Raw genomic sequence first — 120,000 nt, forward strand, 5'->3', positions numbered from 1 at the left:
AGAACAAATGTTAGTACAGGACGACTAGAATGCAGGAAACAGGAACAAATGTTAGTACAGGACGACTACAATGCAGAGAACAGGAACAAATGTTAATACAGGACGACTAGAATGCAGAGAACAGGAACAAATGTTAGTACAGGACGACTAGAATGCAGAGAACAGGAACAAATGTTAGTACAGGACGACTAGAATGCAGAGAACAGGAACAAATGTTAGTACAGGACGACTAGAATGCAGAACAGGAACAAATGTTAGTACAGGACGACTGGAATGCAGCACAAGAACAAATGTTAGTACAGGAAGACTAGAATGCAGAGAACAGGAACAAATGTTAGTACAGGAAGACTAGAATGCAGGACAGGAACAAATGTTAGTACAGGACGACTATAATGCAGGACAAGAACAAATGTTAGTACAGGACGACTAGAATGCAGAGAACAGGAACAAATGTTAGTACAGGACGACTAGAATGCACAGTACAGGAACAAATGTTAGTACAGGACAACTAGAATGCACAGAACAGGAACAAATGTTAGTACAGGACGATAAGAATGCAGAACAGGAACAAATGTTAGTACAGGACGACTAGAATGCAGGACAAGAACAAATGTTAGTACAGGACGACTGGAATGCAGAGAACAGGAACAAATGTTAGTACAGGAAGACTAGAATGCAGAGAACAGGAACAAATGTTAGTACAGGACGACTAGAATGCAGGACAAGAACAAATGTTAGTACAGGACGACTAGAATGCAGGACAAGAACAAATGTTAGTACAGGATGACTAGAATGCAGGAAACAGGAACAAATGTTAGTACAGGAAGACTAGAATGCAGAACAAGAACAAATGTTAGTACAGGAAGACTAGAATGCAGGACAGGAACAAATGTTAGTACAGGACGACTAGAATGCAGAGAACAGGAACAAATGTTAGTACAGGAAGACTAGAATGCAGAACAAGTACAAATGTTAGTACAGGACGACTAGAATGCAGAGGACAGGAACAAATGTTAGTACAGGACGACTAGAATGCAGAACAAGCACAAATGTTAGTACAGGACGACTAGAATGCAGAGAACAGGAACAAATGTTAGTACAGGACGACTGGAATGCAGAGAACAGGAACAAATGTTAGTACAGGACGACTAGAATGCAGAACAAGCACAAATGTTAGTACAGGACGACTAGAATGCAGGAAACAGGAACAAATGTTAGTACAGGAAGACTAGAATGCAGAACAAGAACAAATGTTAGTACAGGAAGACTAGAATGCAGGACAGGAACAAATGTTAGTACAGGACGACTAGAATGCAGAGAACAGGAACAAATGTTAGTACAGGAAGACTAGAATGCAGAACAAGTACAAATGTTAGTACAGGACGACTAGAATGCAGAGAACAGGAACAAATGTTAGTACAGGACGACTAGAATGCAGGACAAGAACAAATGTTAGTACAGGACGACTAGAATGCAGGAAACAGGAACAAATGTTAGTACAGGAAGACTAGAATGCAGGACAGGAACAAATGTTAGTACAGGACGACTAGAATGCAGGAAACAGGAACAAATGTTAGTACAGGACGACTAGAATGCAGGACAAGAACAAATGTTAGTACAGGACGACTAGAATGCAGAGAACAGGAACAAATGTTAGTACAGGAAGACTAGAATGCAGAACAGGAACAAATGTTAGTACAGGAAGACTAGAATGCAGTACAGGAACAAATGTTAGTACAGGACGACTAGAATGCAGAACAGGAACAAATGTTAGTACAGGACGACTAGAATGCAGAACAGGAACAAATGTTAGTACAGGACGACTAGAATGCAGGACAAGAACAAATGTTAGTACAGGACGACTAGAATGCAGGAAACAGGAACAAATGTTAGTACAGGAAGACTAGAATGCAGAACAAGAACAAATGTTAGTACAGGAAGACTAGAATGCAGAACAGGAACAAATGTTAGTACAGGACGACTAGAATGCAGAACAGGAACAAATGTTAGTACAGGACGACTATAATGCAGGACAAGCACAAATGTTAGTACAGGACGACTAGAATGTAGAGAACAGGAACAAATGTTAGTACAGGAAGACTAGAATGCAGAACAAGAACAAATGTTAGTACAGGAAGACTAGAATGCAGAACAAGTACAAATGTTAGTACAGGACGACTAAGAATGCAGAGGACAGGAACAAATGTTAGTACAGGACGACTAGAATGCAGAACAAGCACAAATGTTAGTACAGGACGACTAGAATGCAGAGAACAGGAACAAATGTTAGTACAGGACGACTGGAATGCAGAGAACAGGAACAAATGTTAGTACAGGACGACTAGAATGCAGAACAGGAACAAATGTTAGTACAGGACGACTGGAATGCAGCACAAGAACAAATGTTAGTACAGGACAACTAGAATGCAGAGAACAGGAACAAATGACCTTCATTTTGTATTATTTGATTTAGCTAATCTGATTCAGCTTCCAAGTTATCTGAATGAAGACGACTAAATATCAAGTATGGGACTGCAAAGATAAATGGATTAAATTAATGAATTCAATTAGAATTAGAATGTGTTGTTGCTTCAATTATTAAAACTAATAAAAATTTATAAATGCAATGGCCGAAACTTTAAATATGCAAATTAAGTTTAGGCAGCGCGTGCTAAAAGAGCAGACATGAGAGCGGTGGTGTTTTGCTAAAAGAGCAGACATGAGAGCGGTGGTGTTTTGCTAAAAGAGCAGACATGAGAGCGGTGGTGTTTTGCTAAAAGAGCAGACATGAGAGCGGTGGTGTTTTGGTACCGTGATCCCTTTAAGAGTTTTTTAGTTTTTGTATTTCATACTTATTATTTATTATTATTATTATTATTAATATTATTATATGACGGTTATGAGAAGCAGAAACATCTTTTGTTTATTTAAATAAATTAAATGTATTAATTTATAATGTATTTCCTTTAAAACACGCAGGCTTTTGAAGAGTGTATTATCTGATTATTTACTCAATTAATTGAATAAACTTGTCGATAAATTACTAAAATAATAAATAGCTGCAGCTCTAATTCTTATAATAACAAAAAGCTTATACAATATTCATATTAGCACATGTTGCTTTAAATAATTGTAAAATAAACATCTGGACAGCTTGGAGTGCCTGGGACTAGTTTGTGTACGCTCACTGAGTGGTAGAGTAGAGTAGAGTCCAGCGCTGGGTGCTAGAGTAGAGTAGAGTAGAGTAGAGTCGGGTCGTGTCGAGTAGAGTAGAGTAGAGTAGAATAAAGTAAGGTAGAGTAGAGTAGAGTAGAGTAGAGTCGTGTCGTGTTGAGTAGAGTAGAGTAGAATAAAGTAAAGTCGAGTAGAGTAGAGTAAAGTAGAGTAGGGTAGAGTAGAGTACAGTAGAGTACAGTAGAGTAGAGTACATGTAGAGTAGGGTAAGGTAGAGTACAGTAGAGTATAGTACAGTAGAGTAGAGTATGGTAGAGTACAGTAGAGTAGGATAGAGTAGAGCCGAGTACAGAAGAGTAGAGTCTAGTAGAGTACAGTAGAGTAGGGTCCATGTAGAGTAGGGTAGAGTAGAGTACATGTAGAGTAGGGTAGAGTACAGTAGAGTACAGTAGAGTAGGATAGAGTAGAGTCGAGTAGAGTAGAGTAGAGTAGAGTAGAGTAGAGTAGAGTACAGTAGAGTAGAGTGCATGTAGAGTAGGGTAGAGTAGAGTAGAGTAGAGTAAAGTAGAGTATGGTAGGGTAGAGTATAGTAGAGTAAAGTAGAGTAGAGTAAAGTAGAGTAGAATAAAGTAGAGTAGATTAGGGTATAGTACAGTAGAGTAGAGTATGGTAGAGTACAGTAGAGTAGGATAGAGTATAGCCGAGTACAGAAGAGTAGAGTCAAGTAGAGTACAGTAGAGTAGGGTCCATGTAGAGTAGGGTAGAGTAGAGTACAGTAGAGTAAAGTACATGTAGAGTAGGGTAGAGTACAGTAGAGTAGAGTACGGTAGAGTACAGTAGAGTAGGATAGAGTAGAGTCGAGTACAGTAGAGTAGAGTAGAGTACAGTAGAGTAGAGTGCATGTAGAGTAGAGTAGAGTAGAGTAGAGTAGAGTAAAGTAGAGTAGGGTAGGGTAGAGTAAAGTAGAGTAGAATAAAGTAGAGTAGAGTAGAGTAGGGTACAGTAGAGTAGAGTAGAGTCGTGTGCTGAGTGGCAGTGAATGAAAGCATGTAAAAAGTGCAATGATGATTATTTATTAGAAAAAAGACTAAAACTTATGGCAAGCAAAAACAATTTCTATTTCTACTATTTTCTTTCAATTGTGCATTGAAGCTATAAAGTGTTTTTATTCCATCACTCAATCAGATTAATGACTGACTACTCAATCATTGATAAATTAATTGATAAATGACTGACTAGTCAATCATTGATAAATTAATTGATAAATAAGTGACTAGTCAATCATTGATAAATTAATTGATAAATAAGTGACTACTCAATCATTGATAAATTAATTGATAAATAAGTGACTACTCAATCATTGATAAATTAATTGATAAATAAGTGACTACTCAATCATTGATAAATTAATTGATTTTAGTTCGACTTCATTGTTGCAAAACATTTTTCCTTCCAGAAGCAACATCTGCTACCTTTTGAAGACAGGTGTGACCAGCAGGTGAGGATGATGTAATCTATTGAAGACAGGTGTGACCAGCAGGTGAGGGTGATGTAATCTATTGAAGACAGGTGTGACCAGCAGGTGAGGATGATGTCATCTATTGAAGACAGGTGTCACCAGCAGGTGAGGATGATGTAATCCCAACCACACGTGGTCACTTCCTCTAATGTCTCACTTACCAGGGACCAATTCTATTCTAAACCAGTTTCACACCACTTTGTGGCTGGGACTGATTTAAAACAGCCAACAATGCAGCTATTAGCTCTGAGAGCTAAGTGAAGAGTGAAGTGTGGTTTATTTAAGACCGAGCTCACTCCAGGCCTAAAACCTCAAACCTGGACTACCACATGTGGACCAGTCTCCTTCTCAAAACCTAAAACCTGGACTACCACATGTGGACCAGTCTCCTTCTCAAAACCTAAAACCTGGACTACCACATGTGGACCAGTCTCCAGAGAAGGTTTGGTAAGAGGGGCTTACAGAGTACAGAGAATACAGAGTATAATATACACAATACAGAGTATAATATACACAATACAGACTAAATATATACAATACAGAGTAAATATACACAATACAGAGTACAATATACAGAATACAGAGTATAATATACACAATACAGAGTATAATATACACAATACGGAGTATAATATACACAATACAGAGTACAATATACAGAATACAGAGTATAATATACACAATACAGAGTATAATATACACAATACAGAGTATAATATACACAATACAGAGTACAATATACAGAATACAGAGTATAATATACACAATACAGAGTATAATATACACAATACAGAGTATAAAATACACAATACAGAGTAAATATACAGAATACAGAGTGTAATATACAGAATACAGGGTATAATATATACAATACAGAGTATGATATACAGAATACAGAGTATAATATACACAATACAGAGTATAATATACAGAATACAGAGTACAATATACAAAATACAGAGTATAATATACACAATACAGAGTAAAATATACACAATACAGAGTATAATATACACAATACAGAGTATAATATACACAATACAGAGTATAATATATACAATACAGAGTATAATATACAGAATGCAGAGTATAATATACAGAATACAGAGTATAATATACACAATACAGAGTATAATATACAGAATGCAGAGTATAATATACAGAATACAGAGTATAATATACACAATACAGAGTATAATATACAGAATACGGAGTATAATATACAGAATACAGAGTATAATGTACACAATACAGAGTATAATATACACAATACAGAGTATAATATATACAATACAGAGTATAATATACAGAATACAGAGTGTAATATACACAATACGGAGTATAATATACAGAATGCAGAGTATATTATACACAATACAGAGTATAATATACACAATACAGAGTATAATATACAGAATACAGAGTATAATATACACAATACAGAGTATAATATACACAATACAGAGTATAAAATACAGAATACAGAGTAAATATACAGAATACAGAGTGTAATATTCAGAATACAGGGTATAATATATACAATACAGAGTATGATATACAGAATACAGAGTATAATATACACAATACAGAGTATAATATACAGAACACAGAGTACAATATACAGAATACAGAGTATAATATACACAATACAGAGTATAATATACACAATACAGAGTATTATATATACAATACAGAGTATAATATACACAATACAGAGTATAATATACACAATACAGAGTATAATATATACAATACAGAGTATAATATACAGAATGCAGAGTATAATATACAGAATACAGAGTATAATATACAGAATACAGAGTATAATGTACACAATGCAGAGTATAATATACAGAATACAGAGTATAATATACACAATACAGAGTATAATATACAGAATACGGAGTATAATATACAGATTGCAGAGTATAATATACAGAATACAGAGTATAATGTACACAATACAGAGTATAATATACAGAATGCAGAGTATATTATACACAATACAGAGTATAATATACACAATACAGAGTATAATATACAGAATGCAGAGTATAATATACAGAATACAGAGTATAATATACAGAATACAGAGTATAATATATACAATACAGAGTATAATATACAGAATACAGAGTATAATATACAGAATACAGTGTAATATACACAATACAGAGTATAATATACAGAATACAGAGTATAATATACACAATACAGAGTATAAAATACACAATGAGGTGTTTCAAAGACTACAGAACATGTCAAATGAGTTTTCGTGTCCTAATGATTGGATTTAAGAAACCTTGACCAACAAGGTCTCCAAGTTCAGGTTGTTTTATTTGACCAAAGTCCAGTCTGGTCTTTGTGTCGCATCAATGGAAAACTCATTTAGGACTAATTATATGCTTCAGGCTCCGGCGTCCCTCGTTCTTTCTTTCACCCTTTCCTTTTCTCTCGGCCCCTGAACTTCTCCTCTCATAACGCTCCTGTTACCGGATCATGGTAGTCCTGCACTGACACACCAACACGAGACATCCAACACTCGGGCATGGCCAAGAGGCCGCGAGCACTCGGGTACAAAAGGCCTTCAGCTGCGGCATTGTTGTTTCTCGGGGGTCAGCCGCAGGTTAGAAGGCAGTCTTAATTAGCCCACATGACTTATACATGATTACCTCCACTCGGGTCAGTCTCCAAATATTAGAAATGCTTCAGACTTAGGAAGAGGGTTTCTCCGTCTATCACAAAACAACACAGCAGAATTACCAGGAATTGATTAAAGTGGACCCCCGACGTAAACAAGTTGAAGAACTTATTGGGGTGTTACCATTTAGTGGTCAATTGTACGGAATATGTACTTCACTGTGCAATCTACTAATACAAGTTTCAATCAATCAGATATAAAGTCATATCAGTGAGGTCACATGTCAATATTTGTCAATATTATTGATCATCGTTTTTTTACTCTCACATGAACAAATCAAATAAATGAGTGCGTCTAACATCTCAAAGCCATAATTGACTGTATGACATACTTACCAACCCTCCCGGATTTTCCGGGAGACTCCCGAAATTCAGCGCCTCTCCCGAAAACCTCCCGGGACAAAATTGTCTCCCGAAAATCTCCCGAAATTCAGGCGGACTCAGGTTCGCTTTCCCACAAAATAAACAGCGTACCTGCCCAATCACGTTATAACTGTAGAATGATGGAGGGCGAGTTCTTGGTTTCTTATGTGGGTTTATTGTTAGGCAGTTTCATTAACGTCCTCCCAGCGCGGCAACAACACACAACAACAGCAGTCACGTCTACCGTAAAGCAGTTTGTCTGCCGTAAACAGCAATGTTGTGACACTCTTAAACAGGACAATACTGCCATCTAGTGCATTTTGATGAAAGCACTTTTGTGCGTGCCACACAGCAATGCATCATCAGCATGGTTAGAAAAATAGTGACAGAGAATAGAACAAGGATGGACAATTCAACCCTTAACTCAACAATGAGTAGATGAGTGTTATCTGTGTGTATATGTGTAAATAAATGAACACTGAAATTCAAGTATTTATTATATATATATATATATATACCGTATTTTCCGCACCATAAGGCGCCCTGGGTTATAAGCCGCGCCTTCAATGAACGGCATATTTCAAAACTTTGTCCACCTATAAGCCGCCCCGTGTTGTAAGCCGCATCTAACTGCGCTAAAGGAATGTCAAAAAAACAGTCAGATAGGTCAGTCAAACTTTAATAATATATTAAAAACCAGCGTGATGTGGGCGCGCATGGAGTCGTATATCAACATGGACGGAGCTGCGTGAAAAAAGCCACCCGGCCTCTTCGCGTAAACTTAAACTTACCTTAACCACTCGCTCATCTTTTCTTCATCCATCCCTTCGAGTTAGCTTTTATGATGACGCCGGCTGGAAAGGTCTCTTTTGGCAAGGTCTTCCTTTTGAATATCACCATGGGTGGAAGTTTCTGGCCATTAGCATGGCAAGCTAGAACCACAGTGAAGGATGACTTCTCATTCCCTGTGGTGCGAATATTCACCGTACGTGCTCCCGTTGTATCCACAGTGCGGTTCACAGGAATATCAAAAGTCAGTGGAACCTCGTCCATGTTGATAATGTTCTCTGGCCGGATCTTTTTTTCAGCTATCTTGTTTTTACAATATGCACGGAAAGTAGCCAGCTTTTCTTGAAAGTCTTTAGGCAGTTGCTGTGAAATAGTAGTCCGTGTGCGGATGGAGAGATTGCGTCTTTTCATGAACCGGAAACCTGTCGCTTAGTAGGAGCCATTTTGTGGTCTTTACAGATGTAAACACACAAAGGAAATGAAACGTACGGTATCCGCGCGCTTTTTCTTCTTCTACGCGGGCGGGTGGTTGCTTACAGTAGAAGAAGAAGCGCTTCCTGTTCTATGGGGGCGGGTGCTTACCTTGGCGGTTGCTTGCGTAGAAGAAGAAGCACTTCCTCTTCTACGGGGAAAAAAGATGGCGGCTGTTTACCGTAGTTGCGAGACCGAAACTTTATGAAAATGAATCTTACCGGTAATATTAATCCATATATAAAGCGCACCGGGTTAAAAGCCGCACTGTCAGCTTTTGAGTAAATTTGTGGTTTTTAGGTGCGGCTAATAGTGCGGAAAATACGGTATATATATATATGTATGTATGTGTATATATATATATATATATATATATATATATATATATATATATATATATATATATATATATATATATATATAATAAAATAAATATATATTTATAGTTAGAATTCACTGAAAGTCAAGTATTTCTTGTATATATATATATATATATATATATGTATGTGTATATATATATATATATATATATATATATATATATATATATATATATATATATATATATATAATATGAAATACTCAACTTAGTGAATTCTAGCTGTAAATATACTCCTCCCCTCTTAACCACGCCCCCAACCACCCCCCCCCCCCACCTCCCGAAATTGGAGGTCTCAAGGTTGGCAAGTATGCTGTATGACTCGACAATGACAAGCAGGGATCACAAGTAAGCTCTTCAACCGGCAGCCCGGGGGCCAATTCCTGTTCAAAACTTTGGAGACAAACATTTTTGCAGCAAATTCCTAAAAATAAAGAAACAAGGAAAAAAAAACGTCTTGCTTCGACATTTGAACCTGGTTCTTGCCCGGAAAAGGGTGGAGTGCCACCTCCGGGTTGGGGAGGAGATCTTGCCCCAAGTGGAGGAGTTCAAGTGCCTCGGAGTCTTGTTCACGAGTGAGGGAAGAGTGGATGGTGAGATCGACAGAAGAAGATGGATGGATGGATGGCTGCTGAAATTACCCCCCTTCTTTCAGAAGCAGCCTCAGTGATGTAACCAGGGACCTCCCAAATAAATAGAGGAGCATGTGGGCTGTGCCTTAGAGCGTAGGTTGGAACTGTAACTAAATGTACAGCCCAAAACATCTTTCCTCATTGAGCCAAATTGAACTCTGTCTCTGCATGATTCCTTGCTTCTTGTCTGTTTAATAAATGACATCAGTGTTTGAACCTGACACTTCCTGAAGTAGATATTAACAATAGCATTTTTAAAAAGCCAATAATAATATTTTTTTGTTTTGTGTAGAAAACTGCTCATCCCAAACCACAACGCCCAACATAAGAAACAAGCCTTCTGCAAATACTTTTGACTGTAATTTAGCATTAGCTAAATCACACATAATTATTGGAAAAGCATTTAGCATTAGCACTGCGATACGGTTACGGCACACCCGATCAATATCCATTCCAATAAAGCAGACACCACAGTCGACAAACATTCAACCAAAATATGACCACCGGAGAAAGGGAGGACTACACCACTGCTCCCATTTCCCAGTCGCTATTGCACTTCCAGAAAGTTCCAGTGCTGTTATTCATTTGTTTGGGAAGTGTTTACAAGGCTCTGTACTCCACTGTGAGAGGACGCTGGGGACGCAGGAGGAGATCCAAGGCCAGATGACGAGCACAAGCTCCACTAATGGAGGGCAGGCAGACAAAATGTACTCACTCGCTTAAAATACACTTTGCTGCTGATCTGACATACATACATATACATAACAACATACATATACATATTGTATGCAGGACATAATAACATACATATACATAACAACATACATATACATATTGTATGCAGGACATAATAACATACATATACATAACAACATACATATACATATTGTATGCAGGACATAATAACATACATATACCGTATTTTCCGCACCATAAGGCGCCCTGGGTTATAAGCCGCGCCTTCAATGAACGGCATATTTCAAAACTTTGTCCACCTATAAGCCGCCCCGTGTTGTAAGCCGCATCTAACTGCGCTAAAGGAATGTCAAAAAAACAGTCAGATAGGTCAGTCAAACTTTAATAATATATTAAAAACCAGCGTGATGTGGGCGCGCATGGAGTCGTATATCAACATGGACAGAGCTGCGTGAAAAAAGCCACCCGGCCTCTTCGCGTAAACTTAAACTTACCTTAACCACTCGCTCATCTTTTCTTCATCCATCCCTTCGAGTTAGCTTTTATGATGACGCCGGCTGGAAAGGTCTCTTTTGGCAAGGTCTTCCTTTTGAATATCACCATGGGTGGAAGTTTCTGGCCATTAGCATGGCAAGCTAGAACCACAGTGAAGGATGACTTCTCATTCCCTGTGGTGCGAATATTCACCGTACGTGCTCCCGTTGTATCCACAGTGCGGTTCACAGGAATATCAAAAGTCAGTGGAACCTCGTCCATGTTGATAATGTTCTCTGGCCGGATCTTTTTTTCAGCTATCTTGTTTTTACAATATGCACGGAAAGTAGCCAGCTTTTCTTGAAAGTCTTTAGGCAGTTGCTGTGAAATAGTAATCCGTGTGCGGATGGAGAGATTGCGTCTTTTCATGAACCGGAAACCTGTCGCCATTTTGTGGTCTTTACAGATGTAAACACACAAAGGAAATGAAACGTACGGTAATATCCGCGCGCTTTTTCTTCTTCTACGCGGGCGGGTGGTTGCTTACAGTAGAAGAAGAAGCGCTTCCTGTTCTATGGGGGCGGGTGCTTACCTTGGCGGTTGCTTGCGTAGAAGAAGAAGCACTTCCTCTTCTACGGGGAAAAAAGATGGCGGCTGTTTACCGAAGTTGCGAGACCGAAACTTTATGAAAATGAATCTTAATATTTATCCATATATAAAGCGCACCGGGTTAAAAGCCGCACTGTCAGCTTTTGAGTAAATTTGTGGTTTTTAGGTGCGGCTAATAGTGCGGAAAATACGGTATTTGGGTTAAAAATATTTTTTGCAAAGCAGTAATTATAGTCTGCAAATAATGTGTTGTTGTTGAGTGTCTGTACTGTCTGGAGATCAGCAGAGTAACCGTGTAATACTGTTCCATATCAGTAGGTGGCAGCAGGTAGCTAATTGCTTTGTAGATGTCGGAAACAGCGGAAGGCAGTGTGCAGGTAAAAAGGTGACTAATGCTCAAACGAAAAATAAACAAAAGGTGAGTGCCCCTAAGAAAAGGCATTGAAGCTTAAGGAAGGATATTCAGAACGAAACTAAAACTGAACTGGCTACAAAGTAAACAAAAACAGAATGCTGGACGACAGCAAAGACTTACTGTGGAGCAAAGACAATGTACATCCGAACGTGACATGACAATCAACAATGTCCACACAAAGAAGGATAAAAAACAACCGAAATATTCTTCATTGCTAAAACAAAGTAGATGCGGGAAATATCGCTCAAAGGAAGACATGAAACTGCAACAGGAAAATACCAAAAAAAGAGAAAAAGCCACCAAAATAGGAACGCAAGAAAAGAAGTAAAACACTACACACAGGAAAACAGCAAAAAAGTCCAAATAAGTCAGGGTGTGATGTGACAGGTGGTGACAGTACACCTACTTTGAGACAAGAGCTATAGTGATGCATGCTTGGTTATGCTTTAAAGTCATATCCAACAATTGCGACAACAACTGAATTTAGTTTTTGAATGATTTCTGCTTCATTTTATCAATGAAAAAAATGTGCCTTGGCTGAAAAAAGGTTGAAAAACACTGATCTAAACTATCCAGTGTTTATACATTTTCATAACAAATCATTTTGCTTGCAGTTGTGAATAAAAATGCTATTGATGCAGTTCCTGTATTGTGCTATACCTTCTCAAAATTACCCAATTTATTTTATTTACAGGAATACATTTTTTTATTTTTTTTTTACATAAATACATATTTAACATTTGTGTGATTCAGCTTGCTAAATTACAGTCAAAAAGTATTTGCAGAAGGCTTGTTTCTTATTATGTTAAGCAGTTTTCTACAAAAACAAAAAAAATATTATTATTGGCTTTTTAAAAATAAATGTTATTATCTACCTCAGGAATTTGAATTATTAATACTCGGCCTAATATTATTTTCAGTCATGTAGCATGCTGGGACTGTATGGCCTTTTAATGTTTTGCAATGTGGAAATGAGTCATACTGTCCTGCGGAAGAATGAACAAATACAATAATACATCTAGAATATTCTGTATAAAATATATGAATACAACTCAAATACAAATGTGCACAATATATAAATATGAAGGCAAAATTGTGTTCCCCGACTTGTTTTAACAAATAATTGGCAATAGTTATTTTGTTGTTGTAGCTTGCAGGTGTGAACTATAATATTTGTAATAACGCTATTGATACAGTTCCTGTATTGTGCTATACATTCTCATAATTACCCAAATTATTTTATTTACAGGAATACTTTTTTTTATTTTTAATAAATACATATTTAACATTATTTGTATATATATACACACTATAGTTTAAATATGTCTACTGCATGTTTTCATTTCCAAACAAAATATTTAAATTACTTTTGTTATTCATTGTATTTCGTATTAGAGAGTAGGCTGCAGTGAGTCTCATTAGTGCATCTCTACCTCCCCCAAGTGGTCATTTCAGTGTAATGCAGCTGGCGCCAGAAAATATAAAGTATATAATATTTGATGTATTCGTTTTATCACACTGAAAACACAGCCAAATTATACAAGAGAATTCATTAAAAATAAAATAAAAAAGTAAACACCGATACTTAATAAATGATACAAACTATGACTATGAGGCTAACTAAAACTATGTGATAATGAAAATATTGTAGTGGGATTCAGTGGCCAATGGACATAATGTGTTTACTTTTTAGTCCAAATAAATTAACATAAAAAAAATAAAGAATACCGAAATAGAATCTCTCTGATATTAAATACAACTTTCCTTCATGTACAGGTAAAAGCCAGTAAATTAGAATATTTTGAAAAACTTGATTTATTTCAGTAATTGCATTCAAAAGGTGTAACTTGTACATTATATTTATTCATTGCACACAGACTGATGCATTCAAATGTTTATTTCATTTAATTTTGATGATTTGAAGTGGCAACAAATGAAAATCCAAAATTCCGTGTGTCACAAAATTAGAATATTACTTAAGGCTAATACAAAAAAGGGATTTTTAGAAATGTTGGCCAACTGAAAAGTATGCAAATGAAAAATATGAGCATGTACAATACTCAATACTTGGTTGGAGCTCCTTTTGCCTCAATTACTGCGTTAATGCGGCGTGGCATGGAGTCGATGAGTTTCTGGCACTGCTCAGGTGTTATGAGAGCCCAGGTTGCTCTGATAGTGGCCTTCAACTCTTCTGCGTTTTTGGGTCTGGCATTCTGCATCTTCCTTTTCACAATACCCCACAGATTTTCTATGGGGCTAAGGTCAGGGGAGTTGGCGGGCCAATTTAGAACAGAAATACCATGGTCCGTAAACCAGGCACGGGTAGATTTTGCGCTGTGTGCAGGCGCCAAGTCCTGTTGGAACTTGAAATCTCCATCTCCATAGAGCAGGTCAGCAGCAGGAAGCATGAAGTGCTCTAAAACTTGCTGGTAGACGGCTGCGTTGACCCTGGATCTCAGGAAACAGAGTGGACCGACACCAGCAGATGACATGGCACCCCAAACCATCACTGATGGTGGAAACTTTACACTAGACTTCAGGCAACGTGGATCCTGTGCCTCTCCTGTCTTCCTCCAGACTCTGGGACCTCGATTTCCAAAGGAAATGCAAAATTTGCATGGTTGGGTGATGGTTTGGGGTGCCATGTCATCTGCTGGTGTCGGTCCACTCTGTTTCCTGAGATCCAGGGTCAACGCAGCCGTCTACCAGCAAGTTTTAGAGCACTTCATGCTTCCTGCTGCTGACCTGCTCTATGGAGATGGAGATTTCAAGTTCCAACAGGACTTGGCGCCTGCACACAGCGCAAAATCTACCCGTGCCTGGTTTACGGACCATGGTATTTCTGTTCTAAATTGGCCCGCCAACTCCCCTGACCTTAGCCCCATAGAAAATCTGTGGGGTATTGTGAAAAGGAAGATGCAGAATGCCAGACCCAAAAACGCAGAAGAGTTGAAGGCATCTCTAACTGTTACTGCTAGAACATTCCATAGTACTGGAGCCCCAATAGAAAACGCTCTATAGCCCACAGACTTTTTTGGGCTCTGGGAATCACTAATAAGCCAGAGTTCTTTGAAGGCAGATTTCTTGCCGGGACATATGGTACAATGCAATCGACAAGATAGGACGGAGCTAGACCGTGTAGTATTTTATACGTAAGTAGTAAAACCTTAAAGTCACATCTTAAGTGCACAGGAAGCCAGTGCAGGTGAGCCAGTATAGGTATATATATATATATGTATATATGTATATAAAGGTATATACAGTATAGGCGTAATATGATCAAACTTTCTTGTTCTTGTCAAAAGTCTAGCAGCCGCATTTTGTACCAACTGTAATCTTTTAATGCTAGACATAGGGAGACCCGAAAATAATAGGTTACAGTAGTCGAGACGAGACGTAACGAACGCATGAATAATGATCTCAGCGTCGCTAGTGGATAAAATAGAACGAATTTTAGCGATATTACGGAGATGAAAGAAGGCCGTTTTAGTAACACTCTTAATGTGTGACTCAAAGGAGAGAGTTGGGTCGAAGATAATACCCAGATTCTTTACTGATTCGCCTTGTGTAATTGTTTGGTTGTCAAATGTTAAGGTGGTATTATTAAATAAATGTCGGTGTTTAGCAGGACCGATAATCAGCATTTCCGTTTTTTTGGCGTTGAGTTGCAAGAAGTTAGCGGACATCCATTGTTTAATTTCATTAAGACACGCCTCCAGCTGACTACAATCCGGCGTGTTGGTCAGCTTTAGGGGCATGTAGAGTTGGCTGTCATCAGCATAGCAATGAAAGCTAACATCGTATTTGCGTATGATGTCGCCTAGCGGCAGCATGTAAATACTAAAGAGTGCAGGGCCAAGAACCGAACCCTGAGGAACTCCGCACGTTACCTTAACATAGTCCGAGGTCACATTACTATGGGAGACGCATTGCATCCTGTCAGTAAGATAAGAGTTAAACCACGACAAAGCTAAGTCTGACATACCAATACGTGTTTTGATACACTCTAATAAAATATTATGATCGACGGTATCGAAAGCAGCGCTAAGATCTGACCACAGAACTTTCCTCCAAAAGGTCTTATCTTTGTCCATGTGATGAAAAAAAAACTTTATTTTGGAATAAGGCTGTAACATAAAACGTGGCAAAAGTGAAGCATTGTGAATATTTTCCGAATTTACTGTAACTAGATTTGTTGATTTTGCAATTAGTGCCGTCAAACTGAAAAAAAAACAACAAACATTTGCCGTCGTTTAAGTTTAAAGACGTTGTCATGATTATGAGGTTGAAGTGACTATTTCTATTGGTTTGCCAAGACCAGGGCCGGCCCGTGGCATAGGCCGTATAGGCAAATGCTAAGGGCGCCGTCCATCAGGGGGCGCCACGCCAGTGCCACAAATGTTGGAGAGAAAAAAAAAAAAAAAAAGAGAAAAAAAGTTGGTACTATTATTTTGAAATACAAAAAATAATCCCACGTTAATTAAAATGCAAAGTAAAGCCTATTTAATAGAAATATTATTTGTTACATCTCCCCCCCCGCACGGTGCGCCCCCTCCCTTCCCGTATCATGACTCTTTTTGGACGTCACCACATCAAAAAAATCAACACAAGATGTCAAAACGGCCAAAACTGTCAGGTGCCCAGGGAAGAAAAAAGAGAAAAGAAGAGGAGGAGAAACGAGAAAAGACAGAGGTAGCAGGTAGGTAACGTTAGCCTACATGAAATTATTTGTCTGTTACAGAATGTGATAGTAACCTGGCTTTTTAGCATTAAGCTAATGTTACATGATTCGGCAATTGCTAATCAATAAATAGCTAGTTCTGTTTTAACGTCGGGTTAATATTGTGGAGGGGGCTAAATTGTTATGGAAAATAATAATGTAACGTTAGGTAATTACAGTACTCCCACCTTACATTCCTCAGGGACATTGGTATTAGATCTTTTAAGCCGGTGTTTTTTGTTTACATTATTGCCTTCTGGTTAGCTAATGTTTGCCCTGCAGGTAATAGTCACTTTTCCACCCCTTTATATATTAGGTATAGTTGTAAGTAAAAAAAAAAAAGGTCAAAGACAAAGCTATTCGGTTTCTTGTGAGTATATACACTTCACTGCCGATGTGGGGGGGGGGCGCCACCTAAAATCTTGCCTAGGGCGCCAGATTGGTTAGGGCCGGGCCTGGCCAAGACAACACAACAAACATTCTGACTGGAATCAGACCAGCTTTATTAGTGTACACAGTCCCAAGTTGCTCACATCAGTGTTTGAAGAATCCTTACAGCTTGTTGTCTGATGGCCCATGTTGGCGGGAAGCCAGAAAAAACATACAAATAAAGATGAGAGAAGAACTATACAAAACTACTCGAGACGTGAAGCAACTTTCCCCTGAAGTAGTAGTTTGTTTTGTTTTTTTTTAAGAGAAAATTCCCCAGAGGCTGTTTGGGAATCCACACTTGTCCTTCACAGAAGAACCAACAAGGTGTGTGTAGATGTGGCTCACACACACCTGGGCTCACACTCCCCGGGGAAGGGAAGAAGCCGACTATAAAGAACAAGGTGGCACTCGTTGAGAGGAGGGAAAGGCTGGTTGGAAGCTGGCAATCTGCACACAAGTGATGGAACATCAAGGGGAACTACGAATGAATACAATCTGAAGTCAATGCATAGAACAAACACTCGGTGGCACTGATACAACATCTTCTTACTGACCCGCCCAGCCAACAAGTCATCGCCTAGTGAGTACAAAGGAAAGGAAAGAAACAACCGCGAGTTACGTTTATGTACAAGTACGATCTCATTCGATTTGGAGGAGGACTCAAAGAAAAGACTAGAAAAAGGCCACCCTGCAGGATCAGGTTTGTCATTCAACTCGTCATTATTCATCACCCTGTTGGACAACATGTCGCTTCCAATAGTTGGGAGTAAACGACGCGTGTGGAATGTGACGTATTTACACCGACGTCGTGCAACATTGGCCTGACAGGAACATTGAACAATGTAAACACACTCCGTGGAATTGAACACAAACACACAAGCTGCAGAATTGTTGTTTTTTTTACAATGCAAACTGGAATGTTGCTGAAGGAAAGTAGACAGAATTCAATCAATGCATCAAGTAAAAAAAACAAACAACTGTCATTCTGCATTGCTTAAAAAAAAACCAACAAGAGGACATGAAACATACAAATTGTGTTCGTCGAGTCGTGTTGTCGTTGAAATAAGAGTTGAGAGGCGGCCATTGTGTTAATCAACTTGTACAAACATTGCATTTAGTCTTTGGGGACATCATAATCCATTTTGCAATTGGTGAAAGGTCCTTTTTAAAAGGGGATAAAATAGCTTATATATTCTGGAAGTATTCAATCATAATAGAGCAATTTCAAATCTCATTTTTAAGAAAGGAGGTAAAATAAAAAATATTTCACTGATTGTGTGAACACAACTTGGCCAATTTCTTGTGTTTGTTCTCAAGCCTTGATTATTTCACATTTATATATATATCCATCCATTTAATACCACTTGTCCCTCTTGGGGTCGCAGTAGAAGGGGGCCAGAGCCTACCCCAGCTGCGTTATATATATATATATATTTTTTTTAATCATCAATACGGGGGAAAACAAAGCTCCAAACCTCAAATAACTGTGCTTGGTTTAAAACTTAAAGCTTAAATACATTTGATTAGAAACATGTGGACTCTAAACTGCTTTCAGATGAGGACTCACTAAAATACCACATCAGCCAATTTATACAATAAAAAGGAGGAATCTTTTATGGTGATTATTTAAAAAATATGCTAATTCTTTGCTTCTCTTGGGTTCTTTTCCCCCCCCACATTCCTATCTGTACAATTTAAAAGCATGTCTTACTGTATTTGACATCAAAAAGGCAACTTTCTTGAAAGCGTTAATAAGGGTGCATCATTTGGGGGGGCAGTGCAATTACAATATTGAGGCCATTTTTCCCCCAAAAAAATCCCACATTGTAGGACTCGTAACGATTGGGCGGGGGACCATGCGTCAGTTGGGAGCGTCATCCAGGATGAGGGGAACCAACTGACGACGTTACAGTGGCCCCTGGATATAGGACGATGAGTAGAAGGAAGCAAGAGACAAGAATGTGGACGTGGAATTGTAATCTAGCCCACCACGTTGAGTGAAAAGTGAGATGTGAAGACGGGGGTGTTACTGTTCATCAAAAGACATCAACAACGGACTGAGAGAAGGGAAAAGAAAACAATACTTTGGTCACTGAAACCAAGAAACACTTTGGTTGAACATGAACCCAGAGAGTGGCAGTTGGACTACAAGTCAACCTTGTGTAAACGGAAAAACTCTTGACACTGGATCCAGCTTTGTGGTGTGGCGTCTCCAGGCAGTGAGGTGGACTTTGCTTCTCAGAAACAGTTGTTGAAGGTCTGGTTCAGCACCTCAGTCCAATACCTGAATGGATTCTGGGCTACCGTCATCCTTGAGTGACTTCCAACTCTTCCATTAAGTCCATGATGATCGGGAATGTCCGCCTGAGGTGGATCCAGCAGAAGCAAAAAGGTGATCAGGCTTGCTGTGACGTCTACATTCCACTCTCTCATCTCTGAGGTTGACTTTCTTCTTCTTCTTGTGATGATGTCGCTCCGTCACCTCTGCATGGTGTCGTCCTTCAAGACGCTGGTCAAATGTTGTGCAAGGTCAAGTTTCTTCTGCAGAAGCTCCACGCCACTTATGACATACTGGAGCAGCGCACGGAAGGGGAACCCATCTGGGTCAGTACCTTGTCCAGCCACTGGAGGGGGCCGTTGAGGTGCAACTCGATCCAACAAGGTGTGCTGGTGACCGTCTGGCGTCTGGAGGGATAAAGAACAAAAGATACAGTCCCGGTCTAAAGTGAAGTGTTAGTGTAAAGAACATCATGTCATGGCTGTCTTGACTTTACAATCATTTCTATTTTTTTGTGATGTAGTGATTGGAGCACATACAGGTAAAAGCCAGTAAATTAGAATATTTTGAAAAACTTGATTTATTTCAGTAATTGCATTCAAAAGGTGTAACTTGTACATTATATTTATTCATTGCACACAGACTGATGCATTCAAATGTTTATTTCATTTAATTTTGATGATTTGAAGTGGCAACAAATGAAAATCCAAAATTCCGTGTGTCACAAAATTAGAATATTACTTAAGGCTAATACAAAAAAGGGATTTTTAGAAATGTTGGCCAACTGAAAAGTATGAAAATGAAAAATATGAGCATGTACAATACTCAATACTTGGTTGGAGCTCCTTTTGCCTCAATTACTGCGTTAATGCGGCGTGGCATGGAGTCGATGAGTTTCTGGCACTGCTCAGGTGTTATGAGAGCCCAGGTTGCTCTGATAGTGGCCTTCAACTCTTCTGCGTTTTTGGGTCTGGCATTCTGCATCTTCCTTTTCACAATACCCCACAGATTTTCTATGGGGCTAAGGTCAGGGGAGTTGGCGGGCCAATTTAGAAGAGAAATACCATGGTCCGTAAACCAGGCACGGGTAGATTTTGCGCTGTGTGCAGGCGCCAAGTCCTGTTGGAACTTGAAATCTCCATCTCCATAGAGCAGGTCAGCAGCAGGAAGCATGAAGTGCTCTAAAACTTGCTGGTAGACGGCTGCGTTGACCCTGGATCTCAGGAAACAGAGTGGACCGACACCAGCAGATGACATGGCACCCCAAACCATCACCCAACCATGCAAATTTTGCATTTCCTTTGGAAATCGAGGTCCCAGAGTCTGGAGGAAGACAGGAGAGGCACAGGATCCACGTTGCCTGAAGTCTAGTGTAAAGTTTCCACCATCAGTGATGGTTTGGGGTGCCATGTCATCTGCTGGTGTCGGTCCACTCTGTTTCCTGAGATCCAGGGTCAACGCAGCCGTCTACCAGCAAGTTTTAGAGCACTTCATGCTTCCTGCTGCTGACCTGCTCTATGGAGATGGAGATTTCAAGTTCCAACAGGACTTGGCGCCTGCACACAGCGCAAAATCTACCCGTGCCTGGTTTACGGACCATGGTATTTCTGTTCTAAATTGGCCCGCCAACTCCCCTGACCTTAGCCCCATAGAAAATCTGTGGGGTATTGTGAAAAGGAAGATGCAGAATGCCAGACCCAAAAACGCAGAAGAGTTGAAGGCCACTATCAGAGCAACCTGGGCTCTCATAACACCTGAGCAGTGCCAGAAACTCTTCGACTCCATGCCACGCCGCATTAACGCAGTAATTGAGGCAAGAGGAGCTCCAACCAAGTATTGAGTATTGTACATGCTCATATTTTTCATTTTCATACTTTTTAGTTGGCCAACATTTCTAAAAATCCCTTTTTTGTATTAGCCTTAAGTAATATTCTAATTTTGTGACACACGGAATTTTGGATTTTCATTTGTTGCCACTTCAAATCATCAAAATTAAATGAAATAAACATTTGAATGCATCAGTCTGTGTGCAATGAATAAATATAATGTACAAGTTACACCTTTTGAATGCAATTACTGAAATAAATCAAGTTTTTCAAAATATTCTAATTTACTGGCTTTTACCTGTATACCTTGATGTTGCACAAAAAAGACCATATATTTTTTTAACCGATTTCCGAACTCTAGATGGGTGAATTTTGGCGAATTAAACGCCTTTCTAATATTCGCTCTCGGAGCGATGACGTCACAACGTGGCGTCACATCGGGAAGCAATCCGCCATTTTCTCAAACACCGAGTCAAATCAGCTCTGTTATTTTCCGTTTTTTTCGACTGTTTTCCGTACCTTGGAGACATCATGCCTTGTCGGTGTGTTGTCGGAGGGTGTAACAACACCAACAGGGACGGATTCAAGTTGCACCAGTGGCCCAAAGATGCCAAAGTGGCAAGAAATTGGACGTTTGTTCCGCACACTTTACCCACGAAAGCTATGCTACAACAGAGATGGCAAGAATGTGTGGATATCCTGCGACACTCAAAGCAGATGCATTTCCAACCATAAAGTCAAAGAAATCTGCCGCCAGACCCCCATTGAATCTGCCGGAGTGTGTGAGCAATTCAGGGACAAAGAACCTCGCTAGCACGGCAAGCAATGTCGGCAGTTTGTTCCCGCAGACGAGCGAGCTAAACCCCCTATCGACCCTAGCTTCCCTGGCCTGCTGACATCAACTCCAAAACTGGACAGATCAGCTTTCAGGAAAAGAGCGCGGATGAGGGTATGTCTACAGAATATATTAATTGATGAAAATTGGGCTGTCTGCACTCTCAAAGTGCATGTTGTTGCCAAATGTATTTCATATGCTGTAAACCTAGTTCATAGTTGTTAGTTTCCTTTAATGCCAAACAAACACATACCAATCGTTGGTTAGAAGGCGATCGCCATATTCGTCCTCGCTTTTGGCTGTCGTGTCGTTTTCGTGGGTTTCGCTTGCATACGGTTCAAACCGATATGGCTCAATAGCTTCAGTTTCTTCTTCAATTTGGTTTTCGCTACCTGCCTCCACACTACAACCATCCGTTTCAATACGTGCGTAATCTGTTGAATCGCTTAAGCCGCTGAAATCCGAGTCTGAATCCGAGCTAATGTCGCTATAGCTTGCTGTTCTTTCCGCCATGTTTGTTTGTGTTGGCTTCACTATGTGACGTCACAGGAAAATGGACGGGTGTATATAACGATGGTTAAAATCAGGCACTTTGAAGCTTTTTTTTTTAGGGATATTGCGTGATGGGTAAAATTTTGAAAAAAACTTCGAAAAATATAATAATAAGCCACTGGGAACTGATTTTTAATGGTTTTAACCATTCTGAAATTGTGATAATGTTCCCCTTTAATAGATGTTGTTATTCCTGTCACAAACCTCCATTTCTTGGCTTACGTTAGCTCTGTACTAGAGATGCGCGGTTTGCGGGCACAACCGCGGAGTCCGCGGATTATCCGCGGATCGGGTGGATGAAATTTAAAAAAATTAGATTTTATCCGCGGGTCGGGTCGGGCGGTTGAAAAAAAAAAAAAAAAGATTTTAAATAGATTCAGGCGGGTGGCAGTTAAACCAATTGGGAAATATATATACATAGTTAAATGTTGTTACCCACATACGAAAAACGAGCAGGCACCTGCAGCATATGCCACAACAGAAGAAAAAAAAAAGAAAAGAGATGGACACTTTTACGGAGCGGAGAAGGGACGCCTCGCCGGGGTCCGGGACCGAGGCCCCTTCCCCCGAGAGGGCCCCACCGGGAGCCGTAGCTGAGGTGATCCACGAGAAGGGCCCGACGCACGTCCAGGGTCACCACCGCGCCCACCGCACCGACACCCCGCCTCGTCCGCCTTCGCCGCGGCCGGCGTCACGCGCAGCAGGTAAGCAGCTTACCTGCCCGCCACCCCCGTGGCCGGGGGCTCGTAACAGGGGTCACTCCGCGCGCTCCGCCCGCGCAGCTTACCTGCCCGCCACCCCTGTTGCCGGGGGCGCGTAACAGGTGTCACTCCGCGCGCAGTGCGCTCACGAAAGGGGTGGGGCTCACCCTGGTTGATATAGACAGCAGGACGGTGGCCATGGAAGTCGGAACCCGCTAAGGAGTGTGTAACAACCCACCTGCCGAATCAACTAGCCCTGAAAATGGATGGCGCTGGAGCGTCGGGCCCATATACCCGGCCGTCGCCAGCAGCGAGACGCGCTTGGAGGTGCGCTCAGCGCGGCTCTCATATGATTGCGCACTGGTGTGCGTCTGGGTCGTGACAGCGTGGCACGCGAATGTCTGTGCTGCATTGGATCAGTCTCCTTTCTTTAACAGGCAAAAGCTTTATAACCTCACTAATGCCTTGCATCGTCTATATTAGATATATAACAACGGGCGGGTGCGGGCGGGTGCGGTTCTGATCAAATGTTAGATCGGGTGGATGGCGGATGGTTGACGACTTTCTGATGCGGTTGCGGATGAAATAATTGCCTATCCGCGCATCTCTACTCTGTACACATGTGCTTACTACTTCAGTTGGGTCAACCAGGAAGCCTCATGAATAGATTGAGCACTGCTATATAAATGTACACTAAATCATATCCAATACATATTATCTAAACCACAAGTATGTGGTTTAAATGTAGATTAAAATCACCACAAGTCGGTCAATTTTGAAGTGACATGTTGTAAAGTAGTCGTAAAATACTAGGTTTTTTTTCCAAGTGATTGTAGTCAACTCCTTCTTGACAAGAAGGTGATGTGCAAAGAGGCATACCTGTATTCAGCACCCCAGCCTTTAACAAAGCTCATCCTGATGGTGCACATCCTGGTCAGCTGGTAGACCGCCTCAAAACCCTGATTGACAGACTGGGCCAGCAGCGCAGCAAACTCTTGGTTATTAAAAATCTTCAGATTACAGCCTAGAAATGCAGAACATGTGTGATGAGGCTTCATTTTGACTTGCAGGCACAGAAACATCTTTGAGCATTTGTGTGGCGTGACATGCTTTGATAAGAGACTTGAATGCATTGTAAGAACACAAATTGCCTTGAAAAATTCAACAGTGTGGAATGTTTCCATTGTATTGTGTTCTGAAGCAAAACAAAAACAAGACAGTTTGTTCCACAACATCATTCTCCAAACACATGTTGATGGTGACAAGCTTAAGTGCTGTGAAACTGGCGAGCGCTACATGAGGGCTATTATTCACAAGCGACCAGGACATCTGCACGTGTTCCTTATACGCAAACGTGTACAACATTGTTCACGCTGCTCTTTGGCCAAGAATGAAATGTTCAAAGTTGCATGGATACAAATTAGTCAGCGTGTGTGGGTGAGCAGCTGAGAGAAACAACAAGTCATGTTGTGAAGAGCATTGGCTGCGCTTCCTTCAGGAGATTTATGTTTCATATGAGTGTCATTTGTAGAAGGAGCTCACAATATGACATGTTTAGTTTCTCACATTCTGCAGCAACATACTACTTAGCAGTGTTGGGTTAGTTACTGAAAGCCAGTAACTAGTTACAGTTACTACTTACTTTATTTCAAAAGTACCTCAGTTACTTACACCAAAAAGTAATGCGTTACTGTGAAAAGTAACTACCGTATTTTCCGCACTATAAGCCGCACCTAAAAACCACAAATTTTCTCAAAAGCTGACAGTGCGCCTTATAACCCGGTGCGCTTTATATATGGATTAATATTAAGATTCATTTTCATAAAGTTTCGGTCTCCCAACTACGGTAAACAGCCGCCATCTTTTTTCCCCGTAGAAGAGGAAGTGCTTCTTTTTCTACGCAAGCAACCGCCAAGGTAAGCACCCGCCCCCATAGAACAGGAAGCGCTTCTTCTTCTACTGTAAGCAACCACCCGCCCGCGTAGAAGAAGAAAAAGCGCGCGGATATTACCGTACGTGTCCCTCCCTCACAAATGCTGCTGCATGCACACAATTTGTTTTGCTTTTAACCCCTTCTTAACCCTGAACGTACATTGAAAATACACGCAACTCTAACTCAAAATGCCGGACATTTGAGGCATTTAAGAAACCCCGCCCTGACAGCTCCGCAAAAGAAGACATGTCCATACCTGCCAACTTTCGAAATCAGAAAAACTTAGTAGCCAGGGTCCAGGGGCCGATTGATTGATTGCATTCAGACAGGTTAAAATGTTGCTAAAACCATCACTTTTCTATCAGTCACAGTGACTTTTCAGAACAAAAATATTACAGCAAAAATCATATGGGTTGATTGACATGTTTATTCTGTAAACTAACTTCAATAGTTTGAAATTATTTTGACAGTTAATGCCAGTTATCCTGTCAACCTTTCACAAGACTTCAATTTGTTCATTGAAAGTATAAACACTTTTTACAGTAAACAAATGGTAAAACAGTACTAAACAATTCCATTAAAAAAAAAATTGGTGTCATTAACTTTCTGTCCAAGCTTGTATAATCTACTGCCTTGTTCAATTGTAAAAAATATTCTGTGCCTAAAATTCACATTTCTATCACAATTATCATACTGTAAACATGGTAAGCTAACTTCATTAAAATTAATAGTCCTGTCAATAGCATGGAATTACAATTCAAATGTAGTTTTTTTGTAAGCCTTTCAAAAGAATTCAAAATATGAAAAATTCATGCAAATTAATTGAAGCCATCAGACACTTGAAAAGTGGCACATCACATCTCTAATGTAATCATTTGAACTTTTCAACAGAAATAGCACTGCAAAAATATTAAGGACATACTTCTGTATTTTGGTAGTTATGCTGTCAACATTTAACAAGATTTCTTCAACTTGGACTTGAAAGCATAAATAGTATAAACACTTTTAACAGTATAACAGTACTAAACAATTCCAATAGATAACATTGGTGTCATTACCTTTTTGTGGATAAAATCCAAATTTAGCAACGGCATTAGACTTGTGTTTTTTTGTCCCAACGTGGTCTTTTACATGGCTAATTCCTCCGTGTCCGATCGAAAAATCTTGTCTGCACAAGGTGCAATTCGCGTAGTTTTCACCCTTTTTGGAACGGATAATTATTCCCGGATAGGCTTTTGAATATTCTTCACGGAATGACTGCAGTTTTCTTTTCGGTTTAAGACTCGTTTGCGATTTTTCTCCGGCTGATTCCATGATCGTTCGCTCGTTTGGAAACAATGGCAACTGGTGCCTGGTGCTTGGCAGCGGTGCTATAAATAGCCTCGCGCATGGCATTCGGAATGGCTCGATAGGAAGTTACGGGAAGCAGTGTCGATTGTGATTGTTGTTACGCGATTTCGTGAATAAAACTTTTAAAAAGAAAGAAGTTTTTAATTAATGAAAAACCGTATTTTTTATCACTGCAACCGTAACCCGGAATAGGTTGATGAAAACCGTACTAATTACGGGAAAACCGGAGTAGTTGGCAGGTATGCATGTCCGGTGAAAAGAGGACGCATGAATATATAGAATATCTCCATGTTAAGAAACTCGGCTTCAGCTCCATCATGATGTCTTGTTAGTAAACACAGACACGCCCCCCCCTCCCCTCCCCACACCCACACCCAGACACACACACAGCGCACACTCAGATATTCTGTTTTTAGCCGATACTACATAAAAAAGTAACGCAGTAACGCATCATGAAGTAACGGTAACTGAGTTACTGAATATAAAAAATAACGCGTTAGACTACTAGTTACTACCAAAACTTTGTAACGCATTAGTCCCAACACTGCTACTTAGACTGACTTACTCTATTCTAATTTGGTCATGAATGTAATTTTGAGTGAATATGAATTAATTCTTTTTTTTTTAATGACAGCCACACAATAAAATGAGGAGGAGCCCTGCCTGGGCCCAATGGCCCAGTAAAAATACATCCTGATATGAGGTTTGAATTTCCTTTTTTCTTTTTCAAACTGGTGTAATTACCTGGAGGTATCTTGCAGACTGTGGCGGGGTGCCAGCCGTATCGTTGGTTGCAGTTGGGACTCTGGACAAAAATGGCACTGTCGCTGAGGCACTCGGCGAAAACCTCACCTCCAATGTAATACAACCTCACGCCACGACCTGCAGGGTGCATTGCAAATATATAAGCATTACAAAACATATTCCAATGAAAATCTTCTCAGCCTTTAACTGGTAGGTGTGTTTACATATTAGATACCTATATGCCTCCTTGTCATTTCAACAGTGGCGTTCCTGTTGACGTTGCTGAGTAGACCGAGGCAGAAACGTTCAGAGTTGGAGGGGTCAGTGAAGCCATCCACAGTAAGAGAAGGCTGCGACGCGTGGAAGGTTTCTCCAACTCGCTGGTTGAGCTCATAGTAGGCTATAGAGCACCAAAAAGCTGGTTCACTGTAGGTAACAGGCTGAAGGTCTGGTGGGGAAACCGGTTTCAATAAATACCTTTTATTTTGAAAAAGGTGACATTTAAACTCCAATGAAAACATAGAATTAATGGCTGCCATCTCTAATCTGAAAAGTAAATGTATATGACATTATGAGATGAGAGAAAAAATACAGCGACATGGTAGTTGTTCTATCACTGCAACTAAACATCTCCCAAATTAAAACTTCAAATTGCCTACCAGACTTGTGCAAAATTCTAAATTGAATTGAGAATATGAATTCAATTTGAATGGAGGTTGCAAACACGAAGTAGATTTGTCAGTTCCAGTTGGAATTGAAAAAGGTATACTGTTTGGAAATTCTAATTTACCGTATTTTCCGCACTATTTAGTTTCTCACATTCTGCAGCAACATACTACTTAGCAGTGTTGGGTTAGTTACTGAAAACCAGTAACTAGTTACAGTTACTACTTACTTGATTTCAAAAGTACCTCAGTTACTTACACCAAAAAGTAATGCGTTACTGTGAAAAGTAACTTGTTACTTCTTTTTTTCTTAAAGCTCCCATTAATGCCCTTTTAGCCTTCATTTCAGTACCGTATTTTCCGCACTATAAGGCGCACCTAAAAACCACAAATTTTCTCAAAAGCTGACAGTGCGCCTTATAACCCGGTGCGCTTTATATATGGATAAATATTAAGATTCATTTTCATAAAGTTTCGGTCTCGTAACTACGGTAAACAGCCGCCATCTTTTTTCCCGGTAGAACAGGAAGCGCTTCTTCTTCTACGCAAGCAACCGCCAAGGTAAACACCCGCCCCCGTAGAACAGGAAGCGCTTCTTCTTCTACTGTAAGCAACCACCCGCCCGCGTAGAAGAAGAAAAAGCGCGCGGATATTTCCGTACGTTTCATTTCCTTTGTGTGTTTACATCTGTAAAGACCACAAAATGGCTCCTACTAAACGACAGGGATCCGGTTCATGAAAAGACGCAATCTCTCCATCCGCACACGGATTACTATTTCACAGCAACTGATATTCCTGTGAACCGCACTGTGGATACAACGGGAGCACGCACGGTGAATATTCGCACCACAGGGAATGAGAAGTCATCCTTCACTGTGGTTCTAGCTTGCCATGCTAATGGCCAGAAACTTCCACCCATGGTGATATTCAAAAGGAAGACCTTGCCAAAAGAGACCTTTCCAGCCGGCGTCATCATAAAAGCTAACTCGAAGGGATGGATGAAGAAAAGATGAGCGAGTGGTTAAGGTAAATTTAAGTTTACGCGAAGAGGCCGGGTGGCTTTTTTCACGCAGCTTCGTCCATGTTGATATACGACTCCATGCGCGCCCACATCACTCTGGTTTTAATATATTATTAAAGTTTGACTGACCTATTTGACTGTTTTTTTGACATTCCTTTAGCGCAGTTAGACGCGGCTTACAACACGGGGCGGCTTATAGGTGGACAAAGTTTTGAAATATGCCGTTCATTGAAGGCGCGGCTTATAACCCAGGGCGCCTTATGGTGCGGAAAATACGGTAGATTTGTCAGTTCCAGTTGGAATTGAAAAAAGGTATACTGTTTTGAAATTCTAATTTATACTTTTGTTATACCGGAATCAACAACTCCTACCTTTGTCAAACTATTCTAAAGTCAAAATGCTCAATTAGTCCAGGACATTTAGCACTCTCTGTACTTACTGCTATCATGCTAGGTGTTAGGATGCTAACTGTTAGCTTTAATTGGCCAACATGCTAGGTCATAGATACTCTTAGGCACTAACTTAAGCCTAACCCAGCATGCTAAGTGTTAGCATGCCAGACAATTTTGTACACACAAAAATATAAGTCAATTGTTGTTACTATTCTTAAAACGATGGAAAAACACTTCAATTCCCAGAATCGTTTGCTTTATCCAAGTATAGTGTACGCACTCTTCTTTGGGATTCACTTATTACGGTCTCTGTGCAACCAGGATTTACAGTCGCCTCCTCATCCAGAAAAGATATCTTTAAGCCAGCGAAGCCAAACATCAGTTGAAGTATTTACATAAATAAAAGTTCAATTGCTCGTTCACTTTTCTGAGAAACAGCATTTTCCAGACTGACATGAACATGTCCACTGTGAAGGACACTGCTTGTCAGAAAGTAAAATAACTTTATTGTTTTACAGTGGATGTTTACATTGTCACTTAAAAGACACTCAACTGTAGGTTTTTTTAAATATTTTCTTGAAACAGGGGATGTCCCTGCACAATTATTTGCACTTAATATTTACATTTGTAGTAATAAATATGATTAGAACATTTTAGCTTTACCGTATTTTCCGCACTATTAGCCGCACCTAAAAACCACAAATTTACTCAAAAGCTGACAGTGCGGCTTATAATCCGGTGCGTTTTATATATGGATTAATATTAAGATTAATTTTCATAAAGTTTCGGTCTCGCAACTACGGTAAACAGCCGCCATCTTTTTTCCCCGTAGAAGAGGAAGTGCTTCTTCTTCTACGCAAGCAACCGCCAAGGTAAGCACCCGCCCCCATAGAACAGGAAGCGCTTCTTCTTCTACTGTAAGCAACCACCCGCCCGCGTAGAAGAAGAAGAAGCGCGGATATTACGTTTCATTTCCTTTGTGTGTTTACATCTGTAAAGACCACAAAATGGCTCCTACTAAGCGACAGGGATCCGGTTCATGAAAAGACGCAATCTCTCCATCCGCACACGGACTACTATTTCACAGCAACTGCCTAAAGACTTTCAAGAAAAGCTGGCTACTTTCCGTGCATATTGTAAAAACAAGATAGCTGAAAAAAAGATCCGGCCAGAGAACATTATCAACATGGACGAGGTTCCACTGACTTTTGATATTCCTGTGAACCGCACTGTGGATACAACGGGAGCACGTACGGTGAATATTCGCACCACAGGGAATGAGAAGTCATCCTTCACTGTGGTTCTAGCTTGCCATGCTAATGGCCAGAAACTTCCACCCATGGTGATATTCAAAAGGAAGACCTTGCCAAAAGAGACCTTTCCAGCCGGCGTCATCATAAAAGCTAACTCGAAGGGATGGATGGATGAAGAAAAGATGAGCGAGTGGTTAAGGTAAGTTTACGCGAAGAGGCCGGGTGGCTTTTTTCACGCAGCTCCGTCCATGTTGATATACGACTCCATGCGCGCCCACATCACGCTGGTTTTTAATATATTATTAAAGTTTGACTGACCTATCTGACTGTTTTTTTGACATTCCTTTAGCGCAGTTAGATGCGGCTTACAACACGGGGCGGCTTATAGGTGGACAAAGTTTTGAAATATGCCGTTCATTGAAGGCGCGGCTTATAACCCAGGGCGCCTTATGGTGCGGAAAATACGGTATGTTTGTGTTCAATTACAGTAAATCTGCTTATCCTAAACATAACTGCCACACTTTTACACAGTGTAACATTTTAAAACCTCTTATATATCGTACTGTGGCCTTAATACCCTGATAATATCCTATCGTAAGACTTGAGACCGTTACATCCCTACTAACTAGGCTAACTAGCGAGTTTGTCGCCTCATTGTCTTGCAATCCAGTGTGGCGTTCAGGCTCCAGGAACAGCGAGTACTTGAGGCTAATTGTGCTTAGATCTTATTTTTTGATATTGTAGTGGGTTTACATAATTCACTCAGGAATTTATCTGAATTGCAATACATTTAATCCAACTTCTTGTAATTCCAATTCAACATCCTGTGAAATGGAGCCAGTTCAACTCAATGACCTCATATGGAGCTATCGAAATTTAAAATCTGCAAGTCTGTTTTATAGAACGGAAGGCAGAAAGCGGACTTACCCAGGCCGTGACTGACTGGTGACAAGGCGTTGGGTGACAGTTCTGCTGGTGAACCTAGCACAGACAAGGCAATATGTACTGTATGTATTTGAAAGCCACACCAATGTATCATCTGAAGTCTACCACTTAGCTGCAACTACTGCTAAAGTCCAACAGCAGCAAGTAGACGTGACAAAAAAAAAAAGACAAATATACCTGATTCCATACTTTGATTAATCTGCTGGTCACTAGCCTCGCCATCCTCACTGATGTAGCCAGGCGGGGGAGTCTCTGCATTTAAGAAATAATACATGAATTATGCTTACTTGAATGGCAGACAACAACAAAAAATGTTCCTGCTGAGATGTAGTACTGGTTCATAACAGGTTTTTGTTCCTGAAAGAAGCCTTGTGATTGTTCCATCTGGTTTTGAATTCTCCCTCGGTTAATCCTACATATGTGTCGGATGTCTTAATGTCCTTGCGTATTACCTTAGATTGGTAGACAACTGATGTTTGTAAGCACCCCCCGTTGAGAGGGCAATCAGGTTTCTTTCGGCAGTTACATCCTTTGTTGGTTTTGGAGTCGCTCTGTCTGGGGGCCGACGGCTCATTTGCAATTGTTTTGTTGTGGTTTGAGATGATTTGTCGTATATTGTTCATGCAGCTGTAGCTCAATTTAATTAACACATCCGACACATATATAGGATTAACCGAGGGAGAATTCAAAACCAGATGGAACAATCACAAGGCTTCTTTCACGAACAAAAACCTGCGAAATACCACAGAACTCAGCAAACACATTTGGGACCTCAAAGACAATAATGTTGAATATTCAATAACATGGCAAATTCTTGCATCCAGCACACCTTACAATAGTGGTAATAAAAGATGCAACCTATGCTTGAAAGAGAAACTGTTTATTATTTACCGTCCAGACCTGTCATCCCTCAACAAGCGCAGCGAAATTGTAACAGCATGCCGCCATAGACGGAAACACCTCCTAGGTAACACATGAGCCAATCACCACGCCCCTAAGCCAGCCTGTACCCACCCACTCTGTGCCCTATATAAACCATGGTATGCGAATGCTCCCATTAAAATCTCCTGATGATTGAGGGTACCCCCCCTCATGAAACAGGCCTGTAGAGATGAAATAGTTTTGTGATTTTTTTTCCCACACATACATATATATATATATATACATACATATACATTGATATATACAGTATATCATTTATATGTATTTATTTTGCTGTTTTTGTTTACATGTTAAAGGTGTTTTAATGAATATACATGCATGTTTAACATATAGATTCCTTTCTTTCATGAAGACTAGAATATAAATTGATGTATTACCTGATTCTGATGACTTGCATTGATTGTAATCAGACAGTAGTGATGATAACGTCCACGTTTTCAAATGGAGGAGAAGAAAAGTTCCTCCTTTCTGTCTAATACCACATGAAAGTGGTGGGTTTTTGGCATCTTATTTGTCCAGCTTCCATATTCGTTTTTATACACTTTACAAGAAATATATTGGCGTCAAACTCCGTAGCTTGCTAGCTTGTTTGCACTGGCTTTCAGAGACTCTTATTTTGAAAGCGCAGGCGCGATGGAGCGGCACTTTTATTGTGAAGACAGGAACGTCCTCATGTGCGATCAGTCTTTAGGCTTTTGACGGGATGTACGGTTGAAATAAAAAAGTATATTTTTTCCTTCACACTTTTGATTGATTGATTGGAACTTTTATTAGTAGATTGCACAGTACAGTACACATTCCGTACAATTGACCACTAAATGGTAACACCCCAATAAGTTTTTACACTTGTTTAAGTCAGGTCATGTGACCGCCTGGCTCTGTTTGATTGGTCCAACGTCACAAGTGACTGCATCTGATTGGTGGAACGGAGTGAAACGTCACCAGTAAGGCAGGCACTATGAAGGTCTGTCTGACAGACCAAAACAAACAAAGCGTGCATTAACAGATCGATAAAAATTAGTAGCGAGTAGCGAGCTGAATGTAGATAAAAGTAGCGGAGTAAAAGTAGCGTTCCTTCTCTATAAATATACTTAAGTAAAAGTAAAAGTATGTTGCATTAAAACTACTCTTAGAAGTACAATTTATCCCAAAAGTTACTCAAGTAGATGTAACGGAGTAAATGTAGCGCGTTACTACCCACCTCTGGTCAAAGTACAGTGGCTGAAGAAGTGGAACATACTCTGTGTTCACACTTTTGCCAAACTTAGTGTCAAAGAGTAGAAATAAAAGTATGCAACACGTACACATTTTGTAATATTTGAGTTTCTTTAGGGACTATGTGACACATTACAATCACATTGTAACATTAAGAAGGTTTAGCATCCTGTGGTGCTGCATACAGACCTGGTATGTAGTTGTTTGGAGGATCTATGCCGGCAGGGAAATTGGTGTTTTCAGGGATTGAATTGGTAAAGTCGTCTAAAGGTGGAAGCTCAGTCAGAATCTCTGTGTGGCGTGGCACCAACACCGGGGGCAGCACTGAAGACAAAAGAGGCCCAGATTGAACTTTGATGGCACCCTGATGAGATTTTGCGACTTCAAAAAGAGTTATTTACCCGGCGTCTCCACCCTCTGGTAATGGTATGGGTTGACGCACACTTCATCCTTCTTGAGGTTGAAGGCAAACTGGCAGTTGTCAATGGCTCGCAGCTCATGGTGGCTGTGGAGATCTGGCCATCGCCACAAGCGACAGTAGATGACGTGTGGCAGGCCCTTACGATGGGACACCTGAAGACGGCCATCCAGTGACCTGATTACATTTGAAAGAGGACGGCTATCACTTACGAAACAAGGTATGATACAGCATTACCCAAAAAGAACACTTTATAGCATTGAACACACCACGGTATTCACTATGGAATTCATTTTCTATTTTACTGGATTCGTTTAGTGCCAGGTAAGAAAATGCCGATCGATCGGCCACCGATTGGTATCGGTCGATTTTCGTGACAAAGTACAGTGGTGGTCAAAAGTGTACATACACTTGTAAAGAACATCATGTCATGGCTGTCTTGACTATACAATCATTTCTACAACTCTTATTTTTTTGTGATGTAGTGATTGGAGCACATACTTGTTGCTCACAAAAAACATTCATGAAGTTTGCTTCTTTTATGAATTTATTATGGCTCTACTGAAAATGTGAGCAAATCTGACATCACATGGACAAAGATAAGACCTTCTGGAGGAAAGTTCTGTGGTCAGATGAAAACTTCTGGTTGAATGTTTGACCACTCCATCCATCCATCCATCCATCCATCTTCTTCCGCTTATCCGAGGTCGGGTCGCGGGGGCAGCAGCCTAAGCAGGGAAGCCCAGACTTCCCTCTCCCCAGCCACTTCATCCAGCTCCTCCCAGGGGATCCCGAGGCGTTCCCAGGCCAGCCGGGAGACATAGTCTTCCCAACGTGTCCTGGGTCTTCCCCGTGGCCTCCTACCGGTCGGACGTGCCCGAAACACCTTCCTAGGGAGGCGTTCGGGTGGCATCCTGACCAGATGCCCGAACCACCTCATCTGGCTCCTCTCCATGTGGAGGAGCAGCGGCTTTACTTTGAGCTCCCCCCGAATGACAGAGCTTCTCACCCTATCTCTAAGGGAGAGCCCCGCCACTCGGCGGAGGAAACTCATTTCGGCCGCTTGTACCCGTGATCTTGTCCTTTCGGTCATGACCCAAAGCTCATGACCATAGGTGAGGATGGGAACGTAGATCGACCGGTAAATCGAGAGCTTTGCCTTCCGGCTCAGCTCCTTCTTCACCACAACGGATCGATACAGCGTCCGCATTACTGAAGACGCCGCACCGATCCGCCTGTCGATCTCACGATCCACTCTTCCCCCACTCGTGAACAAGACTCCGAGGTACTTGAACTCCTCCACTTGGGGCAAGATCTCCTCCCCAACCCGGAGATGGCACTCCACCCTTTTCCGGGAGAGAACCATGGACTCGGACTTGGAGGTGCTGATTCCCATCCCAGTCGCTTCACACTCGGCTGCGAACCGATCCAGTGAGAGCTGAAGATCTTGGCCGGAGGAAGCCATCAGGACCACATCATCTGCAAATAGCAGAGACCTAATCCTGCAGCCACCAAACCAGATACCCTCAACACCCTGACTGCGCCTACAAATTCTGTCCATAAAGGTTATGAACAGAATGGGTGACAAAGGGCAGCCTTGGCAGAGTCCAACCCTCACTGGAAACGTGTCCGACTTACTGCCGGCAATGCGGACCAAGCTCTGACACTGATTATACAGGGAGCGAACTGCCACAATAAGACAGTCCGATACCCCATACTCTCTGAGCACTCCCCACAGGACTTCCCGGGGTACACGGTCGAATGCCTTCTCCAAGTCCACAAAGCACATGTAGACTGGTTGGGCAAACTCCCATGCACCCTCAAGGACCCTGCCGAGAGTATAGAGCTGGTCCACAGTTCCACGACCAGGACGAAAACCACACTGTTCCTCCTGAATCCGAGGTTCGACTATCCGGCGTAGCCTCCTCTCCAGTACACCTGAATAGACCTTACCGGGAAGGCTGAGGAGTGTGATCCCACGATAGTTAGAACACACCCTCCGGTTCCCCTTCTTAAAGAGAGGAACCACCACCCCGGTCTGCCAATCCAGAGGTACCGCCCCCGATGTCCACGCGATGTTGCAGAGTCTTGTCAACCAAGACAGTTTGTTTGACCACTCCTCTTGACAAAATTGGTGAAGTTCAGCTAAATTTGTTGGTTTTCTGACATGGACTTGTTTCTTCAGCATTTAAGTCAGGACTTTGGGAAGGCCATTCTAAAACCTTCATTCTAGCCTAACCCCAAACACACTTTTGACGTGTGTTTGGGGTCATTGTCCTATTGGAAAACCCAACTGCGCCCAAGACCCAACCTCCAGGCTGATGATTTTAGCTTGCAGAAGCTTGCCAGAAGCTTGTGGATGGCTACCAAAAGCGCCTTATTGCAGGTAAACTTGCCAAGGGACATGTAAGCAAATATTAACATTGCTGTATGTATACTTTTGACCCTCACATTTTCAGTAGAGCCATAATAAATTCATAAAAGAAGCAAACTTCATGAATGTTTTTTTGTGACCAACAAGTATGTGCTCCAATCACTACATCACAAAAAAACAAAGAGTTGTAGAAATGATTGTAAAGTCAAGACAGCCATGACATGATGTTCTTTACAAGTGTACGTACACTTTTGACCACGACTGTATGCGAGCGGCTAACAGCTAAATATGTGTCTTCATACGTAGTGTGGGGCCGCTCCCCCAAATTAATTATAATCACCTCCATTACGGAAAATAAACTGCATTTCTTAGTATCTTAATTATCATGATCAAGTATCATATCACTGGAGGATGGGGCTAAACATGTTACCCACAGAGAGCAAGCCAGGAGCAGACATGCTAATTGCTAAGCTGGCTTTAAACACCACCAATAAATGGGTACTTAGTAAACTTTAAGAATGCCGATAAATACAGTGGGGCAACAAAGTATTTAGTCAGCCACCGATTGTGCAAGTTCTCCCAATTAAAATGATGACAGAGGTCTGTAATTTCCATCATAGGTACACTTCAACTGTGAGAGACAGAATGTGAAAAAAAAATCCAGGAATTCACATTGTAGCAATTTTAAAGAATTTATTTGTAAATTATGGTGGAAAATAAGTATTTGGTCACTTCAAACAAGGAAGATCTCTGGCTCTCACAGACCTGTAATTTCTTCTTTAAGAAGCTCTTCTGTCCTCCACTCGTTACCTGTATTAATGGCACCTGTTTGAACTCATTATCTGTATAAAAGACACCTGTCCACAGCCTCAAACAGTCAGACTCCAAACTCCACTATGGCCAAGACCAAAGAGCTGTCGAAGGACACCAGGAAAAGAATTGTAGACCTGCACCAGACTGTGAAGAGTGAATCTACAATAGGCAAGCAGCTTGGTGTGAAAAAATCAACTGTGGGAGCAATTATCAGAAAATGGAAGACATACAAGACCACTGATAATCTCCCTCGATCTGGGACTCCACGCAAGATCTCATCCCGTGGGGTCAAAATGATCATGAGAACGGTGAGCAAAAATCCCAGAACCACACGGGGGGACCTGGTGAATGACCTGCAGAGAGCTGGGACCAAAGTAACAAAGGTTACCATCAGTAACACACTACGCCGACAGGGAATCAAATCCTGCAGTGCCAGACGTGTCCCCCTGCTTAAGCCAGTGCATGTCCAGACCCGTCTGAAGTTTGCCAGAGAGCACATGGATGATACAGCAGAGGATTGGGAGAATGTCATGTGGTCAGATGAAACCAAAATAGAACTTTTTGGTATAAACTCAACTCGTCGTGTTTGGAGGAAGAAGAATACTGAGTTGCATCCCAAGAACACCATACCTACTGTGAAGCATGGGGGTGGAAACATCATGCTTTGGGGCTGTTTTTCTGCTAAGGGGACAGGACGACTGATCCGTGTTAAGGAAAGAATGAATGGGGCCATGTATCGTGAGATTTTGAGCCAAAACTTCCTTCCATCAGTGAGAGCTTTGAAGATGAAACGTGGCTGGGTCTTCCAGCATGACAATGATCCCAAACACACCGCCCGGGCAACGAAGGAGTGGCTCCGTAAGAAGCATTTGAAAGTCCTGGAGTGGCCTAGCCAGTCTCCAGACCTCAACCCCATAGAAAATCTGTGGAGGGAGTTGAAATTCCGTATTGCTCGGCGACAGCCCCAAAACATCACTGCTCTCGAGAAGATCTGCGTGGAGGAATGGGCCAAAATACCAGCTACTGTGTGTGCAAACCTGGTAAAGACCTATAGTAATCGTTTGACCTCTGTTATTGCCAACAAAGTATTGAGTTTAGTTTTTGTTATTGACCAAATACTTATTTTCCACCATAATTTACAAATAAATTCTTTAAAAATCCTACAATGTGAATTCCTGGATTTTTTTTTTCACATTCTGTCTCTCACAGTTGAAGTGTACCTATGATGAAAATTACAGACCTCTGTCATCATTTTAAGTGGGAGAACTTGCACAATTGGTGGCTGACTAAATACTTTTTTGCCCCACTGTATGTTGCAACAGAAAGTAAGCAATTTATAAATTAATTAAAAGTCTAGAGAGAGGATAATATAACAGCAACTGCTGGTGTGTCAGCATTGTCGCCATCAGTAGACGACACGTAGGAGGGCGGATCCATCCATAAATTGGTGGTGGATAAAGGTCGTACCAGTATTAGATACATACTAGAGTGCTTAGTATGAATGGATTAAGTCAATATTTTTCTTTTATAAATCTCTTTTTTTTGTTCTTGTTTAAAAACTCAGGGAATGAATTCCCTAGACACATATTTAAATGAGTAGTTTTTGCTTTTGTTCAGTTATTAGGTACCGTATTTTCCGCACTATTAGCCGCACCTAAAAACCACAAATTTACTCAAAAGCTGACAGTGCGGCTTATAACCCGGTGCGCTTTATATATGGATTAATATTAAGATTCATTTTCATAAAGTTTCGGTCTCGCAACTACGGTAAACAGCCGCCATCTTTTTTCCCCATAGAACAGGAAGCGCTTCTTCTTCTACTGTAAGCAACCACCCGCCCGCGTAGAAGAAGAAAAAGTGCGCGGATATTACCGTACGTTTCATTTCCTTTGTGTGTTTACATCTGTAAAGACCACAAAATGGCTCCTACTAAGCGACAAGGATCCGGTTCATGAAAAGACGCAATCTCTCCATCCGCACACGGACTACTATTTCACAGCAACTGCCTAAAGACTTTCAAGAAAAGCTGGCTACTTTCCGTGCATATTGTAAAAACAAGATAGCTGAAAAAAAGATCCGGCCAGAGAACATTATCAACATGGACGAGGTTCCACTGACTTTTGATATTCCTGTGAACCGCACTGTGGATACAACGGGAGCACGTACGGTGAATATTCGCACCACAGGGAATGAGAAGTCATCCTTCACTGTGGTTCTAGCTTGCCATGCTAATGGCCAGAAACTTCCACCCATGGTGATATTCAAAAGGAAGACCTTGCCAAAAGAGACCTTTCCAGCCGGCGTCATCATAAAAGCTAACTCGAAGGGATGGATGGATGAAGAAAAGATGAGCGAGTGGTTAAGGGAAGTTTACGCGAAGAGGCCGGGTGGCTTTTTTCACGCAGCTCCGTCCATGTTGATATACGACTCCATGCGCGCCCACATCACGCTGGTTTTTAATGTATTATTAAAGTTTGACTGACCTATCTGACTGTTTTTTAGACATTCCTTTAGCGCAGTTAGATGCGGCTTACAACACGGGGCGGCTTATAGGTGGACAAAGTTTTGAAATATGCCGTTCATTGAAGGCGCGGCTTATAACCCAGGGCGGCTTATGGTGCGGAAAATACGGTAAGTCAATATTTTTCTTTTATAAATCTCTTTTTTTTTTTTTGTTCTTGTTTAAAAACTCAGGGAATGAATTCCCTAGACACATTTAAATGAGTAGTTTTTGCTTTTGTTCAGTTATTAGGTACTTTTATTTTACTTAAACAATTGTATTTAATAGAGAAATAAGGAACTAGTTTAAATATTGTGTTGATATTGTTAAACTGACAATAGCAAGTGAAAAAGAACTATAAACAATACAAGGGACTAATTTGTTTGTGTTGCGAATTGGTTCCATTATATACTGCTTAGTGAATGAACACGATTACAATACACTCAGTATAGTCGTTATATTGGGTTAATCACATCCTAATGGTCAGAATGAGTGAAAGACTTTACAGACAAGGTGGCATTGAAGCCATAGCATGTGTGTGTACATGTGAGTGTATTCACCTGTTGTGGTCATGGTATCCGTACATGCCTGCAGAGTCCCACTGTTCTATCATGTGGCCTGAGCCAAGACCCCATAGATCTGAGCAATTGCTACAGACACACAGAACACACACATGCACACAAGACACAAAAACATATAGGGCATGAGCAAAAAATGACAAAAATAAAATCCAACAGACAAGTAAATGTGAGATGTTGTATTGAAAATAAGCAGGATGAAAGCACAAACATTAATGTAAACAGCTGACCTCCCACATGCTTACGACTGAAAGGAGGGACTGAGGTGTGACAATTTGAAAAACGATGTGGGCAATAAGCATTGTAGAGTAGGTTTTCTTTGAAAACATTTAAATGAGGACAAATGGTGACAAGAAAGTAAATTTTTGTCTAAAAACTGCAAGTGTTGTAATGAAATTGTTTTGACCACTGGACAACTTGTTCAAATTAGTCGTAGTGCTGTATTTGTATTCAAGCGGCCCATGAAGAAAGATATCCATTACTTGTTTTCAGGGTTGAACGTCGCATAAGCTCACACTCGTTGCACATACAGGTAAAAGCCAGTAAATTAGAATATTTTGAAAAACTTGATTTATTTCAGTAATTGCATTCAAAAGGTGTAACTTGTACATTATATTTATTCATTGCACACAGACTGATGCATTCAAATGTTTATTTCATTTAATTTTGATGATTTGAAGTGGCAACAAATGAAAATCCAAAATTCCGTGTGTCACAAAATTAGAATATTACTTAAGGCTAATACAAAAAAGGGATTTTTAGAAATGTTGGCCAACTGAAAAGTATGAAAATGAAAAATATGAGCATGTACAATACTCAATACTTGGTTGGAGTTCCTTTTGCCTCAATTACTGCGTTAATGCGGCGTGGCATGGAGTCGATGAGTTTCTGGCACTGCTCAGGTGTTATGAGAGCCCAGGTTGCTCTGATAGTGGCCTTCAACTCTTCTGCGTTTTTGGGTCTGGCATTCTGCATCTTCCTTTTCACAATACCCCACAGATTTTCTATGGGGCTAAGGTCAGGGGAGTTGGCGGGCCAATTTAGAACAGAAATACCATGGTCCGTAAACCAGGCACGGGTAGATTTTGCGCTGTGTGCAGGCGCCAAGTCCTGTTGGAACTTGAAATCTCCATCTCCATAGAGCAGGTCAGCAGCAGGAAGCATGAAGTGCTCTAAAACTTGCTGGTAGACGGCTGCGTTGACCCTGGATCTCAGGAAACAGAGTGGACCGACACCAGCAGATGACATGGCACCCCAAACCATCACTGATGGTGGAAACTTTACACTAGACTTCAGGCAACGTGGATCCTGTGCCTCTCCTGTCTTCCTCCAGACTCTGGGACCTCGATTTCCAAAGGAAATGCAAAATTTGCATGGTTGGGTGATGGTTTGGGGTGCCATGTCATCTGCTGGTGTCGGTCCACTCTGTTTCCTGAGATCCAGGGTCAACGCAGCCGTCTACCAGCAAGTTTTAGAGCACTTCATGCTTCCTGCTGCTGACCTGCTCTATGGAGATGGAGATTTCAAGTTCCAACAGGACTTGGCGCCTGCACACAGCGCAAAATCTACCCGTGCCTGGTTTACGGACCATGGTATTTCTGTTCTAAATTGGCCCGCCAACTCCCCTGACCTTAGCCCCATAGAAAATCTGTGGGGTATTGTGAAAAGGAAGATGCAGAATGCCAGACCCAAAAACGCAGAAGAGTTGAAGGCCACTATCAGAGCAACCTGGGCTCTCATAACACCTGAGCAGTGCCAGAAACTCATGGACTCCATGCCACGCCGCATTAACGCAGTAATTGAGGCAAAAGGAGCTCCAACCAAGTATTGAGTATTGTACATGCTCATATTTTTCATTTTCATACTTTTCAGTTGGCCAACATTTCTAAAAATCCCTTTTTTGTATTAGCCTTAAGTAATATTCTAATTTTGTGACACACGGAATTTTGGATTTTCATTTGTTGCCACTTTAAATCATCAAAATTAAATGAAATAAACATTTGAATGCATCAGTCGGTGTGCAATGAATAAATATAATGTACAAGTTACACCCTTTGAATGCAATTACTGAAATAAATCAAGTTTTTCAAAATATTCTAATTTACTGGCTTTTACCTGTAAATTCATACAATGTGCATTATTCTTAATGTATTGCTACAGTATATTTTTTTTATTGGGACGCGCCAATCAATCAGTATTAGCCGATTTATGAGAAAGAGTACGTGATCGGCCAATGACGATTAATGCCTTTCGACGCAAATCACAAAAAGGACAATTCCCTCTGACACTGAATTTATTTTTAGTGCTTCGGCTGACGGCAGCTAAACGTGTATTTCCATAAACAGACTAGAGCGCCTTCTCCAAGTTAATAATCCTCCATTTTGGCAAAGAAACTGCATTTCTTACTAGTATCACAATCATTGGAGGACAAGGCTAAAAACCAGTAAGACTAAGCAGACAAAGGAACAGACGAAAAGGCATAGTAATCCCTAAACTAGCAACTAAACCAGATTGAAACAACTCAATAAATAAGTGCTTCGTAAACTAAGAAGTCTAGATGGAAACACATTACAGCAATAGATAGATTTAAAAAGTCAGGAGAGATGATATAATAACCATGCTCTGTTGGTGTGTAGAGCACCAAAGGAAGGGCAGATCAATCCTTATTTCTGTAGTCTCCATACCCAGGTAGCATCGGTATGTGAATATTACCAGATTAGATCACAATTTCTTTCCACAAAATGTTGTTTTTGTCCTTTTTTTTAAGGTTTACAAACTCTGGGAATAATTTTCTGGACAGAGGAAGACTTTGAGGGCAAAAACCAAAAGATTTAACTGAGAAGTAGATAGAGGTTTTTGCTTTTTGTTCAGGGTACTGTTGACTTTGTTCTGTTCAAATAATTGTATGTAATACAATGGATGCGTTGATATTGTCTCACTGTCAAGCACTCAACAGAATCACATTTAAAAATGTACAGTTAATCTCATCGGTATCGAAATTGGCAGGATAAACCCCTGCTTCTAATGAAATATGTGGGCTGGGTTTTGAACATTCCATAAATGAGTACAGCATAAACGCAAATGACAATTCAAAAGGTGTCAAGAAGACAAAACAATTGTTTAAAAGGGAAACTGCACTTTTTTTCAAATGTTGCCTATTTATTCACACTCATTATGTAAGACAAGAACAAATATTTTTCTTATTTTAATGCAATCTAAATAGTAAATACATGCAATCAAAAGTCCGCTTACAATGTAGCCTATGGGAGTCGCTCTATTCTGCCGATAACGCCCTTATAAAACATCCAAATAACTCCATTAAGGTTTTATATACATGCTGCAAGTATACAGGTAAAAGCCAGTAAATTAGAATATTTTGAAAAACTTGATTTATTTCAGTAATTGCATTCAAAAGGTGTAACTTGTACATTATATTTATTCATTGCACACAGACTGATGCATTCAAATGTTTATTTCATTTAATTTTGATGATTTGAAGTGGCAACAAATGAAAATCCAAAATTCCGTGTGTCACAAAATTAGAAAATTACTTAAGGCTAATACAAAAAAGGGATTTTTAGAAATGTTGGCCAACTGAAAAGTATGAAAACGAAAAGTATGAGCATGTACAATACTCAATACTTGGTTGGAGCTCCTTTTGCCTCAATTACTGCGTTAATGCGGCGTGGCATGGAGTCGATGAGTTTCTGGCACTGCTCAGGTGTTATGAGAGCCCAGGTTGCTCTGATAGTGGCCTTCAACTCTTCTGCGTTTTTGGGTCTGGCATTCTGCATCTTCCTTTTCACAATACCCCACAGATTTTCTATGGGGCTAAGGTCAGGGGAGTTGGCGGGCCAATTTAGAACAGAAATACCATGGTCCGTAAACCAGGCACGGGTAGATTTTGCGCTGTGTGCAGGCGCCAAGTCCTGTTGGAACTTGAAATCTCCATCTCCATAGAGCAGGTCAGCAGCAGGAAGCATGAAGTGCTCTAAAACTTGCTGGTAGACGGCTGCGTTGACCCTGGATCTCAGGAAACAGAGTGGACCGACACCAGCTGGACTGCTGCTGAGTGGTCCAAAGTCATGTTTTCTGACGAAAGCAAATTTTGCATTTCCTTTGGAAATCGAGGTCCCAGAGTCTGGAGGAAGACAGGAGAGGCACAGGATCCACGTTGCCTGAAGTCTAGTGTAAAGTTTCCACCATCAGTGATGGTTTGGGGTGCCATGTCATCTGCTGGTGTCGGTCCACTCTGTTTTCTGAGATCCAGGGTCAACGCAGCCGTCTACCAGCAAGTTTTAGAGCACTTCATGCTTCCTGCTGCTGACCTGCTCTATGGAGATGGAGATTTCAAGTTCCAACAGGACTTGGCGCCTGCACACAGCGCAAAATCTACCCGTGCCTGGTTTACGGACCATGGTATTTCTGTTCTAAATTGGCCCGCCAACTCCCCTGACCTTAGCCCCATAGAAAATCTGTGGGGTATTGTGAAAAGGAAGATGCAGAATGCCAGACCCAAAAACGCAGAAGAGTTGAAGGCCACTATCAGAGCAACCTGGGCTCTCATAACACCTGAGCAGTGCCAGAAACTCATCGACTCCATGCCACGCCGCATTAACGCAGTAATTGAGGCAAAAAGAGGTCCAACCAAGTATTGAGTATTGTACATGCTCATATTTTTCATTTTCATACTTTTCAGTTGGCCAACATTTCTAAAAATCCCTTTTTTGTATTAGCCTTAAGTAATATTCTAATTTTGTGACACACGGAATTTTGGATTTTCATTTGTTGCCACTTCAAATCATCAAAATTAAATGAAATAAACATTTGAATGCATCAGTCTGTGTGCAATGAATAAATATAATGTACAAGTTACACCTTTTGAATGCAATTACTGAAATAAATCAAGTTTTTCAAAATATTCTAATTTACTGGCTTTCACCTGTATATATTTTTTGTAGTAAAGGACACATTTAATTTAAAAAACATCACAAAGTTCGCTTTTCCCCCCCAACACCATCACTAAATTGTCCCAAGTGTGTGAAAATGAATGGTTGTCTATCTGTGTTGGCCCTGCTAGGAGGTGGCAACTTGTCCAGGGTGCACCCCGCCTTCCGCCCCAATGCAGCTGGGATAGGCTCCAGCGCCCCCGCAACCCCTCGAGGGATGGATGGGTGGATGGCACTGATAACTACTCACTGCAGACTTCATGAGAACCAACACACATAATAAAACATCACTTGCTGGACAATGTTTGCTGTCATTAGGATGCCGACTGACAGAATGTTGTTATAGTCCCGTTTAGGTGGAAAATGACTCATAATCCTCGCGAAAAAATAAACTTCCACAAGCAAGAAAGCAGCTAACTAAGTCCATCGTGTCAAAATAGGCACACAAGCTTGTGAGCTAGTTTGTCTGTGTTAGCGCTTATGATAACAATACCACTAATACTGGAGGCGTGTCTTAATGACATTAAACAATGGATGTCCGCTAACTTCTTGCAACTCAACGCCAAGAAAACGGAAATGCTGATTATCGGTCCTGCTAAACCCCGACATTTATTTAATAATACCACCTTAACATTTGACAACCAAACAATTACACAAGGCGAATCAGTAAAGAATCTGGGTATTATCTTCCACCCAACTCTCTCCTTTGAGTCACACATTAAGAGTGTTACTAAAACGGCCTTCTTTCATCTCCGTAATATCGCTAAAATTCGTTCTATTTTATCCACTAGCGACGCTGAGATCATTATTCATGCGTTCGTTACGTCTCGTCTCGACTACTGTAACGTATTATTTTCGGGTCTCCCTATGTCTAGCATTAAAAGATTACAGTTGGTACAAAATGCGGCTGCTAGACTTTTGACAAGAACAAGAAAGTTTGATCATATTACGCCTATACTGTATATACCTTTATATACATATATACATATATATATACCTATACTGGCTCACCTGCACTGGCTTCCTGTGCACTTAAGATGTGACTTTAAGGTTGTACTACTTACGTATAAAATACTACACGGTCTAGCTCCGTCCTATCTTGTCGATTGCATTGTACCATATGTCCCGGCAAGAAATCTGCCTTCAAAGAACTCCGGCTTATTAGTGATTCCCAGAGCCCAAAAAAAAGTCTGCGGGCTATAGAGCGTTTTCTATTGGGGCTCCAGTACTATGGAATGCCCTCCCGGTAACAGTTAGAGATGCTACCTCAGTAGAAGCATTTAAGTCCCATCTTAAAACTCATTTGTATACTCTAGCCTTTAAATAGCCCCCCTGTTAGACCAGTTGATCTGCCGTTTCTTTTCTTCTCTCCTCTGCTCCACTCTATCCCTTGTGGAGGGGGGGTGGGCACAGGTCCGGTGGCCATGGATGAAGTGCTGGCTGTCCAGAGTCGGGACCCGGGGTGGACCGCTCGCCTGTGCATCGGCTGGGAACATCTCTGCGCTGCTGACCCGTCTCCGCTCGGGATGGTGTCCTGCTGGCCCCACTATGGACTGGACTCTTACTATTATGTTGGATCCACTATGGACTGGACTCTCACAATATTATGTCAGACCCACTCGACATCCATTGCTATCGGCCTCCCCTAGAGGGGGGGGGGTTACCCACATATGCGGTCCTCTCCAAGGTTTCTCATAGTCATTCACATCGACGTCCCACTGGGGTGAGTTTTTCCTTGCCCTTATGTGGGCTTTGTACCGAGGATGTCGTTGTGGCTTGTGCAGCCCTTTGAGACACTTGTGATTTAGGGCTATATAAATAAACATTGATTGATTGATTGATTGATAATACTTGGTTAATATTCAAGTCACAAAATGTAAGTGAGTATTGTTGGCGATTTTTGGAGGGTTATTTATTGTGTTTTATGGGCGGAATAGAGGACTTTGTATTGGTTCCATTGTAAGCTGACTTTTTATTTACGAGTTAGAATGCATTAAAAATAAAACTGCATTGTCATGAGGATTGTGAAAGATACGCAAAATTCCCCAAAAAAGTGCAGTTCCCTTTTAAGGGTTGCATATGGCTTGTTTATGACCAACAATCACCCCTACACACACACACATCTAGACTACTCGAAACTAAGGCTGAAACGACGCGTCGACGTAGTCGACGTCATCGGTTACGTAAATACGTCGACGCCGTTTTTGTGCGTCGGCGCGTCGCATATTTACGTCACACTACTGTCATGGCGGAGCGCAAAGCAGACGATGCGAGCGAGGGGAAAAAAGCACGCCAAAAGTCGTCAAAAGTGTGGGAGTATTTCAATAAACGGCCTAATAATGTTGTATGCACACTGTGTCGAGCGGAAATGGCCTATCATAGCAGCACAACGGCTATGAACGAACATTTGAAAAGAAAACCCCCGACAGCGTTCTTGCCATCACCATCAACAAGTCAATCGTCCGCGTGCGTATACGTTGTCATTATTACACAAAAACATGAATGTGTCATTTATATCTGCGTTGTAAATTCATAAACTAAAGCACCGTTTGCTCTGAGAGGCGCGTTTGGCGTGCCTGTTCAGTGTTTACAAAGACGCGCTCCTCTTTAACGCTGTGGAGAGGCGGCGGCGGCGAGCGAGCGGCGAGGCGGGGCGCGCCGGGAGCGACGCCGCAAGAGACAGGGGACGACGAGCGAGCGAGGAAGAGGAGCTGAAAAGCGAGGAAAGAAAGAGAAAAGAGTTGGAAGAGAAAAGACTTTGTGTAAAATTAAAAGATTGTAAACCTGGCAAAGCCGTCTGGCGTTCAGTCTGTCGGTCCTGAAAGAACCCCACGGCACAAGACGTGTCACAAACGCTAACGTTAATTAGTTGTGCAAATACCTTTTACAACATTAACAGTTACATATACTATGTACAAACCAACAATTAACTTTCACTTTAATCATACTATCATTGTTGTGTTATTAAGCAAAATAAGCAATACTTTTACTTTTGTTGAAATGTTTACACTGTACACTTTTTTGTATTGGATGTTTAGCTTTATTTTTGCACATTTTAGCAAATAAGCAATACTTTTACTTTTGTTGAAATGTTTACACTTGTTACAGAATATTTCCGTTTTGCACTTTTTTGTATTGGATGTTTATCTTTATTTTTGCACATTTTAAAGCAAAATAAGCAATACTTTTACTTTTGAAATGCTTATACTATTCCAGAATATTAAGATTTGCACTGGATGTTTACTTTTATATTTGCACATTAAAAAGCAAATAAGCTACTTTTAATTTTGTTAAATGTTAAAAGTTTTAAATGTTTACATTGTTACAGAATATTTTGTCATGTTGTTGTCAATGTTGACTGAGTGGCCATACTTTTTTTTTTGTAAATAAAAGCCATGCCTTTTGAAAAAACTGGCCTACATTTATTTTTTCCTCTTCATTTTAAATAAAAAAAATAATCGGTAAAAGGAAAAATAATCTATAGATTAATCGAAAAAATAATCTATAGATTAACCGATTAATCGAAAAAATAATCTATAAATTAATCGATAGAAAAATAATCGTTAGCTGCAGCCCTACTCGAAACATTCCCTCTTTGGTTACAAGATATTTTCTTCAAGGAGCATGTGACCCATCAGTAACAGCAATTTCAAAATCTGTAATGAGAATCTGCATTGGGCTTGTCTCTATTAAATGAATACAAATGTCTCCACATAGAGCAATTTGGTGCTTTATTCTTTATCTAGCTATAATGACAATGGACTGATTACTGACTATAGCCGGTAAGTACCACCAGATTAAATCTAGATGTCTGTTGTCTTAAGTAACACACACGACCACCATTTAATGCATGCGTTAGAAGCATTTCAACTCATACTAATAGTAAGCATCCCACTTGTGCTTGTGTTCTTTCACACACTTCCTCCAACATCATTTTGAGTTCTAACAGACATTTATACCTGCTTCCTCCTGACTGTACCCCTCGCCCACAAATGTGAGATTAGTCACAAATTCTAAAGGCAATAGTGTTAAAGTATATTAGAGCTCCATGCAGCCATTTCAGCTGTGCACTGATGCAACACCGTGTATGGTGAGGATGGTGTTCTGCTGACCTCGACTGCGGATGTTGTGGATCGGTGGAGGGAATACTTCGAAGACCTCCTCAATCCCACCAACACGTCTTCCTATGAGGAAGCAGTGCCTGGGGAGTCTGTGGTGGGCTCTCCTATTTCTGGGGCTGAGGTTGCTGAGGTAGTTATAAAGCTCCTCGGTGGCAAGGCCCCGGGGGTAGATGAGATCCGCCCGGAGTTCCTTAAGGCTCTGGATGCTGTGGGGCTGTCTTGGTTGACAAGACTCTGCAGCATCGCGTGGACATCGGGGGCGGTACCACTGGATTGGCAGACCGGGGTGGTGGTTCCTCTCTTTAAGAAGGGGAACCGGAGGGTGTGTTCTAACTATCGTGGGATCACACTCCTCAGCCTTCCCGGTAAGGTCTATTCAGGTGTACTGGAGAGGAGGTTACGCCGGATAGTCGAACCTCGGATTCAGGAGGAACAGTGTGGTTTTCGTCCTGGTCGTGGAACTGTGGACCAGCTCTATACGCTTGGCAGGGTCCTTGAGGGTGCATGGGAGTTTGCCCAACCAGTCTACATGTGTTTTGTGGACTTGGAGAAGGCATTCGACCGTGTCCCTCGGGAAGTCCTGTGGGGAGTGCTCAGAGAGTATGGGGTATCGGACTGTCTGATTGTGGCAGTCCGCTCCCTGTATGATCAGTGCCAGAGCTTGGTCCGCATTGCCGGCAGTAAGTCGGACACGTTTCCAGTGAGGGTTGGACTCCGCCAAGGCTGCCCTTTGTCACCCATTCTGTTCATAACTTTTATGGACAGAATTTCTAGGCGCAGTCAAGGCGTTGAGGGGATCCGGTTTGGTGGCTGCAGGATTAGGTCTCTGCTTTTTGCAGATGATGTGGTCCTGATGGCTTCATCTGGCCAGGATCTTCAGCTCTCGCTGGATCGGTTCGCAGCTGAGTGTGAAGCGACTGGGATGAGAATCAGCACCTCCAAGTCCGAGTCCATGGTTCTCGCCCGGAAAAGGGTGGAGTGCCATCTCCGGGTTAGGGAGGAGATCTTGCCCCAAGAGGAGGAGTTCAAGTACCTCGGAGTCTTGTTCACGAGTGAGGGAAGAGTGGATCGTGAGATCGACAGGCGGATCGGTGCGGCGTCTTCAGTAATGCGGACGCTGTATCGATCCGTTGTGGTGAAGAAGGAGCTGAGCCGGAAGGCAAAGCTCTCAATTTACCGGTCGATCTACGTTCCCATCCTCACCTATGGTCATGAGCTTTGGGTTATGACCGAAAGGACAAGATCACGGGTACAAGCGGCCGAAATGAGTTTCCTCCGCCGGGTGGCGGGGCTCTCCCTTAGAGATAGGGTGAGAAGCTCTGTCATCCGGGAGGAGCTCAAAGTAAAGCCGCTGCTCCTCCACATGGAGAGGAGCCAGATGAGGTGGTTCGGGCATCTGGTCAGGATGCCACCCGAACGCCTCCCTAGGGAGGTGTTTAGGGCACGTCCGACCGGTAGGAGGCCGCGGGGAAGACCCAGGACACGTTGGGAAGACTATGTCTCCCGGCTGGCCTGGGAACGCCTCGGGGTCCCACAGGAAGAGCTGGACGAAGTGGCTGGGGAGAGGGAAGTCTGGGCTTCCCTGCTTAGGCTGCTGCCCCCGCGATCCGACCTTGGATAAGCGCAAGAAGATGGATGGATGGATGGACTGATGCATTTGTAATACCACCAAACAGGGGGGGAACCAACTCTACATCACAAGTTCATACTTTTATCAGCACCATTTTAAAAATCTGATTCTCATAGGTGGGACAAAATAATATGTTCATGTAATCTTGGCATGCGCACAATAATGACGACATAAATGCTGCTAAAAGCAGCTCTTTTACAAATCTTTGTATCAAATCGATGACTGAGCAGGTGCACATCATTTCATACCTGCCAACTTTTGAAATCAGAAAAACCTAGTAGCCAGGGTCCAGGGGCCGCAGGCCCCGGTAGGTCCAGGACAAAGTCCTGGTGGGGGGTTCAGGTTCGCCCCCCGACTCAAAATGATTGATTGCATTCAGACAGGTTAAAATGTTGCTAAAACCATCACTTTTATATCAGTCACAGTGACTTTTCAAAACAAAAATATTACAGCAAAAATCATATGGGTTGATTGACATGTTTATTCTGTAAGCTAACTTCAATAGTTTGAAATTATTTTGACAGTTAATGCCAGTTATCCTGTCAACCTTTCACAAGACTTCAATTTGTTAATTGAAAGTATAAACACTTTTTACAGTAAACAAATGGTAAAACAGTACTAAACAATTCCATTAAAAAAAATTGGTGTCATTATTAACTTTCTGTCCAAGCTTGTATAATCTACTGCCTTGTTCAATTGTATAAAATATTCTGTGCCTAAAATTCACATTTCTATCACAATGATCATACTGTAAACATGGTAAGCTAACTTCATTAAAATTAATAGTCCTGTCAATAGCATGGAATTACAATTCAAATGTAGTTTTTTTGTAAGCCTTTCAAAAGAATTCAAAATATGAAAAATTAATGAAAATGAATTTAAGCCATCAGACACTTGAAAAGTGGCACATCACATCTCTAATGTAATCATTTGAACTTTTCAACAGAAATAGCACTGCAAAAATATTAAGGACATACTTCTGTATTTTGGTAGTTATGCTGTCAACATTTAACAAGATTTCTTCAACTTGGACTTGAAAGCATAAATAGTATAAACACTTTTAACAGTATAACAGTACTAAACAATTCCAATAGATAACATTGGTGTCATTACCTTTTTGTGGCTAAAATCCGAAAAACGTTGAAAAGTTTTCCACTTGTATCACTAGCAACGGCATTAGACTTGTGTTCTTTTGTCCCAACGTGGTCTTTTACATCGCTAATTCCTCCGTGTCCGATCGAAAAATCTTGTCTGCACAAGGTGCAATTCGCGTAGTTTTCACCCTTTTTGGAACGGATAATTATTCCCGGATAGGCTTTTGAACATTCTTCACGGAATGACTGCAGTTTTCTTTTCGGTTTAAGACTCGTTTGCGATGTTTCTCCGGCTGATTCCATGATCGTTCGCTCATTTGGAAACAATGGCAACTGGTGCCTCGTGCTTGGCAGCGGTGCTATAAATAGCCTCGCGCATTTTAAAAAAATACTTTTTTTAAATTAATGAAAAACCGTATTTTTTATCACTGCAACCGTAACCCGGAACAAGTTGATGAAAACCGTACTAATTACGGGAAAACCGGAGTAGTTGGCAGGTATGTCATTTTGTGACCGGGTGAATCTATATAATGTTTATGAAGCTTAATTTTAACCCTGTCTGGGGAAAAAAACACTACAACCCAAGATGCAGCAGTGGCCCTTTCATTTTTGTTGGTGAACATTTGGGTTTTTAAAACTCTATGTTTGACAAACGGGATACTACAATCTCCATTTACTGCTGAACCTCAACACAGTGATTGACATTGATCACATGCTTCCGTTGGGAGTCGCTTGACATGGTTTTGATCAAGATAGTGTTTTGCCTGCTCATGTGATGTGGCTGCTGTACCTAAACCTCGGGACCTCTGAAGTCCACACTGTAAAACAAACGACTTGTGAAAACTGTTTTATCACATAAGGATGCATTAAATGCAGCACGTGCATAGTTAGTTGACTGAAATTTGGCAAATATAAATCAGTAAAGCATCTAGGATATAAACCACTGTTCTTGAAATAATCAAATACTATTGATGTCTAAAATGCATAAATATCACAAATATACCGTATTTTTCGGACTATAAGTCGACGTTTTTTTCATAGTTTGGCCGGGGGTGCGACGTATACTCCGGAGCGACTTACGTGTGGAATTATTAACATATTACCGTAAAATATCAAATAATATTATTTATCTCATTCGCGTGAGCGACGAAGCAAATGTCCGCAATCGTCACTCACACGCCAACCAATAAGAATTCGGCGGGGGGCGGGTCATGGCAGAAGTGCATTGTGGGTTTTGGAATGCTAACTGCTATATGCTATACGCTACTGCCGGAGCTATTAAAATGGATCACATCAACAATCGCGGTAACTTATAAAAACTGAGAAGGACTGAACTAAAATGGCACCGAAAAGGAAATCATATACTGCAGATTTACAAGCTGGACGTAGTGAAATATGCACCAGAAAACGGCGATCGAGCAGCAGAAAGAATGGACGCTAGCGGGGCGCATACCAGGAGCGACACCGAGGAGGAAGATTTCATGGGATTTAGCGATTAGGAGTGACAGATTGTTTGGTAAACGTATAGCACGTTCTATATGTTATAGTTATTTGAATGACTCTTACCATAATATGTTACGTTAACATACCAGTTGGTTATTTATGCCTCATATAACGTACACTTATTCAGCCTGTTGTTCACTATTCTTGATTTATTTTAAATCGCCTTTCAAATGTCTATTCTTGCTGTTGGCTTTTATCAAATACATTTCCCACAAAAATGTGACTTATACTCCAGTGCGATGTACCGTATTTTCCGCACTATTAGCCGCACCTAAAAACCACAAATTTACTCAAAAGCTGACAGTGCGGCTTTTAACCCGGTGCGCTTTATATATGGATTAATATTAAGATTCATTTTCATAAAGTTTCGGTCTCGCAACTACGGTAAACAGCCGCCATCTTTTTTCCCCGTAGAAGAGGAAGTGCTTCTTCTTCTACGCAAGCAACCGCCAAGGTAAGCACCCGCCCCCATAGAACAGGAAGCGCTTCTTCTTCTACTGTAAGCAACCACCCGCCCGCGTAGAAGAAGAAAAAGCGCACGGATATTACCGTACGTTTCATTTCCTTTGTGTGTTTACATCTGTAAAGACCACAAAATGGCTCCTACTAAGCGACAGGGATCCGGTTCATGAAAAGACGCAATCTCTCCATCCGCACACGGATTACTATTTCACAGCAACTGCCTAAAGACTTTCAAGAAAAGCTGGCTACTTTCCATGCATATTGTAAAAACAAGATAGCTGAAAAAAAGATCCGGCCAGAGAAAATTATCAACATGGACGAGGTTCCACTGACTTTTGATATTCCTGTGAACCGCACTGTAGATACAACGGGAGCACGTACGGTGAATATTCGCACCACAGGGAATGAGAAGTCATCCTTCACTGTGGTTCTAGCTTGCCATGCTAATGGCCAGAAACTTCCACCCATGGTGATATTCAAAAGGAAGACCTTGCCAAAAGAGACCTTTCCAGCCGGCGTCATCATAAAAGCTAACTCGAAGGGATGGATGAAGAAAAGATGAGCGAGTGGTTAAGGTAAGTTTAAGTTTACGCGAAGAGGCCGGGTGGCTTTTTTCACGCAGCTCCGTCCATGTTGATATACGATTCCATGCGCGCCCACATCACGCTGGTTTTAATATATTATTAAAGTTTGACTGACCTATCTGACTGTTTTTTTGACATTCCTTTAGCGCAGTTAGATGCGGCTTACAACACCGGGCGGCTTATAGGTGGACAAAGTTTTGAAATATGCCGTTCATTGAAGGCGCGGCTTTTAACCCAGGGCGCCTTATGGTGCGGAAAATACGGTATGTGTTTTTTTTCTTCTTTATTGTGCATTTTCGGCCGGTGCGACGTATACTCCGGAGCGACTCATAGTCCGAAAAATACGGTAGTACAATGAAGAATATAAGAACAACGAAGTAACAGCGTCACAGCTTGTCCAACAAATGTGAATTCTGGTCTAAGGTGATCGATGATTGCTCACAATCTCATCACAAAGGACTTAAGGTCAAGTTCTTACACACCAAACCCATCCAAGCATGTCTTTATGGAGCTTTGTTGTGCAGCCATGCTGGAACAGAGAAGTCTAACTCTTCCTGCAGAGTTAGAAGCATAGATTTGTGCTCAATGTTTGAAGTGCATTTTTCCAGAAGACTTTGGTTCAATGCCTGATTGTTAAGCAGTTCCAATGTATGTTTTGCAGGATTTAGTCCAAGCTCTCCTTACTAAAATTATCAAGTAGCAGAAGTTGGTGAAAGTTGGTTGGCTTCACATGCTGGGTTTTAGTTTCCTCCACCCTGGTTTCACTTCGCTCTTTCAATGCCAACCTGTGTGAAATGAAGCCAGTTCTCGGTTTCACAACTTCTATATTTTGTCCTGCAAGCCTGTTGAGTTGTGGCTTTAGGATATGTGGCCGACTACTGTGAAGTTATGTGTCAATGTATTAATGAATTAGTTCAGATTAGCTAGACTCAAGACAGGTAGCATGTTTTATCCGCTCAGGTTGAGTTATTACTATCAGGGTAGCGATATCCATGTTTGTGTAGGAGAGACAAAAGACCAGGGCTATTCAACTCAATTGTTTTGGGAGCCACATTTCCAAAGAGCTAAGGACTAGCTAGACTTTTCTCTACACAATTACTCTTTTGTATATTCTTGAGAATCTGCAGTTATTGTAGACTTACAGTAAAATAGCTAGTCAAAGATCCATATGTCAGCACTTAAGTGTTTTTAGGAATTTGCAATAATGGGTTACATAAACAGACGCCTAACTCTATGTCTATTTACTTGTGTATCAAGAAAATATTTTAAACATTTTTATGCATTTTGCCATGCCCCAATGGTAGTGTTTTTTTAGCAGTGATAATAGTTTAGTTTAGTCTTTATTTGAAGGGACAATGCACAGAAACATTAAGCTCAAAAACATATATGTTCTGTACCAGATTATAGCTAAATAGCTCATTTCCATCTGCAGTCCATGGCTACCTAAATTAATGGGATACAAAATATAGTCTATAGTTATAGATAGTATGGTATTATTATGTTATGTTGATGTGTTTGAATTCCAATAAAGGCCCCTCTTGTCATGACTTTGTGCGAAAGTAGGCATGCAATGATTAACCGGTTTTACAATTAACCGTGATTAAAAACATCACGGTTATTTAATCCCAAAGGCTCTACTACACAATGTTTCAGTCCTCCTCACTCGCTATAAGCGAACATTATGCTGGTACATTATTTCCGGCCCAACCTACTGTATATGGAAGGAAAACAAAGTTACACTAGCAGAGCGCGTGCTTATACGCACTTATCAAGAAACTTGCTAGTATGCTACTGCTACATTAGCTTAAAAATGGCAGAGGGACAAAGCATCGAACTGTTCCCACTCCAAAAAAAAAGCTGAAGTCTGCAATGGAGTGCCTAAAAACTAAGGCTGAAACGACGCGTCGACGTAGTCGACGTCATCGGTTACGTAAATACGTCGACGCCGTTTTTGTGCGTCGGCGCGTCGCATATTTACGTCACACTACTTTACTGTCATGGCGGAGCGCAAAGCAGACGATGTGAGCGAGGGGAAAAAAGCACGCCAAAAGTCGTCAAAAGTGTGGGAGTATTTCAATAAACGGCCTAATAATGTTGTTGTATGCACACTGTGTCGAGCGGAAATGGCCTATCATAGCAGCACAACGGCTATGAACGAACATTTGAAAAGAAAACCCCCGACAGCGTTCTTGCCATCACCATCAACAAGTCAATCGTCCGCGTGCGTATACGTTGTCATTATTACACAAAAACATGAATGTGTCATTTGTATCTGCGTTGTAAATTCATAAACTAAAGCACCGTTTCGCTCTGAGAGGCGCGTTTGGCGTGCCTGTTCAGTGTTTACAAAGACGCGCTCCTCTTTAACGCTGTGGAGAGGCGGCGGCGGCGAGCGAGCGGCGAGGCGGGGCGCGCCGGGAGCGACGCCGCAATCGTGCCCAGGTGCGCGATCCGCGCAGTTGGAAGAGAAAAGACTTTGTGTAAAATTAAAAGATTGTAAACCTGGCAAAGCCGTCTGGCGTTCAGTCTGTCGGTCCTGAAAGAACCCCACGGCACAAGACGTGTCACAAACGCTAACGTTAATTAGTTGTGCAAATACCTTTTACAACATTAACAGTTACATATACTATGTACAAACCAACAATTAACTTTCACTTTAATCATACTATCATTGTTGTGTTATTAAGCAAAATAAGCAATACTTTTACTTTTGTTGAAATGTTTACACTGTACACTTTTTTGTATTGGATGTTTAGCTTTATTTTTGCACATTTTAGCAAATAAGCAATACTTTTACTTTTGTTGAAATGTTTACACTTGTTACAGAATATTTCCGTTTTGCACTTTTTTGTATTGGATGTTTATCTTTATTTTTGCACATTTTAAAGCAAAATAAGCAATACTTTTACTTTTGAAATGCTTATACTATTCCAGAATATTAAGATTTGCACTGGATGTTTACTTTTATATTTGCACATTAAAAAGCAAATAAGCTACTTTTAATTTTGTTAAATGTTAAAAGTTTTAAATGTTTACATTGTTACAGAATATTTTGTCATGTTGTTGTCAATGTTGACTGACTAGTGGCCATACTTTTTTTTTTTGTAAATAAAAGCCATGCCTTTTGAAAAAACTGGCCTACATTTATTTTTTCCTCTTCATTTTAAATAAAAAAAAAATTGATAAAAAGGAAAAATAATCTATAGATTAATCGAAAAAATAATCTATAGATTAACCGATTAATCGAAAAAATTATCGATAGAAAAATAATCGTTAGCTGCAGCCCTAAATCACACTGTTAAAATCTATAACTGACAGTGACGTGTGTGATTGAGTCGGAGTTGTGCGCTGTTTATTGTCAGCGTGAGGTAAAGCTGACCGTTAAGGTTTGTCGATAATCTTTCTAAAAAGATACTACACTACAGTATGTACATATTGCAAATACTCCACTGTTTAAGTTCAGTGGAGACTTTCTCTTTTGTTCCCTTTTTAAAAATGTGTGGCAGTGCTAATCAGACCGGTTGAAAGTGTAACTGCGTGTGTTAGCGTTTTAATCTCACCTTGGTATGGTGACACACTTTGTGTTGCTGTTCTGCGTACTGATGGATTTCTCCAGCTCATCCAGTTGCCCCGTCTTCTTCAGCTTCTTCACCAAGCTCTTGACAGCTTTCTCGCACCACTTCTCCTCCTGCCCACCTCCGTTCTGCTCCCCGACTCCCCCTATGCCACCTCCGGCTCCTCCACCTCCTGCCGGAGGAGTCTTCTTCCACCCAAGAAGCCTCTTCACAACCGGGGGGGTGAAGGGTAGTATGGAGGACATGCTTGCTGTACGTCGTGTACGTGTGTTTTGAGTTACCCGTCTTAATCTGATGCCAAGGGAACAAGGGAGGGGGAGTGGGATTTGAAGTTGCTAGGCTGTATGTTTGAAATCCTCCAGGAGATAAATGTATAAATACAGAAGGTGTATATTTTTAAATGAAGTTAGGTCAGGTTTAAGGCATTAGCATTAAGGAAAGTATAAGATGCTGGAGTGTGCAAATGAAGGGGAGCAGAACGAGGAAACATCCAAAGGATCCTAAAAGAAGGAGACAAAGAGACAATTATTCATTTTTATTTTTAAAAAAAGCTCACAATTGTGGATGACCCCATGTCACAACACAAGGTTCCCTGTTGGTTACTGGGTCAGCTTCTAAAACCTAATCCATCTTAACTGAGGTGACAAATCTTCTCTGTTGATGCCTAACCTAATCATATGCTAATCCTATACAAGTGTACCTATCCTATTATCAAAACCAGGGTTATAACCTTCTCCTTCTAAAGCCAAGCAGTGTCAGACTGCATTAAACTTGGCTGGGCCGCAGGGTCAAACATGCTGCCATTACAGCAGCGCTAATCAACTAACTTGTTCCAGGGGCCACATTTTCAGAAAGCTAAGGACCGAGGTCACATCAGTGTTTCCCACACATTCATTTATTTGTGGCGGCCCGCCACAAATGGATTTTTCGGCTTTTGACTCGCTCGACTGCTCATAAAAGCAATGGGACTCTGTCTGTGAATGTACCTTGTAGTTACAACTCCGGTGCAGTAGGTGGCGGTAGCCTACTATGCATTGTAACTCCGCCAATAGCACTTAATTCACCTGGTGGGCCAGAAGAAGAAGAAGAAGAAGAAGAAGAAGAAGAAAGAAGAAGAAGAAGACTTAATTCATCTGGTGGGCCAGAAGAAGAAGAAGAAGAAGAAGAACACTTAATTCATCTGGTGGGCCAGAAGAAGAAGAAGAAGAAGAAGAAGAAGAAGAAGAAGAAGAAGAAGAAGAAGAAGAGCAGCACTTAATTCATCTGGTGGGCCAGAAGAAGAAGAAGAAGAAGAAGAGCACTTAATTCATCTGGTGGGCCAGAAGAAGAAGAAGAAGAAGAAGAAGAAGAAGAAGAAGAAGAAGTAGTAGTAAAAGAACGGACCGACCGGATCAAAATACGAGGGTAATATAGGTTATAGGTAGATAAGTTATAGCTGCATCGCTCGCGGCTCGTCATATATTTAACGTTAATCCGCGATTTCACCGAGCGTTTCACTCACGGTGAGCAGCCTGACGCTGCTTCATTAACACCGCCGCTGTTGTCACGTCACGTGTTACCATACCGACGAGCTAACGTGTCCAGGTTATAACCCTGTTGTCAATAAACACACATGGACTGAAGCTAAATTGTCCACTGTCCACTGCAGCATGTGAATGCAATGAAAAGAATAAAATCTGAGCCAACCAGCTATTAAAATGTTGTCCAGGTTAATGTTTTGGCCATTAAAGGCCCTTCATTTCAAGATTTCAACTGTGATCGGGCTTTAAACAGGTGGCTGACCTGTTCAGATGGGTGTAACTCAGGGGTGCTCACACTTTTTCTGCAGGCGAGCTACTTTTCAATTGATCAAGTCGTGGGGATCTACCTCATTCATATATATCATTTATATTTACTTATTTATGAAATATATGTTTTTGTTAACAAGTTAAAGGTGTTTAAAGATAATGCAAGCATGTTTAACACATATAGTTAATATTGTTAACAAGTTAAAGGTGTTTAAAGATAATACAAGCATGTTTAACACATATAGTTAATATTGTTAACAAGTTAAAGGTGTTTAAAGATAATACAAGCATGTTTAACACATATAGATTCCTTTCTTTCATGAAGACAAGAATATAAGTTGGTGTATTACCCGATTCTGATGACTTGCATTGATTGGAATCAGACAGTGGTGCTGATAACGTCCGCATTTTCGAATGGAGGAGAAAAAAAAGTCCTCCTTTCTGTCCAATACCACATGAAAGTGGTTGGTTTTTGGCATCTTATTTGTCCAGCTTCTGTACTCCTTTGTATACACTTTACAAGAAATACATTGTCGGCAAACTCCGTAGCTTGCTAGCTTGTGCACGCCAGCTTTCTGAGACTCTTATTTTGTTAGCGCAACTGTGCAGTCGGTCTTTGGAGTTTTGACGACAGGTACGGCGCCAGAGTCTGTTGAAATAAAGTGTTTCTCGCCTTCCAGTCGGTAATTTTAATGAGCTAAATATGTACATAAATTGTTGTACTTATATTCCAACTCCGCGTTCTTCTTGGTCATCGCCGCTGCCGCCGTCACCCCCCGCACCCCGACCACACCACCACAAATAAATGCCTGTCCTGTGGGAAACACTGCACATTTCTCATTTCAATATTATTCTTATTTTGAGAACAACCATTTTCATTTGTTTTTGGTATATTTCTTTTGTTGTTACACATTTCTTAAGAAAATAGCCATGTTATACTGAATGAATTTCTTTAATAAGAAAATGGAACTCATTAGAAAGGAGATTAAAGCATCCCAGTTCCAACTGGGTTCTATGAACGCAGATACGAATGTATGTACGACGGATATTGAGCTCCAAAATAATCTCCCTCTTTTTGAAGAAATAACAGATGAACTCCTGCGACTTGTAAATGGGACAATCCAAACATGTTTACTTGACCCACTTCCTGGGAAACTTATCAAGGAGCTGTTCGCAATATTAGGACCATCGGTGCTAAATATTATTAACTTATCACTTTCCTCTGGCATTCAAGAATGCGGTTATTCATCCTCTGCTCAAAAGACCTAACCTCGATCCTGTCATGTCTGTGTAATCATGTTTTGTTTAGTTATAGGACTCTTTAGTTTCTGTCTTTTCACTCCCTTGTCTTGTTTCCATGATTACCCCATTAGTTTCACCTGTTCCACGTTTGGACTCATTGTGCACTCTTGATTGTCACCATAGCAACCCATTAGTTTTCACCTGTCACGTCACGCACCTGTTTCACGTCTTGAGTCACGCACCTGTTTTCGTTAATCATGTCTGTAGTATTTAAGTTCAGTGTTTTTCAGTTTGTCTTTCTGACGACCTTACCACATTTATGCTCGACACATTTCTAACTCATTTTCATGTCCATCGTTCACGCTGCTCCTTTTTTGTCCATGCCAAGTAAGTTTTCTTTATTCAAGCCATAGTTTGCAAGTTTTGTTTAATTGTTCATAGTTTCTGCCAATGTGCAAGTTTTGTGTTTATAGTCTAGTTTTGTACCTCCGCCCCTGTGCGCGCTTTTCGTTTATTCCTTTTTTGATAGTTTAAATAAATCATGTACCTACATTCCCGTCTCGCCCGTGCCAACTTTCCGTTGCATCCCGGAAAAGCAAACACCCAAGATCAAGTCATGACAGTAGGTCGTCAGAAAGACAAACTGAAAAACACTGAACTTAAATACTACAGACATGATTAACGAAAACAGGTGCGTGACTCAAGACGTGAAACAGGTGCGTGACGTGACAGGTGACAACTAATGGGTTGCTATGGTGACAATCAAGAGTGCACAATGAGTCCAAACGTGGAACAGGTGAAACTAATGGGGTAATCATGGAAACAAGACAAGGGAGTGAAAAGACAGAAACTAAAGAGTCCTATAACTAAACAAAACATGATTACACAGACATGACAGATCCTGACCTCATGGTAAACTACTGACCGGTGCCCCACCTTCCCTTTATCTCAAAAATCCTCGAAAAATTTGTTGCACAGCAGCTAAATGACGACTTAGCGTCTAACAATCTCTGTGGACCCTTTCAGTCCGGCAAATCACTCTACGGACACAGCCCTTACAAAAATGACTAATGATCTATTGCTAACTATGGATGCAGATGTGTCATCTACGTTGCTGCTACTTGATGTTAGCGCTTCTTGCGATATATCGTCGATCATAGCATTCTATTAGAACTTATCAAAACATGTATATTAGACTTAGCCTTCTCTTGGTTTAACTCCTATCTTACTGACAGGATGCAGTGTGTCTCCCATAACAATGTGACCTCGGACTATGTTAAGGTAATGTGTGGAGTTCCCCAGGGTTTGTTTCTTGGCCCTGCACTCTTCAGCATATACATGCTGCCGCTAGGTGACATCATACGTGTTAGCTTTCACTGTTATGCTGATGACAGCCAACTCTACATGCCCCTAAAGATGACCAACACGCCGGATTGTAGTCACCTGGCTGCGTGTCTAACTGAAATTAAACAATGGATGTCCAGCAACAAAACGGAAATGCTGATTATCGGTCCTGCTAGACACTGACACCTATTTAATAATACCGCTTTAACATTTGACAACCAAACAATTACACAAAGCGACTCGGTAAAGAATCTGGGTATTCTCTTCGACCCAACTCTCTCATTTGAGTTTGTTACTAAAACGGCCTTCTTTCATCTGCGTAATATCGCTAAAATGTGTCCCATTTTGTCTACCAGCGACGCAGAGATCATTATTCATGCGTTCGTTACGTTTCGTCTTGATTACTGTAACATATTATTTTCGGGTCTCCCTATGTCTAGCATTAAAAGATTACAATTGGTACAAAATGCGGCTTCTAGACTTTTGACAAGAACCAGAAAGTTTGATTATATTACGCCTATACTGTATATACCTTTATATACCTATAAACATATACACCTATATATCATCATCGGCGGTCACTGGAACGAGTATGACGATCCTCCTGGTAGGGGTGTATCCCTTTATGGAGGATGCCTGTGTGTGGCTTTGTTTAACGTGGGGAGACTGGTGCACAGACAGTCACCACTCGATCCTTGACAGAAATCGGGTCAGGGTCCAGTGGCATGGAGTCCAAGACGACTGGGGACCCTTTTCTGCTACAGCCTTCTTCTGCCATCGCAGCCTATATATACACACCTATATATATATATATATATATACCTATACTGGCTCACCTGCACTGGCTTCCTGTGCACTTAAAAAGGCGACTTTAAGGCTTTTCTGCTTCCGTATAAAATACTACACGGTCTAGCTCCATCCTATCTTGCTGATTGTATTGTACCATATGTCCTGGTCAGAAATCTGCGTTCTAAGGACTCTGGCTTATTAGTGATTCCCAGAGCCCAAAAAATGTCTGCGGGCTATAGAGCATTTTCTATTCGGGGTCCAGTACTATGGAATGCCCTCCCGGTAACAGTTAGAGATGCTACCTCAGTAGAAGCATTTAAGTACCATCTTAAAACAAATTTGTATACTCTAGCCTTTAAATAGACCCCTTTTAAACCAGTTGATCTGCCGTCTCTTTTCTTTTCTGCCCGCCTCTCCTGCGTGGAGAGGTTATCAGGTGAACACGGATCAGCCTCCACGGCTGAGGCGGTAGATATTCAAAAGTCGGGACCCAGGATGGACCATTCCTCTTTGCATCAGTCGGTGACGTCTCTGCGTTGCTGACTTGTCTACATAAAAGATGATCCCCTGCTGGCCCCACTAAGGACTGGATTTTCCCACTTTCCGGGGTGACCACTCCTTATGCATCAGTTGGTGACGTCTCTGCGCCACGACGTGTCTACATTTAAGAGGATCCCCCCTGGCCCAACTATGGACTGGACCCTCACATTATTAACTGTATCCACTCGGCATCCATTCCACCGGTCACCCGCTCACATCTGCGGACACGTTTCCAGTGAGGGTTGGACTCCGCCAAGGCTGCCCTTTGTCACCCATTCTGTTCATAACCTTTATGGACAGAATTTCTAGGCGCAGTCAGGGCGTTGAGGGGATCTGGTTTGGTGGCTGCAGGATTAGGTCACTGCTATTTGCAGATGATGTGGTCCTGATGGCTTCCTCCGGCCAAGATCTTCAGCTCTCACTGGATCGGTTCGCAGCCGAGTGTGAAGCGACTGGGATGAGAATCAGCACCTCCAAGTCCGAGTCCATGGTTCTCTCCCGGAAAAGGGTGGAGTGCCATCTCCGGGTTGGGGGGGAGATCTTGCCCCAAGTGGAGGAGTTCAAGTACCGGTACCTCGGAGTCTTGTTCACGAGTGGATCGTGAGATCGACAGGCGGATCGGTGCGGCGTCTTCAGTAATGCGGACGCTGTATCGATCCGTTGTGGTGAAGAAGGAGCTGAGCCGGAAGGCAAAGCTCTCGATTTACCGGTCGATCTACGTTCCCATCCTCACCTATGGTCATGAGCTTTGGGTCATGACCGAAAGGACAAGATCACGGGTACAAGCGGCCGAAATGAGTTTCCTCCGCCGAGTGGCGGGGCTCTCCCTTAGAGATAGGGTGAGAAGCTATGTCATCCGGGAGGAGCTCAAAGTAAAGCCGCTGCTCCTCCACATGGAGAGGAGCCAGATGAGGTGGTTCGGGCATCTGGTCAGGATGCCACCCGAACGCCTCCCTAGGAAGGTGTTTCGGGCACGTCCGACCGGTAGGAGGCCACGGGGAAGACCCAGGACACGCTGGGAAGACTATCTCTCCCGGCTGGCCTGGGAACGCTTCAGGATCCCCCGGGAGGAGCTGGACGAAGTGGCTGGGGAGAGGGAAGTCTGGGCTTCCCTGCTTAAGCTGCTGCCCCCGCGACCCGACCTCGGATAAGCGGAAGAAGATGGATGGATGGAAGTACATGATCGCCATTGCCGATTACTGCTTTTCAACGGCAATCACAAATGCCATTTCCCTCTGGCTAATATTGTATTTAGTTTTAGTCCCCCGGCTAACAAGCTACCAACTAATTGTGTGTCTCCATACTCAGTTTGAAGTCACTGTTGAAGTTCATTATAATCACCACCATTTTTAAGTACGGTATCACTATCAAGTATTATTATCAAATATTAAGACAAGGCTAAACATATTACACACCGAGAGCAAGCAGGAGCAGGCATGCTAATTGCTAAGATCACCGCTAAACGAGCTATAAATAACATAAGAAATAAGAGCTTCATGACCTTTAAGATGTATAGATGGAAACATGTTGCAAAAGAAAGTAAGCTGCTATTAACAAGTAGATTTATAGAGTCCAAAGCAGGGATGTCACAGTCCATCCCCACATGGAAGAGGAGTGTGAATCCATCCATAAATTGGTGGTGTTGCCACCGGGAGTAATATCAGTATATGATTGATACTAGAGTCATTTGATCGATATTTTCTATTTTCTCTCCAAAAAAAAACGTTTTGTTAATGTTACCAATTTCATAGAATAGCATACCTGCCAACTTTTGAAATCAGAAAAACCTAGTAGCCAGGGTCCAGGGGCCGCAGGCCCCGGTAGGTCCAGGACTAAGTCCTGGTGGGGGGTTCAGGCTTCGCCCCCCGACGCAAAATGATTATTAGCATTCAGACAGGTTAAAATGTTGCTAAAACCATCACTTTTCTATCAGTCACAGTGACTTTTCAAAACAAAAATATTACAGCAAAAATCATATGGGTTGATTGACATGTTTATTCTGTAAGCTAACTTCAATAGTTTGAAATTATTTTGACAGTTAATGCCAGTTATCCTGTCAACCTTTCACAAGACTTCAATTTGTTCATTGAAAGTATAAACACTTTTTACAGTAAACAAATGGTAAAACAGTACTAAACAATTCCATTAAAAAAAAAATTGGTGTCATTATTAACTTTCTGTCCAAGCTTGTATAATCTACTGCCTTGTTCAATTGTATAAAATATTCTGTGCCTAAAATTCACATTTCTATCACAATTATCATACTGTAAACATGGTAAGCTAACTTCATTAAAATTAATAGTCCTGTCAATAGCATGGAATTACAATTCAAATGTAGTTTTTTTGTAAGCCTTTCAAAAGAATTCAAAATATGAAAAATTAATGAAAATTAATTGAAGCCATCAGACACTTGAAAAGTGGCACATCACATCTCTAATGTAATCATTTGAACTTTTCAACAGAAATAGCACTGCAAAAATATTAAGGACATACTTCTGTATTTTGGTAGTTATGCTGTCAACATTTAAAAAGATTTCTTCAACTTGGACTTGAAAGCATAAATAGTATAAACACTTTTAACAGTATAACAGTACTAAACAATTCCAATAGATAACATTGGTGTCATTACCTTTTTGTGGCTAAAATCCGAAAAACGTTGAAAGTTTTCCACTTGTATCGCTAGCAACGACATTAGACTTGTGTTCTTTTGTCCCAACGTGGTCTTTTACATCGCTAATTCCTCCGTGTCCGATCGAAAAATCTTGTCTGCACAAGGTGCAATTCGCGTAGTTTTCACCCTTTTTGGAACAGATAATTATTCCCGGATAGGCTTTTGAATATTCTTCACGGAATGACTGCAGTTTTCTTTTCGGTTTAAGACTCGTTTGCGATTTTTCTCCGGCTGATTCCATGATCGTTCGCTCGTTTGGAAACAATGGCAACTGGTGCCTCGTGCTTGGCAGCGGTGCTATAAATAGCCTCGCGCATTTAAAAAATATATTTTTTTAAATTAATGAAAAAACGTATTTTTTATCACTGCAACCGTAACCCGGAATAGGTTGATGAAAACCGTACTAATTACGGGAAAACTGGAGTAGTTGGCAGGTATGGAATAGGTGCGTAGACACAGGAAGACTTTAAGAGCGAAAAAGGACTTCAATGAGTAAAAGATGGTGTTTTTTCTATTTTATTTTGTTTACCGTATTTTCCGCACTATTAGCCGCACCTAAAAACCACAAATTTACTCAAAAGCTGACAGTGCGGCTTATAACCCGGTGCGCTTTATATATGGATTAATATTAAGATTCATTTTCATAAAGTTTAGGTCTCGCAACTACGGTAAACAGCCGCCATCTTTTTTCCCCGTAGAAGAGGAAGCGCTTCTTCTTCTACGGCAAGCAACCGCCAAGGTAAGCACCCGCCCCCATAGAAGAGGAAGCGCTTCTTCTTCTACTGTAAGCAACCACCCGCCCCCGTAGAAGAAGAAGAAGCGCGCGGATATTACGTTTCATTTCCTTTGTGTGTTTACATCTGTAAAGACCACAAAATGGCTCCTACTAAGCGACAGGTTCCCGGTTCATGAAAAGACGCAATCTCTCCATCCGCACACGGACTACTATTTCACAGCAACTGCCTAAAGACTTTCAAGAAAAGCTGGCTACTTTCCGTGCATATTGTAAAAACAAGATAGCTGAAAAAAAGATCCGGCCAGAGAACATTATCAACATGGACGAGGTTCCACTGACTTTTGATATTCCTGTGAACCGCACTGTGGATACAACGGGAGCACGTACGGTGAATATTCGCACCACAGGGAATGAGAAGTCGTCCTTCACTGTGGTTCTAGCTTGCCCTGCTAATGGCCAGAAACTTCCACCCATGGTCATATTCAAAAGGAAGACCTTGCCAAAAGAGACCTTTCCAGCCGGCGTCATCATAAAAGCTAACTCGAAGGGATGGATGGATGAAGAAAAGATGAGCGAGTGGTTAAGGGAAGTTGACGCGAAGAGGCCGGGTGGCTTTTTTCACGCAGCTCCGTCCATGTTGATATACGACTCCATGCGCGCCCACATCACGCTGGTTTTTAATATATTATTAAAGTTTGACTGACCTATCTGACTGTTTTTTTGACATTCCCTTTAGCGCAGTTAGATGCGGCTTATAACACGGGGCGGCTTATAGGTGGACAAAGTTTTGAAATATGCCGTTCATTGAAGGCGCGGCTTATAACCCAGGGCGGCTTATGGTGCGGAAAATACGGTAGTTATTGTGTATTGACTTTGTTTTGCACCAACAATTGTGTGTGATAAAACAAAATAAAGAGCTAGGTAAAATATCGTGCTGATATTGCCAAACTGTCACTAGCACTCACAATACATAACTTAAACCATGTGAATGTTATTGGCCGATCTCACTCAAAGATAGTCGTTTTGGAATCAGCAGCATAAATCCCTGATTGGAACATGCCTAGTTCAAACTGGTCTAAGTGCGTCTGTATAACAGAAACACAATAGTGTTTGTATGAATTCGCTGCAAAAATGTTTGTCTCCCAAGTTTTGAACAGAACCTGGGGGCTGGAACCATGTAATTCCCAGTCGAATAGTCCTGCATTACAGCTTGGCGTTGTTTTCATTTTCTCTATCAGCAATTCTGACACTATGAAATACAGTTCTGAAAAGGCTGCAATCCATTTTTTGTTGAGTATTGACCTGCTCTGTAACCCTATCCTATTACAGCCATCATTTGAACAAGATCAATGATCCTGATTAGGTAATCATAGAGAAACAAGCTCAGGAAAGGACTGAGGGAATGCGTATGTCAAATTAGTATAAGAAAATATTGATCAATGAGGCCTTCAATCCATAGAGAATGGTACACTGATGACAGGAAAGAAGGGATAGCTGTCTTTAGAGTGTTTCTCTGAAAGTCCAAGCTCCTTCCAAGAATTAATTTCAAAGGATTAACCCTTGGACTGCTTACAAGTAGTACAGTGGCAGAACCAGCCTAAATCATCTTTGAATGGGGGGGGGGGGGGAATGTTGATTCTTAGCAGTGTGCGACTATTCAAGCCTTCGTGGCATTAATAATTATTGCTTCTGGGGGAATGTTTGGATGCCAGACAAAGACAGTGCCTGGAAAAACCTTCACAAGCAGCATTGGGAATTCACACATTTCAACTTCTGATTATTTCCCTTATGCGTCAAGAAATGTAAGAAGCAGCAACAATGCTGTAGCTTCTGGGGATACAACCGTGTGTTGTGAAGGGAGCCTTGCAAATTGCACACATTGCATTAATGCAGTGTTTTTCAACCACTGTGTCGTAAAATGCAGTCTGGTGTGCCGTGGGAGATTATGTAATTTCACCTAGCTGGGTTAAAAGTACTTTGTGCAAACCAGTAGTTATAATACGCAAATAATGTGCCGTTGTTGAGTGTCTGTGCTGTCTAGAGCTCGGCAAAGTAACCGCGTAATACTCTTCCATACCTGCCAACTTTTGAAATCAGAAAAACCTAGTAGCCAGGGTCCAGGGGCCGCAGGCCCCGGTAGGTCCAGGACAAAGTCCTGGTGGGGGGTTCAGGGGGGCGAAGCACCCCGACGCAAAATGATTGATTGCATTCAGACAGGTTAAAATGTTGCTAAAACCATCACTTTTCTATCAGTCACAGTGACTTTTCAAAACAAAAATATTACAGCAAAAATCATATGGGTTGATTGACATGTTTATTCTGTAAGCTAACTTCAATAGTTTGAAATTATTTTGACAGTTAATGCCAGTTATCCTGTCAACCTTTCACAAGACTTCAATTTGTTAATTGAAAGTATAAACAGTATAAACACTTTTTACAGTAAACAAATGGTAAAACAGTACTAAACAATTCCAAAAAAAAAAAAATTGGTGTCATTATTAACTTTCTGCATGGAATTACAATTCAAATGTAGTTTTTTTGTAAGCCTTTCAAAAGAATTCAAAATATGAAAAATTAATGAAAATTAATTGAAGCCATCAGACACTTGAAAAGTGGCACATCACATCTCTAATGTAATCATTTGAACTTTTCAACAGAAATAGCACTGCAAAAATATTAAGGACATACTTCTGTATTTTGGTAGTTATGCTGTCAACATTTAACAAGATTTCTTCAACTTGGACTTGAAAGCATAAATAGTATAAACACTTTTAACAGTATAACAGTACTAAACAATTCCAATAGATAACATTGGTGTCATTACCTTTTTGTGGCTAAAATCCAAATTTACGTTGAAAGTTTCCCACTTGTATCGCTAGCAACGGCATTAGACTTGTGTTTTTTTGTCCCAACGTGGTCTTTTACATCGCTAATTCCTCCGTGTCCGATCGAAAAATCTTGTCTGCACAAGGTGCAATTCGCGTAGTTTTCACCCTTTTTGGAACGGATAATTATTCCCGGATAGGCTTTTGAATAAGGCTGAAACGACGCGTCGACGTCATCGGTTACGTAAATACGTCGACGCCGTTTTTATGCTTCGACGCGTCGCATATTTACGTCACACTGCCGTCATGGTGGAGCGCAAAGCAGATGATGCGAGCGGTGCGAGCGAGGGAAAAAAAGCACGCCAAAAGTCGTCAAAAGTGTGGGAGTATTTCAATAAACGGCCTAATAATGTTGTAGCGGTGAACAGCTGTCTCGTCAGCTGACGCGCGAGCTCGCAACCGTGGCTGTTTAGCAACCAGCCAAACCCCACTTAATAAAATTATATTTTATCTTAGAGCACATCCGCATCCCTATTCACCTAGGCAACCCCAGGAAATGTATATAATTCGGCATTATTTCGGCCAGTCGGCTTATAAAATCAGAGCCGATCAGTTTACGTTCGCGCGCAGGTATAACGCGGCGCGCTCCCGTCTCATCTGCTGGTGCGCGAGCCCAGTAATTAGACAGCTTTGTCAAATCAAGGAGTACAAAAGACGCCAGCGCAGAGTGGAAAAAGGTTTAGTTCATTACAGATAACCCAGAGTTGTGCCAAAAGTATGTAAGATTTAATATTTCTCTTCGTGGGTGTGGCGCACCTGTTGTGCTGGTGAGATTGGGGGGGGGGGGGGGGGGGGGGGGGGTTGTGTGCATGTAGCGTGCTTAGTCTGGAGGCTAAATACAACTAGTCAATCGTCCGCGTGAGTATACATTGTCATCATTACACAAAATCATGAATGTGTCATTTGTATCTGCGTTGTAAATTCATAAACTAAAACACTGTTTCGCTCTGAGAGGCGCGTTTGGCGTGCCTGTTCAGTGTTTACAAAGACGCGCTCCTCTTTAACGCTAACGTTAATTAGTTGTGCAAATACCTTTTACAACATTAACAGTTACATATACTATGTACAAATGAACAATTAACTTTCACTTTAATCATACTATCATTGTTGTGTTATTAAGCAAAATAAGCAATACTTTTACTTTTGTTGAAATGTTTACACTGTTACAGAATATTTCGTTTTGCACTTTTTTGTATTGGATGTTTATCTTTATTTTTGCACATTTTAAAGCAAAATAAGCAATACTTTTACTTTAGAAATGCTTATACTATTGCAGAATATTAAGATTTGCACTGGATGTTTACTTTTATATTGGCACATTAAAAAGCAAATAAGCTACTTTTAATTTTGTTAAATGTTAAAAGTTTTAAATGTTTACATTGTTACAGAATATTTTGTCATGTTGTTGTCAATGTTGACTGAGTGGCCATACTTTTTTTTTTGTGAATAAAAGTCATGCCTTTTGAAAAAACTGCCCTACATTTATTTTTTCATCTTTATTTTAAATAAAAAAATAATCGGTAAAAGGAAAAATACTCTATAGATTAATCGAAAAAATAATCTATAGATTAACCGATTAATCGAAAAAAATAATCTATAGATTAATCGATAGAAAAATAATCGTTAGCTGCAGCCTTACTTTTGAATATTCTTCACGGAATGACTGCAGTTTTCTTTTCGGTTTAAGACTCGTTTGCGATTTTTCTCCGGCTGATTCCATGATCGTTCGCTCGTTTGGAAACAATGGCAACTGGTGCCTCGTGCTTGGCAGCGGTGCTATAAATAGCCTCGCGCATGGCATTCGGAATGGCTCGATAGGAAGTTACGGGAAGCAGTGTCGATTGTCATTGTTGCTACGCGATTTTGTGAATAAAACTTGAAAAAAAAAAAAAAAAGTTTAATTAATCAAAAACCGTATTTTTTATCACTGCAACCGTAACCCGGAATAGGTTGATGAAAACCGTACTAATTACGGGAAAACCAGAGTAGTTGGCAGGTATGCTCTTCCATATCAGTAGGTGGCAGCAGGTAGCTAATTGCTTTCTGGATGCCGGGAACGACGACGATGGTTTGTCGTGATCCCAATATGCAGACGACAGCGGGAGGCAGCGTGCAGGTAAAGCAACAATAAACAAAAGGCGAGTGCCGCTAAGAAAAGGCACTGAAACTGAACTGGCTGCAAAGTAATCAAAAACAGAATGCTGGACGACAGCAAAGACTTGCAGAGTGCGGAGCAGCAGACGGCGTCCACAAAGTACACCCGAACATGACATGACAATCAACAATGTCCCCACAAAGAAGGATAGCGTCCGCACAACTTAAATATTCTTGATTGCTAATCAAATCAACTTTATTTATAAAGCACATTTAAAATGTACTACAGGGGTAGCCAAAGTGTTGTACAGTGGGCAGGTTAAAAGATAATACGAGAACCGAGCAAACACAACACAACACAAACAAAGTAGATGCTCAAAGGAAGACATGAAACTGCTACAGGAAAATAACAAAAAAAGAGAAAAAGCCACCAAAATAGGAGCACAAGACAAGAAGTAAAACACTACACACAGGAAAACAGCAAAAAAGTCCAAATAAGTCAGGGTGTGATGTGACAGGTGGTGACAGTACACCTACTTTGAGACAAGAGCTATAGTGATGCATGCTTGGTTATGCTTTAAAGTCATATCCAACAATTGCGACAACAACTTTTTACTGTCAATATCGACTGCTGAGTTTCATTTTTTTAATGTTTTCTGCTTGGTGGTGTGCCTCCACATTTTGTCAATAAAAAAAATAGTGCCTTGGGCTTAAAAAAGGTTGAAAAACACTGTGTTAATGTACAGAACACACACAATGAAAAAAGAAGAAGTTCAAAACGTGTTTATACAGCCAACATGCCAACTGCTAAATGCTAATCACGACTGGCGTGGCCTTGTGAGCGAGATTAGCAAACATTATTATGTCTGTAGTGTGTGGGAGAAACTGTCTGTTTGGGTTACTTCTTCCCTGCAAACACACACACCCTTAATTCTTCCCTGCAAACACCGCCATCCTCGCACACACTATGCAAACACCACCATGCAAACACACACACCATGCAAACACACACACACACAATGCAAACACCACCATGCACACACACATCCCTACTTCTTCTCATCAAACACTACCATGCACACACACTTCATGTAAACACACACACAATGCAAACACCACCATGCACACGCACACAATCCCAAAACACACACACAATGCAAACACACAATGCACACACACACACACACACACACACACACACACACACACACACGATGCAAACACCACCATGCACACACACATCATGCAAACACACACAATGCAAACACCACCATGCACACACACACATCCTTACTTCTTCCCTGCAAACACCACCATGCACACACACATCATGCAAACACACACAATGCAAACACCACCATGCACACACACATCATGCAAACACACACAATGCAAACACCACCAAGCACACAAACATCATGCAAACACACACACAATGCAAACACCACCATGCACACGCCCATCCTTACTTCTTCCCATCAAACACCACCATGCACACACACACAATCCCAAAACACACACACAATGCAAACACACAATGCACACACACACACACACACACACACACACACACACACACACACACACACACACACACACGATGCAAACACCACCATGCACACACACACATCCTTACTTCTTCCCTGCAAACACCACCATGCAAACACACACAATGCAAACACCACCATGCACACACACACAATGCAAACATCACCATGCACACACACATCATGCAAACACACACAATGCAAACACCACCATGCACACACACACATCCTTACTTCTTCCCTGCAAACACCACCATGCAAACACACACAATGCAAACACCACCATGCACACACACATCATGCAAACACACACAATGCAAACACCACCATGCACACACACACATCCTTACTTCTTCCCTGCAAACACCACCATGCAAACACACACAATGCAAACACCACCATGCACACACACATCATGCAAACACACACAATGCAAACACCACCATGCACACACACACATCCTTACTTCTTCCCTGCAAACACCACCATGCACACACACACAATGCACACACACATCCTTACTTCTTCCCTGCAAACATCACCATACGCACACACACACCATGCAACCACACACACAATGCACACACACACACACACACACACTATGCAAGCACCACCATGCACACACACACACATCCTTACTTCTTCCCTGCAAACACCACCATGCACACACACTCTTCCCTGCAAACACCACCTTGCACACACACTCTTCCCTGCAAACACCACCATGCACAAACACACACACACACACACACACACACACACACACACACCATGCAAACACGCACAATGCACACACACACACACACACCCTTACTTCTTCCCTGCAAACACCACCATGCACACACTCTTCCCTGCAAACACCACCATGCACGCACACTCTTCCCTGCAAACACCACCATGCACACACACTCTTCCCTGCAAACACCACCATGCACAAACACACACACACACACCATGCAAACACGCACAATGCACACACACATACATCCTTACTTCTTCCCTGCAAACACCACCATGCACACACTCTTCCCTGCAAACACCACCATGCACACACACTCTTCCCTGCAAACACCACCATGCACACACACTCTTCCCTGCAAACACCACCATGCACAAACACACACACACACACCATGCAAACACGCACAATGCACACACACACACACCCTTACTTCTTCCCTGCAAACACCACCATGCACACACTCTTCCCTGCAAACACCACCATGCACACACACTCTTCCCTGCAAACACCACCATGCACACACACTCTTCCCTGCAAACACCACCATGCACAAACACACACACACACACCATGCAAACACGCACAATGCACACACACACACACACAATGCAAACACCACCATGCACACACACACACACACCCTTACTTCTTTCCTGCAAACACCACCATGCACACACACTCACACACACACACTGTACACACACTGCACACACGCGCACACACACACACCATACACACACCATACACACACCATGCGCACACCATGCGCACACCATGCGCACACCCACACACACACACACACACACACACACAGACACACACAGACACACACATCCTTACTTCTTCCCTGCAAACACCACCATGCACACACTCTTCCCTGCAAACACCACCATGCACACACACTCTTCCCTGCAAACACCACCATGCACAAACACACACACACACACACCATGCAAACACGCACAATGCACACACACACACACACACACACACACACACACACACAATGCAAACACCACCATGCACACACACAACCCCTTACTTCTTCCCTGCAAACACCACCATGCACATACACTCACACACACTCACACACACACACTGTACACACACTGCACACACGCGCACCGTACACACACCATGCGCACGCACGCACGCACGCACGCACACACACACACACACACACACACACACACACACACACACACACACACACACACACACACACACACACACACACACACATCCACTCAGCGCTGGAAGAATAAGCTAACGCTCGCCGCCACAAACAGTGGATGTAGACTTTGAGAAACCGCATAAAAGCGAGTTAAATAACGTCTAATGAATACAGTTGCAGTTTGTTTGTCCCGCAGTGGCTGAAAGTGCATCTTCTTCTCCTCTGCGGCTTCAAAAACGAGTGCTGGGAACAAAAAAATCCGCTAGCAAGCTTTGCTACTTTTGTCCGCCAGACACATCATCTGCAAATGGAGTCAATGTAACCCTTTCGAAAGCATACTTACGGGCCAAATGGGCGCAAGAAGGCGTGCTGGTGACTCAGGTGCCCGTCAATAAATCCAACTTTGTCATTTTCAAAGTAAAAAGGAGATAAATAGCAGCGCTGAACCACCGGGATGATGGCCCCTCATTCAAAGCGCAACCGAACTTGTATCGCTCCACAAAGAGCGTGACGCGCTAAGCTCCGCCCTTGTTGTCTTTTCATTGGCTGCTTATGTAAACTCAGCCAGGAAGTTGACAGACATGATTTCTATTGGTTCAATTGGCTGTCAGTTGTATACTATTGTGACGTCATATGTAGGTCGGGGACGCTTACCAGTTATACCTTAATTGCCCTTTAGATCATTATGTCCGTTTTTTATTGCTTCTCTCCTTACTTTTATTTTATTGTTAACTGAATTTTTATGCTTTTGAAAAAACCTTTTTTGATTTTTTTAGAAGTACACGGTACAGTTTTATTCCGAGGATTCGCGCAAAAATACACTCACTACACAAATCCAGGGCCGGCCCGTGGCATAGGCCGTATAGGGCGCCGTCCATCAGGGGGCGCCACGCCAGTGCCACAAATGTTGGAGAAAAAAAAAAAAAGAAAAAAAAAGTTGTTACTATTATTTCTAAATAAAAAAAAGAATCTCACGTTAATTAAAATGCAAAGTTAAGCCTATTTAATAGAAATATTATTTGTTACAACATTACGCCCCCCCGCACGGTGCGCCCCCTCCCTTCCCGTATCATGACTCTTTTTGGACGTCACCACATCAAAAAATCAACACAAGATGCCAAAACTGTCAGGTGCCCAGGGAAGAAAAAAGAGAAAAGAAGAGGAGGAGAAACGAGAAAAGACAGAGGTAGCAGGTAGGTAACGTTAGCCTACATGAAATTATTTGTCTGTTACAGAATGTGATAGTAACCTGGCTTGTTAGCATTAACCTAATGTTACATGATTCGGCAATTGCTAATCAATAAATAGCTAGTTCTGTTTTAACGTCGGGTTAATATTGTGGAGGGGGCTAAATTGTTATGGAAAATAATAATGTAACGTTAGGTAATTACAGTACTCCCACCTTACATTCCTCAGGGACATTTGTATTAGATCTTTTAAGCAGGTGTTTTTTGTTTACATTATTGCCTTCTGGTTAGCTAATGTTTGCCCTGCAGGTAATAGTCACTTTTCCACCCCTTTATATATTAGGTATAGTTGTAAGTAAAAAAAAAAAAAGGTCAAAGACAAAGCTATTCGGGTTCTTGTGAGTATATACACTTCACTGCCGATGTGGGGGGGGCGCCACCTAAAATCTTGCCTAGGGCGCCAGATTGATTAGGGCCGGGCTTGCACAAATCAGTGTGTTTTTGTGCGATTAAGATAATGATTATTTAATCAGTAGCACCCTCAATTCGATATGTAAACATTTTGAAAGCTGAAGAGATAATTAGATAATTACAAGACTTTATATATTATATACATAATACATTATATATATTAAATGATTTATTATTATTGTTGTCTATTGTGAGCGAACTGTGGTGCTGAATTTCCCCCAGGGATCAATAAAATACTTTCTATTCTATTCTATTATTTCTACTTAAATGTAGAATATACATGTATAATATATTTATATTATTCTCATGTGAATAATGCTGTACAGTATTTATTGTCTATTGTGAGCGAACTGTGGTGCTGAATTTCCCCCAGGGATCAATAAAGTACTTTCTATTCTATTCTAATTAGTACTTTTCATAGGTCATTTAGTGGCATCATGCAAATACATTCCCCAGCAGCACCTGGATGCAAATCAATTCCTCGCTGAAAAGCTTCCTACTTTTAAATCACCTATGGATATTTGTACTTAATATAGACCGTCAGTGCTGGGGGGGGCGACAACACCGCGCATGCGCATACCGCCCACCGTCGCACCTGGTGCTTGTTGCTCAGGTGCGACTGATGCGGCTGATGCGTGATGCCAAGGACTGTTTTATATCGCAGGATTTTCATTTTTCAAATAATCATGAAACGTCGCCATTGACATCAGTGATGCTTTCTGGAAGGGAAATAATATATTTAGTAAGTAGAGAGAAACAACAAGGAGCCTTTTTTTTCCATCTCTGTCGAATTCACTCATTTCTGAATTCATCTTTCTTGTAAGTATTTTTTTGATTCATTACATTCATATATTCAAATGAAAAAAAAGTAGCTTTTGGCTTATAGGCAACAATTTAGTATGTTACTATGTATTGTTGTCAAGAAGGAAAATACTTTGTTTGTACTTTGTTGACAAATCTCAGCAGGTCATGTGACCATATTGACATTAATGGGGGCATAAGTTTATTTGAGTTTAGTCTTTATTTGAAGGGACAATGCACAGAAACATTAAGCTCAAAGACAGATATGTTCTGCACCAGATTATAGCTAAACAGTCCCTGGCTACCTAAATAAAAGGGGTACAAAAATCATGCGATACAATTATAACAATAAAATTGTACTATAGCATGTAATCAAATCAAGAAAAGTCATAAAATACATACAACATACTTCTTATACGAGACAACCGCACCTCTCCTTTACATCATAACACAAACTTGTCATCATTTGTAGAAACAACCGTGATAAGAGAGAATGGACTGTAGTAGATATTGTATAACATTGCTCTATACTGTGTGCTCTGTGCATGTTCACGGGGTTCCAGGCAGGTTAGAATGATGCCGAGTTAATAACGCTCACTGGGCCGTCACCAAGGTGATGGAAACTCCAGAGGGTTGACAGTAGTCCTGGTTATACCCATGTCGGGATACGCTTTGTGAGAACCTGTGTTTGTGTGGGTTCCATTTAGTGTGTCCTCTGCAGAGGTGGGTAGAGTAGCCAGAATTTGTACTCAAGTAAGAGTACTGTTACTTTAGAGATTTAATACTCAAGTAAAAGTAAGGAGTAGTCACCCAAATATTTACTTGAGTAAAAGTAAAAAGTATGTTGTGAAAAAAGTACTCAAGTACTGAGTAACTAATGAGTAACATACACACACATATCATATATATATATATATATATATATACACTGATATATACAGTATATAATTTATATTTATTTATTTTGCCGTTTTTATTTACATGTTAAAGGTGTTTTAATGAATATACATGCATGTTTAACACATATAGATTCCTTTCTTTCATGAAGACAAGAATATACCGTATTTTCCGCACTATAAGGCGCACCTAAAAACCACAAATTTTCTCAAAAGCTGACAGTGCGCCTTATAACCCGGTGCGCTTTATATATGGATTAATATTAAGATTCATTTTCATAAAGTTTCGGTCTCGCAACTTCGGTAAACAGCCGCCATCTTTTTTCCCGGTAGAACAGGAAGCGCTTCTTCTTCTACGCAAGCAACCGCCAAGGTAAGCACCCGCCCCCATAGAACAGGAAGCGCTTCTTCTTCTACTGTAAGCAACCACCCGCCCGCGTAGAAGAAGAAAAAGCGCACGGATATTACCGTACGTTTCATTTCCTTTGTGTGTTTACATCTGTAAAGACCACAAAATGGCTCCTACTAAGCGACAGGGATCCGGTTCATGAAAAGACGCAATCTCTCCATCCGCACACGGACTACTATTTCACAGCAACTGATATTCCTGTGAACCGCACTGTGGATACAACGGGAGCACGTACGGTGAATATTCGCACCACAGGGAATGAGAAGTCATCCTTCACTGTGGTTCTAGCTTGCCATGCTAATGGCCAGAAACTTCCACCCATGGTGATATTCAAAAGGAAGACCTTGCCAAAAGAGACCTTTCCAGCCGGCGTCATCATAAAAGCTAACTCGAAGGGATGGATGAAGAAAAGATGAGCGAGTGGTTAAGGTAAGTTTAAGTTTACGCGAAGAGGCCGGGTGGCTTTTTTCACGCAGCTCTGTCCATGTTGATATACGACTCCATGCGCGCCCACATCACGCTGGTTTTAATATATTATTAAAGTTTGACTGACCTATCTGACTGTTTTTTTGACATTCCTTTAGCGCAGTTAGATGCGGCTTACAACACGGGGCGGCTTATAGGTGGACAAAGTTTTGAAATATGCCGTTCATTGAAGGCACGGCTTATAACCCAGGGCGCCTTATGGTGCGGAAAATACGGTAAGTTGGTGTATTACCTGATTCTGATGACTTGCATTGATTGGAATCAGACAGTAGTGATGATAACGTCCACGTTTTCAAATGGAGGAGAAGAAAAGTTCCTCCTTTCTGTCTAATACCACATGAAAGTGGTTGGTTTTTGGCATCTTATTTGTCCAGCTTCCATATTCGTTTTTATACACTTTACAAGAAATACATTGGCGGCAAACTCCGTAGCTTGCTAGCTTGTTTGCGCTGGCTTTCGGAGACTCTTATTTTGAAAGCGCAGGCGCGATGGAGCGGCACTTTTATTGTGAAGACAGGAACTGTGCAGTCAGTCTTTAGACTTTTGACGGGAAGTACGGTTGAAATAAAAAAAAAAGGGTCTTTTTTCCTTCACATTTTTGATTGATTGATTGGAACTTTTATTATTAGATTGCACAGTACAGTATATATTCCGTACAATTGACCACTAAATGGTAACACCCCAATAAGTTTTTCAACTTGTTTAAGTCAGGTCATGTGACCGCCTGGCTCTGTTCGATTGGTCCAACGTCACCAGTGACTGCATCTGATTGGTGGAATGTAGTGAACGTCACCAGTGACTGTATTTGTTGAAACGCAGGCACTATGAAGGTCTGTCTGACAGACCAAAACAAACAAAGCGTGCATTAACAGATCGATAAAAATTACCGTATTTTCCGCACCATAAGGCGCCCTGGGTTATAAGCCGCGCCTTCAATGAACGGCATATTTCAAAACTTTGTCCACCTATAAGACGCCCCATGTTATAAGCCGCATCTAACTGCGCTAAAGGAATGTCAAATAGGTCAGTCAAACTTTAATAATATATTAAAAACCAGCGTGATGTGGGCGCGCATGGAGTCGTATATCAACATGGACGGAGCTGCGTGAAAAAAGCCACCCGGCCTCTTTGCATAAACTTACCTTAACCACTCGCTCATCTTTTCTTCATCCATCCCTTCGAGTTAGCTTTTATGATGACGCCGGCTGGAAAGGTCTCTTTTGGCAAGGTCTTCCTTTTGAATATCACCATGGGTGGAAGTTTCTGGCCATTAGCATGGCAAGCTAGAACCACAGTGAAGGATGACTTTTCATTCCCTGTGGTGCGAATATTCACCGTACGTGCTCCCGTTGTATCCACAGTGCGGTTCACAGGAATATCAAAAGTCAGTGGAACCTCGTCCATGTTGATAATGTTCTCTGGCCGGATCTTTTTTTCAGCTATCTTGTTTTTACAATATGCACGGAAAGTAGCCAGCTTTTCTTGAAAGTCTTTAGGCAGTTGCTGTGAAATAGTAATCCGTGTGCGGATGGAGAGATTGCGTCTTTTCATGAACCGGATCCCTGTCGCTTAGTAGGAGCCATTTTGTGGTCTTTACAGATGTAAACACACAAAGGAAATGAAACGTAATATCCGCGCGCTTTTTCTTCTTCTATGCGGGCGGGTGGTTGCTTACAGTAGAAGAAGAAGCGCTTCCTGTTCTATGGGGGCGGGTGCTTCCGTTGGCGGTTGCTTGCGTAGAAGAAGAAGCACTTCCTCTTCTACGGGGAAAAAAGATGGCGGCTGTTTACCGTAGTTGCGAGACCGAAACTTTATTAAAATGAATCTTAATATTAATCCATATATAAAGCGCACCGGGTTATAAGGCGCACTGTCAGCTTTTGAGAAAATTTGTGGTTTTTAGGTGCGCCTTATAGTGCGGAAAATACGGTAGTAGCGAGTAGCGAGCTGAATGTAGATAAAAGTAGCGGAGTAAAAGTAGCGTTTCTTCTCTATAAATATACTCAAGTAAAAGTAAAAGTTTGTTGCATTAAAACTACTCTTAGAAGTACAATTTATCCCAAAAGTTACTCAAGTAGATGTAACGGAGTAAATGTAGCGCGTTACTACCCACCTCTGGTCCTCTGTGTGTGCAGGTGACTTGGCTGCAGGCAATGGGCAAATGCTGCAAGTGCAACGGGAGGCTGCTGTGCCTGTGCTTGCTGCCCTGCATGATGACCGGCCACCTTCTCATCTACATCATGGTCACCATATTCGTCACCGTCTCCTATGCTCCCCCCAAAATAACCATCCACTACGTCGCGCCGGGGATTTCCGCAAACTCCGGCGCTCTAGCCTCTCACCCACTCGGCCCCTTCTGGAACCTTCATCTGGAGAACAGTGCCTTGTGGAACCGGCTGCAGCACTCTTTGGACCGTCAGAACAATCCCATACTACGTGGAAACACCACCGGGACTGTGAGGAAGCCCAAAGCAGAGTTACCCAGTCAAACCGGAGACAAGCGCCTTCCTGACCGTACATCATGTAAGTGCTCAGAAGCCGGTCCGCATGATGTCAACAATATGCCCGAACAAATCGGGGTATTTGTCAGGTCAATGCACTGCAGGAGTTATCCAATCCTCATCAATCAGCCGACGACGTGCAAAAGGAACAAGACCAGTCGAGAGTATCCGATGCTCCTCATGGCCGTCAAGTCTCAAGTGGGGAACTTTGAAAACAGGCAAGCCATCCGTGAAACATGGGGCCGCAGTGGTTTGGTTGAAGGGGAGTCTCACAGGAAAGGTGGGTTGGTGCGTACGGTCTTTCTGCTGGGACGGCAGGACTCCAGTACGGGACCTCATCCGGACCTCAAAAACTTTCTGGAGCTGGAGAACCGGAAGTACGGCGACATCCTCCAGTGGGATTTCAAAGATACTTTCTACAACCTGACCCTGAAAGACTTGCTGTTCTGGCATTGGCTCCAGCAACACTGTCCCACAGCTGTGTTCGTCTTCAAAGGGGACGATGATGTCTTCGTCCGGACCGGCGCTCTCCTGGATTACTTGCACCAGCAGTGGGAGGAGCACAAACTGCGCAACCAAACTCACATCAATTTATTTGTGGGGGACGTCATCAGTAACGCCTTCCCGAACCGGAATCCATCGACTAAATACTACATACCGGAGAACTTCTATAAAGGTGCCTACCCAACGTACGCCGGAGGGGGAGGGGTGGTATATTCCGCCTCACTGGCGTTACGACTGAAAGAGGTGTCCAAAAATGTATGCCTCTTCCCCATCGACGACGTTTACTTGGGAATGTGCCTTCAGAGACTGGGGTTGTCTCCAAGCCATCACCCTGGTTTTCTAACATTTGACCTCCCAGAGACGGACAGAGGGAATCCCTGCGCTCACAGGTCGGTGCTGATGGTGCACAGGCGGAGTCCCAAAGAGATGTTGACTTTGTGGCAGCAGTTGCACAATCTGCCCGCTCACTGCTGAGCTTCATTTGCCTGTCAAATATAAATAGCCTGCGAGCAGCCACCTGAAGGGTGAACTCTGGGTGACTCAGCGGGTCTAATTCAAGCAGGTAATATCCTAAACAAGGTCAATGAATACCAGGCTGTGACGATACACTCACAAGGCCAGTCCATACACGATATCAGTGACGTGCGGTGAGGTTCAACGCAGTTGAGGCACTTTTTGAATATAAAATCTTAGGTGATGTCATCGTTGTTATTACAGTAAGGGCTCTATTATCCCATGTGCTTTAGTAAAACAAAAAAGTTGTGTAGATTCCCTGTCGCTGTCTTCATCCAAGATGCACACTCTGGTGGAGCCACCCTCAGATGTGGGTGTTGCCTGTCAAATATGGCCTTCTACCCACGTAAATACTTTTGTTCTTATCTATTCTGATCGCTTGAATTGAGACAACTGGAATTTTTTATCTGGTTTGGTGGCTGCAGGATTAGGTCACTGCTATTTGCAGATGATGTGGTCCTGATGGCTTCCTCCGGCCAAGATCTTCAGCTCTCACTGGATCGGTTCGCAGCCGAGTGTGAAGCGACTGGGATGGGAATCAGCACCTCCAAGTCCGAGTCCATGGTTCTCTCCCGGAAAAGGGTGGAGTGCCATCTCCGGGTTGGGGAGGAGATCTTGCCCCAAGTGGAGGAGTTCAAGTACCTCGGAGTCTTGTTCACGAGTGGGGGAAGAGTGGATCGTGAGATCGACAGGCGGATCGGTGCGGCGTCTTCAGTAATGCGGACGCTGTATCGATCCGTTGTGGTGAAGAAGGAGCTGAGCCGGAAGGCAAAGCTCTCGATTTACCGGTCGATCTACGTTCCCATCCTCACCTATGGTCATGAGCTTTGGGTCATGACCGAAAGGACAAGATCACGGGTACAAGCGGCCGAAATGAGTTTCCTCCGCCGAGTGGCGGGGCTCTCCCTTAGAGATAGGGTGAGAAGCTCTGTCATTCGGGGGGAGCTCAAAGTAAAGCCGCTGCTCCTCCACATCGAGAGGAGCCAGATGAGGTGGTTCGGGCATCTGGTCAGGATGCCACCCGAACGCCTCCCTAGGAAGGTGTTTCGGGCACGTCCGACCGGTAGGAGGCCACGGGGAAGACCCAGGACACGCTGGGAAGACTATCTCTCCCGGCTGGCCTGGGAACGCCTCGGGAGAAGAACTAGCTATTTATTGATTAGCAATTGCCGAATCATGTAACATTAGCTTAATGCTAAAAAGCCAGGTTACTATCACATTCTGTAACAGACAAATAATTTCATGTAGGCTAACGTTACCTACCTGCTACCTCTGTCTTTTCTCGTTTCTCCTCCTCTCCTTTTCTCTTTTTTCTTCCCTGGGCACCTGACAGTTTTGGCCGTTTTGACATCTTGTGTTGATTTTTTGATGTGGTGACGTCCAAAAAGAGTCATGATACGGGAAGAGAGGGGGCGCACCGTGCGGGGGGAGAGGGGGGGGGGGGGGCGTAATGTTGTAACAAATAATATTTCTATTATATAGGCTTTACTTTGCATTTTAATTAACGAGGGATTATTTTTTGTATTTAGAAATAATAGTACCAACTTTTTTTTTTTCTCCAACATTTGTGGCACTGGCGTGGCGCCCCCTGATGGACGGCGCCCTTAGCATTTGCCTATACGGCCTATGCCACGGGCCGGCCCTGTCTAAAAGTCCAGTTTGGAGACGTTTTAGAGCTTGTATATTTAATCTAGGGCTGCCACAATGAATCAGATGAGTTAGTTATACAAGAAAAAAAAAGGTTTTTATTTATATACTATTACTTTGATGAATCACTGAATGAGTGCAACTCATTAAAATGAAGTGCTGGGAACTTCAAATACACGGACATAGCTATAGAGTGCAGAAGAGTGAACATGAGAGCGGTGGTGTGGAAATTCTTTCTTTTTTTTAGTAATGCACACGTTAAAAGGTCAATGTTATTGTTAATGACGTGCATTTATTAGAAAAGAATGACGGTTATGGCAAGCAGAAACATCTATTATTTGAAATTGTTTCCCTAAAATACACACTGAGGCTATAAAGTGTCTCTTATTTGATTACTCAGTGAATCAAACAAACTAATCAATAGATTATTCGATTGCTACTATATAGCACTGATATACTTTTCCATCCTAGTCACATTTATTCATTCATTTATTTGTTCATTAATTCATCAACATAGATTTCTTGTGTTTTGTTTGTGTCAATAAAGTTTTTTTAAACAAAATCCTCTTTTTTTTCTGTAGTGTCCAATTAGCAAGAATAATAATGTCACACGCATATTGAATACATTGCATAGAGTGTTGATTCATCCATTCATCCGTCCATTTTCTACCGCTTGTCCCTATCGGGGTTGCTGGAGCCTTCGGGCGGAATGCGGGGCACACCCTGGACAAGTCACCACCTCATCACATATAGACAACATTCACACACTAGGGCCCATTTAGTGTTGCCAATCAACCTATCCCCAGGTGCATGTCTTTGGAGGTGGGAGGGGTCTATCCCCAGGTGCATGTCTTTGGAGGTGGGAGGAGCCTATCCCCAGGTGCATGTCTTTGGAGGTGGGAGGGGCCTATCCCCAGGTGCATGTCTTTGGAGGTGGGAGGAGCCTATCCCCAGGTGCATGTCTTTGGAGGTGGGAGGGGCCTATCCCCAGGTGCATGTCTTTGGAGGTGGGAGGAGCCTATCCCCAGGTGCATGTCTTTGGAGGTGGGAGGGGCCTATCCCCAGGTGCATGTCTTTGGAGGTGGGAGGGGCCTATCCCCAGGTGCATGTCTATGGAGGTGGGAGGAGCCTATCCCCAGGTGCATGTCTTTGGAGGTGGGAGGAGCCTATCCCCAGGTGCATGTCTTTGGAGGTGGGAGGGGTCTATCCCCAGGTGCATGTCTTTGGAGGTGGGAGGAGCCTACCCCCAGGTGCATGTCTTTGGAGGTGGGAGGGGCCTATCCCCAGGTGCATGACTTTGGAGGTGGGAGGGGCCTATCCCCAGGTGCATGTCTTTGGAGGTGGGAGGAGCCTATCCCCAGGTGCATGTCTTTGGAGGTGGGAGGGGCCTATCCCCAGGTGCATGTCTTTGGAGGTGGGAGGAGCCTATCCCCAGGTGCATGTCTTTGGAGGTGGGAGGGGCCTATCCCCAGGTGCATGTCTTTGGAGGTGGGAGGAGCCTATCCCCAGGTGCATGTCTTTGGAGGTGGGAGGGGTCTATCCCCAGGTGCATGTCTTTGGAGGTGGGAGGAGCCTATCCCCAGGTGCATGTCTTTGGAGGTGGGAGGGGCCTATCCCCAGGTGCATGTCTTTGGAGGTGGGAGGAGCCTATCCCCAGGTGCATGTCTTTGGAGGTGGGAGGGGCCTATCCCCAGGTGCATGTCTTTGGAGGTGGGAGGAGCCTATCCCCAGGTGCATGTCTTTGGAGGTGGGAGGGGCCTATCCCCAGGTGCATGTCTTTGGAGGTGGGAGGGGCCTATCCCCAGGTGCATGTCTTTGGAGGTGGGAGGAGCCTATCCCCAGGTGCATGTCTTTGGAGGTGGGAGGGGCCTATCCCCAGGTGCATGTCTATGGAGGTGGGAGGAGCCTATCCCCAGGTGCATGTCTTTGGAGGTGGGAGGAGCCTATCCCCAGGTGCATGTCTTTGGAGGTGGGAGGGGTCTATCCCCAGGTGCATGTCTTTGGAGGTGGGAGGAGCCTACCCCCAGGTGCATGTCTTTGGAGGTGGGAGGGGCCTATCCCCAGGTGCATGACTTTGGAGGTGGGAGGGGCCTATCCCCAGGTGCATGTCTTTGGAGGTGGGAAGAGCCTATCCCCAGGTGCATGTCTTTGGAGGTGGGAGGAGCCTATCCCCAGGTGCATGTCTTTGGAGGTGGGAGGAGCCTATCCCCAGGTGCATGTCTTTGGAGGTGGGAGGAGCCTATCCCCAGGTGCATGTCTTTGGAGGTGGAAGGAGCCTATCCCCAGGTGCATGTCTTTGGAGGTGGGAGGGGCCTATCCCCAGGTGCATGTCTTTGGAGGTGGGAGGGGCCTATCCCCAGGTGCATGTCTTTGGAGGTGGGAGGAGCCTATCCCCAGGTGCATGTCTTTGGAGGTGGGAGGAGCCTATCCCCAGGTGCATGTCTTTGGAGGTGGGAGGAAGCCAAGGAGTACCCAAAGGGAACCCACGCAAACTCCACAAAGAAAGATCCTGAGCCCGGCATTGAACTCAGGACCTTTGTATTGTGAGGCTCATAATAAAAAAGCTCATTTATACCAAATCTTACTGTACATAAAAGTTGCTTCCCAAAGTTTTAATAGATAAATTATTTAAAATAAGGCACTGTGAGATAATACTGTAAACCGGCAGCACTCATGCAGCCCCATTTTATAAGGCTGCTGACACCATGTTGTAAATGATCTTTGTAGTCTCTTGTGTTCCACTTACACGAGACAGTGATGACCATCTTCAGTACTGCTGCACCAACTGTACACAGACTACTCTTACAAGTCTCATTTCGATGTTCTCGTACCTTGAAAAATATAATAAAATGGTTGCTGGGATGTGTTTTATTTTACATTTTACTCCACTCACAAATATCACATCCATCCATCCATCCATCTTCTTCCGCTTATCCGAGGTCGGGTCGCGGGGGCAGCAGCCTAAGCAGGGAAGCCCAGACTTCCCTCTCCCCAGCCACTTCGTCCAGCTCTTCCTGTGGGACCCCGAGGCGTTCCCAGGCCAGCCGAGAGACATAGTCTTCCCAACGTGTCCTGGGTCTTCCCCGCGGCCTCCTACCGGTCGGACGTGCCCTAAACACCTCCCGAGGGAGGCGTTCGGGTGGCATCCTGACCAGATGCCCGAACCACCTCATCTGGCTCCTCTCCATGTGGAGGAGTAGCGGCTTTACTTTGAGCTCCTCCCGGATGACAGAGCTTCTCACCCTATCTCTAAGGGAGAGCCCCGCCACCCGGCGGAGGAAACTCATTTCGGCCGCTTGTACCCGTGATCTTGTCCTTTCGGTCATAACCCAAAGCTCATGACCATAGGTGAGGATGGGAACGTAGATCGAGCGGTAAATTGAGAGCTTTGCCTTCCGGCTCAGCTCCTTCTTCACCACAACGGATCGATACAGCGTCCGCATTACTGAAGACGCCGCACCGATCCGCCTGTCGATCTCACCATCCACTCTTCCCTCACTCGTGAACAAGACTCCGAGGTACTTGAACTCCTCCACTTGGGGCAAGATCTCCTCCCCAACCCGGAGATGGCACTCCACCCTTTTCCGGGCGAAAACCATGCACTCGGACTTGGAGGTGCTGATTCTCATCCCAGTCGCTTCACACTCAGCTGCGAACCGATCCAGTGAGAGCTGAAGATCCTGGCCAGATGAAGCCATCAGGACCACATCATCTGCAAAAAGCAGAGACCTAATCCTGCAGCCACCAAACCAGATCCCCTCAACGCCTTGACTGCGCCTAGAAATTCTGTCCATAAAAGTTATGAACAGAATGGGTGACAAAGGGCAGCCTTGGCGGAGTCCAACCCTCACTGGAAACGTGTCCGACTTACTACCGGCAATGCGGACCAAGCTCTGACACTGATCATACAGGGAGCGGACTGCCACAATCAGACAGTCCGATACCCCATACTCTCTGAGCACTCCCCACAGGACTTCCCGGGGTACACGGTCGAATGCCTTCTCCAAGTCCACAAAACACATGTAGACTGGTTGGGCAAACTCCCATGCACCCTCAAGGACCCTGCCGAGAGTATAGAGCTGGTCCACAGTTCCACGACCAGGACGAAAACCACACTGTTCCTCCTGAATCCGAGGTTCGACTATCCGGCGTAGCCTCCTCTCCAGTACACCTGAATAGACCTTACCGGGAATTGTGGGATCACAAATGTCACAATTTAACAAAATAAAATGTTATTGTCAGTTTCGGATGTGGCCGTTACAGGTGGGAATATTCAAGTCATTGTTTTGTCATTTGCACCACAGATCATGTTTGTTCTAATATTGTGCTTTTATTTGTCAACAAAATATGTGTAGTTTGCCTTTCAGGTGCCAATATTTGATACTAAAAGGAGAAGATACTGAACAGAAGTGGTATTATATTCATGTCACTAAATACTAAAGAATGCATTTGAAATGACAACATGTACACACTGAAGCTGTGGTTGGTCAGTTCATTGGGATACTCAAATATGAATAGTAATACTAAAATATGATTAGTAATAATGTTACAGTAAAGCAGCCCTTGAGCAAATCATACAAGTCTCGGAAGTTGTTGGCTTAAATCAGCGTTTCTCAAAGTGTGGGGCGCCCCCCACTGGTGGGGAATAGAGACATGACAGGTGGGGCGCGAGGAACGGGAGGAAGTTTTTTTATTATTATATTCTTAGATTATTTTTTCTACTATGCTTTCATTTTCTATACACACTGTAAATCACTTTGTGATTCTGTCTGTGAAATCCGCTATATAAATAAATGGAAATTACCGGTACTTATTTTTACTGTAGGCTTTATATTTCTCGGTACGAGCGAAAGTTTGACAGACATAGCAACAGTAACTAATGGGGGCGGGGCTAAGTGGAACAAACTTTTGCGCGGATGGGTAGCAGGCTAATGTGTGAACCACAATTACACAAATATATACATTTGTGACTCGCACCTCAAAGGTCGTCGAGCCTGAGCCAGCGCCTGCAGAGAAACAAAAATGTGACGGGCACACACTGTGTCATTCACCGGGAAGCACTCGCGTCAAGGCAGCTCAGCCCCGAACTCAATGAGGTTTTAACAGATGTTGTGAGCGCGGTAAATTTGATCAAAACACGACCACTGAAAGTGCGACTGTTCTCTGCACTGTGTGAGGAAATGAGAGCTGATCATACAGCCGTGCTGTTTCACAGTGAAGCAAGGTGGCTCTCCTGGGGGAAAGTGCTGTCACTTGCCCTGTCTTGCCAAATGCATAGCTCCTCCTTTTTTTTTTGCAAAGATTGCAAAGTGGCACTTTTATTTTATTTATTATTGAACTTGATGCAAGTTATTTGATTTATTATTGAACTTGATGCAAGTTATAACACTTTTATTTTATTTATTATTGAACTTGATGCAAGTTATTTGATTTATTATTGAACTTGATGCAAGTTATAACACTTTTTTCTTATTTATTATTGAACTTGATGCAAGTTATAACACTTGTGTTTTATTTGTTATTGAACTTGATGCAAGTTATAACACTTTTTTCTTATTTATTATTGAACTTGATGCAAGTTATAACACTTGTGTTTTATTTGTTATTGAACTTGATGCAAGTTATAACACTTTTGTTTTATTTATTATTGAACTTGATGCAAGTTATAACACTTTTTTTGATTTATCATTGTACTTGATGCAAGTTATTTGATTTATTATTGAACTTGATGCAAGTTATAACACTTTTATTTGATTTATTATTGAACTTGATGCAAGTTATAACACTTTGTTTGATTTATTATTGAACGTGATGCAAGTTATAACACTTTTTTGATTTATTATTGAACTTGATGCAAGTTATAACACTTTTGTTTGATTTATTATTGAACTTGATGCAAGTTATAACACTTTTTTTGATTTATTATTGAACTTGATGCAAGTTATAACACTTTTATTTGATTTATTATTGAACTTGATGCAAGTTATAACACTTTTTTGATTTATTATTGAACTTGATGCAAGTTATAACACTTTTTTTGATTTATTATTGAACTTGATGCAAGTTATAACACTTTTGTTTTATTTATTATTGAACTTGATGGAAGTTATTTTATTTATTATTGAACTTGATGCAAGTTATACCACAGCTGCACAGTTATTTTATTTATAATTGAACTTGATGTTATTTTATGTTATTGAGTTTGAATGTATCCCACTTGATGTTCAATACATTTTAAAATGTTAAAGCTTGGCATTAGCGCTCTGTTGGGGCGATGGGGGCAGGTGGGGCTTGAAAACTCCCCCTTGTCCAAAGTGGGGGATGACAAAAAAAGTTTGAGAACCACTGGCTTAAATGCAGATTTCTGACGTTATTTTGGGATTGAGTGACATCTAGTGGTAATTTCCTGCACTGCGCCAGTGCGCCTGGTTGAAAGTAGGACACCAGGCCTACTATCAGAACGAGGTTTGCAAAATTCCAGGAATATTCAAAGTTGGAATCTTTCCATGGGAACTAACGGGAATGAATGGGAAATGAATAAGAATAAACATTGAAAGAAACATGCTAGATCTTGCAGCATGATTATTAGCTAAAACCACCTGGAGAATGTCAACCCTGCACTGTGCATTCCTCCATCACATGGCCAGATAATTCCCAGCATGCTCCACACTACAGCAGGGCTGGTGAGGCCACACTAGTATTTGAGACCAAGGAGTCAGGTAAGTGTTGATGATATTACGGGGGTAAATATATTTAATCTATGGTATTTAAGTGCTTCCCGAGCTTAACTTCCCGTGGTAAATTTCCGGAAAGTTTCCGGGAACTTCCCACCCCTTTGCAGCCCAAACCAGAACAGACAAGCAGGTGACAATCCTAATATTATTATTATTGCATACAATGTTTCGCCTCAATGAACCGCAGCTCCCCAGCACTCATGCAGCATTGAACGGTAACTGAAGTTCACCTGTCCAGGTACTCAAAGTGCTCTGACATTGTTACCTCATTCACCTACTGAAGACTCAGCATGAGGGTTCAGTATCCTGCTCAAGGACTTGGTCACGAAGGGTCTGAGGATGGAACCCACAATTGTCATCATGGCACCCGCTTTAGATGTGTCAGTCCATCCTGCTATAAAAGCTGTACACTGACTACTTTGAATGATATCTACCGTATGAGAAGATAGTAGTGGAAATATGAGGGGTTTTAGACTCACTTTTTGAGAACAGTGAGGGCCTCGCAGTCATGCTGTTTGTCCAGGAGATGGCAGCCTTTCACAATAAATGTCCAACACATTGGCCCTTAATTTGTACTCCTAACATGTAATATATACATGATGTAAGTATATAACATTCATAATAACATGTAATATATACATGATGTAAGTATATATGTCGTGTAGTAACATTCATAATAACATGTAATATATACATGATGTAAGTATATATGTCATGTAGTAACATTCATAATAACATGTAATATATACATGATGTAAGTATATATGTCATGTAGTAACATTCATAATAACATGTAATATATACATGATGTAAGTATATATGTCATGTAGTAACATTCATAATAACATGTAATATATACATGATGTAAATATATATGTCATGCAGTAACATTCATAATAACATGTAATATATACATGATGTAAGTATATATGTTGTGTAGTAACATTCATAATAACATGTAATATATACATGATGTAAGTATATCTGTAGTATCTAGTAACATTCATAATAACATGTAATATATACATGATGTAAGTATATATGTAGTATCTAGTAACATTCATAATAACATGTAATATATACATGATGTAAGTATATATGTAGTATCTAGTAACATTCATAATAACATGTAATATTAGATGCTTTGATCATATGTGTTTATAGGAACTGGAGTGCACTTTGTAACAAACAGTTCCAACGACATCCTTCATTGTGATCAGACTGAATTACTTTCACAAGACTTACTCCAAGGTCATCAAGACTTACTCCAAGGTCATCAAGGCTCCAATCAAAGTGTTTACTTTGTATCTCCACAACATTGATAATAAAGATGGTGGTCCATGACTTCCCACACATAGAACATTACTTCACTCTCCCTTCACCTTCTTCCCGCCTCATCACCTCACTTACCCTCTCTTCTTCTTCTTCTCCTCCCAGCTCCTCTTCTTCTTCTTTGTTTTCTTCTTCTCCTCTCATCTCCTCAGCCTCCTCCCCTCATGTCTGTCTGGGCCTAACTGGAGCAACATCTTCATCTAAGCTCACACACGTGACGGGAATGTCTTAGCAAACACACACACACACACACACACGCACACACACACACACACACACACACACACACACACACACACACACACACACACACACACGCACACGCGCACACACACACACACGGTCTGCCTGGCAGCCAATTAGCAACATGCTATCCAAAGCCAACTGAATGAATGCATGTTGATGAGCTTGCGGCACTATGTGTGTGTGTGTGTGTGTGTGTGTGTGTGTGTGTGTGTGTGTGTGTGTGTGTGTGTGTGTATGCAGGCCCGGCCCTAACCAATCTGGCGCCCTAGGCAAGATTTTAGGTACCCCCCCCCACATCGGCAGTGAAGTGTATATACTCACAAGAAACCGAATAGCTTTGTCTTTGACCTTTTTTTTTTACTTACAACTATACCTAATATATAAAGGGGTGGAAAAGTGACTATTACCTGCAGGGCAAACATTAGCTAACCAGAAGGCAATATAACAATGTAAACAAAAAACACCTGCTTAAAAGATCTAATACAAATGTCCCTGAGGAATGTAAGGTGGGAGTAGGGTGACCAGGTGTCCGGATTTAGGCCGGACAGTCCGGATTTTTTATGCCCTGTCCGGCGTCCGGCGCAGCATCAAGCCGGACACGTATTTGTCCTCCTTTTTGAGGCACTAGGCTTGAAGAGCGGAGTTTTTTCATCTTTGCTGGGCTGCAGCGCGATAGCCAATCAAAGACCGTAAAAAATGCCCCCAACGCAGTAACGTATCAAATGATTGGCGAAGAGCTGTGTCGGATACAAATCTGCTTATCATTGGTTAAAAAAGTAAACAAGGGTTCATGTGCTGCTGAGGTATAACATTGACAGAAAGTTAGCATCATGCCAAAACGCAAGACCTCGTTTGATTCTGAATGGATAAAAGAGAACGAATTTATAACGAAAAGCAGTCGAGACTCATTCCATGGCTTCTGCACACTTTGTCCATGTGATGTCGACGTAAGTAGTCAGGGGAATGCTGCAATTGAACGGCATACGGGTACGGATAAACATCAATCAATCAATCAATGTTTATTTATATAGCCCTAAATCACAAGTGTCTCAAAGGGCTGCACAAGCCACAACGACATCCTCGGTACAAAGCCCACATACGGGCAAGGAAAAACTCACCCCAGTGGGACGTCGATGTGAATGACTATGAGAAACCTTGGAGAGGACCGCATATGTGGGTAACCCCCCCCCCCTCTAGGGGAGACCGAAAGCAATGGATGTCGAGTGGGTCTGACATAATATTGTGAGAGTCCAGTCCATAGTGGATCCAACATAATAGTAAGAGTCCAGTCCATAGTGGGGCCAGCAGGACACCATCCCGAGCGGAGACGGGTCAGCAGCGTAGAGATGTTCCCAGCCGATGCACAGGCGAGCGGTCCACCCCGGGTCCCGACTCTGGACAGCCAGCACTTCATCCATGGCCACCGGACCTGTGCCCCCCCCCCCCCTCAAGGAAAAGGGGAGCAGAGGAGAAAAGAAAAGAAACGGCAGATCAACTGGTCTAACAGGGGGGCTATTTAAAGGCTAGAGTATACAAATGAGTTTTAAGATGGGACTTAAATGCTTCTACTGAGGTAGCATCTCTAATTGTTACCGGGAGGGCATTCCATAGTACTGGAGCCCCAATAGAAAACGCTCTATAGCCCGCAGACTTTTTTTGGGCTCTGGGAATCACTAATAAGCCGGAGTTCTTTGAACGCAGATTTCTTGCCGGGACATATGGTACAATGCAATCGACAAGATAGGACGGAGCTAGACCGTGTAGTATTTTTGAACATAAAACATACTTAACATAAAAGTAATAAACGTGCGGCAGGTACCTCTTCAATGAGGACATTTTTTCGTGAAGTTTCGTCGCCCCTGGATGACAAGATAACCGCTGCGGAGCTGTGCAAGGTGTACCATGCTGTAAAGCAGTGGTTCTCAAATGGTACCCTGGGGGTATGTCATGTAACTCTCTCCTTTGAGTCACACATTAAGAGTGTTACTAAAACGGCCTTCTTTCATCTCCGTAATATCGCTAAAATTCGTTCTATTTTATCCACTAGCGACGCTGAGATCATTATTCATGCGTTCGTTACGTCTCGTCTCGACTATTGTAACGTATTATTTTCGGGGCTCCCTATGTCTAGCATTAAAAAATTACAGTTGGTACAAAATGCGGCTGCTAGACTTTTGACAAGAACAAGAAAGTTTGATCATATTACGCCTATACTGTATATACCTTTATATACATATATATATATATATATACCTATACTGGCTCACCTGCACTGGCTTCCTGTGCACTTAAGATGTGACTTTAAGGTTTTACTACTTACGTATAAAATACTACACGGTCTAGCTCCGTCCTATCTTGTCGATTGCATTGTACCATATGTCCCGGCAAGAAATCTGCGTTCAAAGAACTCCGTCTTATTAGTGATTCCCAGAGCCCAAAAAAAGTCTGCGGGCTATAGAGCGTTTTCTATTGGGGCTCCAGTACTATGGAATGCCCTCCCGGTAACAATTAGAGATGCTACCTCAGTAGAAACATTTAAGTCCCATCTTAAAACTCATTTGTATACTCTAGCCTTTAAATAGCCCCCCTGTTAGACCAGTTGATCTGCCGTTTCTTTTCTTTTCTCCTCTGCTCCCCTTTTCCTTGTGGAGGGGGGGGGGGGGCACAGGTCCGGTGGCCATGGATGAAGTGCTGGCTGTCCAGAGTCGGGACCCGGGGTGGACCGCTCGCCTGTGCATCGGCAGGGAACATCTCTGCGCTGCTGACCCGTCTCCGCTCGGGATGGTGTCCTGCTGGCCCCACTATGGACTGGACTCTTACTATTATGTTGGATCCACTATGGACTGGACTCTCACAATATTATGTCAGACCCACTCGACATCCATTGCTTTCGGTCTCCCCTAGAGGGGGGGGGTTACCCACATATGCGGTCCTCTCCAAGGTTTCTCATAGTCATTCACATCGACGTCCCACTGGGGTGAGTTTTTCCTTGCCCGTATGTGGGCTTTGTACCGAGGATGTCGTTGTGGCTTGTGCAGCCCTTTGAGACACTTGTGATTTAGGGCTATATAAATAAAGATTGATTGATTGATTGATTGAATGTAAGTTCATAAACTGAACATCAAATCAAGTCGGCTATTCCATTCATTACCATAAAGCCAGAGTTTCCCCCATGCCATGATGGTTTGACCCTCACTAAAATGTCTGTCAAAAAGAACTGTGAAAAGAAATGCAACAATGCAATATTCAGTCTTGACAGCTAGATTTTTTGTGGGCATGTTCCATAAATATTGATGTTAAAGATTTCTTTTTTTGTGAAGAAATGTTTAGAATTAAGTTCCTGAATCCAGGTGGATCTCTATTACAATCCCCAAAGAGGGCACTTTAAGTTGATGATTACTTCTATGTGTAGAAATATTTATTTATAATTGAATCACTTGTTTATTTTTCAACAAGTTTTTAGTTATTTTATATCTTTTTTTCCAAATAGTTCAAGAAAGACCACTAAAAATGAGCAATATTTTGCACTGTTATACAATTTAATCAATCAGAAACTGATGACATAGTGCTGTATTTTACTTCTTTATCTCTTTTTTTCAACCAAAAATGCTTTGCTCTGATTAGGGGGTACTTGAATTAAAAAAATGTTCACAGGGGGTACATCACTGAAAAAAGGGTTGAGAACCACTGCTGTAAAGCATCACCAGTCCTACAGAAGTTTAGACTGCGGCATGAAAGTGGACCGGGAGATTTTCAGTGACTAGCCCACAGCTAAAGGGATGGCCTGTGGCCGAACAAAAGCCAAGGCATTGTGCGAGAACGTCATCGCTCACTATTCGGTACAGGAACATACCGACTACATAAAAGAAAACAACCTACCCTTTTCCGTGGCAACCGACGCCTCAAATAAAGGAACAAACAAGTGTTTTCCCATTGTGGTAAGGTATTTTCACTTTGATGAAGGCATCCAACATGTCCTGTTGGATTTTTATAGTGACAGCAACGAAACGTCAGAAGCCATAACAAACCAGCTGCTGGCAAAACTTGAGATGTCTGGCTTAGAGGTGAAAAACATGTCTGCATATGCAGCAGACAATGCCAGTGTCAATTGTGGCAAACATAACAGTGTGTATCAGAAGTTGAAACTGAGCCAAAAAGATGTGCTCCCTGCAAACTGTTTGGCCCATATTCTGCATAACGCAACCAGATATGCAGCAAGCAGCCTTGATGTTGATGTGGAAAATTTTTTGTGGCATTTTTTTAAATTATATATGTTAACTACATTTAAGTCCACACATGTTATGCTTTGTGGCACTCTGCACTTGAAAAGATTCATCTCAGTGGTCACTTTTTGAACACCACAATGTATTGAATAAATACAAATACTGTTAACAAACACTTGACTTTAATATTTTTTCCTATTCAGCCACACAAACATCTTTAAACCACTCAAAATTGTACTATAAATAAGGTATACCAGAGTCCTATGTACACCATAGTAATTTATTGATATGGCGCATAATGTCCTCCTTTTTGGTGTCATGGAAATGGTCACCCTAGGTGGGAGTACTGTAATTACCTAACGTTACATTATTATTTTCCATAACAATTTAGCCCCCTCCACAAAATTAACCCGACGTTAAAACAGAACTAGCTATTTATTGATTAGCAATTGCCGAATCATGTAACATTAGCTTAATGCTAAAAAGCCAGGTTACTATCACATTCTGTAACAGACAAATCATTTCATGTAGGCTAACGTTACTTACCTGCTACCTCTGTCTTTTTCTCGTTTCTCCTCCTCTTCTTTTCTCTTTTTTCTTCCCTGGGCACCTGACAGTTTTGGCCGTTTTGACATCTTGTGTTGATTTTTTTGATGTGGTGACGTCCAAAAAGAGTCATGATACGGGAAGGGAGGGGGCGCACCGTGCGGGGGGGAGGGGCGTAATGTTGTAACAAATAATATTTCTATTAAATAGGCTTTACTTTGCATTTTAATTAACGTGGGATTATTTTTCTGTATTTAGAAATAATAGTACCAATTTTTTATTTTTTATTTATTTTTTTCTCCAACATTTGTGGCACTGGCGTGGCGCCCCCTGATGGACGGCGCCCTTAGCATTTGCCTATACGGCCTATGCCACGGGCCGGCCCTGTGTGTATGTGTGTGTGTGCGTGTGTGTGTGTGTGTGTGGACTCAGTCAGGAACTAGGAAGTGGACTTTGTGTGCTGGTATTGTCTTTGTGAGAGTTGTCCTGCTTCCACCACAACAATGGAGCAGAGCCGTGGTTTCTCCTCCTCTATTTCTGCTACCTTTCATGCCGACTTCAACCCTGCCTCGGCTTTGGGGAGTTCATCCAGAGGTGAAGAAGCTGTGATATTCTCTTTTGTGTGTCAACAATATTGACTTGGGATCCCCAGCAGTGATGTGCTGATGTTTTTCCAGCGCAGGTTTCATCAGCCACGCTTTTATTTTGGAGAGGGAACATGTCTAAAAGTGGGCTGTGGGCTTAAAGTCTGTTGCTGGCCTACTTCTTGACACGGTCTCTTCTTCTGCAAGGAACATAGATGTCAGTGCCAGCACACATCAGACAAGTGACTTTGTGTCATTAATACCAAGTCTGCCTTTTAATGATGCTCAGCTGGGATGGACTCTGTGGTAGTTCTCAACTTTATACTGAGTGGTACGCCAAAGAAGTCAGTCAATATGTACTGGAGATCATTTTTGATCATGTTTGTGTATTGTGTGTATTGTTAACACGATTAAATATACTTGTTAAATCAAACCTCTGCTTTGTTAATGAATACTTATGTTACAGCTCAGACTCCTGCCAACGCCGTTCATTCATCTGTGCGCTCCAGTGAGTGCACCTCGGGACACGCCCACGGCCGCGCCCAGCCAGGGACGCGCCGCGCGCGTCTCCGCCCAGCAGAAGCCGCCAGCTGCATTCATTTACAGACAATCGGCACACCTGCCTGTGATGATCAAGCGGTCTTCTTAAGCCTGGACAACCTGCCGTCGCTCGCCGGAGTATAGTCTTCTTACCCTTGTAAGCATCCCGTGTCTGGCTTTCATCCCGCGAACTCGAGCCTCCACTGTGACTTCCGTGTTTCCGTTGTGTTCTGATGTTCCTGTTGTCTTCCTGCAGCGCTTCCTGTGTTCTTCCGTGATCCCCTGTTGTTTCCCTTACCTCCCGGACTGCCCTTTTGGATTCACAACCTCCCGCTTGGAAACGGATCTTGCCTCTTCTCTCCTGCCCTGGATCATCTGCCTGCCCAACGGACTGTCTTCCTGTCTTGTTCCTCCTCTCGCCCAACACAACACTTGGTAACACACACTACAGCTAATCACACACATAGCCACACACCACATATACTTTTGGATCTAGTTCACACTCCATTTTCCTTAGTTTATATTTGTATTGTTTGATTATTATATATATATATATAATAAATCATTGTACATACTGCCATCTAGTGTCTGTCGCCGTCACCTCCCCTTGGTCCAACCATTACAACTTAGGCCTAATGTTGTCATTGTGGTGCAGTGACGTGCAGTCACTAGAGGCAGCCTCACCTGCCATCATGGAAAGAAAAAAAAAGTAAAAAGAAAAAAAAAAAATTCAATTGTTATATGTATCCAGTGATTATACTATAAAGTTATTTTCCATTTAACTTCACCAGTTTTAGATTATTTTTATTCAAAATCACTGAATTTTCACATTTGCCGTTCAGATACTGAGAAGAGACGGTGCGGTGATCAGCAGCCAGTTGAGGCACGTCACTCAGTGCCTCAACATGGATTGCGCAATGACTCGGCTAACTGCTGGCCTGCTGTGCAGTGAGACTGTATTGCTATATGAACTATATTATACATTTCCATAGTTTAGTTAGCTGAGGTATATAATGTACAGTGTATTTTGTCAACAACTGTATGTGTGTAAAGTATTTCTTGTGCTGAGCGATCATAAAACGGCTGCAAAAGACGCACTGGCTGAGGCTCGCCTCCTGCACCCCCGCCGTAGAATTGTTATATCAACTAAAGCCCACACTTAAACTTTCCACGTGCAAGATTGAATCTATTTAAAAAATATATTTCATAAGAAGCCAAAAAGTGCAAAAACAATAATGTTGGTGTTGGAGGAGTTGTGAATGACTGCAGGGACACAACATTAGATACACTTGCAGACTGCAGGTGTACCTAATTCACAACTCCTCCAACACGAACATTATTGTTTTTGCACTTTTTGGCTTCTTATTAAATAACTTTTGTAACCTATTTTCATGGGCTTTCCTCTTTGTGATGTTAAGTTCCTGTTATGCGCTGTTATACAGTATATGCCTTGAGCTCTTATTTTGAAGGCGCTAAGAGCGGAAGTGATGTCACGTTGCGGAGGTTTTTGAAAGAAGGTAAATAAAGTGGTCCTCGTGTAAACTGGAGCCTCCGTGTTTGTTATTTTGTAGTTTCATACAGTATAGGCCACATTTATAAACCCTCGGTTACACTTTTTTAAATAGATTCAATCTTGCACGTGGAAAGTTTAAGTGAGGGCTTTAGTTGCGGCGCATGGACTTAATTTCTAAGTAAAGGTAAGACCATAATAAGGTTTTTTTTATTAAATGTGCTTTTTTGTGTGCTACAGTTTGTATGTGTAAAGTTAAAGTTAAGTTAAAGTACCAATGATAGTCACACACACACTAGGTGTAATGAAATTTGTCCTCTGCATTTGACCCATCCCCTTGATCACCCCCTGGGAGGTGAGGGGAGCAGTGGGCAGCAGCGGCGCCGCGCCCAGGGATCATTTTTGGTGATTTAACCCCCAATTCCAAGCCTTGATGCTGAGTGCCAAGCAGGGAAGAATGCTGGTATGAGCTTTTAAACATAACCCGTTAACTGCTGCCAATCAAATGGTGAATAAGATACTCTTTAGGGTTCATATGTTTGTAAATCTGACTGTGATGAAGTCAGTGCCTCACCAGCCATCAACCTCACCGCACGTCACTGTTGTGGTGGTACTTGGTGGTACCAAGTGTTATCTGAGGTAGTACTCGGTTAAAATCAGAACCACTGCTCTAAGTTATAAGATGATGAGAATAATTTATAACTGTAAACGTATTTAGACTTTCATTCTTGTCAATCCTCCAGAAAAGGGAGATATGTGCTGCTATCTGCGTCACACATCTGGTATATGCCGCACTCTGTCATTGAAGCTAGAAAGTTCCTTCGTCAAAGCTCTTCATGGTATTAAAAGTGATTCCATCCATCCATCCATCTTCTTCCGCTTATCCGAGGTCGGGTCGCGGGGGCAGCAGCCTAAGCAGGGAAGCCCAGACTTTCCTCTCCCCAGCCACTTCGTCCAGCTTTTCCCGGGGGATCCCGAGGCGTTCCCAGGCCAGCCGGGAGACATAGTCTTCCCAACGTGTCCTGGGTCTTCCCCGTGGCCTCCTACCGGTTGGACGTGCCCTAAACACCTCCCTAGGGAGGCGTTCGGGTGGCATCCTGACTAGATGCCCGAACCACCTCATCTGGCTCCTCTCGATGTGGAGGAGCAGCGGCTTTGCTTTGAGCTCCCCCCGGATGACAGAGCTTCTCACCCTATCTCTAAGGGAGAGACCTGCCACCCGGCGGAGGAAACTCATTTCGGCCGCTTGTACCGGTGATCTTGTCCTTTCAGTCATAACCCAAAGCTCATGACCATAGGTGAGGATGGGAACGTAGATCGACCGGTAAATTGAGAGCTTTGCCTTCCGGCTCAGCTCCTTCTTCACCACAACGGATCGATACAGCGTCCGCATTACTGAAGACGCCGCACCGATCCGCCTGTCAGTCTCACGATCCACTTTTCCCTCACTCGTGAACAAGACTCCTAGGTACTTGAACTCCTCCACTTGGGGCAGGGTCTCCTCCCCAACCCGGAGATGGCACTCCACCCTTTTCCGGGCGAGAACCATGGACTCGGACTTGGAGGTGCTGATTCTCATCCCAGTCGCTTCACACTCGGCTGCGAACCGATCCAGCGAGAACTGAAGATCCTGGCCAGATGAAGCCATCAGGACCACATCATCCGCAAAAAGCAGAGACCTAAACCTGCAGCCACCAAACCGGATCCCCTCAAAGCCTTGACTGCGCCTAGAAATTCTGTCCATAAAAGTTATGAACAGAATGGGTGACAAAGGGCAGCCTTGGCGGAGTCCAACCCTCACTGGAAACGTGTCCGACTTACTGCCGGCAATGCGGACCAAGCTCTGACACTGATCATACAGGGAGCGGACCGCCAAAATCAGACAGTCCGATAGCCCATTCTCTCTGAGCACTCCCCACAGGACCTCCCGAGGGACACGGTCGAATGCCTTCTCCAAGTCCACAAAGCACATGTAGACTGGTTGGGCAAACTCCCATGCACCCTCAAGGACCCTGCCGAGAGTATAGAGCTGGTCCACAGTTCCACGACTAGGACGAAAACCACACTGTTCCTCCTGAATCCGAGGTTCGACTATCCGGCGTAGCCTCCTCTCCAGTACACCTGAATAGACCTTACCGGGAAGGCTGAGGAGTGTGATCCCACCATAGTTGGAACACACCCTCCGGTTCCCCTTCTTAAAGAGAGGAACCACCACCCCGGTCTGCCAATCCAGAGGTACCGCCCCCGATGTCCACGCGATGCTGCAGAGTCTTGTCAACCAAGACAGCCCCACAGCATCCAGAGCCTTAAGGAACTCCGGGCGGATCTCATCTACACCCGGGGCCTTGCCACCAAGTAGCTTTTTAACTACCTCAGCAACCTCAGCCCCAGAAATAGGAGAGCCTACCACAGATTCCCCAGGCACTGCTTCCTCATAGGAAGACGTGTTGGTGGGATTGAGGAGGTCTTCGAAGTATTCCCTCCACCGATCCACAACATCCGCAGTCGAGGTCAGCAGAACACCATCAGCACCATACACGGTGTCGACAGTGCACTGCTTCCCCTTCCTGAGGCGGCGGATGGTGGTCCAGAATTGCTTCGAAGCCGTCCGGAAGTCGTTTTCCATGGCTTCCCCGAACTCCTCCCATGTCAAAGTGATTCTCCAGAACAAATCGACATGTGGCCTGACAGATATTAAGGGCTCACATGAGACCAGACAATTAAAACATGGAGATGATCACAATGCAAAGTGAGGCATTGATTATATGAATCACATGACTTCCTGCACTTGACAAAGAGGATGAACGTGGTGATAAGAAAAGAGCAGTGATGGACACATGCACACGGGTGATCATCTGAGGCTGATGGATCCTCAGCTTCCAGTTCAGGCTGTAATGAAGCCATGAGAGACCGTTCAATGGTTCTGGTCTCACCCTCATCTTCGTACTACAAACACAACTCTCATATTTCACCACATTGCTGGTTGTGTAATCAGAGCAGAGGTAGCGTGGAGCCTAATTAGACTCACAGACTTCCAAGCTGCTGCTGCAAGCAAACAACTTGTTTTGCTTCGCTGTTGTCAAGTCAACACCAGACATTATTATTAGGCATGCATTCAGTTCATGGTCACGGGCAGGCTGGAACCTATCCCACTGATGGGCCATTTACACTCTCCAATTAGATCATACTTGCCAACCCTCCCGGATTTTCCGGGAGACTCCCGAAATTCAGCGCCTCTCCCGAAAACCTCCCGGGACAAATTTTCTCCCGAAAATCTCCCGAAATTCAGGCGGAGCTGGAGGCCACGCCCCCTCCAGCTCCATGCGGACCTGAGTGACGTGTTGACAGCCTGTTCACACGTCCGCTTTCCCACAATATGACCAGTTAATGATGGAGGGCGAGTTCTTAGTTTCTTATGTGGGTTTATTGTTAGGCAGTTTCATTAACGTCCTCCCAGCGCGGTAACAACACACAACAACAGCAGTCACGTTTTGTCTACTGTAAAGCAGTTTGTCTGCCGTAAACAGCAATGTTGTGACACTCTTAAACAGGACAATACTGCCATCTACTGTACATGCATATGTGACCCACCCATAATGTGTCACATTTTTGTGTTGATTTATTTATTTTATTTTGTGGTTTGAATTCGTTTTTGGAGCTGTCATTACACATTTATCAGTATTCACATTGGTCAGTAGGGGGCAGTAGGGCGTTTCTTCCCAATTGAATGCTATCACCTGCAGAACAAAAGTGTCTTGTCATTCTGATGAGCGCGACCAGTCTGTGAACAGTTGAAACGTCCTGTGTGCGTTTTCCTCCTGTATAACAGGTTAGTTTTGGTGAATCAACTCACTGAATAATATCCATGTGATCTTTATAAGTTTAAGTACACATTCTGATGGTGGAGCCTAACTCTAAAGTGTTTGTGAGTTGTAGTTTGTATTTGTGAATGAATCCAGTGCACAGCTGCAGTAATCAATACAAAAAGGCGACGTGAGTGCGCAATGTTTATATAGGAACTTCTGATCCTAATTCAGACTCCCAAATTAGAGCTCCCGTTTTCTGTTTGATTTTATAATGTATATTTGTATGATGTGTGTGTTCTGAAATAGTGACAGAGAATAGAACAAGGATGGACAATTCAACCCTTAACTCAACAATGAGTAGATGAGTGTTGTGTGTGTATATGTGTAAATAAATTAACACTGAAATTCAAGTATTTCTTTTATATATATATGTAATAAAAAAAAATATATATAGCTAGAATTCACTGAAAGTCAAGTATTTCTTATATATATATATCTTAACCACGCCCCCAACCACGCCCCCGCCCCACCCCGGCCACGCCCCCCACCCCACCCCGACCACGCACCCCACCCCCCACCCCCCACACCCCACCTCCCGAAATCGGAGGTCTCAAGGTTGGCAAGTATCAATTAGATGGTGCGTCTGTGTGCAAGTACGTTGGTAAGCCTCACTCCTCCATGCCTCAAGAGTTGTGCTGCACAAGTGCGCATGAGTGTGAATCCAAAGAATGTGGAAATGTGATCAAAGGAATCTTTCACTTGAGTGCAATTGTTGAAGTAAATAAAACTCTCTATTTTGTCCTTTAATATTCATGTTTCTCACTACAAACCGTCCACAGATTCTAATGCACCATTCGTTAGGTCATGGATTCATGTGAAGATGTCAACAATCAAGTGTTGCAAGGCATGCTGGGAGTGCTTTTGATTTCCTAGAAAGAAAACAACTAATAAATGGTACATTTGATGGTTTGTATAGTAAAACATGTACAGTATATTCAATAACTTTTACAATATGATACCGATATCGCAGCCTCTAATATTGGCCGATACCGATATCATGCAGCTCAAATTATACATACTTTTATTTTTATTTTGTATTATTTAGTAGTGTGAATGTTGTCTGTCTATCTGTGTTGGCCCTGCGATGAGGTGGCGACTTGTCCAGGGTGTACCCCGCTTTCCGCCCGAATGCAGCTGAGATAGGCTCCAGCAACCCCCCGTAACCCCAAAAGAGACAAGTGGTAGAAAATGGATGGATGGATGAATGCTGAAAGAAGGCTTGATCAATTTAAAATGACTAAAACAACTTCTATATTATTAACCATCCCGAATGCACTTATGCTGTTTGAAGTAGAGTGGTAATTACTTCTAATTGACCCACTCATTTAATATGTTCTGTTCATGACACAGTAAATTGAAATATGCGGACACGTTTGTTACTGTATACTTTCTAAGACACTTTTGTCTTGGAGGCTTTGAATGTGTTAGTATTATGCGACTACGATTAATTGATACTTGTTTATATTGAAAAATGTGGTGTTTTAGACCACAATATTGTTCAATTAATGACACTTATTACCTATGCTTAGCGTGTGTGCTCTTGTGTGCTTAGTGCTTGTGTAGCTGCCTAGCCTACCATGTTTACTATTGCTATTTCCAGACTTCAGTGTAGTAAAATGTCTGCACTCTGACCATAATATCAGATCATTCATACTAGAAATATGCACAAATGAGAGAGATAGATGTGCTATCATTAACATTCCTTATATAAAAAATGTACACATATGTTTTTTATGCATTCTAAATGGTAAAAAAACAACAACATAAAAAGTCAGCTAACAATGTAGTCTTTGGGGGCTCTCTATTTTGCTCACAAAACCTTCTAAATAACCATCCTAAACCCGCAAACGATACTTTATTTGCATCTCCTGACCTGAACATCAAACAAATATTACCGTATTTTCCGCACCATAAGGCGCCCTGGGTTATAAGCCGCGCCTTCAATGAACGGCATATTTCAAAACTTTGTCCACCTATAAGCCGCCCCGTGTTATAAGCCGCATCTAACTGCGCTAAAGGAATGTCAAAAAAACAGTCAGATAGGTCAGTCAAACTTTAATAATATATTAAAAACCATCGTGATGTGGGCGCGCATGGAGTCGTATATCAACATGGACGGAGCTGCGTGAAAAAAGCCACCCGGCCTCTTCGCGTAAACTTACCTTAACCACTCGCTCATCTTTTCTTCATCCATCCCTTCGAGTTAGCTTTTATGATGACGCCGGCTGTAAAGGTCTCTTTTGGCAAGGTCTTCCTTTTGAATATCACCATGGGTGGAAGTTTCTGGCCATTAGCATGGCAAGCTAGAACCACAGTGAAGGATGACTTCTCATTCCCTGTGGTGCAAATATTCACCGTACGTGCTCCCGTTGTATCCACAGTGCGGTTCACAGGAATATCAAAAGTCAGTGGAACCTCGTCCATGTTGATAATGTTCTCTGGCCGGATCTTTTTTTCAGCTATCTTGTTTTTACAATATGCACGGAAAGTAGCCAGCTTTTCTTGAAAGTCTTTAGGCAGTTGCTGTGAAATAGTAATCCGTGTGCGGATGGAGAGATTGCGTCTTTTCATGAACCGGAAACCTGTCGCTTAGTAGGAGCCATTTTGTGGTCTTTACAGATGTAAACACACAAAGGAAATGAAACGTAATATCCGCGCGCTTCTTCTTCTTCTACGCGGGCGGGTGGTTGCTTACAGTAGAAGAAGAAGCGCTTCCTGTTCTATGGGGGCGGGTGCTTACCTTGGCGGTTGCTTGCGTAGAAGAAGAAGCTCTTCCTCTTCTACGGGGAAAAAAGATGGCGGCTGTTTACCGTAGTTGCGAGACCGAAACTTTATGAAAATGAATCTTAATATTAATCCATATATAAAGCGCACCGGGTTATAAGGCGCACTGTCAGCTTTTGAGAAAATTTGTGGTTTTTAGGTGCGCCTTATAGTGCGGAAAATACGGTAGTAATGTTGTTTTTTTAAGTGCTATCACAGACAAAGTATTTTAAGAAATGATAACCGAGAGCTAACTATAGTTTATGCTGCACTGGACTCAAAGAGAGACTTTAATCATAAAATAAAACTGAAGGTGGTAGTAATACAACATAAATGGATGCAAAGTCCAGAAAAATGTAAAGAAGAAGAAGATTATTCACTGCAGAATCGAGCTCTTATTTTCTTCCGTTCTTCTCCCGCTTCATCGTGTCTCGGCTCGTCAAAGTTATTCTAGATTATGAATCATGACATGATAATAGGAGGATTTAGCCTTGAATCTAGACGTTGTTCATCAGTGACATCAGTTTATACCCGCACATGGAGACAAATAAACTATAACAGAAGACAGCAGCAACTTTTTCAACCCTTAGTCATGTGGCTAAAAGGGAATTCTTCATCTAAACGGGAAGATACAAACATCCTATCAGTCGTCAACACAGTGAGAGCAGACATCGTACAGTAAGATATCGTTTTATTATGTTTGTGTCATGTCTGTGTAATCATGTTTTGTGTTAAGTCATGTTTTTGTTTAGTTATAGGACTCTTTAGTTTCTGTCTTTTCACTCCCTTGTCTTGTTTCCATGATTACCCCATTAGTTTCACCTGTTCCACGTTTGGACTCATTGTGCACTCTTGTTTGTCACCATAGCAACCATTAGTTTTCACCTGTCACGTCACGCACCTGTTTCACGTTTTGAGTCACGCACCTGCTTTCACAAATCATGTCCATAGTATTTAAGTTCATTCATTTTCTGTTGTTGGTCCTGACGACCTCACACCACATTTATGCTCTGTCCATTTTTTCATGTCCATGTTCACGCTGCTCCTTTTTTGTCCATGCCAAGTAAGTTTTCTTTATTCAAGCCATAGTTTGCAAGTTTTGTTTAATTGTTCATAGTTTATTCTCCGCCACTGTGCGCGCCTTTTGTTTGATCTTTTTTTTTTGTATTTATAGTTAATAAATAAATCATGTACCTTAATTCCCGTCTCGCCCGTGCCAACTTTCCGTTGCATCCCGGAAAAGCAAACTCACAAGATCAAGACCTGACAGTTTGTAGTTTGTATTTCTTGTTTAGCACTTCGCAACACTGCTACATGATGCTTAGTGTTTCACCAAAGCTGGATCTGTTTAGCATAGCTTCTAAAACTTGTAGCTCATCCTCCTTATATTCAGGTTCAAAAATATAAAGTTCTGGATCATGACATTTTCCTAGAATAATCCTTGTTGGCTCTCACAAAGTCTGCATGATTTGCATTGTTGTTGATAGGGAAGGGATCTGTGGTTCCTCCTCTACGTCACAGATCACGTGACTGGCTAGCTCATTAGCTCTCGAAATGGCTCAGGAATCTTTCTGAAATTGAAACTATTTTGATCATATCTATTTACTCACAAACTTTGGTACTTTTTTGGTGTCATAAATCAGATAAATGTGATCGTAGCTTCAATATAGAGACAACTTGTTTTTCACTCTAAGCTGAAATACCAACCCAGAGTGACCACGACCATGCTGCTTCTCTCAAGGTACCACTGTACTTAAACATGAGGGCCTAAACAGTGTGTGTGTGTGTGTGTGTGTGTGTGTGTGTGTGTGTGTGTGTGTGTGTGTGTGTGTGTGTGTGTGTGTGTGTGTGTGTGTGTGTGTGTGTAAGTGGCCTAAGTGATTTCAAGGTCCTCTGGTGTTTGTTTGATGGAGGATGATTAAATGGGTAATGGAAACCAGCCTGCTCTCATAGCGGGCGACTTGATTGATGCAGCGCACACACACACGCATACGCAAACGCACACACACACACACACACACGTGCAAACATCCCACCGACACCTATGGTATCTCACAAAAAGTGGGTGCACCCTCAAATGTCACTTTCTTGAGAGCAGTATTGATTGACTGTCCAGTGAACATGAGGATTGTCTAAACAGTTGTCATCACAAGTCAGAAGAACACTTCAGAGTGTCCAAAGTGTGAATATTTCATGAGTTGCCCAACACAGCTTTAATGGTGTCCTCTTCCCTCGCGCCACAGGTTTAAGGTGAAGTACTTGGCTTCTCCAGAAGGCCACAGTCCATCCATCCATCCATCCATCTTATTCCGCTTATCCGAGGTCAGGTCGCGGGGGCAGCAGCTTAAGCAGGGAAGCCCAGACTTCCCTCTCCCCAGCCACTTCGTCCAGCTCCTCCCGGGGGATCCCGAGGCGTTCCCAGGCCAGCCGGGAGACATAGTCTTCCCAACGTGTCCTGGGTCTTCCCCGCGGCCTCCTACCGGTCGGACGTGCCCTAAACACCTCCCTAGGGAGGCGTTCGGGTGGCATCCTGACCAGATGCCCGAACCACCTCATCTGGCTCCTCTCGATGTGGAGGAGCAGCGGCTTTACTTTGAGCTCCCCCCGAATGACAGAGCTTCTCACCCTATCTCTAAGGGAGAGCCCCGCCACTCGGCGGAGGAAACTCATTTCGGCCGCTTGTACCCGTGATCTTGTCCTTTCGGTCATGACCCAAAGCTCATGACCATAGGTGAGGATGGGAACGTAGATCGACCGGTAAATCGAGAGCTTTGCCTTCCGGCTCAGCTCCTTCTTCACCACAACGGATCGATACAGCGTCCGCATTACTGAAGACGCCGCACCGATCCGCCTGTCGATCTCACGATCCACTCTTCCCTCACTCGTGAACAAGACTCCGAGGTACTTGAACTCCTCCACTTGGGGCAAGATCTCCTCCCCAACCCGGAGATGGCACTCCACCTTTTTCCGGGAGAGAACCATGGACTCGGACTTGGAGGTGCTGATCATCATCCCAGTCGCTTCACGCTCGGCTGCGAACCGATCCAGTGAGAGCTGAAGATCTTGGCCGGAGGAAGCCATCAGGACCACATCATCTGCAAAAAGCAGAGACCTAATCCTGCAGCCACCAAACCAGATCCCCTCAACGCCCTGACTGCGCCTAGAAATTCTGTCCATAAAGGTTATGAACAGAATGGGTGACAAAGGGCAGCCTTGGCGGAGTCCAACCCTCACTGGAAACGTGTCCGACTTACTGCCGGCAATGCGGACCAAGCTCTGACACTGATTATACAGGGAGCGGACCGCCACAATAAGACAGTCCGATACCCCATACTCTCTGAGCACTCCCCACAGGACTTCCCGGGGTACACGGTCGAATGCCTTCTCCAAGTCCACAAAGCACATGTAGACTTGTTGGGCAAACTCCCATGCACCCTCAAGGACCCTGCCCAGAGTATAGGTTTCTTTCGACAGTTGCAACCTTTGTTGGTTTTGGAGTCGCTCTGTCCGGGGGCCGACGGCTCATTTGCAATTGTTTTGTTGTGGTTTGAGATGATTTGTCGTATATTGTTCATGCAGCTGTAGCTCAATTTAATGTTGTTCTTGTTGAATCAAATCAAATCAAATCAACTTTATTTGTAAATACTTTTCTTTCTTTTCTTTCCTCATGAAACAGGCTTGTAGAGATGAAATAGTCTTGTGATTTTTTTCCCCCCCACACATACATATATATATATATATATATATATATATATATATATATATATATATATATATATATATATATATATATTTGTCCTGGGCATGATGTTAAAGTGCATCCGGCAGTGGAGGCTCCTCTATGGGGGTCTTGGGGCACTAGGAGGTTAACCCCTTTACTACTGTTACCCCAGGTGGCCCTTGGCAAAGGTCTAGTACCTGACTGCCCCCTAGCCAGGGATACGGTGAAGACCTCAACGGCGGAGCAGGCGGAAGACGGTAGATTTTAAGAACTACCACAACGGCTGCGATGGCGGAAGAAGGCTGCAGCAGAAAAGGGTCCCCAGTCGTCTTGGACTCCATGCCACTGGACCCTGACCCGATTCTGTCAAGGATGGTGTGGTGACTGTCTGTGCACCAGTCTCCCCACGTTAAACAAAGTCACGCACAGGCATCCTCCATAAAGGGATACACCCCTACCAGGAGGATCGCCATATTCGTTCGAGTGACCGCCGATGATGATGATGGTGTGTGTGTGTGTGTTGAGAAGGACAAAGGGTGCAGTGTGTCATCTTTGTGTTTGGGTGCGATGGTGGTCTATTTTAACTTCTGCTCCAAGTTAAAAATGTGTCCTGTTTTGCCATCTGATCAAATATGCATGCTTTGGACTTTTCACCTTTTCGATTTTTATTCCTTGTATAAATCAAAGGAGAATGGAGCCTTTTATGGTTGGAGCTCATCCATGTTTGATGTGCAGCCAGGAGGGAGACCTAGATAATAGAAGCTATCAGAGACATACAGTGCTGTGTCTGCATGTGTGTGTGTGTGTGTCTGCATGTGTGTGTGTGTGTGTGTCTGCATGTGTGTGTGTGTGTCTGCATGTGTGTGTGTGTTTGCATGTGTGTGTGTGTGTGTGTGTGCAGGCGTGTTCCATTCCACTGAGTTAATGGATATGAAGTTGCATCCCAGGGCTTGGAATGAAACTAAATAGCGTAATGCATGCAAGTAAAAGTCATTTTATTGTGGTTTTACTGGCGTGTAAACGAGTGCAAAGTGAAACGTGTTCCCTTCTTCTGGATCACTGTCCTTTCATACATTCTTAACAGCAACAACGGCAACAAAGGCAAGTAAAGTGAAACCAAACGTCTGCTCTCACGTGTACTACTGTAATGCATCATTCAGAATAACCCATTCAAAGTATTTCAGGCAGTTGATATTTTTCGGCGAGAGAAGAAGAAAGCTCTGAGGAAGTTCAATGGAGGGAAAGTGTGAAGCATACTTGCCAACCTTGAGACCTCCGATTTCGGGAGGTGGGGGGTGGGGGCGTGGTCGGGGGTGGGGCAGGGCGTGGTTGAGGGCGTGGTTAAGAGGGGAGGAGTATATTGACAGCTAGAATTCACCAAATCAAGTGTTTCATACATATATATATACATATATATAATATATATATATATATATATATATATATATATATATATATATATATATATATATATATATATATATATATACATATACATACATATATATATATATTTTTTTATATATATAATTTATATATATATATATATATATATATATATATATATATACATACATATATATATATATATTTTTATATATATAATTTATATATATATATATGTATATGTATATATATATATATATATATATATATATATATATATATATATACATACATATATATATATATATTTTTATATATATAATTTATATATATATATATGTATATATATATATATACATACATACATATATATATATATTTTTTTATATATATAATTTATATATATATATGTATATGTATATATATATATATATATATATATATATATATAAATTATATATATAAAAAAAAAAATATATATATGTATGTATATGTATATATATATATATATATATATATATATATATATATATATATATATATATATATATATATATATATATATATATATCTATATCCTGAAAATATGCAAACAAAACTGTGTTTAGATAATTGATACTTCAAACTTGCATAAATAAATATTAAGAAATATAACATAACTTGGCTTCTGAGAGCTTCAAAATGTAATAATGAATAAAATGCTAAAGTTGTTGATAAACAAGCAATTATTTTAATAATTAAATATGGTCATTTTAAATGAATTATTATGATAATTTAAACTTAATTATTTCAAATATGTTTATTTTAATGTATAATTCTAATGCCTGGATGTAATAAGGAGTCAGAAAAAACACAATTAATTTTGATGTTTTTAGCAAAATATAGTAAAAATGTATTAAGTTTTTTTAATTTTTTTTTATTAATAAATATATTTATTTGTAGGTAAGATAAACATAATAATACAATTTATCTCTAGTTTGGATGATTTATTTCTTGTCACCCAGTTGTCCTCCCGTCTGAAAAAAGGCTGTCCTCACTCAGGTCCGCAGACTCCCGAAATTCAGCGCCTCTCCCGAAAACCTCCCGGGACAAATATTCTCCCGAAAATCTCCCGATTTTCAGCCGGAGCTGGAGGGGGCGTGGCCGGAAAATTCGGGAGGGTTGGCAAGTATGGCACTGTGAAGTGATGACAGAGGTGAATCCTCAGAAAAAAGTGGATGATGGTCTGCAGGCGGAGTCCCCTGAGAAACACACGCACGTCTTTGAATCAAGCTATAGGACAAAATCAATAGTCATTTTTGAAGCATGACTTAATAATGATGTCGTGGCGGTGCAATAAGGACATGATGGTCTTTAACCTCCTGGGGGAAATCAGCTTTCTATTTCTGGCCCTCAGGTTCCATGTTGCATGTTTAGGCTCCTTGACAAAATGATGGCTTCTTTGACAATTGAACTGATCAGTAACAATTCCTGGTACCTGCGAAACGGTACTCATGGTACCAATTTTTGTTATTTTTGTGAGTGTTCCTATACTAATAAATACTGTTTTTTTTTAAATCAATAAAATATATTTTTTTGTTTTTGACATTTAACAGTGAGCTTGTTATGATCCGCTGCCCGGATCATAGTTTGTTTATGTTTGAGTCACATGTGTTTTCAGCACCTTGAGTTTCGTTTGTTTCTGTTGCCATCAAGGTTCAAGGTTCAAGGTTCAACTTTATTGTCCCCGCGGGGAAATTTGTCTTGGGCACAGTGCATCATTGCTTTCTTAACATACCCAAAAACAACAGAACAAAAACACAAGCACAGACACAACCACAACCATACAACCAACATTTAAACATCAGAACATGGAGCGTGATAGACATAGGTGGCACTTTGATGTAGGCATAAAATCTACAGTATGGAGATAAAGATAAAGTACCAATGTGCATTGCACCAGAGCTCATGGATAAAGTGCTGTGTGCTAAAGTGCTTAGTTCTAAAGTGCTATGTGCTAAAGTGCTATGTGCTAAAAAAGTGCTAACCTATGTATTAACATTCTATTGCACATTGTTGGTCAGCTTAATGGAGGCTGGGACAAATGATAATTTAAGGCGGTTAGATTTGCATAGTGGGACCCGGAGTCTTCTCCATGGCGGCAGATTGTACGCACCTGCCTCTGGTTAGTGTTCGGGACGCGCACCTGTTGCCCGTGCACTAATCAGAGGGCTATTTAGTCTTTGCCCTGGCCTCACTCGGTTTGATTCCCGCTAGCTTTTCACGCTATGCCATTTTTGCCTGCTAGCTCCCACGCTAGTCCTTTTGTTTTTGCCTTTTGTGCTACGTGCATGCCTTTTTGTTTATTCATCGTATGATTTATATTTTAAATAAATCATATTCCTACCTGCAAGCTGTGTCCGAAGCCGTCTGCATCCTTGGGAGAACAACACCCGCATCACGATGCGACCCCATCTGTCATGTCTGTGTAATCATGTTTTGTTTTAAGTCATGTTTTTTGTTTAGTTTCTGGCTTTTCACTCCCTTGTCTTGTTTGCATGATTACCCATTAGTTTCACCTGTTCCACGTTTGGACTCATTGTGCACTCTTGTTTGTCACCATAGCAACCATTAGTTTTCACCTGTCACGTCACGCACCTGTTTCACGTTTTGAGTCACGCACCTGCTTTCACTAATCATGTCCATAGTATTTAAGTTCATTCATTTTCTGTTGTTCGTCCTGACAACATCCCCGCATTTATGCCCCCTGTCACACTCAGTCCACTTCTGCGCACTTCATGTCCATGCCAAGTAAGTTTGTTTATTATTGACACAGTTAGTGTTTTTTTTGTTGTTCCTAGTTTTTTGCCCCCGTGCAAGTCTTTTGTTTTCATTAGTCAAGTTTTGTACCTCCGCCCCTGTGTGCGCTTTTTGTTTGATCCTTTCTTTGTAGTTATAGTGTTAAATAAATCATGTACCCACCTTCAAGCCTTGACCAGTCCAATTCACTTGCACCTCGGGAGAACAAACCAAGCCACAGTCCAAGTCCTGACACCGTCGTTACAGAGCTGATGATAACTGTGCTGTCCAGTTGTGGTTTTTGTTACTCTTTGGAGCTCAACCAGTGACAACAATTGTTGTTGTCGTCTTTGTTGTTGATTTATGGATTTGAAAAAAGAAAAAAAAAATCCAAAAAACAAAAGCTGAAATATAAAAATATATGAAAGTAAAAAATGAAAATAAAAAAATCTGAAAAAAAGACTTGAATCTGAAAAGACAAAAGGTGAAATCGGAAAATATATTCATGTGAAGAAATAAGAATAACAACTATTTGAAAAGGTGAAATATCTAAATATATGAAAGCAAAAGATGTGTTAGGTTGTGGTGGCGTGTTTGTGTGCTGAACAAGATGCAGATGGACGTCAGGAAGGTAAGAAGGTCATTTATTCCAATAATCACGAGAAAAACACGGAAAAAGGAAAAGGTGCGGATGGCACCGGAAGCTACAAGCTTAGCAAAAGGTTAACAAACAACGAAGCAAGTCATTCTAAACATCAACATAAGTTCTTTACTTAAGTGTCGCCAACAAGACTGCCAGGCAGGAATAAATATCTCTCTGATTAGTGACCGGGAGCAGGTGAGCGTCCCGACCACTAATCAGAGGCAGGTGACAAAAATCAGCACCCATGGCAGCAAAGAAAACAAACAACGTTGCCGAAACAGAACTAAACAACAACTAAGGAAACATCAAACTAAACTAAACATGATCTGAGCAACAGATCGTGACAAAATGACCCCAAAAAATGAAATAAAGATTTTAATCTGGAAAAACAAAAGTTGAAATATGAAAATATATTAATTTGAAAGAAACAAAAAAAAAACATCCATCCATCAATCCATTTTCTACCGCTTGTCCTATTTGGGGTTGTGGGAGCCCGTCCCAGCTGAAAAAAAAAAAAATATATATATATATCATATATATATAATATATATGAAAAATTTCCAAATATACGAAATTGAAAAATGAAAAGGTAAATACATAAATCTGAAAACATAAAACTTATTTTTGGCCTAAATCAAGAATTTTTAAGCATACATTGTCTAAATCAGGGGTGCTCATTACGTCGATCGCGATCTACCGGTCGATCTCGGAGGGTGTGTCAGTCGATCACCAGCCGGGCGTTAAAAAAATAGTCCTAAAAATGAGCGATCATAAATCTTCACTATGACGTCACTTTCGTCACTTGATTGACATTCACGGCACCCGAGGGTCTTCTGAGATGACGCTGGCTGCTGCCAGCTCATTAAAATTACCGACTTGAAGGCGAGAAACACTTTATTTCAACAGACTCTGGCGTCAAAACTCCAAAGACCGACTGCACAGTTGCACAATAAAAGCTCTGCTTCATCCTGCCTGCGCTACCAAAATAAGAGTCTCAGAAAGCTGGCGTGCACAAGCTAGCAAGCTACGGAGTTTGCCGACAATGTATTTCTTGTAAAGTGTATACAAAGGAGTACGGAAGCGGGACAAATAAGATGCCAAAAACCAACCACTTTCATGTGGTATTGGACAGAAAGGAGGAATTTTTTTCTCCTCCATTCGAAAATGCGGACGTTTTTAGCACCACTGTCTGATTCCAATCAATGCAAGTCATCACAATCAGGTAATACACCAACTTATATTCTTGTTTTCATGAAAGAAAGGAATCTATATGTGTTAAACATGCTTGTTTTATCTTTAACCACCTTTAAGTTGTTAACAATATTAACTATATGTGTTAAACATGCTTGTTTTATCTTTAAACACCTTTAAGTTGTTAACAATATTAACTATATGTATTAAACATGCTTGTATTATCTTTAACCACCTTTAAGTTGTTAACAATATTAACTATTTGTGTTAAACATGCTTGTATTATTTTTAACCACCTTTAACTTGTTAACAATATTAACTATATGTGTTAAACATGCTTGCATTATCTTTAAACACCTTTAACTTGTTAACAATATTAACTATATGTATTAAACATACTTGTATTATCATTAAACACCTTTAATGTATTAACAATATTAACTATATGTGTTAAACATGCTTGCATTATCTTTAAACACCTTTAACTTGTTAACAATATTAACTATATGTGTTAAACATGCTTGCATTATCTTTAAACACCTTTAACTTGTTAACAATATTACCTATATGTATTAAAAATACTTGTATTATCATTAAACACCTTTAATGTATTAACAATATTAACTATATATGTTAAACATGCTTGCATTATCTTTAACCACCTTTAACTTGTTAACAATATTAACTATATGTGTTAAACATGCTTGCATTATCTTTAAACACCTTTAACTTGTTAACAATATTAACTATATGTGTTAAACATGCTTGCATTATCTTTAAACACCTTTAACTTGTTAACAATATTAACTATATGTGTTAAACATGCTTGCATTATCTTTAAACACCTTTAACTTGTTAACAATATTAACTATATGTATTAAACATACTTGTATTATCATTAAACACCTTTAATGTATTAACAATATTAACTATATGTGTTAAACATGCTTGCATTATCATTAAACACCTTTAACTTGTTAACAAAAACATATATTTCATAAATAAGTAAATATAAATGATATATATGAATGAGGTAGATCCCCGCGACTTGATCAATTGAAAAGTAGCTCGCCTGCGGAAAAAGTGTGAGCACCCCTGGTCTAAATGAACGACACATATAATACTAAAATAGACATTGGCCACTCGACGACACCAAACCAATCAGTCCAGTATCATCACCTCTGATTGGCTCAGCCTCCTGCTGTCAAGACTTGGTCCGGGGTGTGTGCTTTTCCAGGATGCAACGGAAAGTTGGCTCGTGCGAGACGGGAATGAAGGTACATGATTTATTATTATCAAAAAAAAGGAATAAATGAAAGCGCGCACAGTGGCGGAGAATAAACTATGAAACCAAAAGACTATAGCAAAAAAGTACAAACAAAAAACACGCACAATGGCGGAGAACAAACTATGAAACCAAAAAGACTATAAATATGGAACAAAAACTTACTTGGCTTGGACAAAAGTCGTTGCTTGAGGAATTGACATGAAAAGAAGTATCAGGCATGAACAGAGCATAAATGTGTTGTGAGGTCGTCAGGACGAACAACAGAAAATGAATGAACTTAAATACTATGGACATGATTAGTGAAAGCAGGTGCGTGACTCAAAACGTGAAACAGGTGCGTGACGTGACAGGTGAAAACTAATGGTTGCTATGGTGACAAACAAGAGTGCACAATGAGTCCAAACGTGGAACAGGTGAAACTAATGGGTAATCATGCAAACAAGACAAGGGAGTGAAAAGCCAGAAACTAAACAAAACATGACTTAGAACAAAACATGATTACACAGACATGACACCTGCAGCATGACTGCATGTCTTAGACAAGTGTCAAGGTGACTAGAGGTCAGTATTTCATGTCTTCTTGTCCCCTGCTTGCGCTTACTTGATGTGTAACATGTTTAGCCTCGTCCTACAGTGATAATAATACTTGTGAGAAACACCATTTTGTTAGCTGCAATGGGGGGATTATTAATTTAGAGGAGTGGTTCCACAACGTGTATATAGATGTATCGACACAGTTAGCTGCTAGCAAAAGTAAATCCATCCATTCATCCATCCATTTTCTACCGCTTGTCCCTCTCGGGTCACAGGGCCAAAAGTAAATAAATACAAATGTTTGTAATTGGCATTGAAAAGCTTTCATCAGCATTCATAAAGTGGTCCGCACAACCTTTCAATTGTACACACAGTCTTAGTAGATCACACCCACTAATAGTACACACTTTTAGCTTTTAGCCGCTGGTATTTGGATGTTAGAAGATCAGAGTTTTATGTGTACCGTATTTTCCGCACTATTAGCCGCACCTAAAAACCACAAATTTACTCAAAAGCTGAC

The 120,000-nt window shown here is 41.9% G+C and overlaps 2 protein-coding genes across 3 annotated transcripts; one reads left to right on the plus strand and one right to left on the minus strand.

Moving 5' to 3' along the window:
* Window positions 1-17,395: 17,395 nt before the first annotated feature.
* Window positions 17,396-76,682, minus strand: smad2 (SMAD family member 2). Of its 2 annotated transcripts, XM_061980928.2 has the most exons (11): window positions 76,524-76,682; window positions 58,612-59,126; window positions 40,691-40,780; window positions 34,427-34,620; window positions 34,215-34,349; window positions 32,046-32,120; window positions 31,851-31,904; window positions 27,828-28,040; window positions 27,593-27,730; window positions 24,445-24,589; window positions 17,397-20,058 (listed from the first exon to the last, which is right to left on the minus strand). In XM_061980928.2, the coding sequence occupies exons 2-11, from the start codon at window positions 58,869-58,871 to the stop codon at window positions 19,935-19,937; spliced, it is 1,428 nt and encodes a 475-aa protein (XP_061836912.2). In that variant the 5' UTR covers window positions 58,872-59,126; window positions 76,524-76,682; the 3' UTR covers window positions 17,397-19,934. The 2 variants fall into 2 exon arrangements, with proteins under 2 accessions (XP_061836913.2, XP_061836912.2); XM_061980929.2 differs by lacking the exon at window positions 40,691-40,780 and having other exon boundaries at window positions 17,396-20,058.
* A 5,901-nt stretch (window positions 76,683-82,583) lies between these two features.
* On the plus strand, window positions 82,584-83,909 carry LOC133619832 (N-acetyllactosaminide beta-1,3-N-acetylglucosaminyltransferase 2). Its single transcript, XM_061981102.2, has one exon. The coding sequence runs from the start codon at window positions 82,584-82,586 to the stop codon at window positions 83,907-83,909; it is 1,326 nt and encodes a 441-aa protein (XP_061837086.1).
* Window positions 83,910-120,000: the final 36,091 nt, after the last annotated feature.

This window comes from Nerophis lumbriciformis, linkage group LG20 (genome assembly GCF_033978685.3).
Source record: "Nerophis lumbriciformis linkage group LG20, RoL_Nlum_v2.1, whole genome shotgun sequence".
Lineage (NCBI taxonomy): Eukaryota > Metazoa > Chordata > Actinopteri > Syngnathiformes > Syngnathidae > Nerophis > Nerophis lumbriciformis.

What these genes read in the sequence shown, in the direction of transcription:
- smad2 (XM_061980928.2), bottom strand. Translation starts at nt 58,871, where the DNA reads ATGTCCTCCATACTACCCTTCACCCCCCCGGTTGTGAAGAGGCTTCTT. An exon ending in TCCAAACAACTACATACCAG is followed by an intron (nt 32,121 to 34,214) that starts GTCTGTATGCAG and finishes TCTTAAATGCAG; the next exon opens with AGACTCCCCCGCCTGGCTAC. An exon ending in ACCAGTCAGTCACGGCCTGG is followed by an intron (nt 28,041 to 31,850) that starts GTAAGTCCGCTT and finishes TTTCCCCACCAG; the next exon opens with ACCTTCAGCCTGTTACCTAC.
- LOC133619832 (XM_061981102.2), top strand. Translation starts at nt 82,584, where the DNA reads ATGGGCAAATGCTGCAAGTGCAACGGGAGGCTGCTGTGCCTGTGCTTG.